At 41.5% G+C, this 144,179-nt stretch overlaps 2 protein-coding genes across 4 annotated transcripts in view; both read left to right on the forward strand.

The window, feature by feature from the left end:
- Positions 1-1,554: 1,554 nt before the first annotated feature.
- ELL2 (elongation factor for RNA polymerase II 2) lies at positions 1,555-100,178 on the forward strand (the record flags this gene model as incomplete). The annotated part of the gene is made up of 14 exons (XM_079701831.1): positions 1,555-1,701; positions 21,448-21,495; positions 45,699-45,820; positions 50,767-50,930; positions 58,373-58,632; positions 61,349-61,473; positions 61,636-61,723; positions 63,498-64,065; positions 66,622-66,688; positions 69,988-70,159; positions 72,341-72,385; positions 72,477-72,555; positions 89,062-89,158; positions 100,079-100,178. The coding sequence occupies 14 exons, from the start codon at positions 1,555-1,557 to the stop codon at positions 100,176-100,178; spliced, it is 2,082 nt and encodes a 693-aa protein (XP_079557957.1).
- A 40,724-nt stretch (positions 100,179-140,902) lies between these two features.
- The window catches only part of GLRX (glutaredoxin), a 10,703-nt gene continuing 7,426 nt past the window's right edge, over positions 140,903-144,179 (forward strand). For all 3 annotated transcript variants that reach the window (XM_079701907.1, XM_079701906.1, XM_079701908.1), the window contains exon 1: positions 140,903-141,146. In XM_079701907.1, coding sequence (XP_079558033.1) covers positions 140,940-141,146 — 207 coding nt within the window. In that variant the 5' untranslated portion in view covers positions 140,903-140,939. The remainder of the gene's footprint in view (positions 141,147-144,179) is intronic.

The following is a 144,179-nucleotide window of genomic DNA, read 5'->3' on the forward strand; positions in this document are numbered from 1 at the left end:
TGAAAAAAATCCCACTTGGACCTTTCTGGAAAATCATAGCCCTATCCAATTTAAAAGTATGGGAAATACTGATTAAATGCCTATAAATTTTTCTGGGGAATTCCTGTAAAACGCAACAAGGTTTTACAATCTGAGGGAAAAAATCGTCTCAAATTAAAAAAAATAATCATTTTTAAAAACTGCCTTGCAACAGTTTCAAGGCTTTGAACGGTTTGTTTTTATCTGGTGGTGCTGGTCACCCTGTTAATTCATCCCCTCTGACGGGAAGCATGTCAGTCCCTCCACACACAGCCTGAAGAGGGCTCCTGATTAGGCTTCCTCCTTTAGCCACGCCTACACATGGAGCATCGCGAGGAACGGAAAGTATGCCCAGCCTCCGCAGCCCCTCACACACCCATCTCCTACGCTTAACATCAATAGCTTAAACTCTAGGTTTTCCCACATCCCTGTCAAATGAAATGGACAGAACTCAAACGAACCGGAGAATGATGTCGCTGTTTCTCTTAATTTAGGTCAAGGACACTTACACTCTTCTACTGCCCTTTGAAAGGAAGATCCTAACTGCCGCTCCAAGTCCCATTAAAAGGCACAACCCTGCTCCTATGGCGAACTCCAAAGGAACGGAATACCGTTTCTCTGGGATCACAACAGGGCACGGCGTGGGAAAAACCTTTAAATTCCGTTTTCTTTAGTATATGCCCACCACACCAAAGGGATTTAACCTTTAGGCATGGTGTTGTACTTAAGATGCTCCACACAATCTAGCAGAAACTCTTAAAACCAAGGGTCAACTCACTAATTTCAAATTTAGGGTGAAATGACGGAGAAGGGCACCCTCCCCCATTTCGGTCGCTCAGCAATAGCAATGAGTTTTGAGGAGAGACTCTCCAGTGACTCCGCCTAGAGCGACCTCCCTCACACGCACACATCCTACTCCACAAACTAACGCAGCCGTCGGGGGACGAAGTCCTTACTTGGCCTCATAATTGGGGTGGGGATCCTCCTCTCCAAGGACCACCAGCGCAGGAAGAGACTCTCCCCTACACTCCCGGCTCTCTACTATTATACCCCCAAGGGGCGGGGCTTCGACCCCAGGTAACTAGACCAGGCAATCTGGACACCCAATTAGCAGGGGATCCCCCAAACCAGCCTGGCCAATAGCGGCCAGTGGGCCAAGACGACCAGACGTGACGTCAGGTACGATTAAGTTGGCGCGTCACCTCGACGTCAGCCTCTTACCTCTCGGACGTCCCGTCCCGGGAGCAAACTCCAGCGACTTTGGGCTCCGCCCCCGTGAGAGTGGAGGGCGGCCAATGAGGACGGCTCTGAGGGGACCGGGGCCAATGAGACGAGCCCGGGGCGGGGCACGAGGCCGGAGGGTGGGGCGGGTGGCGGCGGTGGCAGCCCGAGGTCTGGCTGCGCGCAGTATATGACAGTACGTCAGCAGCGGGATGGCCGTAGCTGTGGCGGCGGCTGCAGAAGCCCGAGCAGCTGCGGCCGCAGTGGAGGCTAGAGCCCGAGCGGCGTCGGCGGCGGCACCCCGGGGAGTTTAAGATGGCGGCAGGGGGGGCGGCGGGCCTGCGGGAGGAGCAGCGCTATGGGCTGTCGTGCGGGAGGCTGGGACAGGACAACACCACCGTACTGCATGTGAAGCTCACCGAGACGGCGATCCGCGCGCTCGAGACCTACCAGAGCCACGAGGTGAGCTGGGCAGCTGGCCGGGCTCGGGAAGGAAGAGGGCGTCCCGCGCCGCCCCGCCGCGCCTCTCCCTGCCCCCGGCACCTGGCTCGGGGCCGGTGGAGCAGGGGCTCGCCGAGGCTGCCGTCAGCGCCCGCGGCGGCAGGGCTGGGCAGGGCCGGGCAGGGTCGCTGACGCCGCCGTCCCGGGCCAGCTGGGCGCCTGGGCGTTGGGAGGCGGGCGGGCGGGCGGGCGGCCCCTGGCGGCGGGGCCGAGGCAGCCGCAGCCCTGGCTCGGCTGCGCAGCCGCTGCGGGACTTTCCGACGGCGCCCGGGTTTTCTAGCCTTTTCTGTCCCAGTGAGGGAGAAAGGCAACAGGGAGACGAGTGAGATGGCTCTTCTGCCCACGGCGTGTCGGGGGTGGGGAGGGGTCGGAGGGCAGCGTCCGGGTAACGAACCCGAGAGGACCGGCGGGCACTAACCGTCAGCGTTTTGGGGGTACCACCGCGGACCAGCAGAGACCGGGATACAGGCGCTCCGCGTATGAAGGTGGGACACACATTGTACTCGCAAGAACTTGGGGATACAGGCGCTGAGCGTATGGGACCGGGGCGGGGGGCACACCGTGTACTCGGAAAGGCTGAGGCACAGACGCTCCGCGTATGAGGGAGGAGGGCGACACACCTTACACTTCCAGAGACTCGGGCATACGGGCGCTTCTCGTTCCCAGAGATACAACACCGCGTAGCGGGAGCCACACACAGCCAGCGCTCACCCGGGAGCAGAGACATCGGTTACTGAGGAGAGAGAGTCTCCGTGGCTCCTCATACCCGAAAGACGCGTCGCTCGCGTCTGAGGCGGATTCACAGACATGGAGACTTGGATCGAGGGGCGGGGGCGGGGATACACTGCGTCCCGGGCGGACTCGGGTTTCTCACCCCGCACCGCGTCCCGGAGAGAGATCCATGGACACACACAACTCGAGCACAGCGAAGGCTCACGTACTCGGTAGTTGGAGGACAAACCCAGGGACGCGTTTTCACGTTTAAAAAAAAAAAAAAGTGAGGGAGAGAGTGGGAGGCATAGCGAAGAAACGCCGCAACCGGAGTGCCTGGGGAAGCCGTTTATGGAGATGCAGTACTGTGAATGGGTGAGGGAGACAGAGTGGACGCATCGCATAAGGGGAGGGATATACCATATGAGGAACCGGTAACAGTCACTCTGAGAAGAGAGACCGTCCGTGCAGCAGAGAACCCACAGGGCATCCCGACAAATAGCGGAGTCCATGCCAAGCAAACACGCTCCGATTAACTGATCTCATAAAGCAAGGCCAGAGGGACACCCGGACACGCTCATAGTTATTCACGTAAAAGTGGAGAAAGGAATTAACATCTGTTGAGCTCCCACTAGTGCCAGGCCCTTTAAATGCTTGGAAGGAAGGCCCAGAGTTGGAGGCAAAACTGCAGGAGAGGTGTGAACCTGGACCAAGGGAGACTTACCTTCAGGGGGCCCCTACATAAGCATGCACACAGGAGGAGGCACACAGTTGTGCACAGGTTGAGGAGTACATGAGCTCACATGATAGTGTACATGTAAACAGCAGGAGAGACTCAGAAATGAGCATGCCCTCAGGATGGCACTCACAGAACTGAGTGGACACACGGATGTACATTCCAGGGCATATGAGTTACCCACCAGAGAAGCATAGGCCAAAAACACTGAGACTCGGGGGTGGAGGGAGGAGTGCATGCACAGGGAGAAAGATACTTTTCCTACACACCATGAAGTCTCAGGGAAAAAAGGTCTCATGTATGACTGGGAAGTCACGCAGCGATAGGAATGCAAGGAAATACAAGAAATAAAAACTGCATGTGTCAGTAGCTACTCCCAGACAGGTTCATCTGCAGGGAAGAGACCAGCACCAGCACCAGCACCAGCATGGAGTGGGAGGCCCATCTGGGGGAAGCCAGATAGGCAGGCAGAGGGACACAGGGGCAGACACTGGAGAGAAACTCAGCCCTGCAAGATGGAGAGATAAGCTTGCCTGTTCCAAGAGGAGGGTGTGGGAAGGAATGACAGTGGGAAGAAGGTAGGTCAGGGTATGTAAAGAGAAAAACACCGGAGAGGAAGAAGCCAGCAAGGAGGAGGCCAACCTCCAGTCAGAAACGGACCCAGGGAGCAGATAAAGACTGACACACAGGGGTGGGGAGAGGCATCTCTGGGGACAGTAGGTCAGCCAGCCACCTTGGGGGGACAACTGGCGAACTGTACAGCTGATCACAACAAGATTGACAGACACTGACCCGGAAGAGGTGGGTGAGGAGGCCCGCACAGGGAAGGGACGGTACCCAGGGAGAGAGAGGTGACAGAGAAGCCCCCAGTGCTCACTGAGAATGCTGTTTATTTTTCTCCCTTCATTTCTGCCTCCTGCACCTTAGTGTGTATGTGCTTGGGATTAAAGTTGGAATGCTTGGATTCTAAAAGCCCCACTGTCTTAAGAAACAGCAGATCAAAAATTCTTCCTCTTCCAACCCACCACTTAGTTCTTCATTTTTTTAAAGTTATTTATTTATTTTTACAGTCAAAGGTACCAAAGTCAATGGCTTTCCTTGCTCCTGACTACTTCTATTGCCTATTAATATCATTACCATCTGTTTCCATCTCTGTGCATGCAAATTAATGTATCTAGTCAATCAGTACAGAGGCAGAGAAGGGAAAGGGAGAAGACTTTTCCAACTCCCTCTGCCCTTCTGAGTTGGACCCAGGTAGATTGAGACAGTCCGTGGATTCCTTTTCTTCTAAAAGTTGGTAGTAGAAGCAGTACTATGCAGGGAGAGGAGGAAGAAATAAGCTGACTTGGCCGTTGTAGTTGGACACTGCCTTGTTTCTGACTTAACCAGTTCCTGTCCCCAGGCCTCACTGTCACTTTGGCCACAGAAACACTTCTTAAGGGGCTTAGAAAAGCAGGATTTGGGGTGAGACTGTTAACTTCAGACAGCTGAAAAGTGGGAAGAGACAGAAGAAAAAGAAATGAGGTACTGTTGGAACTCACTACAGTATCCTCTGGTGTGTTCAGCCAAGTCTCCCACAATGTGTCCTCAGCGTCCCACCTCCTGACTAGGGCCAGACCAGGGCTCCCCCATCAACACAGTAAAGTTGCCAGCAGTGGGCATATGGCCGAGCTTTTATCCTCCAGTAGAAGGATACATACTTGGTCTTTTACGCTTTCACTTTCCACCCTTATCAAATTAGGGCTCCTAACTTTAAATTGTAGCTGCGTTTGGAAAAATGTTGGAATGCATTGACTAGTCAGGGAGAAGTTTCTATTCTCTCCTGGGGATGGGGGCAGGATGGCTTTAACTTCTCATATAAAACTGCCCCTACCATTCCTGTGCTTAGATAGGAAGGTGCTTGATGCTTGACAAGTGGCCTCCAAGTGGCTTTGGCCCATGCAATGTTATGACTGTTATGCCTCCTCTTCTGATGACTTTCTAAGAGCCAGAAATTTCAACAGGTTAATTTCCTAAATTAAGCATCAGAGAGTTATTTTTATCCAGATTATTTTGTCCATTGGATTTACTCTCCTAAATTAATCCACTTGACGTAAGACTTCAGGGAGGTAAATTTAAGAATTTTAGGAAACTATGACTTAGGCTAAATACAGATGTTCTTTAGATATAATTGAGCAAGTATCTGAACTTATTAGAGTTCGTGGAAACAGAATCTTTTAATTAGAAACAATTCCTCACTGTTTCGAAAGACAAACGAACCTAATTGACCTTCATTACTCAAGTTTTCTATTTTTAGAGAAGAAATGAGGAAAGCTAACTTGGGAACCTTTTAAACAGACTGGGGTGCGGGATAGAGACACTGTGATTCCAGGAATGGGAGTTATAGTTGGAGTAAATATCTCCTAAAAGTTGTTTTCCACTCAGTTTGAATACAGAGACAGTTTCAAGTTGATTATATATAAAAAAGTGTTAACTGGAAAGTTATTTTCATGGTTTGCAGAATGAACTCAGAATACTTATACAGATATTTAGTATATATTGCAAAACTACTTTTTTTTTCCTATAGATAAGTTATTTTGAATGAAGGTACAGGTTACTAAATAAAAATCATGTATTACAACTTTATAGTCATTCTAAACTGATGTCTGAATTTGTGGTCTATATAAGCCTCACATATTTTAAATGAACATATGTTACTGTAATTACATATTTCTCCCAACTGTATCCTAAAACTATTTCAAATTAAACCTCAAAATTCTAAAATTTATTTTAGCCAATTCCTTCAGTAATTTGTAGCTGGCTTTATTTTGACATTTGAGTAACTCATTTGGTAGTAACAAAAATCTTATCAAAATTTTGTTTTCAGATTCTCTTATTGCTGAGCCTGTTGATTTTTTTTTAATGTTTACTCAAAGTTTCAAAGGTGGTGGCTCAAATAATACTGTCATGTTTATCCAACTATTACATAAAAAGTCTTGCATAGATGCATCTAGAAGCAGGGGCCATTCATTCTCTATGCCTGAAGATGAGAAAGGAGATGACTTTAAGAAGGATTCTGTTAACACATTCTCTTGCCAACTCCAATTATTGGCTTTAAATTTCCCTGCTTTGATTAGTGTCTTCTAGGAAAATGATAGTGTTTTGAAAATTTGTAAAAATATACTTACGTTTAATTTTGCATGAGGAATTCAGTCTCTTTCAGTATTACTAGATACTGTTATTTCCAGTCAAAGCATAAAGTCTTATTTAAACCTCTAAAGTTACTGTCCTTCACAATAGCTCCCTTTAATGTGTTCCGTGATCTTATAAAATCACTGATCCCACAGGTCATGGAGTAGGAGATATCCTCTCCTTTCCTATCTTTTTACCTCGTGAACGTATCGGCATTTGATTCATTGTGGTTTAAGGCACAAAAAGACTCATACCTTACTTTTTCCTATCTCTTCCTTTTTGTGCCTGCCCTCAAACAATTTTGAGTGTGTACATGTGTGTTCAATAATCTGCTTTTACAAATACAGAAGACCCTGTTCTCCTTAAGGCACCACTCAAGCATCCAGACCTGCCAGCAGAGAGCTGCCGCTGCTGCTGACATGTTTACTAAGTAAAACAATGAGGTTTGCCTTTTGTTGCAGTTTTTAAATATAGCCAGTTTTAATTAAAATAAGTTAATCTTACTGACTTTAACTTAGACCCATCTTCAGGCTGAACTTGATATTAAAATGCTTTTTATCAAGTAAAGTCAAGTTTGTGCCCCATTTTGCAATAAGTGTTTGAAAAGTTTTTTCAGCTGATCAGGTGTTCAGTGCAAAGAAAGGTGCTCCTCCTAGTGAAAAGCAGTAGCCAGATTGCCCAAAGAGATAGAAAGGGAACCTTGGCACCAGAACTGAGAGGAGAAAGAAAGAACATATGTGAAGGATTGGAACATGTTCAAGAAAAGAATTTAAAAGGAAAGGGGTGTAAAATTCTCGGAATGATTTACAGGAAAGCTTATCAAGGACAGTCACCAGATCCAACCTTTCCATTTGCTCCATTTGCACTTGTGAAAAACTATGGAAGCTGTGCTCATAGCGCTTATTAGGTAATTTGTGATAAAGCCTGCAAAGTGAGGAAAATGAGAATTTCAGGAGAACCACTGCTGGGTCATTTTTAACAACTTGCAGTGACTACAGAGAGGCTCAGGACTGTGGCACCAGAGTTCAGCCCAATTATTTGCCAGTTTGGGTCAAATGTATTTGGAGTATTTGAGAAGATGTCCCTAAAATGTGATGATATGGGCATTTCTTCATGTAAGGTGAGCTGAGTTTTAGAATAAAGAAAAGAGCATGTATATGACCACAGCACATTTGACTCTCCTGCATACCTCAGTTCCATAGGACATTTCCCATGACTTAATGCAAAAATCTAGAAAAGCAGGTCTGGAGTAGAATACAGTAAATTAATGACTGTGTCTCTACAGCCAAATTGAAGCTGAAAAACATGGCATACATCAGGTCAGATTTACGGAGAATTGCTTTCTTTTCTTTCCCTCCCTCCCTTCCTTTCAATTTATCTACCTATCTATCTATTTTGGTTGTGGCATTATGGCTCTTTAGAGCCTCGTTAAATCTTTAGGAAGAACTGGTTTAAGGGCTTCCACTAATATTTTGCCAGCAAAGGCCAAACCTGGAATCTCATGGCTAGCAGTTTAATATAGGATATAAAAAGAGAGAATCTTATTAATTAGACTATATGCTCCAAAAGATTCATGAATCAAATTAGCACGTTGAATTGAACTCAGTAGTCAGAGCATTTGCTACTAGTTGAATAATAACTAGGTTGTTAGACAAAGAGCATAAGTTTCTTTCTTTTTTTTTTTGTTTTTGCGGTACGCGGGCCTCTCACTGTTGTGGCCTCTCCCGTTGCGGAGCACAGGCTCCGGATGCGCAGGCTCAGCGGCCATGGCTCACGGGCCCAGCCGCTCCGCGGCATGTGGGATCTTCCTGGACTGGGGCACGAACCCGTGTCCCCTGCATCGGCAGGCGGACTCTCAACCACTGCGCCACCCGGGAAGCCCCATAAGTTTCTTTCTTGTTGGGGATCCTATATGTTATTGGTCTAAAAAACATCTTTGGGTCTTAGGATTTTAACAGGCAGAGACTAGATGGGGGGAATCACATCTCCAGCAGAAGGAATGGCACAGGAAAGGAAAGGACAGCAGTAGAAAAGCTAAGGCAGGCTTTGAGAATAGCAAGGAAGACCCTTGTTCCACTTAACCTCGAGTGTAGGAGAAAATATAGTTGGATTTAAGAGAGGAAAGGGAGACTGGAGCAGGTTGGAGTTTATTCTTTCAAAACTGGAGAGACAGTAGAAATTTAAGGTGATTTGAGCTAATGCTTTAGGATTATACTGGCCTCAGTGTGCATGATAAGTATAAGATGAATCTGGAAGGCAGTAGACAAGTTAGGAGGAAGTATGTGGTCCAGGTCAGAGATGAGTGGGATCTAAACTAGGATGCTAGTGAGAGACAAGACATTACAGATGAATAGAATCTATAGAATTCAATAACAGATTTTAAAGGAACAGGGTTAAATGGAAATTTCTAGCCATCAGCACTAGGAGGGGTACCCTTAGTAAAAAAAAGGGAAATCAGAAGCTGTTGGGAGGGTGGGGTGGGGGAGATAAAGTACCATTTTAGTGGACGTTCACTCAGTCTGTTGTTTGGTGATGAGACTTAGGTTTGATTAGATGTTTTATATTTGAGAAGTATATTTGGGTCTGAGGCTAGACTAGAACAATGCCATATTATTTACATGTCTCAAACTTTTCCATTTGGATGGAAATTTTGGGGATTGGTAATGTTTTGGGGGAAGTTGAAATTATTAGGTGGAAGAAATTTTGGTTTTAAACAGGGATTTTCAAATTTTGCTCGGATTTTTATCGGCTTCCTTTATCCAATAACGTTCTCTATAAATTGCACTTAAGACTGTCATAGAGTACAGATAATATGAAAATTGAATTTGATTTTAACGTGAAGATCAGACTTTCCATGGTTTCTGTCCCAAGTGATTATTGAAACATTAAGTAACTCTCTACAATGTGCCTGGATTTACATTTCAAGCATCATTTTTAATTGATTCCTAAAGGCCTTGCAAGGGTCAGTGTTTTCACTTCCAGATTACTTTCATTTCTGTTTTGGTGTTTTGATTCTCTTTTTCTTTGTTTGACAGTTTGTGAAAAACAAACCAAAAAATAATCATGAGTACATGAAACTTCTGTTATACATATACATTGTTATGGACTGGTTATGGGCACTTGGTTCATGGTCCATGGAGATAACCTTGGCTAGAAGACTTTTCCCATGAAGAGTGAGCTTGTTCAAGGGTGGAGCCAGGCATGAACTTTCTAATAAGATTCTTTGAGATACTTTAGGATCTAAATATGCTTAATTGTAAATTTACATGTTAGCAGATTTTTAAAAGACATTTACTTAGTATCATGGCTTTTGGTTTTCATTGTTGGAAACCATGATGCCTCAGATAGCCAGAAAACACATCCATGTGGTAAAAACTCAGTTGAGTGTCTTGAGATGTTTTTTCTTTAATAAAAGACGAAGAGGTAGGAACAGGAATTATAACTATAACTGTCAAATATGCATTTGTTCATTTAGCCAATGTTTATTTATCTTCTGATATGTGCCAGGCATAGTACTAGGCACTGGATATATAAAGTTGAATAAGTCAGGATGGTCCAGAAAGTGCTTGTGCCTTAGTAGAAACAAGCAGACATCATACATACATACATACATACATACATACATACATACATACATACAATAAAGTCTCTGTGCAAGGGGACACCTAAAGAGAGGATTATGTTTGAGGATATGTCTGAGAAATAGTGTCTGCTTTTTCATCTCCCATCCTCTGCTCAGCCCACTCCAGCTGGGTTGTGTCCATCACATCCCTGAGATTGCACCTGACTAGGTCCCTTGCTGTCAAATCTAGTGGTCATCTCTCTGTTCCTGTCTTACCTGACCTCAGCATCATGCCATCCAGTCGACTACTCCTTCCTGTTAGAAACACTTTCCTGATTTTCCTCCCACTTCCCTGGCCATTCTTTCTCAGTCTCCTCTGCTGATTATCCACTGCTTGACTGGCCTCTGAAAGTTGGAGATGCCAGTTCCCTTCTCTTCATCTATTCACTTCCCTAGGTGAGCTCATCTAGTCCTGTGGATTTAAATGTCATCTATATGTTAACGACCTCCAAATATTTATCTCCAGCTCTGACCTTCCTCCATTTCCAGGCACTAATTTTCAACACCTGATCTCTTTATCAAAGTTTAATAGGTTATCTAAACTTAACAGACCCAAACACAATTCCTTTTTTTTTTAAACATCTTTATTGGAGTATAATTGCTTTATAATGGTGTGTTAGTTTCTGCTTTATAACAAAGTGAATCAGCTATGCATATACAAATATCCCCATATCTCCTCCCTCTTGCGTCTCCCTCTCACCCTCCCCCCATCCCACCCCTCTAAGTGGTCACAGAGCACCTAGCTGATCTCCCTGTGTTATGTGGCTGCTTCCCACTAGCTATCTATTTTACATTCGGTAGTGTATATATGTCCATGCCACTCTCTCACTTCATCCCAGCTTACTCTTCCCCCTCCCCGTGTCCTCAAGTCCATTCTCTATGTCTGCGTCTTTATTCCTGTCCTGCCCCTAGGTTCTTCAGACCTTTTTTTAGATTCCATATATATGTGTTAGCATACGGTATTTGTTTTTCTCTTTGACTTACTTTACTCTGTATGAGAGTCTCTAGGTCCATCCACCTCACTACAAATAACTCAATTTCGTTTCTTTTTATGGCTGAGTAATATTCCACTGTATATATGTACCACATCTTCTTTATCCATTCATCTGTCGATGGACACTTAGGTTGCTTCCATGTCCTGGCTATTGCAAATAGTGCTGCAATGAACATTGTGGTACGTGACTCTTTTTGAATTATGGTTTTCTCAGGGTATATGCCCAGTAGTGGGATTGCTGGGTCGTATGGTAGTTCTATTTTTAGTTTTTTAACGAACATCCATACTGTTCTCCATAATGGCTGTATCAATTTACATTCCCACCAACAGTGCAAGAGGGTTCCCTTTTCTCCATACCCTCTCCAGCATTTGTTGTTTGTAGATTTTTTGATGACGGCCATTCAGACTGGTGTGAGGTGATACCTCATTGTAGTTTTGATTTGCATTTCTCTAATGATTGGTGAGGTTGAGCATCCTTTCATGTGTTTGTTGGCAATCTGTATATCTTCTTTGGAGAAATGTCTATTTAGGTCTTCTGCCCATTTTTGGATTGGGTTGTTTGTTTTTTTGATATTGAGTTGCATGAGCTGCTTGTAAATTTTGGAGATTAATCCTTTGTCAGTTGCTTCATTTACAAATATTTTCTCTCATTCTGAGGGTTGTCTTTTCGTCTTGTTTATGTTTTCCTTTGCTGTGCAAAAGCTTTTAAGTTTCATTAGGTCCCATTTGTTTATTTTTGTTTTTATTTCCATTTCTCTAGGAGGTGGGTCAAAAAGGATCTTGCTGTGATTTATGTCACAGAGTGTTCTGCCTATGTTTTCCTCTAAGAGTTTTATAATGTCTGGCCTTGCATTTAAGTCTTTAATCCATTTTGAGTTTATTTTTGCCAAGCACAACTCTTGATTTCACCCTTCAAACCTACATCTTCATGAGTGTTCCCCATTTCAGTAAGTGTCAGTACTCATCACCAGTTGACTAGTAATTGACTAGTATTCCTTGATTTATCTCCTCTTTTCTTGACTTAGTTGATCTATCAGCAAGTTCTGTCAGTCTTCAAAAATCTGAAATCTAACTTCATCCATCACCACCACTCCAGTCCCAGCCACCATTATCTCTCTTGAGGACCACTGCCATGGACTTCCATCTAGCCTCCAGGCTTCCACTCTTCCCCTAATAGTCCATTCTCCACACAGCAGCCAAAGCGATCTTTTTAAAACACTAAGTGTGTATGATCATGTAGTTTCCAAGTTTCAAGCCTTCTAATGGCTCCCTTTGTTGTAGATGCTTCATTTTACAAATTTCTACTATTTTAAAAATAATACCCATCTTCCAATCCAAGTTTATTTTACTGTTTCTCCTTATACTTTACTAGAGATCATGATCCCAAAGAACAAATCTTCATTTGTATTTATAATCAGATTTGACATGTAAGCTTATTACACAATTACAAAGTCCACATTAAGCACTCTCTTGGAAAAAAATGATGGGATATTATGCTTCAAATATTGTTATAAGGGCTTGTTCACAGTAACTAACTTTTTAGGTGGTTGTTCAGTTTGGATTTTTGCCTTCCATATTCCTTTAAAGAGTTGTATGAAATAGTAACGTTTAAGACAATAATAATTTTTTTTAATTTGGCCTGCATCAGATAGCTACAGTTTTCCAGAAACTATCTTTAAAAACAAGGACTGTGTTAAATAAATTAGATTTTTGACTTCTCCCTACTGTTTCGAGAATCTCCTTTATATTTTATTCTTTTCTATGCTGTAAAGGCTAGAAAGAAATTATTCTTTATTCCAAATGCTCTTTAATCTGGTTCTTCCAAATCTGCAGAGAAGGAGTTTCTGCGATGTGTAAGGTTGGATTGACTGACAAAGCAAAATACTAGATTCTGTGAAACTTAATGACTCCCTCTCTCTCCCCCGGGGGGTGGGGGAGCATCTAATAAAAGAATGGGGCAAAGAAGGAGATACCGTTTACTAAGGTATCTTTGGATTACCTCAGAATTTCACATTCATACTATCATTCTAAACATATTACCAGCTTTTGACGAGAGCTGGGTATATTTGATTTCAGGATTAACTGATTTCCTGTGCTACTGTCTGCTTATACTCCCATCTTTTTTTTTTTTCCTCTTCTTTCCCTGCTTAGATTTTATTTTTATTACCGTGGTTAAAATATAATTATTGGATAGTCTTTGGTTTCTCTATCAGATGATATTTTAAAGAGCAGAATTAAATGACTTCTTAAATAAAAGAATTATAACCAGGGGCTTCCCTGGTGGCGCAGTGGTTGAGAGTCCACCTGCCAATGCAGGGGACATGGGTTTGTGCCCCAGTCCGGGAAGATCCCACATGCCGCGGAGCGGCTGGGCCCGTGAGCCATGGCCACTGAGCCTGCGCGTCCGGAGCCTGTGCTCCGCAACGGGAGAGGCCACAACAGTGAGAAGCCCGCATACCGCAAAAAAAAAAAAAAAAAAAGTGGGGCAAGAATTATAACCACAGTTCTTTAAATGGTATAGTACCTCTTTTAGGAAAGAGAGATCTATCTTAAATTGTATCCCAGGATAAGTCATAAATACTTTTTACTATTTACTTGCATAAGTGAAAAGAAATTCAAGTGCCTGATATTTTCCTTAAGTTGTAGTGCAAAACCAAAAAAGTGATCCCCAAAGAGCTATTGATTCTTATCAGTTCTTAATTCTGTAGCGTTCAGATATTTCACATTTATATAACTGTTGTTAAGAAGGAGCAGGAGAGGCTAGCTGTGTAGAGTGCTTAGTTCTTAAAGGGAGACAGGCCAGGGTTTGAGCTCCAGGTCACTTATTAGCTGTGTAACCTTATGTGATTTCACAGGATTTACCTGTGGAATCCTGTGGAAATAATAGTATCTACTCCACAAGGGTGTTCTGAGAATTCCCACAGGTGATAGTAAAAGTGATTACACTGGCCTGACACATTTTAAGTGCTCAGTAAATAGTAACTAGGTGGCTATAATCGTTTCCTAAAACAATCTCACTTAAAGCAGTCACCTGACCCATCACCATTTATAGACAGTTTTCTGGTTTTGACATAAAGTTCCAAAATTATATTTGACTTCGGAATTTTTTTTTTGCACTATCTTTAAATATTCTTTTTTTTAAATTAATTTTATTTTATTTTTGGCTGCCTTGGGTCTTCACTGCTGCATGTGGGCTTTCTCTAGTTGCGGCGAGCGGGGGCTGCTCTTCGTTGAGGTGCGCGGGCTTCTCATGGTGGTGGCTTATCTTGTCGAGGAGCACAGGCTCTAGGCGTGTGGCCTTCAATAGTTGTGGCACGCGGGCTTAGTAGTTGTGGTGCACAGGCTTAGTTGCTCTGTGGCATGTGGGAATCTTCCCGGACCAGGGCTTGAACCCATGTCTCCTGCATTGGCAGGCGGATTCTTAACCACTGTGCCACACCAGGGAAGCCCTTTTTGCACTGTCTTTAGCTTGACTTATAATGCAGCTTAGGTACGCAAATAAAATATGAAGTATTTAATAAATACCTATTGGTTAATTTTAAATAATTCAAGAGTTCACCTTAAGTTGAGTCAGAGCTCCATGATGGGTTCAGAAGGGAAGCTGAAGGTATTTCAAGTACATCTCTAACCTTAGAGAATAAAATTAGAAAGATCTCTTTAATGTGTTTCTTAGAGAAATCACTCTTTTCTAGAACGAACGCTATTTCTTATGGTTGTATGTTGACAAAACCAATAGTGGTTGATAGAATAAAAGTAACCATAGGTTTAATTTGGATGGGTAAACAATATGTAAATAATCAAGAGATGGTTATAACAACTTTTATAGGATAAGTAACTCTCTTTTATTTATCCCCAAAGAAACCTGAGCTTTGCTTCTTCCCTCCTACCCTAAAAGAATCGTGTCAGAAATTAATATTACTCAGCACAATTAAAATTACTTAGTAAAATTACTTAGTAAATTACATATTACTTTTATAGTCCTTATATATTGCAAGACATAGTCCCTGGAAATAAGTGGACATAGATTTCTTTGGTCATAGAGCAGGTTTTTGTGTTTGTTAGTTTTGGGGTTTTTTTGCGGTACGCGGGCCTCTCACTGCTGTGGCCTCTCCCGCTGCGGAGCACAGGCTCCGGACGCGCAGGCCCAGCGGCCATGGCTCACGGGCCCAGCCGCTCCGCGGCATGTGGGATCATCCCGGACGAGGGCACAAACCCGTGTCCCCTGCATCGGCAGGCGGACTCTCAACCACTGCACCACCAGGGAAGCCCATAGAGCAGTTTTTATTGCAGTAGAATTGGCTTATTATAGTGGCAGATGTCAAGAACTAAACTTTTGAGCATTTTAGTATTGTCTACACTTTTATTCTAAGCTTAAGAATGCCTTACATTCTCTGAGAAATACAGAGAGTTAATTCAAGGAAATCTAAAATCAGTGAACCAACCAAGAGTTTAACAGAATCTTTTGACTATAAAACATCACCTTGTTGAAGCATTTCTCAAAACGGTTTCCCTAGCCAGTTCCAGTCTGCATTGTTTCTTGGATGGATGAAGATACTAGATCACTATCTTATTTATAGCTCAAGTACTAGTCAGTTAAACCCTAGAGTTACTTGATTTTCAAAAGAGCTAGTTGGTGCAAATATTTAATTAAAGCTAAAAATCAAAAGTTGAAGTCCTATTGAAATTCCATTTGTAATGGAACTGTACTTAGTAAGTTAAACATTATTCTAAAACATGCCTATCATATTTGGCCACCTGTAATTACATTATCTTGTAAAACTGGATTGCGTTAAAAAATATACAATGAGTTGAGGTTATGTTTGTGCAGTTAAACTTAGACTAAAAAACATTTAGGTGAAAAACTAACGTGCTTGAGACATTTGCTTATAGTGGTATTGACTTTTATTTTTATTTTTTTAAATGTTCAATTTTTAAAAAAGATTTATTTATTATTTATTTATTTTTGGCTGCGTTGGGTCTCAGTTGCCGCATGCGGAATCTTTCGTTGTGGTGCGTGGGATCTTTACTGTGGCACTCGGGCTTCTCTCTAGTTGTGGCCTGTGGGTTTTCTCTTCTCTAGTTGTGGCACGCAGGCTCCAGGGCACATGGGCTCTGTAGTTTGCGGCGAGGGCTCTAGTTGAGGTGCGTGAGCTCAGTAGTTGTGGCGCTCGGGCTTACTTGCCCCACAGCATGTGGGATCTTAGTTCCCTGACCAGGGATCGAACCCACGTCCCCTGCATTGTAAGGTGGATTCTTTACCACTGGACTACCAGGTAAGTCCTGGTATTGACTTTTAGAACTTATTCTGGGTACCTTTCCCATTAACACAGTCGTCAGAAGCATAAAAAGTGGTATAGCGTTCTAGCTGGCTCTCTTGTTGCATTTTTTAAAACGTTCAAGAACTGTAGCATAGTACCTAACATCTTCTTGTCTAAAATTGGGATTAAAATCAATAAAGGATCTGAGGTTCTCTTATGTACTTTTCTCTTCTAGGTTGTTAGATATCTTAAAGTTTTTCAGCAACCGTAATCCTAGTTTATCCTGTTTGGATAAGCACCCACAACTACTCCATAGATGAGGGTTTTGTTTTTTTAATGAAAAATGTTAACACAAATATTTATATATGTTCCTTTACTCTACATGGTCCATACAGAAAAAAAAAACTGTTGTTTTTTTAGTTTTTATTTAATCAGAAGCTGAACCTTGGAAATTATAATGATTTTATAAAATTCATTTTCTTTGGAAACAAAATGCCAGAAGAATTGAATGAGCATTTAAGTGCTTTTCATGTTCAGCCCTAGGAGGTAACCTGTTACAGAGGCAAGATAAGGAAAGGGTACTGTATTTGAAATTCAGAAGTCTGGATTTGAGGTCCAACTCTGCTAACCACTAACTTGGTGATTCTGAGCAATGAACTTTGCCTGTTGGAGACTCGTTTATCTCCCTCTGAAATGGGGGGTGATGGTGTCTTCCTACCACCCACGGCTGGTTTTAGGAGGTCTCACTTGAGACTATGGATATAAAAATACTCTGTACATTACAAAACTATGTAAACAAAAACAAGTTATAATTTTTGTTGAGGAAGCAAGCAATACAGATAGAACTCTAAGCATATCAGGAGGTTAGGTCCTAAATTCAGGTCATGAGGCAAAAGATTGGATAGAGCCCATGAGCCACAACTACTGAAGCCCGCGTGCCTAGAGCCTGTGCTCCGCAACAAGTGAAGCCACCGCAATGAGAAGCCCGCGCACCGCAATGAAGAGTAACCCCTGCTCACCGCAACTAGAAAAAGCCCGCGTGCAGCAACGAAGACCCCATGCAGCCAAAAATAAATAAATAAATTTATTTTTTTTAAAAAATTACTCTTGAGAATCCCTAAGTTGATGTAAAGCATAGTGGTATTGTTTTGTCTATACAACCCAGACTAGTAATCTATAAAGTATATAATGCGTATAATTGTATACCGCATATATAAAGAGAACATAGCCAAAGTGATTTTATAATACTTTTTTATCATAATGTAGATAAATACTTGTAAGTTAAATATGTGTTAGACTCTTTTGTATCATAACAACTAGGAGTAAGAAAACCTATGAAAAAAATACACCCCCAGTGTAGTGGTACGATAGACACAGGCATCTGGAAAAAAACAATAGCTAATGGTAGCTAAAGTGGGCATAGTTCAGAGTTAGCAAAATGGTGGCAGCAGTGTTTTGTTTGGTGAGAAAAAGGTTTAACATTTTAAAATTTGAGTCCTTTCTCAGTTGGGCATTCATTCCCCAGGTACTCGCCACTGCCCTGTTGCTTTACACCCAGTCTCTTTCACATTTACCTGCATTGGGTCCTTAAACTCACTGAGTCTTTGATTTCTGATTTATCTAAAAGAAGGCCTAGCTGAGGAAATTAATCTTAAGCTTGAATGTTAAATGATTAGTATGGATTGGCAAAATAGTGTTTGGGAAGGTATGCCAGGTTGAAAGAACAGATAGGTAGGAGGTAGAAATAGAGAGGAAATTGTTTACAAAACAGACCGAAAAAGGTTAATACTGCTGAGCCACAGTTGGGAAGTGGAAGATGAAATTGGTTGGTCCTATAGTTGGACTGTCTGCTTTCTACGTGGAGGAGTTTGTTTTGCTTTAATAGAACCCACTGCAGGCTATGTGACATGCTGAGGGTGGTATCTGAGAAAGCTTCTGTTAGCTATTTGAATGAGTAACATTTGGAAGGAATTGAAGGAAGGGAGGAAGGCCTTTGTCTAGTTGCTTGGTGATAGGGACCTGAAACAGGCTAGGAGCTTTCAAAGTAGAGACTAAGCTTAATATGAGGGAGCCTGGGGCAGACTGGCCCCAGATGATGATTGAGAGCCCTGAGCCACCTTTGCTTCTTTTGTGCGTATGTGCGCATGTACGCCTGATATTCAAGCTTTCATCACATTTTATCATTCTTTCTTGGGAAGGTCTGCTCGTTCCACCATCTCCTGTTTGCTCCAGATGAAGCCATACTAATTTAGGCCTTTATCACCAGAGTGTTCCTAAATAAAACATCCCCTGGAGCTGATGTCTAATCCTTTTCCCTAGCCCCGATTGATCTCTCTCTCTGTCTTTCTTACACATGACTGAAAGAGCTGCTTTCCCTGAAACACTTCATTCTTTCAGCAACTCACTTTCTTATTCCAAAAATCAGAAGAGCCTCCAATTGTTTATCATGTCAAAGACAAGACTTAAAGGCCATCCCTAAAGGGGTAATGGAAGGGATTAGGATAGGGTTATTTCACAGGGTAATGAACCTTTAGAAATTATGAGGTCTGATTTAAATTACTGTCCTATTTATTCTGCAGTGGGTAGAAGCTAAAACTGAAGACAAATTTTGAGGTCAAGGAAAGATTAGCCAGGGATCACCAGGTCCAATTCTCATCCTTTATGTTATGTTTCACGTGTGAAAAGACCTGCCGTCTGCCTGCACAGTACCCATTCCTGTCTCCTTGCTTTTTTGCTTAGGACACTCCCTCTCCCTGGACTTTGTCTTTTCAAAATTGCTACTCAAGAGCCATCTTTTCCATGAGCCTTTTCTCTTCTCTAGTATCTCTTCTAACCGATACTTTTCTCCTTTGTGAGAATCCTTACTGCACCTCCCAGCAGTACTTAGCCTAGTACAATATTTAATCGTTTTCAAATGTTCTCCAACTAAAATGCGAACTCACTGGCATAAAGGAGCAAGTGCCCATGGATCTACCATAACAGATGTGTGTGGAGCCCAAGACAGTAGAAGAAAAACAGTATGGCAAAACAGGAAGATTGGGTCCTAGATTCTGGTCCTAGCTTAGTTATTAATGGGACACATGGCCCATTGTGGTTAAGGGTGGGGGGTGGGGCTGGGCACCAACTGGAGTACCTCTGGACCTGGAATTCTGTGATTCTAGCAGTGTGCGATTGCCTAATAGAATGCGGTAAGGGGAGAGGGAGAAGAGGCTGTGCGTTAAACTTAAGGTTGTGAGCCTGGAGAACCAAAAAGATAGAAGCACCCTTGCCAGAAAGTAGGAAAGGGGTGCCAGTTTGGCGAGGGGCGGAGGTGGTTTAGTGTTTGCCAATTTTGCTGTCATTGAGAGTTTCTAATGCAAAATGTCCAAGGATGTGATAAGTTGCAAGTTGCAGAGAGATGCCAAGTTGAGGAATAGGGAAGAGATTCAGAGTCATCACCAAATAGGCAAGGTGAGCCTCCAGGAGAGACTGGATCTAGAAAGAGGAAAGTGAAAGGCATGATCAAAGAGCTAGGAGGAGTGGTGTCTCCAAGTGACATCCAGTGGAGAAATGAGCAATTTGAAAATTGAGGAAAATTAGCATTTGTTTGGCCAAGAAGAATTGATGAACTTGATAGAGAAGTTCAAATTCCAGTGGTGAGCTGAAGATAACCTGCCTGCAAGGAGTCAGAGAGGAAAGTGTAACCAGCCTCAGAGGAGATGTTTAGTGTTTGTGATTCGAAGAGAGAGCAGGAAGCAGGGCTGATTGAAATATTCTGAAAGCTAGAACCTCGACCTGTCTTACCTAAATTGTAGTGCCACCTACTTACACACAAAGCGGGCCTCCCCGGGGTTTCTGCACACAAGCTACCATTACTTCAGGTAGAGGTTTAGCTATGGAAGGTAGGTTTGGGTGAGGTTTTCTCCCTCTAAGGAAATTCAAGTTAGTGTTAATCTATATTTTATATTTTCATAAAACACCGTGAATTAAAATGAATCACTATGAAAAATTGTTACCTACTTCTCCCACACCAAGAAATAAATTTTGTCACCCAGTAGTGCTTTGATTCTGCTGGTAAGTCTAAAGTTAAATAATCTTTTTATGGTGGTAGAACAATGGTAATAGTATCTATTATGTTTTCTTCAAGAAGATGTTTATCCATTTTTATAAATAATAATAGAATGGTTAATGCTACCACTTGATTTTATATTCAGATGATCTTTTAAAGTACTTATCCTTTCCTTATTTCTCTTTAGTTTATTGTAATCCTGATTAGTAAACTTTTAAATCTGTAGAGAAGTTTTGGGAAGTACCTAGTAGTTAATGTGCAGTGGCTGAGGGAGGGGCACATGGGTGCCTCTGTATTTTTCTTTAAGGTAGAGTTGAGACCAGAAACCACTGCTTTTGTTTTTGTGCATTGGGTTTGGATATGAGGGTATGAAGAATAGTTTACAGGCTGATGTGTTACTATTAAAATGTTACCCAAATCTGATTTCCCCATGAATTTCTGTTAGCAGTTTGGAAAAGCGTTCCAATAGTGGTGAACCAGCCCCATACTGGTGACTTTGGGTACAGGAAATCATGCCTGAGACTATGGTAGATATTTACAGTTTCAGCTTTTGTTCTAAATACACAACTCTATGAGAAAATATAAAAATTATGAACAGGACAAAGCTCATAATAAAACAAAACATTGTTCTAGAAATTATATTCTCCTGGTGAGAAGCTTGTGAGAAGATTGGTAACCTGTTTGACCCTCAACTAAAAACTAATCTCTGGTAAAATGTGAGAAAATGGAAACCACAGTTCATTCTCAAATATTTTAATTTTATATTTCTAGCGTCCTCTTAAGAGTTTTGCAAAGTTTCTTTGACTATCTCTTGCTTTCCCCTACCTTTTTAAAAAACATATCAAGAAACTAAGCAATAATACTTTTTCATGCAAAATTGAATTAGTACACTGATCATTTTTTGCCAAATAATGTCAGTCATTTTCAAAAACGTGATTAGCTACACTGCCAAAAGATACCTTCGGTTGTGTATTCAGAGAAATGTCAGTAGTGCAGTATCATTTATCAAGGCATCTTAATATAATGACATATAAACCTAAGTATGTAATGAAAAGGTTTTCACAGACTATAGCACTGACCAAGTGCATAGGTTTAGAGTTTAATCATTTAGTTCCGTGTCCCAGTAACCAAGGTTGACGTGTTTGTTTCCTATGTTTCTTTTAATAGAATTTAATTCCTTTTCGACCTTCAATTCAGTTCCAAGGGCTCCAAGGGGTGAGTACTCTTATTGTTTTGGCAAGAAAATCTAATCTTACACATTATTATATTTACGTCTTAAAATTTGTTTTCACCTGTGCCTCTTAATATAATGTCACTCATATTTCGTGAACATTGTGACTAAATGTAAATTTATGACACCTTTAAGACTTGAATTATCTTCTTGATTTAGTTAAGTAATTCAGGTATAGATATTGAGAGTAGTTTTTTCCCAAGTCATAGATAATTGATTTTTTAACCTTTCTATTGAAGTGTAACATACATCATAGTATTATGAGATTATATTTTGTTTACCACAATTAAGTAACCATAAAGAATTATTAATTTCAGGCAAGTTATGATTATGTGATTGTTGTTAATATTAACAAACTTTTGCTGTCTGTGGGCTTTAATACTAGGAAATGAAATGTATATATAGAAAACTGAATTTTTCTAGTACACAGAATAAACAAAGTATTGTCTATTTTATTGCTGGATTTAAAAGTATAATAAATGATAACTCCTAATAAAATGGACCTATGAATTTTGTATTTGTAATAGATAAACTTTACAGGAGTAGTGTCAATATTATTTCATAATTATTACTGTTACTATTTAACATTAATAAAATAAATAGACTCAATCATTCCTTCATTTAAATTAATATGCATTTCTGAATTTGTCTCTATATACTGTCTACAGTATGGAGATTTGGAATATCTGTAAATGGATTTTAGAGCTCTAGAGAAAAGGCAACCTGAGGGGGGAAGATCATATTCCTATTTATTATAAATCTATACACTTGTGAATTTTTGTTTATGTCACAAAATGTAAAAATTCAATGTGAATAAATACAGTCTTTCTAAACTTTATAACTTGAAAACATTTCAAGAGTCAAGAGATTAATTGTGTCATTCAACACCAACTAAGAGTACTTCTAAATCTTGTGGAATGCTAACTTGAAGGAGATGTCTGTGTGTGGATGTCAGAGGTTTGCTTCTACATGATAGCTTTACAATGAAGTCCTTTTTTTTCTCTCCCCAGTAACTGAGTGTTCATGAATGGGATCCTAAATGGAACAAGCATTCTTCTGAATTTTGTTTCATAGCTTTTTAGGTAGTCTCTAGCACATGCTGATACTATTTTTGAGGTATTAGTGTCGGTTGTTTACTTGAGGCTTCTTGAATTTTCTTACAAATTTTAATGGCATCAACAATATCTGAAGGGATGTTCGAGAGGCAGGCCCGACTTCTTGAGCTCAGCAGGGCTACCCATTTCAGTAAAGGGTTACCTGGGAAGAGAGGGCAGTACCCAGGGGAGAAGAGTAGGGTTTGAGCTGCTTTTCCCTCAGTAGCAGCTGACACCTTGTTTGGTGTCTGCTTCTTCCCTCTTCCCTTAATTCTTTCATTCTCCCAGTTGGGACGTGGAGGCCAGGGAAATGCAAGTGAAGGACATTTTCTTAGGCACTAGGTTAGACTGAATAATGAGGAACCAATATGTGCAGGCTTCCAAGCTCTTGATGCAGAAACATGTAGCTTTTAGCAGTCTTAGAAGGAATATGGTTTTCTGTAGCATACCAGTTACCCTCCAGGCCCTAGGTACCTTTACAAAGCAGGCAGTTTCTGTTTGAAACCTTGGACCCCCCTTTCTGAAATCTCCTACGTACCTCCCCCAAACTTTCCTATCTCTGTGTCCAAGCTTCCCCAGTTTATCTTTGCAAGCTCCATTCTCTCTTCCTACTCTATTCTTTGTCTGAGTATAGTTCACTGATAAAAGTAATTTAGATATAAATGACTGATAGGTGTAAATCTTAATGGGTGTTTGAATTTTAACAGATAAGCTTTTTAACCAAATGAATGGTTACTGGAGTTGGGAGAGTATGAGTGTAGGGAGAGGAGGGAGTGCTGCAGGATGAGAGCTATAGGATACTTGGCCCTACCTTGCTTATTCTGCATTCTGTCTTCTCCATCCCCTCACCCCCCACCACAGTCCCCTTTTTATTATTCTAACTGGGAACAAAATATATGGACTCAGCATTGTTTCAGAGCCTGCAGCTGCATTCCATCCACCCCTCCCCCACTTCTCTTTGCAGCGCTCTCACCAGCCCTTTGGGACTTAGTAAAAACAAAGAGTCATTACTGGGGAGAGAGTGGGTTGGCACAGCCCACAGGGAATACACAGAGCCACAAATGTGAGGGTCTTCTGTACAGTGTTCCTCTGTTTTTCTTGAGAGCCACGATAATTTAACATTGCCGGTGCTGATTGCTTTAAAAACTATCTGAAGAAGTATACTTACAGAGTTTTCTACGTGGAAAGTGTTTAGGACTTTAAATTGGAAGGTTTTAATTTAGATTTCCCACAAAAGAGTTTTTCTCAATGAGAAATTTTAGTTGTCTTTTTTTTTTGTGGTACGCGGGCCTCTCGCTGTTGTGGCCTCTCCCGTTCTCCGGACTCGCAGGCTCAGCGGCCATGGCTCACGGGCCCAGCCACTCCGCGGCATGTGGGATCTTCCCAGACTGGGGCACGAACCCGTGTTCCCTGCATCGGCAGGCGGACTCTCAACCACTGCGCCACCAGGGAAGCCCCCTTAGTTGTCTTTTAATATAGTGTTTCAGACACTTTGAAAGTTTCTCTAGAAAGAATGTGGCAAGTCTAACAAATTTACAGGCTTTACATCAAATGTGATTGAAAATATACATTAACTATCATGATAGTGTCCTATATAGTCATATTTGAAATATAACTGAAATATTGTTAAAATATCATTTCAAAAGTGAACATTTAGTGTTAAGATTATTTCCTCTTTCCCTGATGCTAAGCACTGCATGTTTATGCTGTTCCTTGTTACTAATTACAGGATTTTTTCCCCCTCTGTAATGTCTTTAGAAGGTCAGAATTTGGGTCTTGGCTGGTTAACTTTTAAGCATATTTACTTTTGTGCCTGAACACGTTCTCTTTTTCTTTTTTTAAATAAATTCATTAATTTTATTTATTTATTATTTTTGGCTGTGTTGGGTCTTCGTTGCTGTGCACGGGCTTTCTCTAGTTGCGGCGAGCAGGGCCTACTCTTTGTTGCGGTGCACGGGCTTCTCATTGCGGTGGCTTCTCTTGTTGTGGAGCATGGGCTCTGGGTGCGCGGGCTTCAGTAGTTGTGGCACGCGGGCTCAGTAGTTGTGGCTCACGGGCTCTAGAGTGCAGGCTCAGTAGTTGCGGCGCATAGGCTTAGTTGCTCCGCGGCATGTGGGATCTTCCTGGACCAGGGCTCGAACCCTTGTCCCCTGCATTGGAAGGCGGATTCTTAACCACTGCACCACCAGGGAAGCCCTGAACACGTTCTCTTAAATTGAAGTTTTCTTCTAAAAAGAAAATGCAGACTGGACCATTAAACAAAGTATAGCAATATGCTCTTAAAAGAGTGAAAATTCTGAGAATCATTGATTACCTGGATTTTTATCATCACAGTTGGGCAGCAGCTTTTATAGCATAAAAAATGAAAATTTGTCTTTCACACTTCATCTCACCCTTTTCCCTTAGTGGAAAAGCGTAGTCAGGAAATTGAATGGTCGTTGAAGACATATTATGGATTCTGAAAAGATGAGGAAATATCTATAGGAACAGTTAATTGTGTTTTCAAAACTCATGAATATCAGGAGCTGAATAAATCAGCCAAAAATACCTTGTTGATTTTTAAGAGTATGGCTCAACCAATTATCCTTGCAGTTCTGATCCATACCTAGGATACTCATAACTAAAGGTGTACTAGGATTGTACATTTTTATAGACAATTCTAATTGAATAGAAAAGGTAGCTGGTAAGATTCACATGGCTACAGTATTGAGGTGTTCAAGTTATAACATTCAGAGGTGTGTAATGGTATAATGCACATGGTTTCCAAAAGCTGCATCTTTATTGTTGAGCAAGCTTTATCCAAATCACGGTAGTTCTGTCTCATATTTTCACTGGATACTGAAAATGTGGCAGGTGAAAATTTTCCAAAAATGTGTGTTTCAGTAAAGTTTTAAAAACTAATTACTCTTGGCTTCCCTGGTGGCGCAGTGGTTGAGAGTCTGCCTGCCGATGCAGGGGACACGGGTTCGTGCCCCGGTCCGGGAGGATCCCACATGCTGCGGAGCTGCTGGGCCCGTGAGCCATGGCCGCTGAGCCTGCACGTCCAGAGCCTGTGCTCCGCAACGGGAGAGGCCACAACAGTGAGAGGCCCGCATACCGCAAAAACAAAAACAAAAACAAAAACTAATTACTCTTTATTTTTATGTTTGTTGTAAGTTTCTTATCTAAAGACACACAGCTGATGGACACACAGCTGTAACTACTGTCTAGGCCTATACTCTGCCAGGGAAAATTCTCCCCACTATACCACACAGCTGTAAAAGGAGAGGTATTGGAAGTAAGTTAACTCAGTATTTTCAAGTAACGGCAGTTGTTACTGATGCAGTTATCTACTAACATAATTACTCAATAAACTATAAACAGGTGCCTAATCAGTGAGTGTGCTAATAGCTTTATTGTTCTGTTTGTTTCTTATTTATTGCACAAACATTCTTTTAGCCCTTACTGGTGCCAAGTACTTTGCTAAGTGCTTTGTGTGCAAAGATACAGGGATGGGTAAGACATGGGGTGTGCCCTCAGGGAACTCAGAATCTGACAAACATATATAGACTAATACTCAGGAAAGAATTAATAATGTAGGGCTTATCCAGAACCCTCTTTTCAGAACTTCTGTAGATACAGGGGACTCTCAGGAACAAGGCTTATGTATTTCTGATTGGTATGAATCAGGGTTTTAAACAAAGGTTTCGGTAGATGCAAAATATTATATCCTGGAAATAGGTATGTAAAATTCCAGAAGGTCTATTAAAATCTATGTACACACTCATACACAAAAAGGTAGATCTGTGATATGTTTATAATTCAGATAAAATCTGAAATGGCAACGTTTTCAACAGCAAATAATGGCCACATCTGTTGGCCTGTGTCAGCCTTGCAGAGTGGACTTGCCTGTGGCATCAGGGACTCATGTGCAGGGAATGATTGTCCCAGGGCAGTGAGAAATAATGTTAACTTTGTCACAGTAAATAGGATTCCAGACCTCAGTATTAACTCAGTATTTGTTATGAGAATGTTGTTCCAAAATTCTCTCTAATTTAATTGCTTACTTCAGACTCAGCAATCCCAGAGGCTTTAAAAAATAGAAGTTCGGGGGGCTTCCCTGGTGGCGCAGTGGTTGAGAGTCCGCCTGCCGATGCAGGGGACACGGGTTCGTGCCCCGATCCCGGAAGATCCCACATGCCGCGGAGCGGCTGGGCCCGCGAGCCATGGCCGCGGAGCCTGTGTGTCCGGAGCCTGTGCTCCGCAACGGGAGAGGCCACAGCAGTGAGAGGCCCGCGTACAGCAAAAAAAAAAAAAAAAAAAAAAAAAAAAAAAAAAATAGAAGTTCGCTTTGCATATGTAATTTAGAAATTAACCTTAAGATGAGGACAGAAAATATTGTCTATAAGTACCATGTCATGTCTCCTGTGAAATACTGAGTAACACACACTTTTCTAAGAATGAGCAAGGAACAGCCAGTCAAACAGCTTTTAAATGTACGCCTTCCAAAAAGGCACACTGACCTTCTGAAGATGAAATCAGCATTTAACTGCTAACTTTAAAGGCTTGCATAGTGTTAAAATTTTTGTAGTAGAGCCATTAACTCTAAATAACAGAGTTGGATTTTCTTTTTTTTTTTTTCTTAACTTCCAAACTTAGCAAAGCATTCAGAAATATTTTGTTAATTATTTATTTTCCTTTTGGGGGGCTGGAGAGAAGATTGGGTTTGAAAAACTAAATTATACAGTATTTGAAATTAGTAGCCAGTTTCAACCCACCTGAAAATACTTCCCACAGACTACCCTTCTCTAATCTACTTGATACTCAGGAAGCAAAGATAACTATCTGCTTGAAACAGCAGCAGAGATAAAAATAAATCCCCAGCACTGTCATTCCTTCTTAGATGATATGCCTGCACTCTGCTTTCCCCTGCTGTTTTTGGTTTGGCTAGTCCACTGGTTTTGCCAACGGTTGTGTTTAGTCAGTCTGCTCAAAGGTTGCTGACTAACAGCTACCTTTATACACTCAGCTCTGAATGTAGTTAATACTACAAAGGTGTTAAAATTAAATCCTTTTATGGCAGTTCTGTTCTAATTTTTTTAATATTACAGTGGTTAACATGTGTAGATAACATATTTGCGTTGAATTATAACCCATTAACCACATGTTAATTTACTAAGGTATTAATACAATAGTAAATTACCCAATTTGAAAGAAATACTTAACTTTGATATATCAAAGGTTATAGAATTTTTTATGTATATAGTATAATATACAGTGTGTGTGTGTATATATATATGTATATATATGTAAAATGTCATATTTGGCCAGTGGTATGGGCTGACATTCTGGAAACTCCTATTATTTCAAACAATAACTGAATAATAGTTTGAAGCTCTTGACCAACTTCTCTATTTTATGTTGCCACCCACCTCTGCTCTCCTTTTCTTTCTGGATAAGAATTACCTGTGGGGTTTCTAAATAAAAAAGAGTAGAGAGCTAAGTTCACAAATCATGGCCAGGTACCACTACAGACACCAGTGACATAAAGGAGACATGCAGAATGGTGAGGGTGGGAGAGTGACTTTGACTGTATGGTTGTGTTGCCTGAGGAAGCTATCTCAGCGTACACCACACAGGCTCCAGTGTGGGCCACAGCAGGACAAGCCTCCCAAAGCACGATCATAAAGGAGTTGAAGACTAAGTCATCCTGCTCTGTCCTTCACCAAACTGCAGTCACTTTGGAAAGCAGCCATTGGAACTATGATTGAAATCTGAATTTGCTACAAATACCATTAACTGCATTCTTAGCGGTCAGTTAAGCTTACTATCTTCATTCAACAAGCGTTTGTGAATATTTGCACTGTACCAAGCACCACGGTAGACAGTGTTTGGACAAAGGTAAATAGGACCTTGAAATTCCAACTCTTGTTCCTGACACCATCTGTTTGTCAATAAAATCTGCCACTGATGGCTTTGCCTTTTTGTTTCCCACCAAAAACTGAAACTTGCGAAATTCAGTTGTCTATGTTACAGACATTGTCACTTAACAGCACTTCATTTAAGCTTGGAAAATAAAAATCTTTAACCATTTTATAACACCTATGGTTCTTATAGCTAACCCACCCCTAAATTTGAGCCACAAGCAGTATGTAAATATCTCTTGACTTCTTACTATGTGCAAGGCCTTATCCTTATAAGAGCTTTATTAAAGAGGTTAGGGCTTCCCTGGTGGCGCAGTGGTTGAGAGTCCGCCTGCCGATGCAGGGGACACGAGTTCGTGCCCCGGTCTGGGAAGAACCCACATGCCGCGGAGCGGCTGGGCCCGTGAGCCATGGCCGCTGAGCCTGTGCGTCCGGAGCCTGTGCTCCGCAAGGGGAGAGGCCACAACAGTGAGAGGCCCACGTAAAAAAAAAAAAAAAAAAAAAAAGAGGTTATAAGAGCTCTATTGAAAAGAAAAGTCAAACTTTAAAGCAGGAAAAACAACTTAGCAGAATATGTCCAAGCCCCAGATCTTATTTCAAACAATATTTAACACAACAACAAAATTACTATATGTTGTTGATTCCAAGGCTTATTTTCTTTTTAACATTTAACGTCTTTGGAATTAGAATGTATCTCATTATCAACAGCGTCTTAGTACTGTGTCATAGTTTGTCAGCATTTTATATTATGCAATGGTACATAGTCATACAGTTGCTGCCACCTTAACTACAGCAATGCAGTGGAAGTATTTAGAGAGTTCCTATATTCTGCAATAAGATTTTATCTAACTAGAATCTTTTCAAAAGTTTTCTTTCCTGACCCCACCCTGGGGTCTGGTTTGCTTTTTCGCTCCATATGTTACATAATCTGGAGAATTTATAGGGAAGGTAAATTTTTATAACTATTCTTGTGATTTAAACTGGAAGGAACAAGAATATGAAATTAAAATGTTCTCAAATTTGTTTTTACGCTAAAAACCTTGTAAAAGTAATTTGTTTTGAAAACAAGTTTAGAAGAAAAGAGTTTTACTGACTTAAAAGACTTAAAAAGCTCATAGACATGCTTTGAGGCTAATGAATTTGCCCTTATCAGGCTAGGAATTTTCAAATCTCTCTAACTAGTCTTATACTTTGTACTGTATTTACCAGAAATGCACAGTCATCTATCATTTTGCTTATAGATTCCAACTTTTTTCAATAAGTATAACTAAAATTTATTGAATATTTATTACATGCTAAGAATCCTATACTAAGCACTTTATATATATTATTCTCATTTAATCCTCACAGGGATGTCATGAAGCAGATATTCCTGTTCTGCTAGTGTGTTAACTATGGCTCTGAAGTTAAACCACTTGTAAAAGCTCACACAATTAGTGAGTAAAGTAGCTGGCACACAAACCTAGGCATCTAGTTCCAGAGCCTGTTTTCATCACTACACTGATCTACCTGCCTATAATAAATGTTCAATGAGCATTTTATTCTGACATTCATACGAACATTTGTTGAGTATCTCCCCAGCTAGCAAGAGGAAGCAGAACAGTCAGGGAGGTCTCAGAGAAGTGGTAAGCACGTGTGGCAAAAGTTGCCACCTTCTTAAGGAGCTTGAATTTCACCTTGGAGATCAGTGCTTCTTATCTATAAAGTCTCCCTGGGGGTCTATGATGAGGTCTGGAAGTCTGGCTTTTAAAATTTTTCCCCCTAGATTTCATTATAATAGCTAGGTTCACTATAATTAAGAACATGATAAGAATATGCACATATATAGGTATGTACACATTCTCTTCTCAGGAGAAGGTTCATAATTTTCATCATTTTCTGAAGGGGACCACTGACTACAGTAGATTCTTTCAAACACATTTAGTAACAAGTCACAGTAAGAAAAAACATTTTACATTGTGACCCTTTACAGATATCAGTGTACACATTCACACAGCTAAAATAAAAGTTTCACAACACAGTATTTATCCTTTACCAGTATACTCTGACATTTTCTATTTCAATTTAAAAGAATCCTGATCACAATCCACTAAAATAATGTCATAACCTTCCAATGGGTCACAGTCTGTGCTTTAAAAAACAATACAGGAGATGATCATCTTTTTTTTTTTAATTTTAGAAATTTTAGCCAGGGAGTCATGTGATCAGATTTGCATTTTAACATGTTTATCCAGTAGCTACCTTAACTTAGTTATTCCTTCTGTATGGGGAGAAAGGAAAGAGAGGAGTTGAGGATGGTGCCATATTTATGATGAGCATTTGGTTGGATGGTGAGGCCATTATTCAAGATCTAAAATAGATGAAAGAACAGACTGAGGCAGAACTCATGGGGTGTTTAGTTTGGGACATGATGTCCATGAGGTGTTCAGATAATAACTTCATACCTTGTTCTATCAAGATGGAGCTGTCCAGGAGACATTGGTATTGGGAGATTTGGAACAAAAGAATTTTCAAGAAGCTGCTCCAAAGGACATTTTATAGTATTTAATTATACTTGGCAGTCCAGTAGTGAGAAGAAAAAAAGTGTATTTATAGTGGAATTCTGTTAAGCTCTATTTAAAGACTTATTTTTTTTTCAATTGTTAAGAATACTGGTTTGGTTGTGAATGCTTATGAGTGTTGATACTTTTAATTCTTAACATTTAGGGGATTTGAAGCCCTTTTTGCCAAATTTTGTTCACACTAGTTAAGAACAATGGCAGGCTAATAGAGATAAACAGTGGCATATTGATTTAGTGGAAGAGTACACAACAGTGAAAAGCAGTGACTTAGAGCTCTGTGCAATATGGCAGTGAAGACTCTAAGTGGGTAGAAGAGTACATATGTATGGTATGACACCATTTTTATAAAATTTAATAACAGGCGAAGTCAAATAATATATTGTGTGGGTACACATGTGATAAAATTATTAAAAACAATAAAGGAATGATAATCACAAAAATTAGAATAGTTGTTATCTCTGGTAGAGAAAGGCAGGCAGAAGGGATAGGAGAGGAGCAATGGGTAGATATATTATTGCTAATGTTTTCTTAAGTTGGACAGTGAATTCACAGGTGTTCACTATGTCGTCAAGCTTCATAACAGGCTATATTGATTTTGAAGAAACAAATGTTACATAAAGTTCTCGTTATCATTAACTTTAAATATAATAATATAAATATATATACTTGTATATTTATAATCTGTCATCTTCATGGATTAAATGAGAAAAACCAGAACATATTTCAATAGATGCCAAAATGGCATTTGATGAAAATTCAATATTAAGTCGGGATTAAAACTTTAGTTAAGTAGGGAATAGAAAGAAGAATTCTTTCTTAACGTGATGAAAATTATCTTCATCAATCTAATAGCCAGTTAGCATACTTAGTGATTAGACAACAGAAATATCCTTTTACTTATTTATTTGTTTGTTTGTTTGGCTGTGTTGGGTCTTCGTTGCTGCGCATGGGCTTTCTCTAGTTGAGGGAAGCAGGGGCTACTCTTTTTTGCTGTGCGCAGACTTCTCATTGTCGTGGCTTCTGTTGTTGCAGAGCGTGGGCTCTAGAGTGCAGGCTCAGTAGTTGTGGCACACGGACTTAGCTGCTCCGCGGCATGTGGGATCTTCCTGGGCCAGGGATCGAACCTGTGTCCCCTGCATTGGCAGGCAGATTCTTAACCACTGTGCCACCAGGGAAGCCCAGAAATATTCTTTTTAATGTTAGCAATAAAATACACATGGCCACTCTCATCTCTGTAGTTTGATATTGTTTGGAGAATGCTCATTAATGTAATGAAAAAGAAAATTAACTAAAAGCTATGGATAATAGATAAGTGGGGGCAAATTTGCCAGTATCTGCAGATAAACCAAGTGAAAAACTATAAAAACTTACAGGATTTCCTTCAGTAAGGTGGTCAGTTCAGAAATAATTGTTTAAAAACCACTGGCTTAATAGTGGTAGGGTGGAGTGAAGAGGAGTTTCTTTTAAAATGGGAGAAATAGCAGAACATTTATAAACTGATGGGAGTCATCCAGTAGAAAGCAAAAGTTGATATGAGAAAGAGCAAGACTTGCTGGAGCAATGTCCTCGAGTAGGTTGGAGAGATGGGGTCTAGTTGCTCAGAGGAGAGATTGGCTTTAGATACGAGCAAAGAAAGTTCTTGTATGGTAGCTAGTGGGAAGGTATGTATATGGGTGCAGATTTTGAAATTCTTATTGTTTGTTAAACCATTTCTTTAGCCGTATCTCAAACCTGAAGTCAAAACACCTAGGCCAAAGTCTTATCTTAGAGGTTAGCAAAGTGGCACACAGAAAGTGCCCAATAAGTGATATATATAATTTTTAAAAATCACTGGCCTCCCTAAGCACTAGCAATTAGGAGTTTCAGTGTAAAAATGATCTCATCTATGGTAGCAATAAAAAATTATAAAATACCAAATATTAAGTGTAGTCAAGTTAGTCTGTCTAAAGAACTGTAATACTTTCCTGATGGGTATAAGAGAATATATAAGTGGTAAATGGCAAGACTGTCCATGGATTTAGGTTTGAAACTTTTGAAGTTGTCATTTCTTCTTCCTTATTAATAATAAGATATCATATATACCATTATAATAATTTAAAAAATAAATACACAAACACAAATAGAAATCTGCAAAAGAAAATGAAATGCTATACACCAGAATGTCATTGCTTTACTAATTACCCTACTAATGAGATAGATTTGTTTATCTATATTTCCTAATTGTTCTATAAGCATAAAAGAGATGTTTTGAGATGCCAAGTTTAAATATGTCAAGAATCTAGGAGAAAGGCTGAATATTCAAGGTTTAAAAACAGGTTGACAAGAAAAAGAGAAAGCAGGTCTCGAAGTTATCTATACCTAGACACCAGCTAAATATCTTTCTAGTCAACTACTTAATGAGTTGCTTTGTCATCTATCAGTGGAGAAAAAAAGTTTTCTCCCCTCTGTGATCTTTCTCCCCAGCGGAAGGAAGGTAAAGGCAGAGTTGCTGGTGTTATCAAGAACATGGGAGAAGAGGCCACTTTCCTTTCTGAGTTAACAGTTGACATTTTGGAACAGTGGTCTTGTGAAGTGCCCTGGGAATGGGTCCAGTCTAGAAAGAATAGAGTATGGGAATGAATAGTAGTAGTCAGTTGAATTTAAAAAGATAAGATTCCTAGGGAGCTTCAGGCAATAAAACTCAGAATGCAATAGAGAACTGATTAAAGATAGCTAAATTGGGCTCACAGTGTTAGAGGGTTGGTACTTAATTAAGCAGCCATAGGAAAAGGGCAGTCTTTTATAGAACTTAAAAAGTTGAGAGTGTCCAATAATCACTCAATAAGTTATACTGGGGATATCTTATTTTAGAGTGAGAATGTAAGGCATAGCCATATTTATGAATATAGTAATACTCTACTAATCAATACTAAGAAATTCTTAATACTAATCTGAATGCATTTTAGTTTTCTCTTAATCTCGTTGTATTAGCAATTCATTAAAGTCAGTTTTCACAGATTAGGAAGGAGGGATAGGAACTTGAGGTGTTCCATTTCCACTGAACAGTAAGATGATGCTGACATATTTCCACAGCTGTTTAAACGTTTTGTATTTGGCTGTAAAGAAAAACTTTCTACTAGGGATGCTTGGTGTTTTGTTTTACTTTTTCAGGAAGATAGTGTTCTGTTCCTTCCTTAGAGAACTTGAAAAATAAGATAATTGTGAATCCAGGATTAATTTTGGATAAAGTCTTAAACTTCACAATTTCAGAATCTGTAAAAAAAAAAAATATATATATATATATATATATATATAACTTTTTTCAAAAATATTTAAGGCGATTGAGTCATGAGGAGCCAAATGTCTCATGAAACCTAGTGATATGGTGATCTTTTTTAAGGGGCAATGCAATGAATTATTGCCAAGAGGATAAAATGTTTTGCTACCTTGTATAATTTCATTGTTCTAGAGGGACCCATGTTGTCTGCCTCCTAGCAGAATCAAATAACTATCTAGAAGATAATCAATCAACAGTTTTATGATATAAATTATTAAAATACAGTAATTACCTTAGTTGTTCATATGTAAAATATCTTCACCCTTCCTTTACCAACATGTCTCTTTCTCTATTTGAAGGGATGGGTTTTCTGACTTTGCCAATGGCCCAGGCATACTATCCTTAAAAATGAATCATTTTTGTCCTGTATTTCTTACAATAATAAATCAATTGATCTAAGAGACTTCACAGGCCCTCTTATTTACATCAGAACTGCTAAGTCTCTTAGAAATGAGAATTGCAGTTTCTAATTTAGTTCTTGATCTACTGGGCATATCAATGTAAAATCAGAAATAGTTAAACTTCTTGAAGGCTTGAAGGAAATCAGCAAGTGAATTTGATGTTTGAAAGCTGAAAAGAAAGAAATTTTCTATTGAAATGGACCCTACCTTAGGAACGTATTTTCAGGGTAGATGTTTGGAAAGAGATCTATAAAAATTAGAATACTATAGGTTTTATTCATCTTTCAAGACTATCTATAGCTTTGACACACAAAAAAACCCCCACAAACTTTAAAATATTGTTTGCATTTATGAAGAGTGAACACTTTAAAGTCACAAAGTTGTGGCTCCATAAGAGCTCTTAATTCTATTTTGTTTCTTTGTTGTGCTGTAGCTGCTGAAGGTAGCATTTTTTTTAACGGATAGGGCACTTGGGAAGCAAGGAGTATTTGCTACCCTTCTAGAGTAGCAGCAGGCATCTGTAATTTTTCAGCCTTCCATGGACACCTGCTGTGGTTAATTCATTCTTGTACCTTATCTCTGTGTATGTTGAGTTTGGAACAATTAGAAATATTGCTAGTCTTTTGGATTGTTTGTTTTCCCAGATAGCTTCTTTGGCTTTATTTAAGCTAACACGTAAGTTTTGACCTTGAAGGTTTCTAGCCCCTTACTTTTGTAAATACCAAGAATTCAGAATAAGTATATTATCAACTTTTGATTATCCACAGGGCGCTTATCAGTCCATTACCATTTTAAAATTACTTTAAAAATCAAATACATCATTATTTGCTGAGGAATACATCATTATTTGCATCATTATTTGCAAGCACTTTAGATGAGTTATCTCTTTAAACTCCAACAATCATATAGTGTGAATAATATCATTATCCACATTTTACTGATGAGGAAACTGAGAATTAATGAGGTTAAGTTGTTTGCCCAAGGTAACAGATGGTAGATTCCAGAGCCAGGATTGGAAACTGGGCAGGATTGCTCCAGAGCCTGTAATCTAGAATACTAGATGTGGTCTGATTGCCCTGTTCCCTTGTCACCTGTGTGTAAAAGAGAAGGTCTCACTTTTTTCTTCTCAAACCATTGAGGTATACCCAACTTAGAACTGGAAATACAAAGGGATCCAATTGTAAAGAAAGCATTTTAAAAAGGAAAGGGAGGACTTCTCTGGTGGCGCAGTGTTTAAGAATCCGCCTGCCAGTGCAGGTGACACGGGTTCAATCCCTGGTCCCACATGCCGCGGAGCAGCTAAGCCCGTGCACCACAACTACCAAGCCTGCTCTCTAGAGCCCATAAGCCACAACTACTGAAGCCCACGTGCCTGCAGCCCGTGCTCTGTAACAAGAGAAGCCACCGCAACGAGAAGCCCGCGCACCTCAACGAAGATCTAACGCAGCCAAAAATAAATAAATAAAACAAATAATTTTTTTTGTTAAAAAAATAAAATAAAATAAAAAGGAAAGGGAATAAGGCAGAAGGACACCATTTCCTATCTTTGGTATCCTTCAAATATTTGGCACTAATTCCCATCAAGAAATGGCACATAAGACTTCATATTTATACACATTCTTTTGTAATTGTCATTTAAGATGTGACTAAAATGTAATTAATAAAATGATATCCCCTGACTATCGTACATCTTGTTGCTGTTTCTCTTTCCTTAACATGCAGCCATGGTTTTGTGTCTTTGGTCCCCAGAGCCTGGGTTCTGTGATGTTACCACAGTGGCTGCCTCAGCAGTCCCAGTTCCAGTCCGCTCAACCAGAGCGGCTCTGACTCTATTTGTAATACATGGTGGGTTTCCCCATAAGATTTACTTTGAAAAAAGCATTCTGTAGCTTAAAAAATTTTTTTTAATAAGTTGATGTTGAAAACAGAAAATTAAGAATTGAATTTATTTCCAAATCTATATGGAAATATTCTTCAGACTTAAATACAATTTATGTTATTGAACTTATAAGTTTTCATGGCAACATTGATTGAGTTGGAATGAAACCATGTGTTTTGCAAAATCTAAGGCCTGGGCCACTTTTACCAATTTATGTTAATCTTGAGTGTTCACATCTGTCAAGTACCAGTCTTCCTTCCTAGGTTTAAACAATCATTGCTGACTGCCATACATGACTTCTATTCCACCCATGTTTCACCAGCAGTTCCTCCTGGCATATTACAGAAAGCTTTTCTCAAGACTCCAGTAGAACAAGGAGAGAAGATTAGCAATGAATTTAGAAATTGACATTCATACTTAAGATTTTTTTTTCCTTGTAGAATTCAGGTTTGGGCTTTGTTTCTGAGAAACAAACCAGTTTTTTAAACAAAATTCTGTTTCCTACTTGACCAGGAGAATTGCTAAGTTTAGAATTATTTAGTGTGGTTTCCCTAAGTCCTTTAAAATGCAAAGTGGTTTTAAAGACGCTGGATCATATTTTTAACGGAATTTGGTAAGGCCAGAGTATTCTGTGAGTATTTTTATAAAGATGAAGATACTTTTAAAAAAAGAAAAATGTATAATATTATAATAAATTTAAGTTCCACAAACCAGGCAACCACTTGACCTAGGTTTGTGGGCTAAACATAGCACAAGGAGGTAAAAAAACTTTTTCATTCTGATGTTTGTACCACACAGTGCATGCTGTTTGGGATTTTTTTTTCCTCCTTTCATTTTGCTATTTATTTTGCCTGCTCTGCAGAGCCCTGGTTTTCCTCTGATCTATTTCAGTTATATCTCTAATTTATTAGTAGTCCTGGCGTAAGTCTTCTTCAGAGTGAATTTAATCTAGTCCCAAGTTTCTTCAGATTAATCCAACGTATATTTATTAGGTATCTGTCATGTTCCAGATATGTATGAAAGTAAGACCATGGTCCTTGCCTCCAAAGAATTCATAGTCTAGTGGGGAGGGAGACACAAACAAGTACTTAGCATGCAGTAGAAGTGAACCCAAGGGGCTGTGGGGACAGAAAAGGGAACCCATCTCACTGGGGAAGGGAAAGGCTCCTGAACTGAGTGTTAAACAAAGGATAAGCTAGTGCAAGCCAAGATAAGAAGTGGAGACATCAAATACAAGGTGGAGAGTGAGGCCCAAGTCTATTGGGAAGGAACCACATGTGTCCTATGAAATCTTAACAAACTTCTCAGATTCTCTTGGTGGCTCTCTCACTTTTCTTCTAAAAGCTACTTTGGCATTTAGCTCAAGTTTGCAGTCATTTTTAAATACAAATTTTCTGTTCTCTCACACTCCATAGTCTGTATACCTTTTCCCTGTTCTCTAGTATCTGCTATTTGCATCTTTCCCCTGCCACTAACTGTCACCCCCCCCTTTTTCCTGGAAATACCGAGCTACCAGCGAACTAAACCCAGCCACCTGGGCCCTTCTAAATAATTTTTGGCCGTGAAGTTACAAAATGAGTCATAACAAAACTCATTTTGAAGCCCCTTTTTAGCTGGTGAAACCAGCATTGGTCAATTGTATTTTAGTGCACTTAGCTAGTATGGATTCAGTTACATTAAGGTACTCATCATCATATCCAAGAATAAATATACACACACGTACATACACACATGAGTATATATACACATACATGTATATATGTATATGTGTATGCACACACACACTCAAACAACTCCATTTTTCCAGGGGAAAATGCCTTGGTATCATCCTTGATTTCTCTCTTTCTTTCATTCCTCACAGTCAGTATGTCTAGGAATCCTGCTGCCTCTGTGTGCAAAATATATCCCGATTCCTCCACTTCTCCCCATCTCCTGTTTGAAGCCCTCATCATCCCGCTCCTGAATTTCTGTACATATGCCACAATGGCAGGGATCTTTGTGGTTTTATTCATTAATGTGTCACAGAAACCTAGAATAGTGCCTGACACAGCAGGCGATCAGTTAATATTTGTGGAATAAATGAATTAAATGAACAAATTAATCAATGTCACCTTGGATGACATTGACATATGTTGGATATACCAACATTTAGAAGGTTGGTTTCATATTAAAGAGAACCATATTAAGAAAGCCAAAAATTACTCAAGGCACTTTTTTTCAGTTTCAGTTATATAGCAACTTGGGTGTATTTGACTTTTAAAAATTAGCACTTTACTCCTGTAAGGTGGTATTGCTTACTTGTAACCAATTAAAATTAGTTTTGAAATGTTGCCATCAACGATGTTATCCCCAAAACAGCCATAAATATAAAATAATACATTTTGGATGAGAATGCAGTTCAAAGGCATGAGTTTTCTGATAAGACTATATCCTATGGAAGTAACAGAACCAAGAAGTCTCGTTACTGGCCTACTGTACCCTTTCATCGAGAACTTTTTAAGAAGTTCTATTACTGGATTTAAGGAGCTATATGAAGCTTAATAGAAAAAGCTATACTACTTTACTTTTTTCCTTAATACTATACATCTTGCCAAAGAGGAAGAATGCAAGGAAATAAATGGACTTATTTTGTCCTGAATTATTCATATTAATTGGTACATGGCTTGCGTTTTTGGGATAACTGCCAATATTTCCTTTTGTGCAGATAAATTTAGCATTTTGCACTACTCTCAGTAAAGCCTCTATCATGTGGAAATTTCAGATGTTTATGATATGTGTGGGATCTTCTCCACTCGCTGTCATTCCTTGTCAATAGGAATATTTATCTTTTACTGATTTCTCTAATACTTAAACTTGATCAACTGCCAGTGAAAGATACCCTCCCCTCCCCTCCCCTCCCTAGTCCCCCACCTCCACCGCAGCATTGGTTTCTACATCTGGTCTGATCCGAGAGGGTTTTTTTTCCTTCCCTAAACCCATAATGTTAGGCCTAAACTCATAACCGCAGCTCTAGTTTGAAAAATAGGACTTGTGGCTTTCAGATTGAGATTTCTATTTTCTGTTCTGATTCTAGGTTTATTCTGTCCCTAAACTCTGGAACCTGAACAGTACATGCAAATATCAATACATTTCTCTAGCTAAACCGAATTTTCTAGATTATTAAGAAATTACAGAATTTTTTTTTTCAGAAATTACAGAATTATTAAAAGTCAGGAAAGGATTTGAAAACAATGGAGAATTCTAATGTTTAAGTGTTTGTAGCACTTTTTGTATCCAAACTAAGATATATAGTTTATCTATAGTAAAATAATAGATATTTTAGTCAAATAATATTAAGAGACAGGCTGCCCTCCTAAGATACTATAGGAGTGGAAGATGTGGGTTCTGAGGTCATAAAAATTAGGAAACCACTATTCAGTATGAAAGAACGTACAGCAAAGTAAATGATTTTGTTTAAGCTGGCATTTCCCAAACTTATTTGAGGATAGAACCCCTTTTTAATATAAGGAAACTTTTCAACATGCTTTATAATATTGGTGGAAAGAAAGACACTTCAGTTCTAGTCCTGGCTGAGGCTTTAATCACCATTTTTATTCATTCAGCAAGTACATATGGAGTGACTATGCCACACAATATTCAAGATGCTGGCAATACAGGGAACAAACCAGACAAAAGCCTCTGTCCTTCTAAGGATTATTCTAGCCAGAGGAGAAAGACAACAAACAAAATCTGTAAGTAGTGCAGGTACTAAGTGTTTTAGACAAACGTGGAGCCAGGGTCAGGAGGTCAGGAGTACAGGGGTTACAAATTTAAATAGAGACGTAACCTTGGGCAAGTCACGTCACTTCTCTCTGTTTCAAATCTGTAAAATGAAGACATTCGACTAGATGATCTCAAAGACCCTGCCAGCAGGTCTGCTTTTAAGGACCGAGAGTTGTCATGTCAAACTCTGTGGTATTGCTGGGTCATGAACATCTCATTGAGCATTTGCAGTCACCTTAGTAGAAAAGGCTGGATATTAGAACTTATAGAATTGCTGTCAAATAAAAGCTTATGTAAATTTAAATCATTTGAAATACCCACAACAGAACAAAGTGTTTATATTAAATAAATGAGGGAAAAAAACCTTGATGGTCCTATTTTTAATCTAGTGTGTACCTCAGTCCAGTGGAGAAACCTCTGCAGTAAAAGTACCAGTGGCTTTTAAGCAGATGTTAGCATGCCTCTGTGAGAAATTTGTAGCAGTGTGTACACTGCACTTCTGTCCTATATCCTTACGTAAATAGGAGGTCTGTGACTTGATATTGAAATGACCTTTCAGGCAGGATCCCAGTGCCACATGCCTGAACTTGTGTCTCAGAATAATTAGAAGCTTTGACTTACACATCTTGGTATATATACAGTGTTTATGTTAATTATAAATGTCTGAAAGTTTCCTGAAACTTTGTCTTCGTAGCTTTTTATCAAAGACAGACTGGAGTTTGGGAGGAGGGTTGTGGATTGTGGTCCTAAGCCTTTGATTTTCAGGCTCTCATATTTGGAATGAAAATTAAAATCTATGTTTCGAGTTGCCCAGAATATGGTAGTATATTTTTATATGTTTCATTGTGAATAAGAAACTGTTTGGAATCATAGTCTTTGATACTTTTAAAATAATACTTCATTCTTAAGATATTTAGCTAAAAATTTCCAGTAGACCATGGATTGCTAAATATAAAGGTATTCCCACTGACTTATAGGAAAAGCTCAAAATATTATAATTAAAATTGAGAAGTTCCTATCGTACAAAGGGATGCTCCTCCAAGATTATTTCTAAATCAGACCTCAGAATTTCTTTTCCCATGGTGATTAGCCCTGTCTCCAGAAGCTGATCCTAGGCCCGCCAATAACAGTCATTTCATTTTAACTCCCTCTCTTCATATTCCATATTCAAAGGCTAGTTTATAAGAAAATGCTTCGTAACCATTCTGGAAGAAATGACTGACTCCTATTTCACTATCTAGACAAGCTGTGGAATAGGTTCCTATATATTAGAGAGAGGAGCAGTAAGTATCCACAAGTTCCTCTGAAAGTCTAGTCTCTGAAGTGGGGACTCTGATCCCACTTTAGCTGTGACCCTCAGCAGTCCTACAGGCTCTGGTCCACTCAGAGGTCCCCATAGTTCACTCCTTCACCCCTCCTGCCTGCCCTAATTGTCACACACAACCTGCTCTTTCCATTAAGGCTTTGCCCAAGGAGCCAAACTGTTAGGCCAGCTATAAACATAAGTACTTTTTGTACATACATTTCATTCTGAAGAGTATATTCAGATATTAATGCAAATAAAATTTGTATCTAATTTGTGCCATCTCCTTCAGGAAATTAGATATACTAAATCTATAGACTGTATAATTTAAGCTTTTGAAATTTTAAAGATATGAAGATTGCCAGGCAACATCTTGCTCTCAGATCTTTTACAGGAAAAGCCTGAGATTAGGTCAGGCTGTACCATCTGCATTGCTGTTGATCTGAAAACCACAGAGGAAAGGAGATGTAGAAACTTAGTTGTGGCAACTCAGAACTTCATGTTCTCATCATTCCTTAACCTCCAACCCCACCCCAGCTCCTTGGCTGGAGAAAAATACCATGATATGCATCAAGATTCACCTTTGGGTTCCATCATGAACATAATTTGCCCTGATGCCTGCCCCTGCCCCTATCTGCTTACTGCTCACGTACACACCACAGAGTGGGACAGTGGGTTGGAGAGACTTCTGAGAAGTCCTGCTGTCATTCTCCATGCTACTACCTCTATTTTTCTTAAACAGGTACTTTTATTTCTTTAAAGATACCATTTCCCCCTCCACTTCTTCATTAATTTTCAGAAGTCAATAAAGTCAGAATTCCCTGACTTCTTTTCTACCTCTAGCTCTAATCCATAGTTTCTTAACTTGGGCCTTACTGACATCTTAGACTGGGTAACTCTTTGTTGTGGGACTGTCCTGTGCACTGTAAAGTGTTGGGCACTGTCTCTGGCCTCCAGTAGACGCCAGTAGCACCCTCCCACACCACATGTCCCCTGGGGGCAAAACTGCCCCTTGTTGAAAACTGCTGTTCTAATCTATGCGGGATACAAACTTTCAAACACTTCAGTGGGTACATAGCATGGGTTGTGTATTTTTTTTTATTTTGTTTCTTTTTGATCTGATTCTTTCCTATTCTGTTCATTATGATATTTTTTAAACGACTATAGCTTTTTTTCTATTCAAGATTCTTTTAAAGAATAAGAATATGAAAGTCTTCTATGCCCACCATCAGGCCAGACCCTAATGCTTTGAGTGGTGTGCACAGTAATTAATTCATACAAGGTATTTTTGTTATTAAATCCTCCAAATTTACACAAAGACATTCTGTGTGTGTGTTTAAAAATGAAAAAAATGTATAGGAAGATAATTTTTCACCTTAAGAAGTGTAAATGTTACTTAAGAGGAATCACAATTTAGATGATAAGAAAGGAAAAATCTACATTTAAGTATATAAAGGTTCGTTAAGAACTTTCCTGAATGAAATGCTCTGTTTAGTAGATGTCTGAGCTTAAGGACTCCAGTAATTAAGTGAAAAGTTTTCAGTGAAAGAATACCGAACATTTGTAGAATTTGAGTACAGACTCTAGTCACTCTTGCAAAATACAAAAAAACTGTATGCTTCTACTTTTTTAAAATACAACTTAGCATCTCCCAAAACAGACAGTCTTTCATACTCTGATATGTAAAGTGCTCCTGCATTCCCAGACCTGAGCCGCACAGGAAGGAAGACCTTAGGCCTAAACTGAAGCCAGAGCCTAGCCTGGAGATGAGCCTACAACCACTGTGGAAAATCTCCTCAACCAGGTTATGCAGATCTACAGGGACAGTTGAGGGGGAAGGTGAATGGAAGTTAAGTGAGTCATGGCTGAGGAAGGGATGTCATTCAAGTGTTCACACCTACATTACCTGTCTACTTCCTGTCCTAGACCTTAAGGAAGCTTTGGGCTACCGGGCACATCCTTTCTCTGACAGCAGAGCCCTGCTATTATTAGGGAAAAAAAGCAGACGTCAGTGAATGCTGTTACACCAGCCTGTGGACAGACTTGCTGTTCCCTTGCATGTCACACAAGCATTCCTTTGGCTCCTGCTCTGCTCTATCTCTATAGGATTAAGAAGTAAAACATTCCATTTCACTTCACCAATGTGTGTTTGCTGACTAGGTGTTCAGTTTGCATGCCCAATAAGACAGCCTGATGAATACTTACAGAGTAAATTAAGACTTGTTCACAAAGTTCCAGCATTTTAGAACTAGGGGAAATTTGGGGAAATAAAAGAGTAACTTTAGGGCCCCCCAGAGATATAATTTATAGAGTGGACAATTAATGTAGAAGCTTGTTACTCTAGCAATAAGAACTAATTTAAAAAGGGAGTCAAAGATAGTTTAAATTCATGAGTGATGGAGGATCTATGGAGTATTATCTAATATTCAACATCTTTGGTGAAATTTCGGCTCTCAAGCTCTGCATGGGTCTTCTGAATGAATCTCCTTTGAAAAGATGTTTACTTTTGACTTCTTTCTTTTTTCTTCTCCTTGTTCGTTGATTCCTTCAACAAACATTTATTGCATGTCTGCTATGTACCAAACACTGCAAATTGTCTCCCTTCTTAGCTTTCTTCACTCTTTTAGGGGGAGGGGTGTGGGATGGAGTTGGTGGCTTTAAATTATTTTCTGTAGATAAAAGATTAGGAGTCTTTTTAGAGTGAGCAAATCAGAGTTGCAGGATGTCCTCAGGGCCAAGTAGAGTTCATACATGCTTATGCTTACTAGCATATTCATGAGTGATATATATATATATATATATATATATATATATATATATATATATATATATATGCCAGATATATATATATCTGGCAGCCAGTTAGCTCTTAGTCTTAATCTTCCATTGGTGTAAAGGGCAGATTTGGAGGAGAAGAAAGAGAATTAGAAAACACTTTCTCCCTCCTTGCTTGTCTACTAAATTGCCAAGACCATATATTTGGAGGCTGGAGAGCAGGAAGTCATATTTTACTTTCTTTCCAAGCATCTTATTCATAATTATCATCTAACACCATGGTGGCCCCTGTAGACCCAAGGGAAGAAAGGTCTTGGGAGCTGGGAAGAGTGGAGCAGTTGAAAGACAGAAGTTTCCAGTTCATTTATTCACAAATGTTAAGCTCCTCCTGTGTGCCAGGAAAATGTACCCGGTACAGGGGTTCAGTAATCGAGAGCAACCCTGTCCCTTCACTTATGGGGCTTCCCATCTAGCAGAGAAACCAGACCTTGAGCAAGAGCATAGGAAACATCTGCCTGTTCCACAGTGTTGCCTAGGGCTCAGCCTTGGAGTGCCCTGCAGAATAATCTCTGTAGGCTGCTGACCTTGTTCTGTAAACATGAGGATGAGTACAAGAATCATAGGGCAGGGAGAAACACCCAGCTGCGTTTTGGTGTGAATGTAATTATGGTATTCACCTTATGCTGCTAGTTATTCTTCAAAAATATTGCTCCAAGAAGTAAGAATTAAAATGAAATGCGTATGTAATAAGACAGCAAAAGATTGGGATATGGACTCTATCTCGAGACCATCTAAATATCTAGAAGCTATTTAGCAGCAGGCCATGTAGCCAAAGGCAGAACCTGTGTATCTCAAAAGAGGAAGGGCTTTTTAGCAAGTTCACTAATAACTCTTCATGTGAACTATAACCATTTTCTAGTTTGAAAAGAAGGGGGTTCCTCTTATAAACTAATTACTGAGCCGATATGATTACTGACACTTTAGGGTAGAAAATGGAAATAAGAACGTGGTGAGTTCCAAGCATGCTCGTCAGATTCCTTGAATGATTTGGTAATATAAATGCTATAAATTTAGATGCTCAAGAGGGCTTTGGTAAAAAATGAATGTCGCTTGAAAAACAGTTAAGTCAGTCATCAGATCATTCTATAGCAAATTTATAATTTGAGGTGTTTCTCTCTTTGTCCCCCTTTTAGCTTGTCAAAATCCCTAAAAATGATCCCCCCAACGAAGTGCATACCTTTAACTTCTATTTGTCAAATGTGGGTAAAGACAACCCTCAAGGCAGCTTTGACTGCATCCAGCAAACCTTCTCCAGGTAAGTGCGTTCCAAGGTATGCTGAAGGGAAAATGATTTTTCTTTGAGGGTTTTCTTTTTTAATTCTACAATAAAATACATGGTAGTCATTCCCTAAATATTTACTGACTTGAATGGTAGGGCTCGTTTATTTATTTGAGAAATATTGAGCACATACTATGTGCTAGAAATTATATTTGTCACTGTGGGATACAATCACAAAAATTTTAAGATTCTTGCCCTTGAGGAATTTTTAAGGTATAGATTTTATACCTATAAAACATGGTTTATTTTGTTTATTTTAATTAAAGACAAGTTTGAGGGGTTTTTAAGTTTTTATTCACTGAATATAAATAAGAGTGCTTTATAGTATCCTCAGGACTCACACTCATAGATAAAGGAGGAAAATATACGTGTGCCTTATATATCCCCTTCCTCCTTCGCTGTGCAAGGCTTGTTTTAAGATAGGTTTTTAAAAATCTTTATTCTGCAGCAGAATGGAAACTAGAAATTAACCCCAGTATAGCAGTCATTTCTGATTTTCAGGGGAAAAAAGGAGGGAGGGAGACAAAAATACACACCCATAGCCCAGGGTACCCATTGGAACCCTTATCTACTTAGGTCCTCTGTAAACAATAAGCTACTTGTTTCACTCTTCTTTGCTGTGGTTGTTTCTGATTAAAGAACGGCCCCTCGTAGGAGTTTGTTCTGCCTGTGGATAAAGACAAGGCCTTAGAGCCCCCAACCTCCCGAAAAACACTGACATTGGCCGAAAGTTCCCCAAGGCCCCCAGGGCCGTCCATCCCTATCTCTCCTCTGTGTCATACTTGAAACTTTAATTGCTTGCTGTGTGTGGGAGAAAGGAAGGGAAAGTTGTGTTCCAAGTGAGGACGGAAGGCAGAGATACAAAATAAGACACTTCACTGAGAGAGGTCTAAATTTCTTCTCCCATTTAAGGCGACTAAATAACTTTTTGCTTTATCTTAATCTGCCATTTTCCCTGAGTATATGTTAATTTTGCTTTCTAAAAATTGCCTTCCCCCAAACTTATATTTTTTGGTATAAATTGCATGTGTTTTAGACTCTGTAGACTTTTCTGCACTGTCCACGGTGATAGCCACTGGCCACATGGGGCTATTTACATTTCAATTGATAAAAATGAAATAAAATTTAAAATTTAGTTCTTCACTCATACTAACTACATATTATAGGCTAAATAACCACATGGCTAGTGGTTCTCATAGTGGACAGCACAAACACAGAACATTTTAAATTGCAGAAATTTCTGTGGGACAGCATTGTAATAGATCATAGAATCACCAAGTACAAGGGTCCTCGGTGATTGTGTGGTTTCACCCCTTCACTTCACAGGTTGCACAGCTGGTTGGTTAGTGACTGGGCTGAATGAGAACTGAGTTCTAACTCCTACTTTAGTGTTCTTTACACACCACAGGGCACACCGATTTCTAATTGTGCCATTACCTGTAACACTTGTCTTAAGAGAATTATTTTAGTACAGTGAGAACGTTTTGACATCAAGTTGAACTATGTCCCATTAGGAATTTCATTAAGGAACTTAATTCCCTCTTCAAAACCAGGCCTATCATAGGTAATATGGTTTATCCCTTACATCATAAATACCCTGTGTGTTTATTTCTACCTTGTTTGGAGAAAGATTTAAGGTCACTTTACAAAACTATACATGATGTGCCAACAGAAAAGAAACAATTATTGTGAGAAAATTGTCATAAATACATTCGTATGATCCAAGTGTAGTATGAATATAAATTGAAATTTGCCATCATAAAAACAAAAGCACTCAGAGTTCCAGTTTTCATCCTGGCAAGAAAACCTTTTTATAATCTGGCTCCACCTTTTCTATTCAGTTTGATTTTTTATTTTCCATGTATCTTGTCTCTCCTACAGTTGTGCAAGCTCCTTAAGGGCAGGGGCTTTCTTACACCCATTTTCCAGTCTTACAGTGTTGGCTGAGCTCCATAAATAGATGTTCAAAAAATATATATCAACTAGTCTCCTTTCTTATCTTTCTTTTTAAATCTCCTTGGGCCTCACTTTTCTCATATGTAAGATGGTGGAAATCCCACACTCAAAAATTCCTTGAATCTGCCCGTTCACAGGCCTAGTGAAACTACATAATACAGCTCTGTAAGTAATGCATACTCAAGTATAGGAAACAGTGAGCTAGGCTAGAGAAGGACTGTAGGAACATTTATACACATATGTCAAAGTATTTAAACTTTTAAGGTAACTAAGTTCAAAAGGGATGAGTGGAGAATTCTGGAGAGTACCTTCTTGCCCACAGGGTTTATGGCTCTATTTTGTTTTCATGTAAAGATCTGTTTCTTGACCTTGGATGGTGAAAACTGTATCTTCATTGTGAATGGTAATAGGTTCAGCTTATTCTCACTATGTAAATTACTTAGTAAATAATAGGGGGAGATGTTGAAATTCAAACTTCCTGCCACCAGACCTTCACACTGCAGACTTTTCTCTACTGCAGTCTTTTCTTCCTACTCACCCTCCCTCCCTACCCCTTCCTTTCCTTTCATTGGTTTTTCAGCTCAAGTAGGCCTCATTAAAAAAAGACAATAAAAACAAAATCGGGGCTTCCCTGGTGGCTCAGTGGTTGAGGGTCCGCCTGCCGATGCAGGGGACACGGGTTCGTGCCCCGGTCCCGGAGGATCCCACATGCCGTGGAGCGGCTGGGCCCGTGAGCCATGGCCGCTGAGCCTGCGCAGTCTGGAGCCTGTGCTCCGCAACGGGAGAGGCCACAGCAGTGAGTGGCCCGCGCACCGCAAAAAAACAAAAACAAAAACTGCCTCCCTTATACTCACTTCTGGAGCCGAAGTCTGGCTTCAGTCCCCACCATTCCACTGAAATACGCTCCCCGAAGAGAGCCTTTACCTCCTTGCCCATGAACCCAGGGGATGCTTATTGGTTCCTTATTATTCTGGACTTGTTGCCAACATTTCACACTGTGGACCACTCTCTGATTCTTGAAGTATTCTATTCCCATGGCTTCCATGACACACTGTTCTTCTAATTTCCCTCTACCTCTTTGGTCTCCTGCAGCCTTTTTATCTTCCTATTGATTATTTTAAATATTAGTGTTATTCACAGTCCATTCCCTCCTGAGACTGCTCCTTACTTCTTCAAAGTCACCAACCATGTGCAACACTGAATTCACTTTCTCTCTCCCATCCGTACTCCGGTGTCTCACATGGCAGCTCCACACACCTAGTAACCTGGGCACAATCTTTAACCCTCGACACCCCCCACCCCCGACCCCCACCCCCACCCAGGCCATGGCTAATCTCTGACCAAATCCTGTCAATGCTGCCTCCTCACTATCTCTGGAATTTGTTTACTGTTCTGCATTCACACTGGTTCAAGCCATTGCTTCTTGTCTGTAATCATTCAATAGCCTCTTAACTGGTCTCCTGCTTTCACAAGAGTGCCCCCTTCCTTCCAATCTGTTCTTCATCCAGATTGATTTTTCTACGGAATAAATAGACTGTTTTCAGTCTCTGTTATTCTTGGGGAAAAGTCCAAAATTTATACTATGACCTCCAAAGCCCTGTGTGATGCACTTCTTATACCCTCTTTTCAGCCTCACCTCTAATTGTTCTTGCCAGCTCTCTTTGGTCAAGCTGAAAACCTTCTCCTTGTTTCCTCTCAGCCTGCACACATTGGTTATCCCTTTAGAACACTTTTGTCCTTCCCCCTTGTCTAATTATCCCTCTAGATCAGCTCAATCACCACTTCCTCTAGGAAGCCTTTGCCTTGCCCACAAGTCCAGGTGAAGTACCTTCCTGGGGGTTCCCTGTCCCCTGTCACTTGTCACACTGCATCATAATTTCCAGTGTGCTCATCCTTGTCACCCATTAGAGAGCTCCTTGAAGGAGGGACCGCATCTGTCAGTCCTTGTCACAGCCCAGGTACCTCACACATTGCCTGGCACACAGTCTCTGCCCAATAAATATTTATGAGATGAACGAACTGATTTTTTTTAAAATAGCATTTGTACAGACAGTTATTAGCAACTTACAAAAATTTTATCAACCCTTATTTCTTAGCATCATAACAAAGCTACTTCCAATTAAGTTTAGAAATAGAATATTAGACCTGTAGTGACATTTTCATTACTTCTACATTCTAGTCTGTTTTAAGGCCATAATAATTTCTTTTTAAAATACTAGCATAACTGTTACCATAATCCCCTAATATTAGCATAATACTTTGAATACAGAGCCGTCTTCCTGGCCAGTGCTAATATTCGTGATTGTGTAAATAAAAGGTTTCTTTTTTTAATATTTCTGCAAAAATCTCCTGTCCAGTATTTTTCAGTATTTGCTATATCAAAAGATCATCTTATAGAGATTTAACAATGGTAAATATAAAGTTTAAAATTTTTTAGGGTATTTGGGTGAATAGTAATAAATTAAACTATGATATTTGGCAGTATTTTAGCCTTAAACTTAATATCTTATTAAAAATAAAAAGCATTATTATGGTGGGTCTGTTTCATCTAGTCAGTTCTAAAGCATACATATTATGGTTCCATTAAAAGTAAACTTTTAACATTTCTCACATCAGTGGTAGGTAATTCTTTTAAAAATGACAGTAGAACTACAGTGCCCATCAAGACTCTGGTCTTCATTCCAAGTACTGATTCTTTTTTTTTTCCAACATTTCATGGATTTGGTCTCTAAGATCTCATTTCACCCATTCTATCCAGAATATGGAAAAAAAAAAATGTGATATCAAATCAAGAGGAGAAACTTAAAAATTTTAAGTAAGCTTTACATTTTAAAATGACTAATATTAGTTATTTTGAATTGCAAAGTTATTATTAAAGCTGCTGGTTTTAGGATTATACAATTTCTGCTTGCCTTTATTATGCAAAATGTGGGACATATCTAACAAGGCACCATCTTACCTGACAGCTCTGGAGCGTCCCAGCTCAATTGCCTGGGATTTATACAAGATAAAATTACAGTGTGTGCAACAAATGACTCGTATCAGATGACACGAGAAAGAATGACCCAGGCAGAGGAGGAATCCCGCAACCGAAGCACAAAAGTTATCAAACCTGGTGGACCATATGTAGGTTTGTATAGATACCTTTCTCCTTCTTGCTGATTGATTGGAATAATTCAAGATCACTCTAGGTAAATATTGGTAATATTACTTAATGAAAACACAGAAATTAGTTTTCAGAACACTTTGAAAAACATGGTCAAAAGTCATTTATTCTCTTCATACTGCTGACAAATTGAAGAGATTGAAAAGTTTTATTTCTTTCATAAATCCCAGATCCTCTATTGGCCATTTGTTATTACTTTACAATACTGGGATCTGCTCAAGTTACTTTACTATGTGAGTTTGTAATAGTGGTACAGTTGTGTTTTCTTTGTCACTGGATGATGTAATTTCAGTGGTGGACAGTATAGTTCTTATTTTATACTTCTGGAGAGTTATTTTTATAGTAAAATCTATTAGTAGAACTTATGAGTTTTCTATTAGCAGAACTTCAAAGGATCTTTGCACAACAAGGAGGTTTTATTGCAAAAGTATAAAATGTGCTTATAGCAAAGCATTAGGGTGATGCCTCTTTGGTACCTCAATTGTGATGTCATCTCAATTATGGATCCTCATCCTCATCTCTCCATTAATTAAGAACCTGCCCTACCCCCAACACCTTTATCATCAGCTCACTCAAATATCCATCAAATTGAGGGGAATTAAGACCAGACCAGCAAGATGAGTTTCTCCTTTACAAGCAGTGACCCTGACAGTTTTAAAGAGTTAATTCACAGTGACTATTAACAGTAATAGAGAGAATCACCCAGAGTGAGGATGAGCTCTATGAGGCCTCGGTCAGTTTAATAACACAAGTCACTGGATAGTAAATGATGAAAGGATATTAATTTGAAAATGTAAATGCTAACAAAAAGTCTCTTGAATAACCAGATCCCTTAATCAACATCTTTCCATGGTTTGGTATAATTCTACTTCTGTATTTTCCCATTGCTGACCCAGCTACAATACATTCAGCTTTGAGAAGCTCCACTAGTATCTTTAATAAGTATTTCTTTGGAACAGAGCCAGTGCTCCTGGGACTTGGTGCTTAGCTTAGATACATTTAGTTTGGTTTAACAACAATTCATGGCTTCCCCAGGTATCTGTACCCACGGGGCCCAGTTCCCTGCCCAGTAAGTTACTAGCAATGAGATTTTTCATCTTCTCTTTCCTGCTGAATGAGGTAACAACTTCCAACCTCCTTTCTTTCTTCTTTATTCTCATAGGTAACTTAATTAACTTTAGTAGGCTAAATCTCAAATTGTTTTTAAAATGTATAAGATCTGCTGCTCTTAAATTTAAGTGCAAGCTATGAATTTGCTGTCCCTATTGCTTTGAGAGTGTTTTTTAAGTCCAATACCACCAATTTATAAACAGTAAGACAAATTGGTGTGTTTGACAAAGGAATAGAAGACTCCAGCAATCAAAATGATTTTTTTTCTTCCCAACATAACTATCTGAAAACCTTCACCTTGATTTATTCCAAAGCTTGAAAATTAGCAATGATCACCGTACTTTTCCATTGAAAGATCCTTGGGCGTCCCCTATGTTCATGTGTTTTTGTTTGTTTTGATAGGGTCGGTACAGCTTACACAAGAGACTTTTCAACACCCAGAGTTATGCAGGCCATACATGCCCTGATGGTATGGGAATTTTGGAACTTGCAGGGTTTCTTATAGGCACTACAAATAATTTATATACATTTTTTAGAGTGACCACATAGAATTTGAGGCTATCTAAATTTAAATCTGAACCAGATTACATCTATACCATTTTAAGAGGAGCAAACATATGTTCCCCCCTGCAGAGCCCCACAGTGACCTCTGCCAGCCAAGTGCTCTGTTTAACCTTCTCCTGTGTGCTGTGTCCTCTGTGCCCTGGGCTACTCACCATCACAGCAGTGTTCTTCTCTGGTCTTAAATCTTGTCATTAACCTCCTCAGCCCTTTATTCTCTAGGTCAAGTAACCCCAGCTCCTTTTAACTTTCCTTAATATGGCCTGTATCCCAAGCCTTTAATTATTTTTATTGCTCTCCTCTGGACTGCCTCCAGTTCTTCACCTCAGAATTCCAAACTGCACACACCACTCCTAAGAAAAGACTAATCAATTCTGAATACAGTAGAGCAAAAGACTAGTATCCGGATTGGCTTTTCTGCTGTTTCTTTCTTTTTATATACATATATTTTTTTAATTTTTTTAAATTTATTTATTTATTTATTTATTTATTTTTGGCTGTGTTGGGTCTTCGTTTCTGTGTGAGGGCTTTCTATAGTTGCGGCAAGTGGGGGCCACTCTTCATCGCGGTGCGCGGGCCTCTCACTATCACGGCCTCTCTTGTTGCGGAGCACCGGCTCCAGACACGCAGGCTCAGTAGTTGTGGCTCAAGGGCCCAGTTGCTCCACGGCATGTGGGATCTTCCCAGACCAGGGCTCGAACCCGTGTCGCCTGCACTGGCAGGCAGACTCTCAACCACTGTGCCACCAGGGAAGCCCTCTGGTGTTTCTTTTTGATTTTTTTACTCTTCTTTATTATGGCATGTTTTGATCTTTTTCTTCTAACTTTATCCATTGCCAGGCCTTTACCATGTTTCTTTCCTTCCAGGCAGCTCAGTTTGTATCCTTCTGCTTTTTTCAATATCTCAAAACTGACCCATTCAGTTCTTTAAAATGCTAGTCGGTCACCCTTCAACACTAATATTACTCAGCACCTCCTGAGTGCTTGCGATGCACAAGGCACTGGTTAGCACCTTACATGTAGTTATTCATCTAAATCTCACAATCACCCCATGAGCTGGGTTATGATTGCCTCTCCATTTTACATATCAAGTTGTTGGTATCAGCAAATAGCAAATGATAAGAGTTTGGCCTCATTAACAAGTTATGTTTTTTCATAAGACAACAGGAGATACCTCTTTAGTTCTTAATTGAATATATCATATAAAATGATACCAAAAGCTGACCTCTGCCAGCTTAGAAGCCTCTGCAGAGCAAGGTTTCTTTCAATAGTGTCAGCCCGAGTAGAGGACAAATAGGAATAATGTTGGTCTCACTGTGGGGGTTATGGTGGCATCATCCAGTCCTCTGATAGTTGAATTAGGGCACAAGCCCAGTGTAAGGAAGGGAAGGCTGTGCTCTTAGGGGTCAGCTTGCCTAGGCAACCAGGAATGTAAGTTTCTGTGACCCTTTAGTGGGCTTGGGGTGGGAGTGGGGGAAGGCCTATTTTGCCTGGAGAGGAGCACAGGAGAAGCTTTAACCTGGAAAACATTGTTATCATTTCTTCAGTAATATTTCCAGTTCTACTTACGCCATTTATATCAATGATGAGCATTGTTGTGTTGTTATAATCCTTCCCCTTTGTTTAAAAAAAAGAAAAAAAAAGTATCACTTCTAGTTTACCAGTATCTTAAGTCTGCTCACTGACTCCTATCTAAATTCTGGAAATTTATTGAATTGTAAATTTTGGTTATTTTATATACCTAATATCTATTTAGGTATATAAAATAACCCAACCAACCTAATTTCTAGGATCCTTTTTCCAGTTTTCCCAACTTTTCCCCCATCCTCCTTATTTTTGATATTACTACATAGTACATGTTTGAGTGACCTTGGACAAATCAATTAACATCTGGAGACCTTAATTTTCTCAAATATTAAAATAAGGGGTTTGGGGCTTCCCCGGTGGTGCAGTGGTTAAGAATCCGCCTGCCAGTGCAGGGGATACAGGTTCAAGCCCTGGTCCGGGAAGATCCCACATGCTGCGGAGCAACTAAGCCCGTGCACCACAACTACTGAAGCCCGTGCACCTAGAGTCCTCGCTCCACAACAAGAGAAGCCACCGCAATGAGAAGCCACAACGAAGAGTAGCCCCCCGTCGCCACAACTAAAGAAAGCCTGCCCGCAGCAACGAAGACCCAATGCAGCCAAAAATAAATAAATAAATAAACTGATTAAAAAATAAATTAAATAAGGGGTTTTGAACTTAGAATAACTTCTAAGTTCCTTTGTAGTTCTAACAGTCTATGACTGTTGTTTATATATGTTTTGATAGTAAACCTTTTGAAGAAGTGATCTCAAATGCTAAGTAGTGGAGATGGATTCCATTGCAGTGGATTATGTATTTAACCATGACAGAGTCACACCACTGTCAAGGTCCTGCCAGTGTTTTTAAAACCTTGGGTCAGTGTTGCCAGGGCTTTTAGTTAGGTTCCACAGAACAGAAAAACAACTGCAGAAGGTGGTTGCTGTCCCTGCTCTCTTTCTGAGGGTCTGTTTTAACACCTTCCTTTCAGATTGTTTACTCAGAGTCATTAGACGGAGGGCTAAGTACTTTTACCATCTCATATTAAATGGAGAAGCTAGCGGTGGACTCCTTGTTATGAAACAAAACGGTTCAGATATAGTCCCAGATTACCCAACTCTGTCTGACCCGCTGCTGCTGTTTATATAAGGAGCCCAGGGAATTGATTAGCAGTTGGGTCTGGGAAGAGAATTAGGTTCTCCCACAGGCTTTATTAAAAGGGCTTTCCTGAGGCAAATGTAAAAAATAAAAATAAAGCCTTTCTTCTGCCCACTTTGAACCACATTTTCCTGCTCTTTTTTTGCTTTAGCATCTCAATTCTGTAACTGCTTAGAGTACTAATGTTTTCTTCATTTATAGCCTTTCTTAACCTTAAATCAGAGGACTCCTTCCTGGTTGAATAGGCACAAATTGATGGGGAGGCAGGGAGCAAGTGATCTTTGTGCAAAACTCTGTGGCCCAGTGTGGCTGGATTCTTCTTTCATCATTTGAAAGAAATGGGTTACCCTACAACTTGCTGTTTAAAATGAGGTAAAGGTGAAGTGAGTGTTTTGTGGGTAGGCGATTCATGGACCAATGATAGCCTAGCATTAGGCCCCAGGTGAGACTCCAGTGCTGTCACATCCCTGCCCAGATTCTAATTGCTTGTTAGACATCATACTTTGATCCCTTTTAAGGGCAAAGTGAACCTCCCTTATTTGGTAGCCCTATGTCTACTTTGGGAGGGTGGGGTAAACTCAGGAGACCTTGGGGCTCTCTTGAGACTGTGGACCAGAGGTTGGTGAGACCTACAAAAGAGGTAGGGCAGCCTGCAACACAGTGATAGTCCTGTTTTTGTTTCTATTTGTATTTGCCTTCCTTGCTGGCCTGAATTCATTCTAAATGACCAGTCATGGTGTGTGTGAGTCTAGTTAAAAATGATTCTCTGCTCATCCCTCTCCCCAGAGACGAGTGTGGGAGAGGGATCCATAGTCAGCTTGGTTTGGGGAAGTGGAAGTTAAACAGGTTTCAGGGGGGAGGGGAGTGTGGAATTTATAGCGTTTCCTAAACTTGTCTGACCTAACTCTATTCTTTCTTTCCAAAAATCCCTATTGAAAGTTCAAGGAAGTAGTACTGTTTGCTGACACTATTGCAACTGAGAAGTGGTGGGTTGGAAGGTTTGCCATTGCCACTTTAGAAATTTCAATGTGTCTTCAGACTCTGGCAGCCTGGTAATGTGCAAAAATACAGGACAGGCCACCTTGATTCTGCTCCTCTGTCTGCTTGTTCACTTGCTGTCATTCACTTTGACACTTTGCTGGTCATTTCACTTTGCAAGTCATCAAAATCTAGGTCTGCTGATAGACAAAGCAGCCATAGCACTGCCTACAGGAAGCTTGCAGCCCAACATGAAGCAAGGGCAGACATTAGGCATTTGTTCATAAAACCTTTCCAACAAAGAAGTACAAGTAGGAAAATTTGGATATTAATCACAGAACCTTCCAAATGCTAAGTCAACACTCTACTATTTGAGCTTATCCCATTGAAATCCTCAGTTTTCTCATCTGTGAAATAGGACGAAGGCCTACCTCATCGGGTTACTTTATGAGACTTTATACGTGTAAAGCTCTTAGCACGGTGCCCCTCCCCCATCCCATAATTGGTGCAAGATAAATATTAGTTCCCTGCACATCTGACATTGATCTAACTATCTCTGAATTAAGAAAAATACAGAAAACAGATCTAAATCTATCTCCAAAGCTCTAATTGTACCTTAATTTAATAACTTTTCTTACCACTGGGCAGTGGCCCTTTAATGTTGAGTTCCTTTGTTGTGCAGTATTTTGATCTGATATTTACAATCGGTTACCTCCAGATAGTAAAGAAATATAAGAGCCAGTGAGACCTTTCTTTCTCCTTTAGGTAGGATTGTATCAAACAAACAGCCCCTCTGGCCAGGCCTTGGGAACCCAGCATGGACAGAACTACTATTCAGTAAAGCCCCATTAAGCTGTTTTCACCCAAGCCAACAGCACTTTAGAGACTGCTTTTACTTATCCATTGTTTCTAATTGCTAGTATTGTCCCTAATGCAGTTGTTCCACCTTGTATGTCATTACCAGTTCTTCCCCCTCTTTAACCAATGCGCATAGGGTTGGAGGCTTTAGTAGTGACGTATGAGATTTCACTTCAGAAATCATAAAGTGAGGGTCTAATACAGTTTCATTCTAATCTCTCTTTCTTCAGCAAGGAATGGTTACCAGGTATTGTCAGTGACCAGCCATGTACTGATGGCTTCACACATCCATATAGTATTCAGGTCACTACAGCCCACAGTATTTTCTAGAAATAGCCACTTGCCAAACACTTGTCATTGTTAAGTTTAATCAGAAAGTGTGTTAGTTATGTGAATGGCACTGGCCTGTGCAGAAATGGTGTGAATGCCTGCTTTTACCACTTTCCATTCCTCTAACTCACCTTGTAGTCTCAGCACCACAGAGGAGAGATCTGCTTGTCTGGCCCTCTTAGACTGTGTTGGTTGGTTGGTTGGTTGATTGGTTTTGTTTTTGCTTTTTGACTCCTAGAGTATGTTATGTCTGTTGAAAAGGAAGATCACCCATGAATGCCCTGGTGAATGTTGACCCCAAATTATGCCCGACTCTCCTCTTTGTGGCTTCTGAATCTGTGAAATTAAGCTAATGACTGAGCTCAGCCAACAGTGTGTCCTTAGTGAGATAGACAGGTATTTTTCACATTTCACATATTCGTTGTATTCATATCTGCCAACGAAATGACATACAATATGTAGGTTTAAGTTCTGTAAGTAGCACAGGTGAGCATGGAGATTACTTTATTTCCACTTAACATCAAATGCCTACAACCTTAAAATTTCCAGTGTGTTGCTATGGTGTGTGTCACTAATTATTATCTGTGTGTATAGCTAAGTGGCCAAAATATTTTTATAATACATATTTATTCCAATAAATGCTTCTGTCAAAAAATTCTGAATCCACATTTTAGGCCATTTATTCAGAATGCTCTCTGTTTGCATACCTTTTTAAAGTAAAAACTGAAATATGAAGTCTTTATTCCTTCCAGAATGAAGAGGTACCTAAATCAAGAGTTGTGGAAATTGAGATGCTCATTATATTATCACCCGCAAATGTGTAACAATGTCATTTCTACTGGACTTTAGGGAAAAGAGTGCAAATTCGGAAAGCACCTCAAGCTGTTTCAGATGCAGTGCCTGAGAGGAAAAGATCAACCCCCATGAACCCTGCAAATACCATTCGAAAGACACATAGCAGCAGCAGTGTTTCTCAGCGGCCATATCGGGACAGGGTGATTCACTTACTGGCACTGAAGGCCTATAAGAAACCTGAGCTGCTAGCTCGACTGCAGAAAGACGGTGTCAATCAGAAAGACAAGAACTCCCTTGGAGCAATTCTGCAACAGGTGAGGACAGCTGGAGAGAGTTCCTTCTGCTTACCTTCTTGTTGGGGAGTTCATTTGAGAAGGCTTGTTGCTGTTGTTGTTGTTATCATTATTATTGAGGTAGAGAAATTTCAGGCTCGTTTTGATCAATGATATATGAATATTAAGTTAAATCATCTTGATTTAAACACTTAATTAAAAACTAATTGAAATGTAGACATTTATACTAGGTTTTATAAGTTGGAGCCTTCTGAATTATCAAGTTTCGAGTCATTATCTTCATTTGGGTTAAACAAACTTTGCCCTGAAATTCCATTAAAAAAAAGTAAACGAAGTTTTGGTTATCTGCTTTTGGTCTTGAATCCGCTGAACTATTGCCATAATTTTTATTGGTTTATGTAGGTGAAGTTACACAATGTGTTTTTATTGGTCTTTGGTCGGTATAAGCTAGAATATTTTTACCTGCTAAATAGTTTTGAATGTGTCTTGCCCTGCATGCTGTTTTCGCCTGTAATACTCTGCCTTTTTCAACCATTGGGTATGCTGAAGTCAGTCACCTGTCTTCATTAAAGGATATGAATATGTAAAGTATTAGCACTGATCAGTTACCGTATAATCACAAGCTTAAGTATAAAAGTAAGTAATTTTGTTAAAATCAACAGTTCATCAGACTGTAGCTTCCTGTATTTTTGAGAATGACTTTGTGTCATAAATGTTGATTAGTATTCAAGTCCACCAGAAATGGAAGTCTGCTTTCTTTATTTTTTTCTAAAGCAGTAACATTTCCAAAGTTGTTCTTAAATTTCATCATTAAAAAATAAAATAAACCTGCAGGTTTTCATGTATTATTCAAAGAATAACATTTTTAAGTCCTTTTCATCTGTTTTCTCTTATATTCAAGACATGATACCAAGTGTCATGAAAGAGTGAAACCATAATCTCCAGTTCTGGGTTAACCAATCCCCAAGGTATCTTTGGCAATTTCAGGGATCTTATTAAGTCATTTGAGCACTTTTTGGAAACACTTAATTGAAACCCATTTGTCACATAGCAGTTTTAAGAGCTCAAGAGACAGGATGAAAGAATGAATGAGGATGAGGGTATAGGTGTGTGTGTGTGTGTGTTCAGTTTTTTATTTGGGGAAGGGGGGAGGTTCAGGTTATAAGTCAAAATATTTGGTGACTGAATCTCCAGAAAGGTTGTAAATTACCTCCTAGGTTAGAGGATGAGAGGGCAAAATGATGGCAGAGGCAGTTCACCCAGAGGCTGCTACTGATGTATGTCAGTAGTCATGTGATCATGAATATGTGTATAGATATAATTTTTAAATGTAGGTATACTTAATTCCTGAGCAAGTGGGATATGAGTGTCATTACTGTTGTTTACTTGATAGAATCTAGAGCATAGTCTCATCCTAGCTCCATATTAGAATCCCTTAGAGAACTTTTTTAAAATGCCAGTTCCTGGATTTCACCCCAGACCAACTAAATGGAGCAACTGAATGGATACTGAGCCATTGACTGAGATGGGGAGGGATGGAAAAGGAACAAGAGTATGCAGAGGAATCAGGAATCCTGTCTTACATACATGCTATTTTGACGATGTCTATTAGACATATCTAAATGGAGATGGATATTCAGTAGGTAGTTATATATATATATAAGAGTCTGGTGTCCAGAGGACAGTTGAAGCTGGAGTTATAACTTAGGAGCTAGCAGAATATAGATTGTAAGATCGTTGTATTTATTCCACTTTGAGAAATCTGGTTGTATCTCATGTTAATTTATTTGCAAAGTTGAATTTTAAGATAAGCCTATCATTTTCTACTGTACATCAACATTAATGTTAGTATTCAGCTGAGCTGTGAGAAAAGCATAAGCTATCATATTATATTTTATAGTACTTTTAAAAGACACAGAAAGAAGTGACGTTATTAAAAAGACCATTCCAGTAGGAAATGAAAAGAAGAATATCTTTCTGCCAGCCTTGAAAATGACTCTTGGTTTGGCCCCTGAATCCATACATTCATGTTGTTAATGGATCCTGGGCCTGGATGCGCAAGGAACCGTAGTTAAGGGATAAGACAAGATTACACTTGCAAATAATAACAGTAATTTGGGGGTTATTTTGGTTTCTGTTTCCGTTTATTGGTTTGGGGGAATTTCAAGGACTTTGAAAAAGTGGTTCTTCAGGAGAACTGGCAGCTATAACGAGCAAGCTTAGCAAGCCAAGAAGATGACAGACAAGATTATCAGAATTGATACTGTTTATGGAGATAATTTCTGTTGATTACTGGAAGGGAACGTTTGTAAACCAACATATGGGCACTGTTTGGTTTCTACTTAATACAAGTGATCAAGGACTTGTAACTCAAAAGTAATGGAATTAATAGCCAGAAATAAATAATGAAGATATTAAGAAAACTGTTTTGGATTCCTTTGACTAGAAAAAAAAAATGATTAAAAAAAAATCTTCCTCCACTTTTTGCATAATGTAGGATTACTATTTAACAAATGCAGTGGCCATCCAGGAAAAAAATATTTAACTATGTATATAAAGTTTTATTTAATTCCCCAAATGAAGTCAAAAAGCATTTATTGAGATCTGGCATATGCAAAGCTATGTCCCTTTGGAGCCATTTGATATAGTTATTTTCAGTATAAATCCAAAAGGTTGCCTGTTTTAGGTTAAGAAATAGCAAAAAGAACTAATGCTGTCTTTTCATACCATGTACCAGGTAGCCAATCTGAATCCTAAGGACCTCTCATACACCTTAAAGGATTATGTTTTTAAAGAGCTCCAAAGAGATTGGCCTGGATATAATGAAATAGACAGACGGTCATTAGAGTCAGTGCTCTCGAGGTACGTTCTTATTTTTTTTTCCTTTAAAAATTATGCAAATAAGTGATTATTATAGTCATTGTTATTTTAGTGTTGAGATGGGAAAAAAGAAGCAAGGGTAGGCTTTCTATCATGAACATTTGAAAATTGTCCCCCTAACTGGAACATGTGTGTCCTTTCCAGAAAACTAAATCCATCTCAGAATGCTGCCAGCACCAGCCGTTCAGAATCTCCTGTATGTTCTAGTAAAGACACTGCATCTTCTCCTCAGGTATTGCATAAAATTATATAATCATAGCCCTGAAGTGGACTTTAGGGGCCACCTTGTTCAGGTTTTCTGATTTATACGTGAGAGAAATGAGACCCAGAAAAGCCGCACAGCTTCCCTACCCAAAGTTCATGGCAGAGCTTACTCTAGAATTCAGGTCCCAGCTCCCAGCCCAGAACTCTTTTTCACCATATAACACTACATTAAGTCAAGGTACTTAATGTCTACTCTGATTTTCAATCCTTGAAGTTCACGTTTTGTTGTAAGATTATCTACTTTTCCATTTGATCACTAACTTATCCAGTCCCATATCCAGTCTTAGATTATATAGAAAATAGAAGATATTTACATTTGTCTAAAGCACGTTCTAGAAAAATATTCTTGGGGAAAAATGTTTTTAAAATAAGCAAATAAAAAACTGCTATTTCCATATGTTTTCTTAAAGTACTTTTTGATTAGATCCCAATCAGAATATTCCACTGAGACTCCATTCCAGCTTAGAGTTTCCCCCAAAAGATTCAGTTGGAAAAAGATGGGGAGATCCTGGGCAACATAAGAGGTCAAGCCCACCTGGTTCTCAGACAACCTTGAACTCTCAGGTCTTTGAGACTGGCAATGAGACAAACCGCTCTACCCCAGTGCTGTTGACAGAGTGTTCCTCTCTCTGGACCCCCCTCCCAAGGCTTAGGGAGGCAGGACAGATGTGTGCAGAACAGTTAGCGTGCCCTGGGCAAAAGGCTATTCACATGTCAGAAAATGTTAGAAACCTATTGTGAGGAACAGAGGAGGAACAAAATAAAAGCAATTCTGTCCTTGCATGTATGTTGTCTACAGAAGCCTCAAATGCCAACTACTATAAAGCTAGTTATACTCTGATCTAATTATGTACTAGGTGTGAGATCAGTGGCCCTAAATTCAACACAGAATAAATTAATGTGATGATTAACTATTATTTTCTTTCAAGCTAAAGTTTTAGCCACAGTATTACATTGGATGTATGCTTTGTACTTTTCAACTATCTGACTTTCCTTTTTATTTTAAATACTGTTATTGTTGTTGCTGGATTGGGCTAATATTAGCATGATTTTTGAAATTTTTTGAAATAGTAACTCCATATAATTTTTATGGACTAGTTATTCAGACTTATCTTTCAATTCAGTGAAAAGATATATTAAGGGAGAAAAAATTGGATGACATTTCAGCAATGATAGAGGTATGTAGAGAAATTATTCTGAATGTGCTGGTTGTTGCCATCTTAAGACAGCCAAAATATGTATAACTGGAGCATGTTAGCACATTTGAAGAGATCAAATAAGTGTAGGCTTTTATTGCCCTGTACTTACCCTTGTTGGTTCTGACAACCAATAATGTTAAAAACTGCTTCTTCCTCTCACTGAATATAACTAGGTCAGCTGTGGCCAGCAGAGGAAGGAGGAGGCCACCTCTATTTAATATACTCCTGAGTGGTATAATCCACATAAATTGGCCTAGTCTCTCAAGGAACTTAGGGTGGGGCTGTATGATCAGAAAGTATAAGTACTTCAAGAAACATATTTGCCAGATTCTGCTTTTTTACATTAGACATGAAAACTTATTGTAGATTGTTTGTGCTTAAGCTTGGAGGATGGTTAACACAACGCTGGTAACGAATTTAAATTGGTTATAAATTTAAGTATGAATAAAATTACTCAGTTGTTCTTCTAGTAACGAGTGACACATGTATTGAATTTTAGTGCAAACTGGCTCATCTGTTTTCCCTGTTCCCCCCCCACCCCAGAAACGGCTTTTAGATTCAGATTTCATTGATCCTTTAATGAATAAAAAAGCTCGAATATCTCACCTGACAAATAGAGTGCCGCCAACATTAAATGGTCATTTGAATCCCACCAGTGAAAAATCTGCTGCAGGCCCCCCGCTGCCCCCTGCAGCCGCTGCCATCCCCACGCCTCCACCGCTGCCTTCAACCCACCTGCCTGTCTCCAATCCTCCTCAGACTGTAAATTCTCACTCCAATTCCCCTAGCACTCCAGAAGGCCGGGGGACTCAAGACCTACCTGTTGACAGTTTTAGTCAAAATGGTAGTATCTATGAGGACCAGCAAGACAAATATACCTCTAGGACTTCTCTGGAAACCTTACCACCTGGTTCAGTTCTACTAAAATGTCCAAAGCCTATGGAGGAAAACCATTCGTCTCACAAAAAGTCCAAGAAGAAGTCTAAAAGACACAAGGAAAAGGACCAAATAAAAAAGCATGACATTGAGATGATTGAGGAAAAGGAAGAGGACCTTAAAAGAGAAGAGGAAATTGCCAAGCTGAACAACTCCAGTCTGGATTCCAATGAAGGTATTTAGCATTTGTAAAAACCAACTACATGGGTTAAATGAATGGGAAGAGCGGACTATCCTGAATATGAGATTATGCTGCTTGTAATTAGTAATGCTTTTTTATCAAATGACCTTCTGTTTAGTTATTAATCTTAGTATTGTCCTTTTGAGCAAATTTTTTTTCTTGCATTTTACAGCAGTCATTTTCTGTCTCTTTTTAGCCAACTATTAAACATGGTTTCTATGTTTCTTAAGATGGTGACATTTGAAAATGACCCTGTCATCCTCCAGAGACCCCCTTTTAGAAGGTGAACTTTGTTGCGCTTTTCCAGAGCTGTCACAGTATTGTGCAACCTCAACATGACCTATTATATGCCATTCTTGAACTGATTTAACCAGACACACAATTAGCAATAAAAGTACTCAGCTCCTTCTTTACCAAGAAGCAGGGTCAACCCTGCTTTAATTAATAATAGCACAGGGGAAATGTCAAATTCTTTATAAAACAGGCGAGGTAAAATTATATATGCAGATCCATAACATCATCTTCATTCAGAGTGAAAGCAATTTATCTTCTGCAAGGCTGTTGGTGATTAGCTTGATAGATCTTGGGATTTTTTTTTTTTTCAATTTTGAGAACACTTTTAGTTAGCTAACATCAACCGTTATTAATAAATTTAACCATTTCAAGCTTTTGGAAGCTTTCAAAGCCAAATATCTAGAGACCCAAAGAAGCCTAAAATAATGCTTTACCTCTAAAGAAAAGCTAATCAGTAGAAAGACTGCTTACCTGAGGGTAGTGATCTTTAAAACCTAATGACACAATTAGATTTCTCTTATTTTATATATATAGAACTTAATGTCTTGCATACCAACATACAGAAGATCCAAACCCATCATTTAGGACTGCTGCCAATTTTAAACCCAGCATAACTAAGGTAAAATTTCCCAGGAAAATACAACTTTAGAAAAAGTACTTTAATGATTAGACTTTAAGGAATTTTATCTTTCTGTAATTTGCCCACAGTAGTGAAAGTCTGTAATCCTTAGATTTAACTGACCATTTTTACCATAGGAGAGAAGCTTTGACTATGGAATAGTATGATGCAGTGCCTTTATTGACCTGGATTGAGTATATTGCTTGTCAAAGCATATATGTTGAAATATGTAGATCAGCATGGTAGTATATAGTGGCCCAAGAGGTAGGTGTAAGCTTTTTCCCTCAAACACTATCGTACTTGAATTTGCCAGATCAGGAAGAGAAAAAGAGGTAATGAAACTCCATGTTCAGAGTTAGTAAGCCAGATTCCTGGGTATGCCCCACTCTCCACACTTCCCACCATCAGATGGTAATCCTGAGTCAGAGACTGGATCCCAAAATGTTGAGAACTATAGCAGAGTTTGAGTTTTCTCAGAGCTGGAAGCCAAGAGAAGCAGGCCTAGTCTCTGAATCCTTCACTGAGGATGTAGTACCTTTCAAAGCCAATCGAGATTATCACGAACCGAGGATAGATTCAGACCCACATCCTCTGCTCTACTGCAATTGATCTGGTGTCTGTGGCAAAGGAGAAGCCAGGTGATGTGCACTTGATGCCTTTTCCTTTAAGGCTCAGGCTGTTTTAAAAACAAGCTTTTACCTAAGCCTGAATCAAATACACACACACACACACACGCACGCACACACACAAAATAAGCCCACAGAGTCTGCATAATTTGTTTAGTGTGCTTTGTCCTTTAAAATATTAAACCAAGAAATTATTAAATTCTCACTCATTTTATATTGAACATGTATGTTTTGCTAGCAGGCAGGGTTTGGGTTCGAGTTATTAATTTAATTCTACTTTGAATGATAAAAAATTAACCTAATAAAAACGTCTAAACATACCCTCTGGAAAATGGTACATTCAAACAAATGGAATACTGAGGGGTTTTATACACTATCACAGTGCAGTCCTGAGCAACTGGCACTTTCTTTTGTCCTCTTAAAAACAAATCTGTGTAGTATTATGAGGGTTAGAGATTAGAGGAGTGTAAGTTGGTGTTCACTAATAACTTATTTTAAATTACTTTAAACTGATAGGAAAACTTCCTGCCCAATTCCACTGTCTTCCTACAAAAAGAATAGCAGTAAAAATACAGCCATCGAAATAGTCTGCTACCTGACTTCACCATCTTATCTGCCTTGTTTGAATCCTATGAAAAGTAGATGTTGATGTAAAGTTTGTATCTCCCATTGTCTGGCTGCATCTGCCACCACAATCTTTGAATTGCTGGGCAGATGCCACAACTGTTGTTGAAAGAATAGAAGATTGACCTTGGGTTAAGATGGAATTCCTTTATTGTGCAGACACTGCAGTAGCCAGGGTGCTTTCAATGCCTGGCGTCGGTTCTGCTGGCGCTGGTCATAGGGCCTCTATTGTTCTTGTTCAATTGTATTCCTTGCTCACTATTGCTTATTGAGATGGAAGAATAGAATTTGAGGAAAAGTGTTCCAGATGCTTCTGATCTATTTTAGAATTATAGCCATTTTGTAACCATACCCTTTGGTGAACGCTTGAATTTTTTTTCTTTGTAGGAGTTAAAGAGGATTGCACTGCCTCCACGGAAGCTTCTTCAACAATTGAACTCCCAGATTATTTGATGTAAGTTCAGATGTCTGCTGATGGGAGAGAACTATTTAATTTTAGAAAGTGTGCAAATTCTTTTCCCATAATTTGCAAATCAGAAAAGTAAGAAGTTCCAGAAATAGAGTCCTGGAGCCACCCCTGCAATTGAAAGGCTGCCATTAAGCCTGCTCGTCCCCAGTCCACCCTTGTCGGCTTGAGCAGGTTGTGCCTCTCCCTGCTGTGAGCTGCGCTCAGTGGCCTTTAAGTATAGAGAAGCCTGTCCTTTGTTCCAGGGCCAGGCCAAGTGTTTGATTATGGAAGGTTTCAGGGATCTGACTCTTCAAAGTCAAACAGTTTATCAATGCACAGTCATTTACTTGGGCCCCCCAAAGGGACAGTTTATTAGTGATAAAGTACTTAAACCTCTGCAGTTAACACAAAGTAGAGACAGATGGATTTTTATTTAAATAAAGCTTTGCCATCAAATTAACTTTAAGAGGAGAGAGCAGTAAAATTTGATCATTTCACTTTAATACCAGTTATAGTATTTTTCTTGTTATGACAACAAGTTGCTCAGTGCTAAGCTGGGGACCTTTTTATAACTGGTTATCACAGAAATTATAACTTGGACACATAATTCTAGCTTTTTTACAGATTCAAAGGCTTCTGTAAGAAGAAAATAATTAAGTTGCAAAAGCCTGGAAAAATGGAGAGTGAAAGAGCAAACAGATTTGCCTACCAATAGCTTTGAAAATGAACAGATATACAAATAGCTTAAATGTAGACTGGAAATGGAATCTGGGCTGTATGAACATTTTTTTCTCTATCAGTAGCATCTCATGGTGGACAAAGTTAAACTACGCAGTTTAGCGCTCCATGTCCCATGAAATGTTCATTTCCAGAGTAGAGAACATTTTATACTAAAAGTGTGTTACTTTTGCTTGACAGTAGTGTTGAAAGCTATACTTATTGGGGAATGATATAGCATGAAACCGTAATGCTGGTTATCATCTCTTAACTAAAAGGAACCCAAGAAACCATGCTGAGTACTCTCTCATCTGAGGTGGTGTATGGTTTTAGAGTTCTGTTGGGGAGCTTGGAAAAGCTGCTACCACTGTGTTGGCCCCAGAAGGGCTGGATGGGGGACAGTGCCTGGCTCCACTGACGTGGGCATTCACCTCTCCAAATGCGTTTCCTTAAAAGTCTTGTGAAAGTTGGCCCCCTCAAATAACAGCTGCAGTACTGTGTTCTCATTCTCTTATGATGGAATTTGAATTTCTCTTTTTTGTAATAGTGCTGTATACTTGTTACATAGGACAAAATCATGTGGGGAGACTGAAAAATGATTCTAACCTTTCCCCCATGGATTTAGTGTTGCCGTGTTTTGTCAACTTAAGCAGTTAATTCTATATTTAATAACTTGTTTTTAACGTACTGATCTACAGATGGTTGCTGCATCTGCCTCAGTGCATTTCTGTATGTTTGTCATTTTCTAGCTCTTTTAAAATCATGAAAGTACATAACCTATGTGATTGTTTGCTTAAGAGCAATTTATTTTAACAAAAGCTATCTTATATAAACATTGCAAGTTTTCTTAAAATGATGAGAAAGCATGAATTTTCAGAAAAATCACTAAAAATACAGAACTTAAACTTGTTTCTTAAGAAAACTAAAAGGACATACTATAAAACCTTTAATGATCAGCCTCTGAATAATTCATACTTAACCACAGTATTCCTAATTTTTATATAATAAGAATACTTCTGTTACTTGTGGTTGTGAATTATCCAAAGTATTTAACATTTTATTCCATCACTACATTAAGCGCCAGCTGTAGAACCATAACAATTTTTATTAAAAATAGTGACATGCTTTTCATTAAAATGCCAGTATAACCAAATAATCTTCTATAATAGCAACACAACTGTTGGCCAGTTTGGTACTTTTCCCTGAGGGAATTATTAAATAAAATATGGAGGGTATGGCCTCAGGTGTGATTTTGAGAAAGTGGGGTAAATATTTTATATAACGAATTAGACCTGAGTTTCACAATCAGTTTAGCCATTTTGCTTATGTATGCTTATCCCCAGGAACCTCTTTCTCCGCCCCGCCCCCCCACCCCCACCCCCGGGCTCTCTCTGGTCTGCAGTCAGGACAGCCCGTGTCTAGAGATGCCTGTTTCACTGCTTGGCTGGTGGTTTTCCTTTTATAGCAAGGACACTAGCATACTACCACTGTCTCAATTACACTTAGAAAATTAAACCTCCACACTGTCTAACTCAGCATGAATAAAAATATTAATGAGGACATTAAGGTTGCTCACCGCATCACTTTTCTCACATTTCCAACTAGGCATCTGTGCTATTGCATTTTAAATAAAACTGGTAAGAATGTCTAAAACCATTTTGGAGAGGACTGAACTCCCAAAGTTTCCCACAATGAAGAGTATATGTATACCCACTGGGGCACCCTGAAGCTCCTGCCACCTGCCTGAAATTGCTTTGATATCTCAATTTTTATCTCAAAAAGTGAAGGGAATTTTGCATTCCATGACAGGAGCACAGAGTACAAAGACCCAGGCCCAGAGCCACAAACAAATAATATTAACTTTAATATTAAAATGCTGTTTTGACTTACCACCACTGAATAAACTGACACTCTGGGAAGGTGGCCTTCATTCACTAGGTTCCTAGAGACATTCACACCCTGAAGTAAAACATTTGTGGCCTTTTTATTAAGAAAATAAACTAATACTATAAAACTGACTTTCTGTTACACAGAGTATGACATTACGTGTTTGAAAAGAACTAGAGAAATATACCTTTTTTTCCCCTTTTTTATTTTTTCTGGTCTCTCATTTTTAAAAAATGATAAAACAAAGCAGCAGGTCTACAAAGAGCTTTGACTTCAGCACTTAGTGACTGTGTGACATTCTCCTGGTTTCACGTTACCCCTCCAATCCTTCTGTCTCCATGTGACTCGTAACAGATGGGTTGGCCTCTGCCGCTAGCATGGTAGTAAATTATTTGGGGTAGAGAAAGGTTTGGGAAGCTACATGTGTGTAAGTGTTGTCTTCTAGTTGCACTTTAATTCCATTGCCACCATGTTTTTTTCACATTTATTCTTCTTCACTGAAGTTCTTAAGCTCTCCTGTGGGATAATTTTACGAGGAAGGTCTTTGAAGGAGTGACAAGGCAGCAAGCAGTGGCAGAGTGGCATTCAGTCTAGGGAAACATGCATAGATTTAGTTTCTAAATATTTGGTTTAAATCTCAGACTTCTGCATCATGTTTATTCTGTAGCTACTCTCCATTTATCTTTTGTCTTTTTTATTAGAAAATATATTGCTATTGTCTCCTATGAGCAACGCCAGAATTACAAGGATGACTTCAATGCTGAGTATGATGAGTATAGGGCCTTGCATGCCAGGATGGAGACTGTGGCTAGAAGATTTATCAAACTGGATGCACAACGAAAGCGCCATTCTCCAGGCTCAAAGGAGTATCAGGTAAACACATTTGTTCCTAGATGGACTGACTTTCATATTTTACCTTCTTTCTTTCTCTGCCCTTCCCATCCCGAGCCATCCTCCTAGCCTTCAGAGCAAGTCCTCTCGCAGACCAGCCTCTCTGCAGCTTTTGGCCTTCATTTAAAATTAGCAAGGAAGGGCTTCCCTGGTGGCGCAGTGGTTGAGAGTCCGCCTGCCAATGCAGGGGACACGAGTTCGTGCCCCGGTCCGGGAAGATCCCACATGCCGCGGAGCGGCTGGGCCCGTGAGCCATGGCCGCTGGGCCTGTGTGTCCGGAGCCTGTGCTCTGCAGGGGGAGAGGCCACAACAGTGAGAGGCCCACGTAACAAAAATAAATAAATAAATAAAATTAGCTAGGAAAATAAATATTTGAAATAGTTCTTGAAAATAAGTGAACATGATGAGCCTATATTTCCTCCAGTGAAAAAACTATACTTTCATATAATATGTATAATATATACTTACATACTTACTGTAATATAATATGTAGTGTATTGAGAAAAATACAGACAACAAAATGGGAAAAACAAAAAGCAAGGTTTGGCATCAAAATATATGACCGCATTACCAACTCAACTCAGACTATAGCTCTTACATCTGGTGCTACTTCCCAAAATTACTATTTCAAGTAAATTAAAAAAAAATTTTTTTTAAACCTCAGTCTGGCATAGAATATAAAGGGGGCTTAATACCACTCAGGTTTGGGGTTTAAGTGAAGAAAAACATGGTGCTTCCAGCTTCCCGAGACTGCCATTTGTTAACAGGTATTAATCTGTTTTCACTTGCCTACATTAAGTGGTAATATTACTACAGCTGACAAAGAGCAGTAGAAGCCTGACCTGCCTACTGATTGTTGTTAGAGTTCTTAGCCAAAGGATTGATATAAATGGATGTTTCCCGCCTTGTGTATGACAGATAACTTTGTCACACTTCACAGCCGCAAATGGTGCCTCCATCCTAGCCCACTGTTGTTCTGACAGGAACCTACATGAGAAAATGGGGTGGGTTTTCCCACAATGGGGAAAACAGCCTGGGAGCATCCATGCCCTAGAGATTCATTATGTCTTCTATTAGTGGGCCTTAATCTTTTAAACAAGGTGCCTAGAGTTATAGAAAACTTTGCCAGAGGAGTGAGTGGTTGGCAGTGCAAGAGGTCAGTGATATGGTTTTGGGTTTATTTTTTTCTATATAGTTATTTACCAGTATACCATGATTATATTTAAACTAAAATGTAATTCTAAGAATTGCTTAGTGGTTGGGAGCAGGCTCCAAAGCCAGACTGCTTGGATTTGATTCCCAGCTCTACTTGTGTGACCTTGGGCAAGCTACTTAACTTGACTGAAAATTCTCAAAATGCCCATCCATAAAGTGAGGTGATTATAGAGTTGTACAGAATAACTGTTAGCATTTGGAAACTGCTTAGCTCCATAGTACATCAGGTTATGTAGTACATAAGGGTTAGCTCTCTTCCCCTACCACCCAATTTTCCTCCCTAGAGGCAATCAGTATTACTGGTTTCCATCGTATTCTTTCAGAGGTCTGTTTGAGTATAAGATACATATACACAAGCAAATTCACAAATATACCGTATGTAATTGAATCTAAGATGTCATCATTTATAAGATGCACCATTGTCCTATGTTCCAGTAAGTTAAGGTATGATACATTATCAGATTTCAATAAAAATTCCTAGAATATAATATTCTATTCCTCCCTTACACACAAATGATACCAAACTTATAAATTGTTCTGTACTTCGCTTTTTTCACTAGACAATATATATCTTAGAGAATTTTTTTATGTAAGCACATAAAGCACTTCCCCCTTTTTTAATGGCCTCTTAGTACTCCTTTGTATGGATTAATGGACATTTAGATTTTGTTTACTTTCTTCTGCTTTACAAACAGTGCTGCAGTGAGTAACCTTGTACATGTGTCATTTCACTCAGGCACAATTAAATCTGAAAGAAAGGTATAAGTGCTGAGTCAGTTTTGCATTTGCTTGTTTTAAGGCAGTTGCCAAATTGCCCTCCTTAAAGACTGTACCAATTTACATTTCCATCATTAATATCTCCCACACCCTTGCCAATTGTGTTATCTGTTTACATTGCAAAGAAAAAAGTTCTCTTCTGATTTCTAATTAAATTAATTAATTTTCTAGAGTGTTCATGAAGAAGTCTTACAAGAATATCGGAAGATAAAACAGGTAAGTATCATCACGATTAGTTTTCTGACCTTTAGTTGAGAAGTGTTATGAATTCCACAGTCTTACCCCTCACTGTTTTTTTCATCCACAGTCTAGTCCCAATTACCATGAAGAAAAATACAGATGCGAGTATCTTCATAACAAGCTGGCTCACATCAAAAGACTAATAGGTGAATTTGACCAACAGCAAGCAGAGTCATGGCACTAGAGCTCTGCTTGGACCAGAAGATGTGAATAAACTTAAGCTTATTTATTTAAAATTCCAAATAAGTTGCTCTCAAATTCTAAAAAATGAAACTTTGCCTGTTGGAAGTTTCAGTATTAGTAAACTTGAGTTACCTTCCCCCCCCGCCCCATTTTACTTTGTTTCCTTGCATTTTTGAAGCTGCTTTTTTCTGGTCCTTTTTTCCTACTTAAGACTTGTGTTTGTCAATAGAAATAATTTTTTTTGTAGATATTGGGGATCCAGTGTCTGTACTTCAAATCAATTTTTTTTCCTTAAAAAACTATGTTTGTCATTAGAAATGATTTTTTTTAGATATTGGGGATCTAGTGTCCACACTTCAAAAGTATGTGTGTTTAAAAAAAAACAGTAATGTACAAGGTGAAATGCTTTTGGATAAACATAAGCCTATTTTCTGACCTTTCTTAATACGAACTCTTTGCCTTAAATGGTAGAACATTTAGAAATTTGCACAAAATACAAAAAAACTTAAAACATTGTTTTGGAGGGTTAAGAAATAGAAAGGTGTGTATGTGTATAGATCTATATACACATGTGTATATATAGTCTGACTTGATCTAGAACAGTAAATCTGCCCTGCAAATTAACCCCCCATTGCAATGGTTGCCTTAAGGTGTTTGCTAGTTGTGTACCTAGTGTGGTTAATCATTAGCTACACTGCTTCCCACTTGATTAGAGCAATGGGAAGCACACTGTGGCCTACCAGCGTCTGAAAGCGTGTGCTCGACCTGTATGTGTGCAGAGGTGGTGTGGATGTGCGCGTGCGTGAAGGAAAAAAGCTGCTACTCTCAGTAGGCCAAACGCTCAGGTGAAACAACTGATGAGTGTTACTGTAGGTTTTTTTTCCTATCAAATTGCTACTCTATCGTGGAAGACAAAAGCATTTCCATTTCAACAGTTTGTCAACTTTATTAATGTTGGGCAAAATTGATATGTTATGAAAATGAAACAGATCTATAGTTTGGGGCAAAATTATAAAATTAAACGTGTAGGTAACCTATTTATATACTGCTATAAAGTATTTTTTGAAGAGAGATATGCAAAGAAGCTATTACCTACATGAAATGTATATTTAAAGATTTTTTTTTTCATCCTGGGTACCAGGAATATAAAAAAGAGTGGATATATTTAACCATAACATACTGTGATTCATCAAACAGCACAAACTTTCATTTCATGGAGTTTATCTGTTGACGTTGATTTAAACTATCATTTGTTTTATCATGTGGGAACATAAGTTATGTGGTCAAAAATATAAGGATTTTGAACTAATGTTGATTCAAGTTGTGTTGTCTTATCGTATTGTTTTTCAAAGTGCTGCCAGTTTAAAAGGGAAGCATTATGTTTACAAATATGTTTTGAAATGTTTGCCAAAATTTTGGTGGTATCTTTAATAAAGATGTTTGTCTCCAGCATCCAAAACAATAAAAAAATAAATAACTTTGTTGTGTATCACTGTAAACCAGAAAATGTTGGTGTCTAGAAAACCTGAGAGGGCATGTAGATGAAATTTTCTCCTTGGAGTTCTTCTAAAACATTAACAGGAAAGAGTAGATAATATAGTAAAAGTATACAAAAGTATACTGTACAAAGACTGAAACAAGACCCTGTGCACTATAACTCTATAACATTACCACAGCAATTTGATTTCTACGTAGCATGGACCTCCTGGGGAATTCGATTTTCTTTTAGCATTGAGATCCCTGGTGCTCTTCCTTTTACCTCAGAATTGGTACAATCATTTCTAAGCGTTCACTGATATCAAACTTTCAGTTGGAAAAAAAAAGCAGTAAAGGAAACTTAATTGGGGATAAATTTGGTCCTCATATCATATGGTAGAGTCTCCTGAGGGATTTTTCTGTAGGTAATGACCTCATTGGTGTCATTTCTTAGACATCATGGCCTTTTAATCAAAGATAGTGTGCTGCTACTTGCTATGAGTGGTGTTTCTCAAAAGCAAGGTGCTTGGACCACTTGCATCACCCAAATTAGAATCTCTGGGGATAGGGCCCACATAGCCCCATTTTCATAAGTATCCTCCAAGTAGTTTTGCAAGCTAAAGTGTGAGAACAATTGGCTTGGAAGTAACACTAAACCTTTAGGTCTCTAAATCTCAAAGTCTTGAACTGAAGAAGTTCGGCTATTGGCTTTTTTTTTCTAAGCCCCTCCCTGTCAGCAGGTGCAACTCACTTTTCCTCTCTACATCATTTGTGGCACCCTCTCAGTTGTTTCACTGCTAACACTTATTTTAGAACTTGTTTACAAACAAGGCAAACCTTCCAGTTGGCTAATTGTTAGCCCTTGGAGCTCCTACCCATCTACATCAGCACATCTTCTGGTTTACAAATTAGGTAATAATGGAAGCTGGAGATGCTTTATGAAAATCCAGCATTGCACACCCGTAGACTTGACCACCTACCTATAAAAGCCTTAATTTAGATGTTTGTTGTGTACATTGGGCAGATCCTTGCAAAATGTATATCTATCATCAGTTGCAAATTTGAGAGTTGTGAATCTCTGCATCTGCTATTACCTAAGGCTGCATCTCTTTTAAAGATGGGCGTGAGCCTATTAAGATATTTATAATCATTCTTCATCTCCTACTGCAAGATTTTTAGATTCTCTCAAATAATTGCTGCAGGAATGGGTGGCCACTTAGTATCAGTTACTCTGGTAGAATTTATTTAGGTTTTTGTTTTTTTGGTTTTTTTGAGAGAAATAGTAAGTGTAAAATAGCATTGTCAAGATGAGACAATGAGTTGTTGGGTTATTATTTGCTCATCACATTTCATCTAAAATAATTTGAAGCACTCTTGATGATTTTTACCAACAACCATAAATTAACTCCAGATGAGCGAGCAGCTGATTTAATACAAACCCAAAATAACATTAACTAGATGTGGTTTTGTTTTATGTGATGACTTCACTTCCTATCTCGTTGGTTATTTATTTCCCCTGGAATACTTTAGAGGGGTTAACTTTCAACTGTAAGTAGTGATAGATGTTCAGTACTTGCTCTCACAAAAGTAAGTGGTGTGGTCAGTTGATATCATAGCTCCATGCATTGATTATAAACATCCAGTATTAATTTTCCTTCATCTCTGATTGATCTTTTAACCTTAATAGTTTTCTTTTCCCTTAAAATATTTCACCTTATTCTGTAAAACAAATGCATATTTTCATGTTTGAAGCAAGGTGTTGAGATGAGGTTTAGACACAAATGGTCCATCAGTTCTGACACTCTGCTTGGTTGCCTTACCCCTTCCACTAGTGCGTCCTTTGTTTCTGGAACTTGGCTGAAACTCTTCAGCCAGTTCATTGTCTTTCCAGCCGTGTGAGTGTTGAGTCACATATGAATGGTTTTTGCCTTTACTACTTTTAAAGTTCTTACTGTTTATTACTGCCTAAGTGTTACTAAATCCTTTTATTCTGTACCAGATGGGGAAAAATTATAGCCAGCTTTGGGAGGAACCTTTTGGGAAAAGATATTAACTGACACGACTAAATGAAGGCAACAGAAGATGTTATCAATGTTCTTTGTAACCTGAAAACTGAACAAGGCTATGAGGCTCATTTCAAAATATTTTGAAGTGTTAAAAATATAAACATACAGATCTACGCTGCTTCTCAGTTCTACCCAAACCATGTTAGCAAGGTAAAATGTCACAGAGACTTTTCAGTTAACTGAGCTCAGCAGCTGGGGTGGCCCCTATTGTTCTACACCAATTTCAGTTCAATAAAAATGTTAACTTTGCAATTCTGGTACGCGTTTTTCCTTTGTCTCATTTCAAGGCTCTTAATTTTGTCTTAGAAAAAAAATCCCACAACAAAGTTCTCTCTGATGCCCTAATGTAAATGATCTTCCTGGGACAGAGATATTACTTGTTGGTGACTCTAGGAAGTGGGAACACAGGGTATTTGCCCCAGGACCCCCTGCTGCCTGTTTTACAAGTGGAGGACATGCCCTCCAAAGGCAGTATCTCCTAGGGGAACAATAATCAGTTACCATTTATTGAGGGTTTTCTGTGGGTTACACACTTTGTATGTGTTGTCACGTTTCTCCTCAGCACAACCCTGCTATCCCCATTTTATAAGCAAGTAAACTGAGGCTTAGAGAAGTTAAGACACTTGCCCATCACACAGCTAGTAAACAGTGGAGACTGGGAAGCCTGACTCCATTATCTGTTCTTAACCACTTTTCCATACTGCCACTCATATGCTGGTACCTATTTAGGGTTAGGGTAACCGTCACAAAGTGACAAGTCCAGTAACACCACACAGGGCTAGACTCTTTTGATTCAAGGGAGACTAGAATGTGGGTGTTGGAGTGAAACCTAATGGATTATTCTCAGTGAGTTGATTTTGTCAGAAATGATAAATTTGAAGGAAGGCCAAAATACTTTTTGAGAAAACGTGTGTCCTTTATTTTCGAATGTGTGCTATCTTAACAGTGGGCTGTTGGAAGGAGATTGGGGCAGTGCAGGTAGAGAGAAGCAGCAGGGTTACAGTCTTGGAATCACATCATTTTCTCTTCATATTAAAAGGCTGTCTCAGTAAAAAACTTCAGCTCTAAGGGGTATCCAGTGTGAATTAGACATAAGAACATTCTAGCTGGATCCTTAACATGCAGTTTCTACAAGTTTTCTGAATGACTAATGGAGGAGGAAAGGAAGCAAGCCTCAATTAAGCACTAGTATTAAAAACCCAGAATGCTCAGTGCCAGCCATGATTCTGGTTGGGTTTATGAGGAGCCCCAGGAATGAATGAGGTTCCCAATGTTGTAATTATTTCAGCAGCCCTCCCTCCCCCACTGGACATTTGACATTGTACTTGTCTTTTAACTCAACTTCTTTCCTCGGCTATAGGGTGAAAATATGCCTTCTACCTGGGGTATGGAAGAGGCTCAATTATTGTTTGTAAAGCACTTGGGAGTTCTGAAGACCAGCAATCTGCTGAATGCAATAGGGAGAGTTTGTTGGAACATTATTTTTCTAGGTGAGGATGAGTCTGTTTTGATTGATTACAAAAGGGACAAAGGTTGAGAGAAGCTTAAGTTTTCGAGGTGGAGTGTTTGGGGTTTCACTGATGTAGACCTACACGTACCTGCCCCACTCATTTTACCTTTCTGAGACTGGGACCGGAGGCTGGCTGTGGCAGTAGGTGGCTCTGATATTTTATGATTGCTTAATTCTCCAGTTGGGGTCAGATGATTCTGCTGTATGATGGTGGAGATGTGTTATTATTTACAACTCCTGCCTGTTTAATTCAGTGTGGTGGCCAGGCTGGTTTGTCTTGATGTAATTAGATACTTGGGACAATCTGGGTATCTGGAGAAGGATGATAAGAATTCCTTATCTGGTCTGTGAAATACGGGAGAGTGCTTCCTGAAGACTGAGCCCACATTATCGGCCACCATGTTTGAGTTCGAAAGTTGGGGCCTCTAAGAAATGACGGACTGCCTTTCTATACTTCATGGACTCCAGGGGGCTTACAGAATTCCACTGTGGTGTAGATAGGCAGCATGATCTACCAGTCTCATCTCCTGCCACTCCCACTCCATGCCAGTCACAAGGGCCTGCCTTCAGGGTCTCGAGTAACCCTTGCTCCGCCCATCCCCAGGCTTTACTTAGCGCTTGCAGTCCTTCTGCACCACCGGCTCTACCCTCCATCCCTCTCTCACTTAGCTAAGGCCTCCTCACCCCTAAGATCTCCCCCTTAAACATCACTTTCTCCAGGAAGCATTCTCTAACCTTTCAGACTAACTTGGGTCACCCTAGTATATGTTCTCTTTCATCTTATACTTCTTTGCGGCATTTAATCACAATTATAATTAAATACTAATTGTATTATTAATTAAATAAGTTCCATGAGAGTAGAGACTGCCTTGTTCACTGGTGTGTCCCCAGCTCCTAGCCTGGTGCCTGGCATAGAGAAGGTGCTCAATAGTAATTTACTGAAAGAATGAATGAGGCAGGCTATCCATATATGTCATTTAAAATTCATGTGGCCAGAGGATTTGGATTACTGCGAAAGTCTGCCATATCATTCAGGTTTGTGTGCCTTGCCACTTTATCTTCCCGAAGTCATGATTAAGGAATGAGTTACTGATGGCAGATTGACTTTGGGAATCCCTTTGCCCTGAATAACTAACTGGACACCTTCAAAGGGTACAGCTCTTTCCAACACTGGCATTCATACCTCTAGTCACCTCTGGAATATGAGCATCTATGTGGTCTATAATGGTTTGGAACATAAAATGAAATGGTTTAAAAAGTTATTTTTATTGTTTATCGTAACTGACAGATAGGTTCCGGTTTCATTTCCCCACTTCTCAGGGACATGGTAGAGGATGGCAGTCTAAGCGTCTCTAGCCTGATGTTTTTTTAAATTTGACATGTGCTTTTCCTGACCTTTCTTTTAATGCCTAGTGCTTCCATAACCTTCCAAGCAGTAGACACTCTGAGGATAATCAAAGGACTTTGGGATTCCTGCAATGATAGAGCTAGCAGGGCCTGTCAACAGCACCTAGAACAAACAACGGTCTTCATTTCATAGATGATGAAATGAAGATGTTTAAATGACAGCCACCAGAGCAGGAGGAGACCTCAGGATCTTACACTCTTCCTAAGGGAGGAGCTGAGAACAGCCCAGCAGCCACTGCTGGCAAGTGATAGGAAGACAGGGAGGAGGGGGAAAGTGCCAAACAAGAGGCGTCACACCACCAGCCCTTCAGAGCACAGAGTCAGGCTGCAGAGCACAGGTGAGCCTGCGAAGCCCTCCAGCTGCAGCTTCCCACCCTGAGTGGGGTAGTACCTGCCTCAGGGGGTTGTCGTGATCACATACATGTGGAGTGGTGCTTGGCACCTAGTAAGTTTTCTATACGTATTATTTTGCTGTTTATTTTCTAATTATTTCTTTCCATCTTTTATTTCAACTTGGAGAGTTTTGCAGCAATATACCTGACAAACAAGCAGCCAGCCAGAACTGAAAACCCTATTAGATTTTCGCATAACCGTGATTGAGTCCCTGTGGTAGATAAACACAACCTAGAGCATTTCAAAGTCTCTGCTCCTGATTGCTCTGCAGAATGTTTTCTCTGTGAACTTTTCAAGCACCACATTATAGCTTCTCTTAACATCACCGCTCCCAGTAACTTACAGTGCTGATGCATTTGTTCCAGACTAAAGCTTAACTTTTAATATTCTCTCTGTTAATTCTCTTTTCCACGTGTCTTCATAGGGGAGAGGGTTTTTTTTATTCCTCTTTTTTTTATTGTGGTAAAATATACATAAATCATATTTATTTTAACCATTTATAAATATGCAGTTCAGTGGCATTAAATACAGTCACAGTGTTGTGTAACCATCACCACTGTCTATAACCAAAACTTTTTCATCATCTTCAACAAAAACTCTGTAACCATCAAACAGTAACAACCCCATTTTCCCTCCCACCAGCCCTTAGTAACCTCTATTCTATTTTCTGTCTCTATGAATTTGCCTATTCTAGGTACCTCGTGTAAGTGGAATCTACAATATTTGTCCTTCTATGTCTGGCTTATTTCACTAAACCTAGTGTTTTCAAGGTTCATCCATGTTATAGCATGTAACAAGAAGAGCCTTGTCTGTAAGTGCTTCTCGCCATCTAGTTACCAGAGGGGGTCGACAGGGTTCATTTCAGTTACGATGCTTTGCGGAAAAGTCTCCTGTGAAAATGACTCTCCCTCTTACACCTGTAAGCTTTCCCTTCTCCTCCCAAGGAAAAGCGTTCATTTAAGGCAGCCTTGTCAAAGGGGTGCCAAGAGGGTCTCCAGGGCTCTCATGGCCACCTGAGCTACAGACTCTGCAGCTGAGAACAAGTGTGAGGGACAGTGGGCAAAGCTCCTCCTGTCTCCCTCTGCTCCCTTCCCCTCTCGGCCCCTGTTGACAAGCCTTTGTTGCTGCGGTAGCCAGTTATCACCTCCCCACCTGCTCTTCCCTTCTCTTCACTCACTGTTCTCACCTGAATGATCTATTATGGCCCCTCCCTTCTGTTAACCTGCACGTATTACCATTTCTCCTCTGTTTTTGGTTAAAGATGACTTGGCTTATCAATAGTGAGAAGGCCAGTTCAGAACCAGGGACCTACAAGCAAGACATGCAAAGTCTGGAAGTAAAGTTGAAAATGCCTTGCAGCGTAGAGAGCTAAAAATGGAACCTGGAGTGCTACACCCCAGGGCTGAGACCTGGTTCTGAGATTTACCAACCTGAGACCCAGGGCAATTTGCCCAAACTCCTGAATCTTCCTTCCATCATCACTGGTAGGTTGGGATAATATCTATACACCATGGTTATATTAGGATGAAACAGAGATTGTTGCATCCAACTAGAGGGACTGGGTAGGGCAATCTCACAAACCCACTTTCGTGGCTGTTTCTCTGTCCCCAGGGATGAGATCTCTGGCAAGTCTCATAATTCCTCTAGGACAGCTACTCTTAGATGGGTAAGTCCTGTGGTCACTTTTAGCATAGGTCTCATTTCAGGAGCTAGTAAGTCCAGTCTGGTGTAATAGCCAAAACTCTGAAATGCATTTAAAATTAAATCTTCTCCCCTCTTCCAGCTTAGGCCTGATTTAGGCTGGAAGCCAAGTGCTTCTTGCCACCCTCCCCCCTCCTCCCACCTCTTGGCACCTCCCAGGGCTGAAGCAACAGAGGGCAGGGGGGAGGCATAAGGGGAAGGAGAGGGCCTATTTGACGGCGCCTCTGAAATCTGCCCTTGGCTGCTTCTGGGCCTTGTCAGAGCCCATCCCCTGGTGCCTGGGACAGCACCCTGCTGAGCTCTCCAGCCTCTCAGGGTGTTTTCAGGGCATCTCCTTGGGGTGGCCCTCCAACAGCACACCCCCGACCTCTTCAGGCAGGAAACTAGCAGCTTAGAGCCCTTTTCTGAAGAACCAGGCCAGCATATGCCAACATAGAGCATATGCCAACTTTGGTCTCTCATCACCCTCCCACCCCAGCCGCAAACAAAAGTAAGCACTTTGGGCCTGCTACCTATGCAGGTTTAGTGACCTCCAAATGCATCCTCCACTCTGGTGGAGGGCTGGAGGTTTCTCAGACATAAATCAGTTTCCAGCCCCCTCTGTGACCCCTAAGCTTGCAGAGTCACAAAGCAGGTTTTCTTTTTCTTTTTGACTTTATAGAAGAATGATTACATGTAAAAAGCTGTACATATTTAACGTGTACAATTCAATGAGTTTGAGGATAAGTGTATACCGTGAAAGCAGCAAGGCCACAAACGTACCCATCACCTCCCAAAGTTTCCTCTTGCCCCCTTTATTATCATTATTTGTGTGTGTGTACACGCACGGGATAAAAATATTTAACAGAAGATCTATCCTCTTAGCAAAGTTTAAGTATACAGTACAGTATTGTTAGCCAGAGGCACTGTGCTGTATAGTGGATCTCAGAACTTATTTCTCTTGCATACCTGAAACTGTGTTCCCTTCGACCATCACCTCCCATGTCCACCCCAGGCCCGGGTAATCACCGTTCTACTCTGCTTCTATGAGTCTGACTATTTTAGATTCTACACATAATTGAGAAAACATAGTATCTGTCTTTCTCTGTCTGGCTGATTTCATTTAGCATAATGTCCTCCAGGTCCATTCATGTTCTCACAAATGGAAAGATTCCTTTTTTAAGGCTGAATAATATTCCACTGTATGTATTTACCACATTGTCTCTACCCATTCATTCGTCTATAAACATTTAGGTTGTTTCCATATCTCAGCTATTGTGAATAGTGTTGCAATGAACATGGGAGTACAGGTGTCTCTTTGTGAACTTAATTTCAATTCCTTTGGATAAACATCCAGAAGTGGGATTGCTGGATCATATGGTAGTTCTATTTTTAAGTTTTTATAGAACTTCCACAGTGTTTTCCACAGCGGCTGCACCAATTTGCATTCCTGCCAACAGTGCACCAGGTTCCCTTTTCTCTGCATCCTTGCCAACATCTAAGTGGTCTCCACGAAGCCACTCTCATTAGCCTGTGGTGAGGGGAAGCACACTCTCAACTCTCCATAGAAACCCTCTGATTTCCCACAGCAGCTGACTGCTCAACATCAAGCCCGTACGCCACTGTGGAGCCAGAAGCTAAGGAGAACAAAACTAGGTTTTCTGATAACCTCCTCTACAAGCCCAGCATCTTGCTTTATGTTATGGGGGTAGATGCCATCTATTGTCTTGTGACTTCATCCAAAGCTGTCAGAAAGAGTCCTGTGTTAAACCCTGTCATATATGCTCTTGAGTTCCTCAGTCTCAGCATTCGTGCATTCATCCAATAGTTACATGCAACTAGGCATGGTGCTAGGTGGCGGGAATGTACCAGTGAACAGGACAAATGCGAATTACACAAATTATTTGATTCCAATTGTGGTAAATGCTGCAAAATAAATCTCTGAGGATGAATAATAAGGAGACATAGGGCAGTGAGGGAATGGGGCAAGGCCTCCCCGGGGAACTGGGATGGAAACTAATACTTGAAGGATGAGAGGAGTCAGAAGAGAGGAAAACGTACCAGGAAGAGAGAACATGTTGGAAAGGCCCCAGAGGAAGGCCTTTAGCACTCACTGAATTCATGTTTATGCAAATCGCTTCTCATTCACAAGAGCCAATTAGGGTCTGGCTTTCTTGGTGTTGAACTTGTTCCCTCAGGTGCTGCTTTGTCCTTGCTAAGCAATTCTGGAGAGATGAGGCCCAGAGACGCCCTGACATGGTTCCCTCCTGAGAACCACTGGAGGTTATTGCCTATCAGAGGCGTTTGGGTACTTGAGGTTCTTTCCTGGTGGCCTTCTTATGTGGCTACTAAGTTCTGAGGAAAGTTTCCAAAATAGAGAGACCTCAGTTTAGTAGCCAGTGGCTCCCAAAGCGGTCCGTGAGTTTTCCCGTGGGAAGGTCTGGACTGGGGAGGAACAGTGGCTGCTCTCCCAGGAGTTGGCGAGCCCACCGTCTCCCCTGAGGCCGGAGGCTGGTGCAGAGTGTGCACACGGGGCGCCACGACTGGCAGGTGCCCTCCAGCGCTGGAGGCATTTGGGGCTCTGGTAAGGAGCCTTGGCCACGTTGATAGAGCCCTATCAGCTAGAAGCAGGTTCTCTGAGGAAGAAAGAAACAACATCTGTACTATCAAAACTGCCAACCCGTCACCTCTGTTGTCAGCAGCCAGGGGAACCACCCGTGTGGTGTGACTCTAACAAGGGAATCGGTGGGCAAGCAGGAAACCAAAACAAGAGTGGTGAGAGAAAGATGCCCAAAGGACGGGGAAGCTGAAAAAGCACTTCTGGGAATAAAATGAGGTAAAGCAGGGAGGCGAGGTGGACACCTCCTTAAAGACCACTTTACGAGGTACAGTGCTTTGTGCCTTGGCTGAGCACTTTCTCAGCTGTTCGCAATTGATCCTCCCTTTAAACCCTTTATAGCGTGGCGTGGGACATCCCACCAAGAACAGGCCAGAGGGTGATGTGGTATCAGCTCTAGGACAAGAATACAAATCTTGTTGCCCTACTGCACCCCACTTCCTGTCAGTGTGCCTTGCCCTCCCAGACTTGGTGCTGATCCCCAAGATTTACCTGGTGACAGAGGAGCCCCAGTAAGGCCTCCTCACAGCCCACTCATGTTCTGCCTTCTTGAAACTGTTTTTCCTCTAAGAGTACTGAAGTGAACGAACCTCCTTTTATAGGAGGTAAAATATCCATTTCCTTAGCTGTGCTCTGGGCCAGCTACTCCTCGTTGCCTGGGCTCCTTCAACCAGGTAAATACCTCAATCTGCTCTGAAAATGCCTTCTTCTCTGCTAACATCACCCTTGAGCTCAGGCCATTCCACAGATCACTGATGGTGCTCCCAGGCTTCCTCCACTATTGCAACCATCCCCTCCATCTGTATTCTGCCCAGAGATGGGGTGCACTGCATCAGAGCCAGACCAAGTGTCCACCTGAGTGGGAACAGAATCTTAAAGGACACTTCTAAGCAAATCAGTTTCACCAGATTCTCTTTCTAAGTCACTGACCATGACTGTTATGGTCATTCGATGAAAAAATTAAAATTTGTCCTTTGTCTTTTCTTTTGTTAAAAAAAAAGTTATATCTACTCTTGCAAAAATTTCAAACAGTACCTAGTAAATAAAGTAAAAAGTAGAAGACCCCTGTTCTCACTCACCTACCTTAGGCTCCAGAGGGAGCCACTAACGGTACATATGCATGCACAGTTTTTTCTTCTGTTCAAATAGGATATCGAACTATAGGTCTGCAACTTAATTTTTTTACTTAACAACATTGCTTGAACATTCCATGTTAGCCCCTGTTGACTTCTTTCATTCTTTTTAACAATGGCATGGTATTCCACTGTTTATATCATAATTTTATAATTTAGTCACTCCTGATTGAGAGTCAGATTCTTCCTAGTAAGGGAAAACTGAAATCACCACCAACACTAGCCAAATAAATGCTCTTTTTTCAACTGAATGGTTTAACATTTTAGTCACTATCCCTGCTGACAATCCCTACCTTGCCTCACTCACTAAATCCTCTTAAAGCATGAGAAAAACACAAAATACAAAGACTGTCTACAGGATGTTCAGAAATAGTTTACAAATGTAAACATTTTAAATATTGTGCATCAGTTTCTAAAAGTGATCAAGGATATTTTGTTTCTTGAATTCAGCAACCTTTGATGCTATGAATGAGGAGAGAAGAAAAAATGTTATTTTCCCTACTGAAGATTTTGGACTATTACATCATGTTATATATTACATTGTATGTTTATTTTATATGTTTATATGTTTAGGATTTACACTAGTTACATTCTGTTCTTTAACCATAATTTTACGTGCATTTGGTTTAGCTCTATAGTAAACAAATCCTAGGCTCTACCTCATCCTTTAACACTATGCCTTCCCCTTTCCTGAGACTTAATTTTGATTCATCTTGTGGTTGACTAGACCTTGTTGTCCACTTTTTTCTCTAATTGAATACCTCTGCTGAGAAATCTGAGGTCAGCCTGATCTTTTCCCCCTTATAGGAAATTTGCTTTTTCTGCATAGATGCCTAGGAATTCTTATTGTCCTTAAATTTCAGTAACTTGACTTACATGTCATTGTGTTGATTATTCTGTGATCAGTTTTTTCCCTTGAAATCTCTTCATCTGCAAAGTCAGATCATACTTTTTATCAGTGGAATTTAATTTTTGACGTTTTTATTTCCTGCTGCATTTGTTCTGTTCTCTACTTCAGGGATACCATTATCTTATATGCTGACTGGATGCTGGCTGTCTTTAATAACTGTCATCTTCTTTCTACTTAATTTCATTTATTTGAGGTTTTTTTTTCATCCTGCAAATGCTATTTTATTCTCTCTAGTCTGACCTCTGCTTTGCTGAATACGTTTTCAACACTGTTCTAATGTGATCTCATTTCTAGGATGTTTTTATTATCTTCAATTTCTTTCATAACTCTCAGCTTAGTTTAACTTCTTTTGCTTATTCTTCTTTGGTCTCTTATATTTCATTTTCAAATTGTTTTTAAAAGATGTATTTTTCTTTTATTTCTTTGGGAGTGGAGATAGATACGCATCTGAGATGATTTGGTTTGCTGGAACAATTCTCTTTAACACTAATCTTCATCTGCATTCTGATTGTTGAGTTTCTTGCCTCCTTTTCGTTTTTTGTTTGTTTTTTTAATTTGCTTTTGGTGTTATTAGTATGCCTAAGGCTACATGAAAACATAGACTCCGCTCTGAAGGGAATGCACTTCTCTCCTGGCTTGGAGAGGAGGGTAGTTATGGAGGGGAGTCAGTGGGTAAGCTAGGGCAGCTACAGGTTTCAGGTTGGGTCTGATTCCTCAGTTTTTAGCCATATTCATCATATTCTCTCGAGTGAGTGGATCACCCAAACACAATGTCAGTAAGGATCATGAGACACTCTGGCTCTATCTTTTGTTTGGTTATTTCTGTTTATTTGTAGTTCCTTGTTTGAATCTGATCAACCACTGCACATCTGGTTGCCATTACCACTTTTTCATCCTCTCTGCCTTGCCTCCTAAATAGGAATTCTATTTGGGGGAAAAATAAATATGTCTTGCCCAATAATGTCCTTCCATCTGTCTACCATCCTCTCTGCTCTACTATGTAGAACAATCCCCCAGAGGGTGCATTTCTCTTGTGTCCCAACCACACCTTCAGTCCTTGCTCTGAGTAAAAGAGCAGCACCTGGGTCCCTATAGCACTCACTTTGAGAGAAATCTGAATGCTAATTGGAACCCAGAAGGTGTGTCTCAGCTTTCTATAGCCTCCCTTGATTCGGTCCTGATTCACTATTTTGGGCAGATAATGTGATTTGAGATTTTAGCTATTTCCTAGTTTCATTGCAGATGACTTTTTCTATCAAAATTTCATCGTTTTAAATTTCATCCCTTTTGTAGGTTTCATGGAAGGAGGTAAAGAATATATAACTTTACACTACCATCCTTCAGCTAGAACATTATTTTTTTCTTCAAACTCTTTAGTTAATAGGCTCCCTGGATTACAAGCATTTTGCTTCACTTAGTTTCATTCAAACATTTTTATTGATTAGATATTAGATGCAGAACAGTATGTAAGATGCTGCTTAAGATATAAAAATGAGTAAGACTCCAAGACCTACTTTCAAAGAACATATAGTATAACGTGGGTAAGATGAGAAATCTATAAGCAACAATAGTAAGATGCATTAAATGGGGTCAGTGAATGATCACCATTGTTGTGATGGTGATAATGATGATGAAAGGCCCTATGGAGAGTGTGATCACACCCTCTGAAGAGATGATAAAAGTTAAAAGGAAAGAGAAGAACTGGTGGGCAACATTCATCCTAAGTAACTTGAGGTAGGGTGTTATGATGACAAGACAATGGGCTTTACAATACAGACATGGGCTCACCTCTCAGATTGTACAATTACTTTACGCCCTCAGTGAAATCACTCCTCTCTGATCGTCAGTTTTGTCTTTGTTAAAATACTCAATGCTTCCAAACTGTTGTCAGAATCAAATGGAATAATGCATGCCAAGTTCCCTGCACAGTGCCTGGCTCATAGTAAGTGTTTCATAAATGTTTATTTTCTTTCTGAATTAACTCTGTTTATCATACTTCATCCTTTCATTGCCATATCTGTTCTGTCATATTAACTATTTAACACAGAGGAAGATTTTTTTTTAAGATGAGTGTTCTTATGCCCTTGTTAATTCCATCTGCTATATAATTATATAACGCAACTATATCATTGCTCTGTTAACCTTATCTCTAAAAAAATCAAATGAGACAATCATGAAAGTGCTCCTCAAACTGTCAAGTAATAGCTGGTGTAAGGAAATGGTATTATCATAATGTACACTTTATCTTGTATTCTGTCCTTATAAAAGAAATCCCAACCCCTCCTTTGAATGGGACATGCCTGTAACAGATTTGAACTGGGCTTACCCTGGTGTGTATTTAGAAAATTTCTCTACCAATTCAAAACCGTCTCTCTGAGAATATTTAGTATCTGCTTGAGGCTGGTTTAGAACCTCGCCAGTGTTTTCCATAGAGGTGCAATATTATACACATAAAAAAGAAAATAGGTCAAAATCTCCTGTAGTTGTGCTGCCTGGTTCCTCAGCTAAAGGTCATTCTTAATCCTCCTGCAGCTCCCAGAACACTGTGTGCAGTGTGTTTTTAAAAAATATTCCAGGAAGGAAATGGCTTCTTTAAAGAAAAGCAGGGAACACATTTTTATTGGGAGCAAAGGACCCCAAATGTTTCACAATTCCATTTAAAACACTGCAAAGATGAGTTCTAGGGAAACTTCATGGTGGTATTTTTCCTATAGTTAAATTTTGAGACCACATCCCTGGATAGAACCATGGCTGGGACTTTAACCATTATCCTTCTGTGAAAGGGGATGGAAAATGAGAGGATTCCATGGGCCAGTGTCACCACACCCACGTGCAGAGAATGGTATTAGCGTGGCTGGAGAGTTTCTGAGCTGGGACCTACGTGAGACTACGCCACTTCTCAGAAACATAGAAACCAAAAGGAAGTCTGAGAATGCCACAGGGCACACTCAGACTGTTATGAAAGACATGCACTGAACAAAGGGCACAGATAACCGTGAGGCCAACCTGGAAAGCTGCCTCCTTGCCCCCTTGGCATTCCCACTTCTCATGAGGAGCAGCAGCTGCTCCCAGATCTCCGCCTTCAGCCAACCAAGTCCATCTCCCAGAGACACTAGCAGTTCCTCCATCACCCAGAGTACTGTCCCCCAGTTAGATGATACGGTATTCAGAAACGCAGTTATTTTCAGAAGTAAATTTTTTGTTCTCTGAATATGATCTCATTTCCACATTTCCTAAACCTACCATACAACTTGAACTCCCTTTTTTCTATTCATAGCAGTTCCCTCATCCAGTTTTGACTCAACCTTTATCAAAGGATGTGCCGCAACCTCAGACGTTTGGAAATACTGTGTGTGTGACTCAGGAACAAATGAGTAAGTAAACATGAGCACACAGGTATCATCCCTTTGATTTATTATCCTTTATTTTCTAAAAGGGATGCTTCTTTCTCCAGGTATTAGCCAATAAGACATACAAAAATAAAACTATATGTATCTACATACATAGACACATACACATATAATACATGTATGTGTCTATGTATGTATATAAAATTTGGCTGATGCCAATATACTTTACTGCAAAAGTTGTACACATTAAAAGAAAAACACATAGCAACATCTCCTAAAAAAAAATGATGCCAAAATTAAAACCTATGTCACTGAAAGGTTAAAGTATATTACTTCTAAGATCTGTTAAATCCTTTTGCTTCCTGAAGCATACATTCTATATCAGTATTGCCTAATTGCGGACATCAGTACAGTCTTTGCTCCCTTTAAGCCCCTAAAATAAAACTAGCTCCCCCAAACTAAAATAGTAGGTTTTGTTTTTGTTTCTACTCATGTGGGGGAGTGATTGAAAAAGTGTTCACTGTGAAATTAGTAAAAACACCTTGTTTGGCCCACACCGTGTGGCTGCCCCAGGCCTGGGACCTGGGGCTGAAGTTGTACAAAACTGCCCCACCTGGGCTTATTTTGACGCCTGAGCCCAAACATTCCTTGCCTCTTTCTGTTCCTGCTCTCTGTCACATCTTAATGTGGGCCTTAGCTTACCTTTATCTTGCTGTTAGCCCACTTTTTTACCAGCCTTCTTGGCTTCCCTAAGGGCCCTGGAAACCTTCACATAAAGTCAAGGTGACTCTAAAAGTTTATTTGGACACATACTCTAAAACCTTGACCAGCTGTTTGTAGGGATATCTGGTCACCTTAGCAAAAGCACAAGCCTCTAGTTCCCAAATGAATTTTACCTTTATTTCTTGCCATTAAACAGAAGAATGCCATTTGGAGCGAAGCTGTGAAAGTTGGGTTTATATGTAGATACACCAAGAAGATACAAGTAATGCTGTTCATCTTAGTCCATGTGCCTGTCCTTTGGACTAGAAGCAAAGAAGCCACTCTGGTGGGAGTGCTTACCTTGGGTCCACAGATACCCAGGGGGCTCTTAGATGGTATTCCGGGGATCTATATATTTGGATGGGAGAAAGACTCACTCATTTATTTTCACTAACCTGTAACTGAAATTTAGTATTTCTTTCAATTATGAAGATAGGCAACAAAGCATAATAGTTACCTGTGACTTTGTCACCAACCATTGTTGTCAATACCTTGAAATATCATTAACATTCATCACTACTTTGAAGGTACAGTACTTACTAAACCCACCAATACATCTTATTTAATGTATTAAGAAGCATCTGTGTTACTTTATCACTCATTTTTTAAATGTTTGATAACTATTCTTCAATATAATTGGTTTCCTTAGAATCCTATGAATTCTGTTTTATACTTTTAAGAACATCATTCTAAGAAGTGGTCCATAGGCCCTGCCAGACTTCCAAAGGGCCTATGGCTTAAAATCAAAGAATGAGACTCTCTGCACTAGGGTTTCACAGACAAATTTGAATCGTTGATTTATAAATACATCAATCACAATTGAAACATGGTGGACGATAATGACCAATGTTTACAGAATTTGATTTAGGCATGGGCTTCTACCAGGTGTTCAACCCTCCTGGGTCAAGAAATTTCAATGAAAGGGTGAAGAGAAAGAGAACCTATTGTCAGCAAGCTTTCGGAACTGCAAGGCAAGCCATTGCATAACTATAGGCTTGGTTCACTGGTTGGCCTCTTTTATTCAGCTTGCTGAGATTACAATATTCCCGTCTTCAAGGATGATTATAGGTTACTAGGCCTGCAGGTTCAAAACTGCCCTCTGTAGCTATTCGTAAATTCCTCTGACTCTTTATTCATTGTCTGTTGAGTTCCCTAGTCATTTGCCCTAGAAGTTCTGGCTTATTACTCTGACTTACAGTTTTACTTAGAACTTTACAATGCAAGACGGTTCTTTGTCTTCAACAGAAGTTGACTCCATATAGTCAGGTCCTACTGAACTTGAGATGATTCTTCCCTTAATTTCAGCTGATTCATATTCTCAATGGCTGACTCAGCGTCATGACTCAATAATGACAACAGCATTTTAAACTGATGAAATTTGAAGAGAACCGTGGACAGAAATAGATGGGGAAAACATGTAAAACAAGTGACAGGAATAAAAGAAATACCAAATGAATGACTACCACTGTTCCTCTGTCTTGGAATAAAATAGAAACTTTACTAATAATAAGACATAATTTGCATCTGAGTAGAGCTTTTATAGTCATTATTTTGTTCGATGTCCAAAACAACTCTGTAAACAGTTACAAAAACTGAATCTCAGAAAACCCATAGGCCCCAGACTAAAAAGTGGGGCACCAGCCAGGGAAGGGGGCTAAGCTTTCTACCCTTGGGGCATGGGCTTCTCCTCACAACACAAAATCTGAAGAGCCCAGAGCCCTTGAGGGTGCAGATCTAGGAAAACCAAGTAAATAAGACAAACAAGAACTGTGTGCTGATTGAAAACTAAATGACACTGGGGAGTGCAAAATTGTAAACATAGGCACAAATCCCATGTTTTCTTGAGAGAGTTCCTAATGTTTATAGCACTCATTGAAGATGGAAAAGGACAAAGAAGCATTATTGGCCATTCTAAGCAAAAGAAAGAAATGATAATGTACATGGAAGATAGGATCCAGCAAAAGAAACTAGAGGTCAAAACCAATTGAGAGTCTACTTTAAGTTATATTTCAATTTTTAACAAGTTTATTGCTGATATATTCATAGGTTTGGTTTATGATTATAATTGCATTACCCGCTAAGCAGTATGATCTATGATACAAATAATAATGTCTTGAATTTTTAAAATATATTTCCTATATAGCTTTCTGAATAACATCTAACAAAAAATATTATGTGACGTTCTTTGATTTTATTCAAAAATAAGGGAATAACTTCAGGTTTTGGTTATTTGTATCTTGTTTTGTTTTTAGTGATCCCTTTCCCAACTACAGGGAAACCTTAATGCTCATAAAGAGAAAAGGGGGAAAAAAAAAGGATGATGGGCCCTGGCTGGTTTCTAAGCATTGTGCATACAAGCAGTTGCTACACAGGTTTCCAGATCCTGATTTGAATATCAGGGGCCAGAGTTGTGTGTGTTCCACAAAAGGCCCTTTGAAAACATTCCTTTCCCTTCCTAGTCTGACAAAGCCCTAGAATGACTGACCTTTGAGGGGCAGACGCATTGGTTTGGCCTGGCCTCTGCTCTCCCACGAAGGACTGTGAGCCGTGCTCATCTGCCTGGGATCTGCTGCCTACTTCCTCCATTATATTTAGCTCTTCAGTTATTTTCCTAATGAGCTGTCTGTTTGCCTCCAGCCTTCCAGCCAGAAAATGTGTGTAAATCATACACTAAGTACCCAGTGCTTGGGACCTACAAGGAACTGTTCTATACATTTAGAAACCCACCCACTCTAGAGTTCGTGCTGGGTGTGTCTCTTTATTCTGTTTGCCCTGTGACTGGACAAGAGCACTGCTCTCGAGCTGTCCCCAGCCTCGCACCTCCCTTCTCTCAAATGACCATCCCCATAGCCACCCTTCCCCACCTCACTAGGAGTGCTAAGGTAGCTAACAGGCAGACCAAGGACGTGTTTAGGACTGCAGCAACAGAGAGAGAACGTAAAACTTACAAATATTTTAATCGATCAGGTAGTTACCATAGGAGAATATTTTACACTTATGTTGTGGCTTTGAGTAGTCTTTATTTTGAATTATGTATGCTGAGGGAGAATGTATCTTAATATTTTTGATTTGTAGGGACTCTATAGCCATCGTCAGGCTCTGCTTTCTCATGTCTAACAGATTGGTTTTTGCTCCCCCCACCCCCCAGTGAATCTTTCACCCAAAGTTGATGTGACTCAGGGAGTTCAATCCTGCTGGATATCTGGGACTTGCTGAGCCTCAATCTGCCTTAATATGAACTGTTTACCTCCTTTGGTTCCACCTTTCCACCCCAAAAACCTAAGGAAATTGTAGAAAACCAGTACATTCAGTCTTTAAAGCCAAATGATATTTTTGGTGGTGCTTCACGATCTATTTTCATGGAGTTGATGAACACCAATATACAAGGTTATCTCTTCACATATGTAAAACAGTGCATGACTCTTACCTCTCATGTCTCCTGAAAGACTTATGTGCATATTTTAATTAGGTCCCATAAGACCCACTACATGAAATGGAGATTGACTTTTTTTTTTTTTGCGGTACACGGGCCTCTCATGGTTGTGGCCTCTCCCGTTGCGGAGCACAGGCTCCGGACGCGCAGGCTCAGCGGCCATGGCTCACGGGCCCAGCCGCTCCGTGGCAAGCGGGATCCTCCCAGACCGAGGCACGAACCCGTGTCCCCTGCATCGGCAGGCGGACTCTCAACCACTGCGCCACCAGGGAAGCCCGAGATTGACATTTTTAATTTTTTTTAATATCTTTATTGGAGTATAATTGCTTTACAATGTTGTGTTAGTTTCTGCTGTATAACAAAGTGAATCAGCTATACGTATACATATATCTGCATATCCCCTCCCTCTTGCATCTCCCACCCTCCGTATCCCACCTCTCTAGGTGGTCACAAAACACCGAGCTGATCTCCTTGTGCTATGCAGCTCCTTCCCACTAGCTATCTATTTTACGTTTGGTAGTGTATATATGTCCATGCCACTCTCTCACTTCATCCCAGCTTACCCCTCCCCCTCCCCGGGTCCTCAAGTCCATTCTCTACGTCTGTGTCTTTATTCCTGTCCTGTCCCTAGGTTCTTCAGAACCACTGTTTTTTAGACTCCATATATATATGTGTTCACATACGGTGTTTGTTTTTCTCTTTCTGACTTACTTCACTCTATATGACAGACTCTAGGTCCATCCACCTCACTACAAATAACTCAATTTCGTTTCTTTCTATGGCTGAGTAATATTCCATCGTATATATGTGCCACATCTTCTTTATCCATTCATCTGTTGATGGACACTTAGGTTGCTTCCATGTCCTGGCTATTGTAAATAGTGCTGCAATGAACATTGTGGTACATGACTCCTTTTGAATTATGGTTTTCTCAGGGTATATGCCCAGTAGTGGGATTGCTGGGTCATATGGTAGTTCTATTTTTAGTTTTTTAAGGAACCTCCATACTGTTCTCCATAGTGGCTGTATCAATTTACATTCCCGCCAACAGTGCAAGAGGGTTCCCTTTTCTTCACACCCTCTCCAGCATTTATTGTTTGTAGATTTTTTGATGATGGCCATTCTGACTGGTGTGAAGTGATACCTCACTGTAGTTTTGATTTGCATTTCTCTAATGATTAGTGATGTTGAGCATCCTTTCATGTGTTTGTTGGCAATCTGTGTACCTTCTTTGGAGAAATGACATTTTTTATTTTAAGACCTAGGAGGTGCTATGTAACCAAGCTCTCCCTAAATCTTGAAAACCTGTCTGCACACCAAGGTGGAAAAGCCCACCACCTCTATGTCCATGAGAGTGAACTTGGATGGGCAGCGGATGCTGTTCTTAAGTGGTTTTCTGCTCGAGGCAACACCAAAGGGTGAAAAAAATCTAGAGAAGATTTGGGGTTGATTTACCAACTATTGGATATTGTAAAATATTGTGTGAGTGTTTGATTTTTTAAAAGCTTTGATATGTTGATGTATAAATCTGCACATAAAGTAAACCAGGTGGAGAATGTACATCTTTCAGAGGACTCACAACAGCATTTCTTAAAACAAAAAACAAACAAAAAACCTTAGTACATTGTCCAGAGCATTTAAAGTATAGTGTAGATTTTAAATTTTAATTTAAGAATAGTTTTGAAAAAATAAAACTATATGCAGAAGATCTAATGATTTGACTTGCAGTGAGAATTTTAAAATTACATTTTCAGAGCTCACACAACCGATCCATCCCCTGACCCCCAACACCCCCCCTCTACCTATTCTTTCCCTGGTAACTTGATGTTGGGCAGAAATGAAAGGACAGAAGTTGCCAGGTCTACTTGATATTATGTGCCTACTTCTTCTCCTCCTGCCCTGACAGGAAGAAATCATGAGGCTGGGATTCGGTAAACATGAGGTTCTTGCTCAGTGCTCTGGGGAAGGTAAACCCAAGCTCTGGCAGAGGGGAAAATGCCTCCCAGTTTCCAAAACTGGACAGTCAGGCCTAGTTTGATCCACGGGATCCGGCTGCACCAAAGCAAGCCTGGGTGGCCACACTGTGGCCACATCAAAGCAGAACACCAAGCAATTTGGGGACATTTCCCCTGCAAGTTTTGGATGGAAATGCGAATGGGAGGAGAGGCTGTGACGGCCCCAGCCTCTTACCCTTCAGGTCCCGGTCGTCTCAGGACCTCCAGGATAGACTGCTCCCCTCTGTGGTCTGGGATTCATTTGTTGAGACAAAGCGTGTGTTCAGCCTCACACACGAATGAACAGCAGATGAAGAAGTAAGCCTCACTGACCACTGCTTCCCCAAGAGATCGCTCTCCCACGCCCCTCATGGAAAGCCCTCCACAGAAAAATCAATCTTCTGGTCTTTCAATCTGCCTCCTGTCCTAGCCAGAGGTTGCCAAGCATTACGGGGGGCTCCTATCACAAAGCAAACAAGGCCTGAGCAGCCGGAAGGAGAGAGAGAGCTGCTTTTTAAAAGCTTGTAAATGCTGTTATATTTTTAAAACCACTTACTGAAGAGGTGAGTTATTTTCTCCTCCTCCTTCCCCAGAAGCACAGCCATTAAGGTTACCTGGAAACCTGTCCAGGAAGCATGTGGCAAATAGCAACCAGGCAATAAAAACATCCACATCTGTCATCTAATAGGAGATCGTATCGGCAAGGTCATATTTGGGTAGAGGAAGAAGAGGAAACCTAATTAGTTTGCAGGCCCTGGCTATTCAGAGGGACGGTTCACGTGTGCATTTGGAAAGGGGGCTCTGTTCTTAGCTTGGCTGGGAGGGCACTTGATTTTGGTCTAAGTTGGAAACGAGAGAGATTTGAGATCAGATGCTCATCATACTGAAGACTACCCTGTGGAACGAAGAAGCACAAGAAGAATAAAAAGGAGTTAGCAGACACTGCCTCCGCTCTGGAAGAACTTCCAATCTGTTGGAGATGTGATGGACACGGAGAATGACCTGAGAGCATTGCTTTTTAAGTTTCAAGAGCAAAATAATATAGTATAAAGGGGCATCTACAGGGGGGACAAGAAGATTTCATAGTGAAGGTGATTTTGAATAGTCTTGAGTGACAGTGAGGACAGCAAAGAAGATGGGAGAAGAGACGGGGAGGGTAGCTGCCGTGGTATGTGAGCCAGGCACATGTGCTGAAGAGATGAAACAAAATCACCAAAAGAGGTGTTGAGAGAATGGAAAATGTATAGTGTTGTGGATCTGGATATTTTTGTGCCCATGACTGTAGGGGTAAGAAGGGCTGATGACTCCTCTGTCTCCTCATAACCTTAGCTCCAGACTCAAAAAAACCCTTCACATTATGAATGCCATGAAAGCTGTTTTTCTGTTTTTGTCTTTTTTTTTTTTTTTTTTTTGCTGTTTCTAAAGAGCTTATTCCTAATGTGTATTTCATTTCCAACCAACACCCTTTCTATATCAGATGAGGTGATAAAATGTGTAATTATAGAGAAGCAGAAAAGTGTGACTCAGCTATTTCCCCACGCGGCCTTGACCACAGACGCAGGGCTTGGGGAACTACAGCTGGCATGAAAGAAGCAGCAGGAAGAGGAGACCACTGAAAAAATGGTGTGTTAATGCTTGCTGCGTCCATCCCCTTTGCTTTACCCCAGAATATGTCCTTTTTCTGATTCAGCATGAAGAACGGTAGCTAATGAAAATCTGTAATTCTGGAAGGTAAGCTATCTGAAAACTTGTGAAAAATCAGCTGAAACCAATAACGCGAGCTGTGGGACAATCCCTGGGCTTTCCAGTCAACAGTCATCAGTTCTATCAGGGGCATCTGTACGAGTCACTAAAACATGGCCACAGTTACTTGGAAATGAGAAACCACGGAGAATCAGACACTAAAAATATCACCAGGAAATCTCCACAATGCAAACAATTCTCAGGAAGAGAAGACAGGTGCATGATAAAAGCCTGGCTGACATGCCACACTCCTCTCAAATTACAGAAAATCAATGCTATCAACCTGAGAATATTGAGCAATAGTCCAACCAGCCTCTCGGCCTACGTGCTTCACAAATGCCAGATTCATCAGGCGCCATCACCCAAAGAACACTCACCCGAGCGCTGGGGAATGCAGCATGGTCTTGGCAAGCCTTCTCGAATTGTAGGGGGACACCTGACCTCAGCTCCTCTGAAAATGGAATGAGGCACTTAGACCAGCACCTGGTCCTCCCAGCCACCTTGCAAAGGATAAGAGACAAAAGTTTAAAGGCATGAATTGGAAGACATAGTTGCACCTCTGACATACCATGGTCTCGGGAGGTTCACTTGAGCCCTCTAGGAGTTTCAGTTTCCCCATTTCCAAAATGATATAGAATAGACGTGTGTGTGTGTGTGTGTGTGTGTGTGTGTGTGTGTGTGCGGCCTTACTGTTCTCTACTGTCCTGATGCATTGGGATCAATCATAATCTACTACTTAGCCAAGTGTGAGTTTGCATTTTTCCCCTCTCAAATAAAATACATATGTACAAACACAATACACACAAACACACTCATAAAGAATGAGAATTCTTTCATTTTCTTCAATCCCAGTATGTTTCTCTGAGTGAAGAAGAAAAGGGTAGAATTCCTGTTACAAGCCAAGAATTGCTCATAAGGTTGCATACATTCATGAGAATATATTACCCATATGAGCATCACTCTTCCTGTGTGCCCTGAGGGTTAGGTTTGGGGGTTAGTTTAGTTGGGTAAAGCTAAACTCTGCTGGACTTGGTTTTCCAAGTATTTGGGGTTATTTCTTTGTTTGCTCACTCACCTGAGACATCCATATCCTTGTGTCTGAAAGGTGCTGTGTGTGTACTCATATCCCTCCCATGGGCTCCCACCCAATCCTACTAAAGCAAGAGGTGAGCAGGGCCGCTGGAGACACCACCGCCTCCCACCCACCCGCCCGCCCGAGAGGCCTGGAAGGAAAAGGGAGCTCAAGAAGGGCCACAGACTGTTTCCTACCTTCTCTGGTCTCCAAAGGTCCTTTTTCTCAGTAAAAACATAAAAGGTCCCCAAAATAATAATAGTTGCACGAGGTGAATAAGGGGATTGGATATCACTAGAAAAAAGTCCTGGGGGGAACAATTAGCTAAAACTAGTAACGAGGATACAGGGAACTTCTTGGGGATGTATTTCCCCCTAAATATGGCAAAGAAGAGTCAGGAGTAGCCTGTTGGAGAGGCGGGTAAGGGAACCACCTTTGCAAGGCCCAGGGACGCTCCCTGATGTACCTTCAAGTCCAGGCCAGCGGCTGTTCCCAACTCTCTCCTGCCGATGAAAAGCTTTCCCGCGGCCCCAGCTCCTCCCAAGTTAAACCTCTTCAGGCGCTTCACCTGATGTAAATCCAGGGTATTATTCAGGTTCCTTCTTGTTCACCTGTTCAAACCCTTTCGAACCCTCCCAGGTCTGTTGTTTCTCTCGACTTTTAACTCCATCTTGTCTCTTTCCCCCAGTATCAAAATTCGGCCATAACCCTAAGAACACATCAACTCCAGCTGTCTGCATTCTCTCCTCGGTGTTGAAAAACAAGCTCTGCGCCTGACTCCTCACCTACATGTCTTGCTCCCATGCCCGGTCCAGGCACCATTGTCCCCCTGAACAACCCCTCCTGGGCTTCCTGCCAGAAAATATTTTGCAAGTTTCACTTGAATTTGTACGTGGCATACTTCTGAACATGTAAATAATATATAAGGCCAACCTATTTTTGGAGCTAAGAGCGACAAAAATCTCAAAACTACAATCTGCCCTAAGCTGGTTTTGCCCTTAAAAAAAAAAAAGTTCTTATGAAATACCCGAATTTCTTCAGTTAATACAAATACAGACGGTGACCTAAAAGTTCAAGTAATGGCCCCAAATGAGGGGAAGTGTAATGTTGATTCTGATTTACAGAAAGTGAACCTGACTCATGGCAAGGTCCTGCAATCTCGCATGAACTCATTCTGCCTGTAAATGCGCCGGAATCAATGGTGAGCAAATGTCAACTCTGGCCAGGCAGGCAGAAGCAGTTTGTTTTCCGTTGTGCGGAAACGCCAGATCCCCATGGTTTCTGACAAAGGCCCTCGTCAAGCCGGTGTGTCATCATTTGTGTTTGCCACGGCGGCAGCTCGACCTGCGCGAGGACCCGCTTCCCAACTTCCCGGCATCTCTTTGGCTTCCTCGGAGCGAAGGCAGGCGGGCCAGGCCCACGCGGGAAGCAGCGCCACCTGCTGGAAGCCGAGTGACGGAGCAGCGGACTGGAGTTGATGGAGGAGACCAAAAAGTCCTGTCGGTGCCATTGGCTTTGAGGCAACGGCCACGGCCAGGCCTGACTGGAAAAAGAACAAAAACACTAGCAGAAATATGCACCCTTTATCCAAACCAGCCCTTAAGGCCACACGCCATCCCTTCCTCACCATAGAATGCGGGTGGTGTGTGTGCACATGTGTGGAGGTATAGCGAGATTGCATATTCAGGAGTGTCTCTACTGACCTTCCAGAGGTAGGGAAGGTGATATCATGGTCATCCTCCTTGCTGGATTTCTAAGCAACTCCACAGCTGACAGAAACGTTTACATACAATATCCCAGTTAATCTCCCACTACTCTGTACAAGAAGATAAAAGTCTCAACCTAATGAGCTGCCAGCTCCCTGATTCTCCTAGAATTACTCATAACTTAACCACGTTTGAGGATGACAGCTAACTAATGAGCTTTCCCCTTTTCAACAGACTTTGCCCACATGGAAACAAAGGCTGTCACAATCCCCCAGCCAGACAGAACTGGCTGTCAGCGTGGAGGAGATCAAGGGCTGACTCCGAGATAAAGTAAACTGCAGCCAGCTGTGGGAAGGAGAAGTCTGCAATCAAACCTCAGCGGCTTCCAAGTGGCTGGTAGTGGGAAACTCACAGGAAACTCATGGCCTGTGCAGGTCTTTGCCAGAAGCTCTTTGGCTCTTTAGAGATGTGCTCACTTATGTCACAATCATGAGGAAACTTTCCCGGCCTAAGAGTTTACTGACCTAAACCCATGAGCATCTGTGGAAGCAGGAGGCCTGAAAGACAAAGCAAAGGTGTGTTGGATGAAGGGTGCTGCTACTTTGGCAACGTGGAAGTGTTTGCTGACAGTGCTAGGGACACCAGTGACACAACGCATTGATTCTTCGGGATTTTCCTGGCGATTGAATAAAAAGAACTACAGTATCTTGAGAGCTTACTTAGGCCAGGCAGTAGGCTAAGTGCTTTACCTTTGTGGGGTTTGTTGTTGTTGTTTGTTTGTTTTCATGTGATCCTCACAAATGCTGTATAAGAGATGCACTATGATCAGTCCTGTTTTACAGATGAGGAAACTGAGGCCCAGAAAGGTTAAGAGGTCTGCCTAAGGAGTCAAACACAAAGGAGTCAAAGCCAGACTCAAGCCCAGGTCCCTCTGGCCCAAAGACTATGCTCCTATCGTTTACTCTACTGCCTCTCAGCTGTCAACGCCCTACTAGGCCCTGAACTAGAGTGTATTTTACTGTTCGTTTCAGGGCCAAAATGATTCATCAGCCACATGACCACACCACTCATTTTCACTGACCCCCTGAGCATGAAAGCAGGGCTTGAGGAAAGACCTTTCATCCACTTTGTTTTGAGCCAGGGCAACAGACTGGGAATGGTTGGAACAAATACTTCTGGGTCAGAGGTCAGGGGACAGACTGGACTCTGGCGGCAAAAACAAACAAGGCCTCTCAGGGGGGCTCTTGGTGCCATGAGGGGCCCCACGGGTGGAGCCTGCACATGCCTCTCTGGATGGGATGCACCCGGGTGTGAGGGGCGGGCCTGGCCCATTCTTAAGTGTGGGGCGGGGGTGAGGGATGAGGAAAGCGCTGTACCGGAGACAGCGTCCAGTTCTGGCACATAGCAGCTGTGGAACACGTGACAGACAGACGCAAGGAACCACGGACGGCGGCGCCATTTCTGAGGACTTCGGGGATTCCGCGCTCGCCACCGCGTTGTAGGAACGCGGCGCTGAGCTGTGGGCTAACGTGAGCGGTGAAGGAGGCCGTGCGGACGGGCTCCGGGGTCTGCGGATGAAGAGCGTCAGGGTTATGTCACTTCCACCAGCACCACCACAAAGTACTATTATGCTCATTAATCCTGGCGCGCACTTTTACATGCCAGCTGGCAGAGGGACCTTGCCAGTCTTTCGCCCTCCGGTGAAAACTTTCCGGACAGCGTTCCACAGTTTGAAGTTTCCCGGAAAGCAGCTTGACCTGGTCGGGTTATCTGACGGGCATGTCCCCTACAGCCGTCCCACACATCCCGAGTTCAGTTCCACCAACGCCACTGCTCATCTCCCCACGAAGCCAACCAGTCCTAAAGGCGAAAGAAAATAGTGCCGGGTTTACATCTAAAGGCTCCGAGGGGCGCAGATGGCTGGCAGTGAGCGGGGAGTGGTGCTGAGGCGCAGTCCTTCCCGGAGAAGCAAGGAAGCGGAGAGCCGGCCAACCCCCTCTTCCCTGGCCTCCGGGGAAGGCCCATCCCCCGCTGCGGGTTCCGGGCAGCCACGCGGAAACTGGCGCTCAGCATGAGCCTCAAGCCCTCGGAGGAAAGCCTGTTGTCTGGGAGGCGCTGGGGGACGCCACACAGCGCTGTTTCTTCCTAAACCTTTTTGTTGTTGTTGTTGTTTGTTCTTCCTTGAATGTTATCTAGATCGTGGAAAGCTATTTCCACGAACCGATTTTTAAAGATCCCATATGATGAGGGAAGAACCCGTCCACAGTATTAATGCAGGGGAATTGTTACCTGCAGGCTGGTGCCTCCTATGACGTTTGAGTTTATCGACGTGCAGAGGCAGAAGGCAATACGGTAAAGGAAGGTTTGTTAGGCTCTGACGTGAAAAATAGAGAACAGCTGCGTGCTAAAGTGTATTCTGGTTGGATCTGACAATACAAAAGAGAAATGGGGAACCTAATCGGTGTGACTCAGTCACGGTGGATGCATGATCTCATGCATGGGTCAAAACCCATGGAACTGCACGGCACAGGGAGTGAACCCTAGTGTAAATGATGGACTTTAGTTAATAAGTGTTTCAAAATTGCTTCATCAGTGGTAACAACTGTGCCGACTAATGCAGAATGTTAGTGATAGGACAGGAAAGGAGGATAGATGGGAAATATTTTTACTATCGGCTCAATTTTTCTGTAAACCTAAAACTGCCCTTTAAAAAATGAAATTTGTTACTTTCAGTAAGTGAAAATGAATAAGTAAATCAATAAATACCCAGAAGGAAATCAATCAAAATGTTAACAGTACTTTTTTAGAACTTTTTTTAAAAATAAATTTTATTTTATTTATTTATTTTTGGTTGCGTTGGGTCTTCGCTGCTGCGTGTGGGCTTTTCTCTAGCTGCAGTGAGCGGGGGCTACTCTTCCTTGAGGTGCGCGGGCTTCTTATTGTGGTGGCTTCTCTTGTTGCAGAGCACGGGCTCTAGGCACGCGGGCTTCAGTAGTTGTGGCACACGGGCTTAGTTGCTCTGCGGCATGTGGGATCTTCCCAGACCAGGGCTCGAACCTGTGTCCCCTGCGTTGGCAGGTGGATTCTTAACCCACTGCGCCACCAGGGAAGCCCAATAGTACTATTTTTGGATGATGAGATTATGACTAACTTCTTTTGTGTTTTTACTTCTCAAATTTCCTACATTCTCATTTTGTCTATCTTTACATGTCACTTTATCAATCAGGTAAATGTACAGTTTTAAAATCTTGTCTGAGTGACTCTCGGAGGCAGAAACTGTATTTGCACAAAGTGGTCTGTTGTCTAGTTCTCTTTACACAGCAGGAACTTAAATTTTGCACCTTTAGATTTGTCTTCAACTCTTTCAGGCTAATTTGCTGTCTCGTGGCTCAGGAGATTAAAGCAATAATAACGAGAGGGAGGAATCTAAGCCTTTAAGGAATAACTGGGTGGGTGTAAACTGAAAATCTCTTCTTAAGTAACCTGTGTGGCTATCTTGAGAATCATCTATTAAATAGCTTCAATGAGCAGAGAGTGATGGGTGCTGATATAAAGCAAGATCCAAAGATGTTGTGTAATTAAACAAGAAGCATTGATTCTACCGCGTAGAAGTTGCAGCAGTAGAGTTGGCCTGAGAATTGGGGACAGTTATGTCAGGAAAATTCTTAGCTGAGTTCCTGATTCTTGGCAAACTGGTCAATAAATGATTTCTCATATTTGAGAGCATTAGAAGAGTTTGTTACATCCTGGTTTTAGAGCTAATCCTTCATATTAGCATTGTTTTGCAATCTACAATGCATCTTCGCATTGATCTCATTTACTGCTTTCAGTTGTTTGCTATTCAGGTAACCTTATGTGACTGAGCATCTTGAAGACAGGACCACGTCTTATTTATTTTTGTACGCCCTGCTCCTATATATGCCTGCCCCATAGTTGGTTCTTATTGTGGATTAAAGATGGCTGCAAATTCTTTGACGCTTCCTATCAAGAGACAGAGTCTATTTCTCCTCCTTTTGAATCTCGGCTAGCCTGAGACTGCTTTGACCAACTGAATACAGTGTTAAGTGACATTATGGCAGCTTCAAGTTCTTAAGGAGACCTTGGTCTCTTGGAGCCCTGAGCGTTCATATAAGAAGTCCAGCTCTCTTGCTGGAGAGTCCATGCAGAGAGTCCACGTGGGAAGGGAGATGAGCCCAGCTGAGCCCAGCCTTCCAGCCATCCATCCCAAAGAGGCAGACAAATGGATGAAGCTATTTTGAACGCTCCAGGTCTGATCGGCCCCCCTGTGAATGTCCCAAAGGACCCCAATTGACTCCACATGGAGCAAAGAATCTCTCAGATAATCTAATCCCCTCCTAAATTCCCAACTCACAAAATCGTAAGATATATTAAAATGGATGTTTCAGCCAGTGAGCTTTGGGGTAGTTTGTTATGAAACAACAGATAACTAAACAGCTCTCAAGAAACATTTGCTGATGGATGGATGGATGACCTAGAAGGGCCACTGTCTTTCCTAGAGGAATGATGCTCAGAAATAAAGCAACTTGCCAGAGCTACTGCAGTGGATATTTGTCATCCCTCTTCTCCCCCAGCATCTGAACCTCCTTCTCCTTTTGGAGAATTTCCAACCTCCTAAAATAGATCCATCTCACATTATAGAGGCTGAAAATGCCAAATACCCACTTTCTCAGTCTTCCTCAAAGCTAAAGTGCAGGCACGTGGTACAACGTCCTCCAACAGGACACTCTTGCCCCAGACCGTGACTTAGAAGCTGGAAGAATGAAGAAGCAAGGACTTTGCAGGCTCCATCCTAGGTAGACGGGGCAGTGGCAGCAGGAACCTCAGCAAATGGACCCTCCAGAGGCCCCGTGGCCGCAGCTCCAGCAGCAGGGCCCTGTGTGCAGGCTCAGTGGTGGCAGTGGGGTGAACCGTGGTCCCTGTGCCCAGTCACAGCACTGTCTTCATGGTGTTGTTATGTGGGGCTGCTCCCTGCAAACCTGTCCTCTGTCCCTCCCAGGGGTGTGGCGACCTACTCACTGTTTTTGTAATAAACTCCTTTTCTGCTTACAGCCAGGAGCCCTGACTGATGGCCACACACTCAGGTTTCTCATTCTAGATCCTAAGCTTGATGTGACTACTGTTCAGATGGTGTCCTCAGAGCGCAGGGGGTTTACAGGGGGAAAGCAGGAGGGCAAGAGAGCAGAGCTCAGAGCCCTCAGCGTCTCCCACCCCTGCTTCAGCCAGAACAGAACTACTTTGGTGTTTTTAATACTGTGATCCTCTTTAAATTTTCTTTGGAAAAGTTGTTCTGTTCCTACAAAGTAAGTCTGAAAATGACCACAGACACATATAAAATGACAATGCATGCAATGGATTCTTTGGTGAAGAAAAATTAACAAAAGGAATGGTCATTTGAATGTCCCAGTGAGCCCTTGAAACAGATCTTTGTTCCAGAGCAGATGTCTCCAGGCCTTCCTCCTGGTAAAGAAGTGTGAAACAGGACATGGTGGAGGGTGTCACAAAGGCTGCCATCAGCATTCATCTAGATCTGGTTATGTGGAAGGTGTACAGATCGAGCCCCTGACCCCTTCCCTTTTGAGGTTCATTGTTATTTGAACACATCAGTGGGTCAGAGCAGCTGCCTAGGAGGCCAGCAGACAAGGAGCAACATCAGGGAAATGCCCGTGAGGGACAATGGAGTCTGGGCTGGACCAGGCTCCAGGACAGGGCCTTCTCGGGGAGGGCCTGTGTGTCGGGGTTAGAACCAGTCTTCCCGAACTACGGGGATGCCTTGGGGGCAATGGCTGTGCGTGTGAATGTGTGTGTGTACGCCAAAGAGATGTTGACAAAAAGCTGTGACATCAGTGAAAGGCTGGGGAGGAGGACCTTCTCCCCAACCCGCACATCACTAACAACCACTGCTGGACCGGTCACGGGCCGCATGCAGGACAGTTTGTACCCCTGAGCCTCAACCACCGCAGCACAGAGCAGGGCCTGGGTTCAACTCCTGGCACGACCCACAGGGCCCCAGATCAGCACTGATGGGGCTCAGTGGAAATCAACTGGGCCAAGTGGCCTTTGGGGTTCCTTGGACTCATCGCAAGACGGAGAACTTCGAGGGGAGGAAAGGACATTCTCTTGACAGTAATATGAGAGCTCAAGCCATTAACCTTAGGGAGAAGCACAACGCGGGAGGGTGGTTTGTTGTTAATGTTTAGAATCCATGTTTCCTTCCTGCTTCTACAGGTTCTTCAGTGTTGGTTTGGGGAAAGGAGCTGCAGCCATGCCAGTTGGAGAACTGGCAAAAGTAGAGATTCCAAGTGAATAACTCACTTCAACTAAACGGACAATGAGAAGAGGAGTAACTCACACGTGAAGCAGAGCTGGTTCCCAGCTTGTGGTGGCCTGGACTGCTGGCTCTATTTGAGTGACCCTACTACCATCTGTGTCATGCAGTCCCCAGGGGTCTTTGACCTGACCTGCAGAAGCAGGTGCTCTGACTGCAGGGCAGTGGCATCTAGAGTCTTGACCTCAGGGTCCCTGTCCATTTCTGTGCTTAAAGTTTCTGCAGCACTTGGCAGCTGATTCAGAATTGCCCATGACCTTTCCTCATTGGCCAGTTCCAACATGTGCCACAACAGCCCAGGCAAGTAGGAAAGGAGGGTGGTGTCGGCTCTGGGCCGGCCTTCACCAGGAGAGCCTGGACTGGCTGCTGCCACTGCAGCAGTAACTGACCAGGTGGGCAGGGACAGGACCCGGAGCTTCCGGTTACACAGAACAGCAGGTCTAGGAAACAATAGGGCCTTGTTCTGTACCACTTACTGCGAAGTGTCCTCAATATCTCTTTGCTCTGAGAAATAGAGCCATTTCCTTTGTAACAAGGGCCCACACCTGTGTGCTGTGCTGGGAGTTTACAGGGCAAGGCCAAGGCTGTGTGCATGTGGGCACATGTGGGCACATGCTGAGCTTTGGAAATAGGCCTTACAGATGCTCATATACCAACAAACTACCTTTTAACCCTGTTTTCTTAAAGAGTTCAGTTATAATTTTCAAAAGGCCATAAGTTAGAATCACAATGGAGAGTCTTTCGAACGTCAGCGTCCGACCCTGAACTTAGACCTGAATATGTCAGCCTCTTTCCCACTGAAGAGGCTTAAAATCTTCCCAGCCATCTTTCTAGATGCCAAATGAGGCATTCCTGAACACCACACCGTCACTTGCAAACTTGGGTTAGAAACGTTCTATCAGCTGAATTCAATGACTCATTCATGTATGCTTGCAATAGAGACAGAATTAAAATATTTCAGGGACATGTTGTTCTTATAACATATACGCAAGATACCAGTGAGTGAATAAGACAATAATAGCTATCACTTATCAGTGCTTTACATATACTAATTTATTTAAGTGCTAGCCAGAAGCAGGTTTTCTGTGGTTATTGCTAACTAAGGACTGAGATCCAGTACTCTGGATCTCTCTGGAGAGGACAGAATGGATCCACAGAGCTAAACACAGTTGGCTAAAGACATGGAAACAACCTAAATGTCCATTGACAGATGAATGGATAAAGATGTGGCACATATAGACAATGGAATACTACTCAGCCATAAAAGAGAATGAAATAATGCCATTTGCAGCAACATGGATGCAACTAGAGAGTATCATACTAAATGAAGTAAGTCAGACAGAGAGACAAATACCATATGATAGCACTTATATGTGGAATCTATATAAAATATGACACAAATGAACCTATGTATGAAACAGAAACAGAATCATGGACATAGAGAACAGACTGGTGGTTGCCAAAGGGGAGAGGGTTGGGGGCAAGATGGAGTGGGAGGTTGGGGTGAGCAGATGTGAGCTTTTATATACAGAATGGATAAACAACAAGGTCCTACTGTAGAGCACAGAGAACTATGTTCAATATCCTATGATAAACCATAATATAAAAGAATGTGTATATATATATATATATATATATATATGTATAACGGAGTCCCTTTGCCATACAGCAGTAATTAACACAACATTGTAAATCAACTATACCTCAATAAAAAAATAAAAATAAACACAGTTGGCTAAAACAAACCTCACTGCTCACTGCTTAGGAAGAGTCTTCAGTTAGGACCATTGAGAGCCTGGTGTGCCAGGGTCTCTCCAATTTCATGGTCCTTTATCAGCTTCATCTGGTCAGAGCCAGCTGTGAGAAACACATCTTCAGTTGTCATCTCTCCTAGGCAAGTGCTGCTGTACCAGAAAACTTTCCTTCACATTCCTCACCATAGCCTCACCTTACCAACTCCATCACTTTAAAATTTCACACCAGGAATATTCTATAATTGGAAATTAAGTGTTCCTGTTTGCCATCTAGCCCTTTCCTTGCATCTTCAGACACTTAGAAGGCTGTCACCTTAACCCCTTTAAAAGTGAACTGTATCCTGCAGTTAGGGAGGAAGAGTGGCATACTGAAAAAGCTGTGACAATGCATAATCTCCTGGTTGCAGGTCATGGGGCATCTGATCTTCATCCAAAGATAAATTACTGTGCTAAGCTTCAGGAACAAACTTTATAATAATGTAACAGAGCAACAAGGAGCCATCTGAGCAGTGAGTCTTAGGCAATAAACACACACAGCAAAAAACCCTCAAGGGCTTCCCTGGTGGCGCAGTGGTTGAGAGTCCGCCTGCCGATGCAGGGGACACGGGTTCGTGCCCCGGTCTGGGAAGATCCCACATGCCGCGGAGCGGCTGGGCCCGTGAGCCATGGCCGCTGAGCCTGCGCGTCCAGAGCCTGTGCTCCGCAACGGGAGAGGCCACAACAGTGAGAGGCCCGCGTACCACAAAAAAAAAAACCCTCAAAAACAATAACACTACTACTTAATGTCCGCTGAAATATAATTTTCCCCCTCTAAAATTACCCTAATTTCTACCAAATATAGCCAAATTAAGACTGATTTATTTGCAAAATAAGTCTGGTTTCAATAAACTTGGCCTGATCATTTACATAAATGTAATTGATCATACAGGCTCTTTTAAGTTGGCTCTGCTGGAACTTTTTATAAGAAATCTCAAACTGAACTTTTAAAAGGCCTCTCAAGTCCAGGAAAACCACACCAATTTGGCTTGCCATCAGATTTCGCTTGCGATATCTATAGATTTGGGTGGATTCCTCTCTTGAGTTCCCCAAAATATAGAGATTCCTGCACCTGCCAGGAGGCAGCCTTTCTTATTCACCTGATAAAAAGCCTGCTGGGAACATAAGAGTTTCCAATTTCTGGAGGAATCAGGTAGAGAGAAAAGATAAATGTTTCAATTCTATTTACAAAGGTATAATTTACCAAATTGCTGTAAGTCATAATTAGCTTGCGGAGAAAGGTTTCCTTATATCTGGAAAACACAGATTAAAACCAGTAATATTTCAGACAAAACCCAAAAATTATACCATATTCATCAGTTCACTCAGTCCTATGTGACTAATCCTTGATCTTAATCTTCTGTTAACAGTTTTATGAAGCTATCAGGTTTTCCATTAGAATTCTTTAATTTCTTACCCAGGTCAGCAGTATGATCTGAAAGTTATCAGAAACGTGTACTTGTCAAAAAGTCATTTCTCTGACTCCTCTTGAAGATGAAGCATTTTTTGCTAAAAGCATCAGAATAAAACAATAATGGTCCACAAATGACAAAACACTTTAAAAGGCACAGTTAAAGATCTGATTACAATGCAATTAACAAAGAAACTTGATTAATGCTGTGAATACAACATTTAAGATAATAACTAGAGTGCTCACTTCAGCAGCACATATACTAAAATTGGAATGATACAGAGAAGATTAGCATGGCTCCTGTGCAAGGATGACACGCAAATTCATGAAGCATTCCATATTTTTGATATATGTATATGTATAGCTGATTCACTTTGTTATACAGCAGAAACTAACACAACATTGTAAAGCAATTATACTCCAGTAAAGATGTTAAAAAAAAAGATAACTAGAATTATAACTGATAACATTTTACAAGGACATATCAGATTTTTAGAAATTCCATATAATTTCTAGAGTATCTTTTTAATAATATTTACCCATACAATATAACCTAAGAAGGTTTATCACCACTCGTTTGTCAATGCTTTCTATGTAATTTAACATAGCAAATAAGCCTAATTAGTTTATTATTCCTCTCTCTGAGATGCTTCAGGGGTCCTCTCTGAAGCATCCCAAAGTTAGCTAGAGGTCAAAAGAACTTCAATTAGAATTTGATATTTGGAAATTTGTCAAAATATCAAAAAGGTTTCAAAACACCTGGTCAAATAGTATCATGGGTCACTGTAGAATAGTACTTATTCACTTAATCAAAGTGACCATAAAAGATTTCAAAAGAAAATTATTACAGATTACCAGTTAAAGAACTTATGGTTACCAGGGGGGAAGGGGGGAGGGATAAACTGGGAGACTGGGTTTAACATATACACACGACTCTATATAAAACAGATAGCTAATAAGGACCTACTGTATAGCCCAGGGAACTCTTCTCAATACTCTGTAATGGCCTATATGGGAAAAGAATCTAAAAAAGAGTGGATATATGTATATGTACAACTGATTCACTTTGCTGTATAGCAGAAACTAACACAACATTGTAAATCAACTATACTCCAATAAAAATTTTAATAAATAATATCCTCCCTCCCCCAAAAAAAGTCGATCAATATTTTAAGAAAACTTTGTGCTCTTAACAGAGAGAAAACCAAAGTCAGGTTTTGTACCACTTTAACTTTAAAATTTACTTACTTAGGGCTTCCCTGGTGGCGCAGTGGTTGAGAGTCTGCCTGCCGATGCAGGGGACACGGGTTCGTGCCCCGGTCCGGGAAGATCCCACATGCTGCGGAGCGACTAGGCCTGTGAGCCATGGCCACTGGGCCTGCGCGTCCAGAGCCTGTGCTCTGCAACGGGAGAGGCCACAACAGTGAGAGGCCCACGTACCGCAAAATAAGTAAATAAATAAATAAATAAATAAATATTTACTTACTTAAATTTATTCTAACCTTAGCCCTGACTACACATAGTATTCCTTTCTAAAGATTCTTTTATTTCTCACAAACTTTCTACAACTTTCTATATCCATATTAATTTGTCCCTTATTTTCTTCCCCATTTAGAAATAACCAGCTTTAGGACAAAATTATTTTCTTTTCCCTTAACAAAAAAACATTTCCATTCCTTACACCTTCTTTTTCCTTGGATACAAAGATATTTTACTTACTAATTTTAGTAGTTTTAATTGTATATTTTAATTAGAATTCTTAACCTTAAAAAATCTTAGTTTCTAGCGAAAACTAAGTAAGCAATTATGAAATGTTTGTCTTACCAGCACATTCTGGTTGGCAAACTTATAACATTTCTATAACCTAATTTCTTTCCTCAGTGGGGTATAAGACATGTCCAATGAACCCAAACATCTTAGTTTTTCTCTAATAAGAAAAAAGTAGGTAAACTTAGAATTGTTTAGCAATTAATTTTCCAGTATCTTATTTGGAAATGATCTGAATATTCAATGAATTCCCATCATTTAACTTCATTTAGCAGTTTCAAGTTACCAAAAATCTAGAGAAAGTTTTTTAAGTAGACAGTCCTAAAACATAATTATTCCTAAAGAGTTCACCTAAAAACTCTTATCTCATTTACATTTAATTTACTTAAAAGTTTCATCTTATCAAGTTATATTTCTTGCTGACAAATTTTAATAACAGGAATAATAAGATCCTATTTGATTTCTAGTAAACCTAGGTACAAGTATTACACTTAAATGATGATGACTCTATTGATCTTTCTCAATACTTAAAGGCCTTTTAAAATAAATAGGGGGGCGTCCCTGGTGGCGCAGTGGTTGAGAGCCCTCCTGCCGATGCAGGGGACACGGGTTCGTGCCCCGGTCCGGGAAGATTCCACATGCTGCGGAGCGGCTAAGCCCGTGAGCCATGGCCGCTGAGCCTGCACGTCCGGAGCCTGTGTTCCGCAACGGGAGAGGCCACAACAGTGAGAGGCCCACGTACCGCAAAAAAATAAATAAATTAATTAATTAAATTAAATAAATAGGGGAGGTTTGGGGAGTGGTAAAAGGATTGGTAGGCTGTGGATTGTTTTTGGATTCACATTTCTAGTCCTGTAAAGACTAGATTTGTAAAACAAGGGTAGCTGTTTTTAATTCCTCAAAGAATTGGGTGACCCCCTTAATGTTATCAAAGGAATGACATACCAGTTCACCTACGTTGGAATGTTTTTCTTTCCCTCATTTTAGCTCAGAGGAGAAGGTCAAAAAAAAATTTTTTTTTTCTGTCATCAGGCTCTGAATATCAGCTAAATTTAGGAGTTTAGTCAGACTGGTGGCCCCTCATCTTGGTAGTCCATTTACAAAAACATTTGAGGATGCTCCCTGGGTTTAAGAAATTCTTTAATTATGGCCCTCAGTTTGGCCTTTGATCTGAATAGTTTCACCTACAGCCTCTCGCCTACAGCCTCAGGTGGTCCCATTTCTAAAGTAACCATTCAATAGTCTCTTTGGAGAGGAAAGGCAACCCAGACAGAGGATTACTAGGATGAGTACTCAAATAAAGGAGGATAGAGGGAAGCAGTAGTTATGTCATCCTTAAACTTTGTTTGTTTTAGGTACCTTTTATATCATTAATCTTTCATTAGCCTTCTACAACAAATCTTTCAGTGAGGCTATTTTGGAATTTTGAAGGCTTTGGGGGCTTCTGCATACCAATTAAAATAGGTAAAGTATTTTAAGATGAGCGCTCTCTAAAGTTTTAACAATTTAGAAGACGACAATTCAAAGGGTTCATGGAGCTAGCTCTGCAAATATTTTCTCTGGCTAATCTAATTTTAGAAAAGAGAAAAATTCTTACCACTCTTGCTTCCAGCAGACCCTGCAGGCAGGGAATCCAGGAGACTGACTGACATGATAAGAAATTGCTTTCTGCTGGCTTTCTCTGTGTGTACAAAATTCAGTTTTGGAGGGCCAAAACCCCATCTTGGCCATTTCAGGGCAGGATTTCTTTCAATTCTCAATTAAGTACTTGAAAGCATACATAAAACCAGCTGGTATCCCCAGAGTTGGCTGTCTGTTCAGGAGCTGTTTGGCCTTTGAGGCACAATTTCCCATTATCAATTCAGTAGTCTAATTTGGATATGAGATTTGATCTGAACAGCTTTCTGAGGACAGTGTGGTGGAGCAGATATGAGCTGCTTCTGAGTCTAGCTCCCCAGGGAGTTACCCTTGGGCCAGTTAGACTCTTCTAATGTCTCAGTTTCTCCCTGTGACAGTTTAAAAACGCCATGGGTGCTTACAGCACTAAACGATCAGTCCTTATATTGTGTGTCCCTGGAAGAGCAGTATTTACTTAATGGTTTTAGTGGGGTGCCCCTGTAGGACCACTACCCATCACAAGGATTGATCCTCATACACTAGTTAGGTTCTAAGTCACCTGAGAACACCTTGTGACTGGAAGCAGCAAATGTCCCTTGTTCTTTGGAGCTGAATAATTCAGTCTCTCACTTTACTAACAAAAGTTTTGTTCAGACCAAATTTACATATATTTTTTCTAATGTGTTTCTCACATAAATTGTAGCATTCTCTTGATACTTTCTACATCCTACATCCTTCTTTTAATATCTCTTAGCCAGTTCTATATATAAACCTATTTTTCTTTAATGGTTACATGGTATATTATTTCTGGATGTACCAATTTTTTAATCTTAAAAAGTATTTATTGATATCTCTCTGTAAGTGAATCAAGTGGGTGTAAAGCATTGGAAATCAGCTAAACCCCATTATAAAAATAAAGTACAAAACAAAACAAAACAAAGACAGTGAAAGAGAGAGAAATTCTTACATAATTTGTTCAGGGGCTGAGATGCAACCTGGATTGACCACATCTAGACCCACAGCTGGATGAGACATAAGGATGGACTCTCTTGGGGCTGAGAGGTTTGGTGAGATTGGGTGAGCAAATGCAGACCCTTTAAAGTAATACTGTGTGATACCCATTCCATGGGTCCCAAATCTCCAGGTTCAGGGCAATCTTCCTACAGCTAAAACATGCATGGAAAACCCAGAGGATGTGGATGTACCAATTTTTTAAAAATAGAAACTTAAATGGAATGGAAAATTTATAGATTTTCCCCAATCTCCTACATTTAGAGAACTCTATAATAATAGCTAGTATTCATTATGGTGACACAGACTTGTCTTTGGAATCATTTTTAAAAGACTAAAAATTATGTTCAGGATAATTTTGCTTTAAAGCATATTTTCAATGAAACTGTGGAGACCAAAGACCCCTGAATGCTCTTTATCTTACTATCCACCCTTTGGAGATATTCCTCATATTCATTCCTGACCAGCACTACTCTTTGCCGCCACTAGGTGACGTTCCAACCACAATGTCTCTATGAGCCTCAGAAAACCTTCCTACACAGTCGTAGGTCAGGCCCCACGTTAGACAATGCCGTGTTGAATGAAATCACATTGCGTGAAGTATGTTTATAAGCCCAATGAAGTTTACACAGAACCCCAGAGTGAGGATGACAATTGTAAAGCCCTCTATTCAGGAAAGCAGTGGTAAGGAAATGACTAAGGCAGGTGGGGTACTAGTGATAGGCCCAGCCTTTTTTCCTCCTGGGGATGCCATCATCACTGGTTGGCCCAATGATACTGAAAGGCGAGGCCACAACCCAGCTCACACAGGTATCTTCCAGGACCTTCCAACTACTACAGCCTGGCCAATGTGTGCACTAGGGTGAGAAGGTCTGGGAGGAGGATGACCGATGTGGGGGCCTTAGGTCTGCACTGGCCGAGCTCTGCCCTGGTGTGATGAGGCCAGACTTCCACAGTCTGTGAACAAAGCTTCTGTCCCCATTTCCTGGAGTTCTTTCAGTTACAATCGGCTTTCCAAGTGAGTTTTGAGTCACTTCCCAAAAGAAAGACATGGACATGCCAGCTTCAAAGGAAGACAAATGTCCACACCGAGGTCAGTTTAAAAACATAGGCCAGAGTGTGTGATGTACCCACAAATGTGAAAGTGCCACAGAAAAAGAAGAAATCTGTGTGGGCCAGGGTACTAGAAAGGTTTCATGACAGAGGTGGCACTTAGAATGAGAGCTGCAATGTTTGGAGGGGGCTAGGACCTTGGTGAACATGTGGGCATTTCACAAGGCCCCTCAGGGTCCTAGAGGCTTGGGGAGGCACCCCGGGAGGCCAAAAAAGGCGGGCTCCCAGCCCAGCACTCCCACCTCAGCCCAAGCAGCTCTGGTTTGGTGGGCTTCTGTACAAGCCATGTCAAACCAAGCTCCCCACTGCTTTTTTCTTTAAGTTGGAATCACTGATCCAGTCCAAAGTGCTTGTTTTACAGACGAGAGCACTAAAGCACACTGGGGGCCATCCCAAAGTCACACACACAGTGAGGAACGTTTTGGACATGCCAAAGAGGGGAGAACAGTGTGTCCACGTAGACAAGAAAGAACCACATCTCACCTGACCCACAGCTTAGAAAAGCACGTTTGTCAAACCATGTAAAACTAAAGGCAGTTTGTATTTGCCTCTCAGGTTCAATTAAGAGACATTTTCTCTTCCCAGAGACACACATGGAGCCTCAGATGCAAAACACATTTAATACCTACTAAACCCCAAACCACACCCTTAGAACCTGAAAAGTAATTGAATCATCATTTCCATCATCCAGATGTTTTTTTTTTCTTTTCCATCTTTTTACTTACTGTCTTAAAGCTATTAGTTACTCTTTGTCAGGATGCAATGAGGGACTTCCCTGGTGGCGCAGTGGTTGGGAGTCCGCCTGCCAATGCAGGGGACACGGGTCGGGAAGATCCCACATGTCGCGGAGCAACTAAGCCCGTGCACCACAACTACTGAGCCTGCGCTCTAGAGTCCGCGAGCCACAACTACTGAGCCCACGAGCCACAACTACTGAAGCCTGTGTGTCTAGAGCCCATGCTCCGCAATGAGAGAAGCCACTGCAATGAGAAGCCCGCACACCGCAACGAAGAGTAGCCCCCGCTCACTGCAACAAGGGAAAGTACGCACACAGCAACGAAGACTGGATGCAGCCAAAAAATAATTAATTAAAAAAAAAAAAAAAAAGATGCCGTGAAGAAGGCAGCACTTCCTCCAGGGCTTAAATCTCTGGCTCTGAACCATCCTTGGCAGAGGACACACTGATAGACGTTTGACAAAAAAAAAAAAAAAAAAAAACTATCTCGTAAAATACTCTCTCACCAACTTCATTTCCCCTTAGTTTACATGATGTGTAATTAATTTCAGACTAGCTTCAAGAGCTTGAGTCAAGACATGAGTTGGGAAAACCAAGGGTCAGCATGAAGAGATTAACTCTTAAAAAGTTAAGAGAAGTCTATAATGCAGGTCTAAAGGAAAAGGACAATGTTGCTTTTCTACTCCACTGGTGAAAACAGAAGGTGCCCTCTCAGCTTCCTGCTGTATTTCAGTGAAAGAAACCTATCTCAAACCAACTTAAGCTAAAAAGAGAAATTACCAGCCCAGGCAATGGAAAAGTGCAGGGGCGGATCCACACAATCAGAGGTAGGTGCTCAAATGGTGTCATCAGGCATTTATCTCTCCCTCTCTTGTCTCCACTTTATTCTGATGGCCTCCATCCTCACTCAGGCTCTCCTGGAAGGAAGGCAAAACTCCAAGAGTTGCAAGCAGACAAACTTAAAGCCTTAGGAAGAGAGCACCTGTGTCCCAATGCGCCAGGTATCAGAAGTTGCATCTCATCGTCTTGGATTGTATCATGTGCCCCTCCTTGAACATACTGGCTTAGTTCTGATTGGTTAGCTTGTGTCACATGACCACCCCTGGCATTAGGATTTAAGAACTTACCAGAAGTCACATCCTGCTAGAACTGAGTCTTAAAGGATGGAACCCAAATCAAGAATAGGGGAGGGGTGATTCCCCAAAAGGAAAAGATAGATTCTTTGCTGGAAGAAGGGATGTTGCCCTGGCAGAAACCACAGCTGTGTGGTCTCTTCAACAGCCCAGCTCTGCTGCTCTCGGCGTTGATCAGATAATGCACACCTGATGCCTTTGGTGGGCTGGAGAGCAGTTAAATAACAGAAACTATTGGCTAAGCTAACTTGCCCATTCACTTATATGTTCATTAAGTAAATATTTATTTGTAGTAAGCCACAAACTTAGACCTAGCACAGGTAGGGAGTGTTCCTGGGTAAACTGGCTTCCAGGAGCCACTGTGTCAGGAAGCACCTCAGGCTTCCAGCTGGCTGAGCCCCCAGGGCCATATTTTGAGCCTTGTCTGGTTGTCAGCTACTTTTTCTGCCTTCCTGCGGGCCCCAGGATACCAGCCTTTTTTGTTTTTTTGTCTACTCTGTTTCCTGAGTTTCTCTACTCCTAACTTTGGCCTAGGACAGAGGACAGACTTGTCTTTCCAGCTACCTTTGACATTCTTGAAAACCAGGAAAAAGATTTTCTTCTTCATTAGAACTAGAGGTATACTGAGGAATGGGAAAACTTCAAAGATTCAGAAGTCTTACAGTTTTCTTATGGTCTTTATTCCTGGTCATCACCCTTTTCAGGTTCCTAAACAGGGATTTCCTGAGCCTTCCTGACATTTCTGCCTTCTCTTTCTAGCATGAAACCAAACTCCCAGCATCCCTCTCCCGCCCCTGTGGATCAGCAGTGCCAGCTACCACTTACCAGCAGAGCACGTACTCTGGACCAGGCACCGTGGGGAATACTTCAGGATAGTATCTCATGTAATCCTCGTCTCTCCGCTGAGAGAGGTTCCAACACCATCCAATCTAACACCGTCCACCAAAGAGGAAACTTGGGGCTGGAGAGATAAAGTCACTTGCCTGAATTCACCTGGCCAGTCAGTGGCAGCTGAGGGACTGGAAGTAGGTCTTCCTGACCCTGAAGCCCTGCTCTCAACTTCTACACACCGTCCCACCGTGGACCTCTGCTTCAGGAAGTCCTTTTCCAGCACGGAAGCCCAAAGGCACAGAATGACAAGAACAAACAAGGGTGTCCTGGAAGAATACTCTGGACCCCAGAGAGACACAGGAAGGCCACTGGCACCTCCAGTGCCCACAGGGCTGAGTGATTTCAATCTTGATGTCTGAAAATGCATGCTCTCCAGCCAACATACAGTGGGGAAGCTATAATAGGGGTTGCCTTCATGCATTACCCCAACTGGTACCTAGCCAGAATCACCTCTATCACCTATATTTTTAGTAGTTGAGTGTTTCTCAAATTTATTTCATCCATGTGCCCATCAGAGAGGTGAAAAATTCTTACTACCACTACCCCAAATTCTGGTTTGGTCCCCAGTGGTCTCTTCCCTCCCATTCTATCTTTTGCATTTACCTATCACCAACCAAAGAATTTGCCAAACGTTACTTCCTATAGTTTGAATTGCAAAAGAAATCCCCTTTAAAAATTTTCCATATATAAAATTATTGTGTAATATTGAATATGATTTTCAGAATACGCCCAGGCATATTTAAAATATTTAACATCTCAGGGCTTCCCTGGTGGCGCAGTGGTTGGGAGTCCGCCTGCCGATGCAGGGGACACGGGTTCGTGCCCCGGTCCGGGAAGATCCCACATGCCGCGGAGCGGCTGGGCCCGTGAGCCATGGCTGCTGAGCCTGCGCGTCCGGACCCTGTGTTCCGCAATGGGAGAGGCCACAACAGTGAGAGGCCTGCGTACCGCAAAAAAAAAAAAAAAAAAAAAAATTTAACATCTCAGATGGCATGGGCTCCAACCAGTCAGAACCACTGCTGGTCCTTACAGCACACTGGCAAATTCTGGCAGAACATAATTGAAGCAGGTCCTGCTGTTTCTGCTAGTTTGCCACAGAACTCCACTAGGTGAGAAGAAAACAAAAATGGAGATTGCATAATTCTCTTTCACCTTTCTTTTATGTAAATCTTTCTTCCTAACAATTTCTTCTTGCACAAGGGGTGGAATTGTCAAAGATGAGTAACAATAGCCAGGTGTGTTACTGTGTCAGAACGAGGCCCTAAGGTCCATTAAGTTGCATCATCCATAAAGTCCATTAAGGTGGCATCGCCCTACTGCTCATCTCAATGTTCAACTACTAGGAGACTCAGCATCTGTCTACACAACCACCCACTTATTCCTCCCAAGGAAATTTCCATTTGCTTTTTAGGTCATGAGAGAGTGAGGTACTGGGTTTCATAAATCCTTGAACATTGAGCCAGTCCTGGAAGATAGAACCACACCCAAACTTGAACACTCCTATGTTTGCCTATGTTAGGAGCATGGTGGCATGTCAGGGACTTACAGGATCTGTGCAAGCAAGGCTCACAGCGCAGAGCTGTCAGGGTGATGTCGAAAGTATGGAACTTTCTGCTCAGCCCAGCAAAACAGCAGCAGGGCCCAAAAGAGATGGAGCCAGAGTCAGGAGGAAGGTAAAAAGTATCAGGGACATCAAGCAGCCACTGAAAGGGCTTATTACTAAGGGCATGTGAAACACCCTCTGCTGCTCCCCAGAGATAAATGGAAGGTCTTTGCAAGGACTGCAGTTCTCCATTGGAAGATTCAGAGGAAGAAAACATCAACAGTGAAGTAGATGCTATACTTCTGTTCACAAGAAAATAAGATAGATTCAATTCAATCATATTTTCTAGGGGGCCTGTAAGTGATGCAGGGACTGTAAAGGTGAGTCTTCCTTCTCAAGACCCTACGGCAGGCACATTAGGGTAGGTTAGTCAAGGGACTCCTGGGATTCAGAGGAGGGAGAAAATGAATGAACAGTCCTTGAGATCTCTTTAGGATCCCTCAAATCTCTAATTCTCAGGCTAGAGAAGCCCCAAAGTTTCCCAATATTAACATTCCCTGGCATTCTTTTTTTAATTAATTTATTTTATTTATTATTTTTGGCCGCGTTGGGTCTTCGTTGCTGCACGTGGGCTTTCTCTAGTTGCAGCGAGCGGGGGCTACTTTTTGTTGCGGTGCGCAGTCTTCTCATTGCAGTGGCTTCTCTTGTGGCTCGCAGGCTCTAGAGTGCGGGCTCGGTAGTTGTGGCGCACGGGCTTAGTTGCTCCGCAGCATGTGGGATCTTCCCAGACCAGGGCTCGAACCCGTGTCCCCTGCATTGGCAGGTGGATTCTTCACCACTGCGCCACCAAGGAAGCCCCATTCCCTGGCATTTAATCTCTCTTGGTCCTCTGACTTCAGGTTTCTGAGTCCCTGCTGGCTGTCCCTGCAACACCGTGGACTCTGGATTCCCCTCTGAGTGCCCTGAGCTCTCTGAAAGAATACACTCACAGGACAAGGAGAGTCATTGTAGCCGTCCTACTAGACTGAACCAACCCCAAACTCCAACCACAGGAAACTGGTTAAATGTATTAGAGTCCATTTATAAAATGGGATACTAAGTAGCATTATTAAGATGCTTTGGAGCTCCAAACACTCTAGATAAACTGTCATGTGACCAAAACAAAGGCAGAACAGTGAGCCGGTATGTTACTGCTTAAGAAAAAATTCACAAACAACCATCTCCAGAAACAAGAAACAGGGAACCAGGAACCAGGGAACTGCGGTTGCATTTGGAGAGAGGAATTTGAGGCCAGGAATAAGAGGAAGTGTCTCTTTATATGATTTTTTGTAACAATGACCCAGAGTTACTTTAAAACATTTCTAAGAGGAAGTAGGGGGAGGAGAAGCCAGCCACCCAAAAGCATCGGGAACAAGTTTCAACTTCACTGTAGGTGTCCTGGAGGAGTCAGGGGAGGTTTTTGTAGCCACAGCCACAGAAAACTGTAGGGATTTCTGGTCCCCACGTCCCTTTTTAACACCTGCTGCCAGGAGCTCCTCTGCAGGCCTCCCCCATCACACCTTTGGCTCTGCTGGACCTGCTCATGCATTGTTGTTCTTTCTCCACACACCAAACTTCAATTCTACCCGCTTCTTTAAAGCACTGGATGAAATGCCCTTCCTCAATGATCTACCAACAAATCTGTGTGTGGTGGGAATCACTCCACTACCCTAGAGCATAAAAATTGCCATATTTCTTAATTCCTCTAAAGAAAATGTAATCTAACTCACCCCTAGCCACGCTGCCCCTGCCCTTCCTTTGGGATCGGCAAAGAACTCTAGGGTTCTAAAGTTTCCAGGATCCAGGAACACTGGACAGGGGCCTTGGGTGCATTATGGTAGCCAGCAAGCTGCCCAATGTCCAGCCCCTGGCTCCACCTGCAGGCTCCTCTGGTGGCCTCCACCCCCTCTAGGCCAGGCCCCCAAGTCCTGACAGTCAGTGCTCACTGCCAGGTGTCCACAGCCTCATTCGCTTGATTCAGCCCGGGTGTATCACAGCTTGGGGTGCTGGATGGCGAGAGGCACACAGGTGCCCGCTACTCAAGATCCGCCACCCTCTTTCTACCATTGGAACCAGGCCGTCCTCTTCCTCCCCTCAAAGCTCAGTCCCATACCCTCACTCCCTCCAGCTCCTCCTTACATTTCAAAACTAATTTTTGCATTCTAAAACACAAAAGAGCTGACACTGGCCCTTTCCCCATCCAAGACAAGGGAATCTGGGAACTCAGAACACAAAGCCCTGAGCATTTTTCCTGTTGAGGGAACGGGAAGTTACCTGCACCAGAGAAAACTCCACATAGGAATTATCAACCTGCTATTCTATTATATTCTCCTCTCAATAAATCTTTGGTTTTTTTTTTTAAGGACCTTGATATTATAATTATATTTTATTTGGTTTGGTTTCTCTGCAGGAAAATATGAAGGAAAAGTGGGTTCCAAAATAAGCTAAAAAATGTGGAACACATATTTCCTTTTGTTTTGTTTCCTTGTATTTGTTTGCAAATATTTTCTCCCATTCTCAGGGTTGTTCTTTCATCTTGCTTATAGTTTCCTTTGCTGTGCAAAAACTTTTAAGTTTCACCAGGTCCCATGTGTTTATTCTTGTTTTTATTTCCATTACTCTAGGAGGTGGGTCAAAAAAGATCTTGCTGTGATTTATGTCAAAGAGTGTTCTGTGTATATTCTCCTCTACGAGTTTTATAGTGTCCGGTCTTACATTTAGGTCTCTAATCCATTTGGAATTTATTTTTGTGTATGGTGTTAGAGAGTGTTCTGATTTAATTCTTTTACATGTAGCTGTCCAGTTTTCCCAACACCATTTTTTGAAGAGGCTGTCTTTTCTCCATTGTATATCGTTGCCTCCTTTGTCATAGATTAGTTGACCATAGGTGCATGGGTTTATCTCTGGGCTTTCTATCCTGTTCCATTGATCTATATTTCTGTTTTTCTGCCAGTACCATATTGTCTTGATTACTGTAGCTTTGTAGTATAGTCTGAAATCAGGGAGTTTGATTCCTCAGGCTCCATTTGTTGTTTCCTTTTCTCAAGGTTGCTTTGGCTATTCAGGATCTTTTGTGTCTCCATACAAATTTTAAGATTTCTTGTTCTAGTTCTGTGCAAAATGCCATTGGTAATTGATAGGGATTGCATTGAACCTGTAGATTGTTTTGGGTGGCATAGTCATTTTCACAATATTGATTCTTCCAATCCAAGAACATGGTGTATCTCTCCACCTGCTTGTGTCATCTTTGATTTCTTTCATCAGTGTCTTATAGTTTTCTGAGTACAGGTCTTTTACCTCCTTAGGTAGGTTTATTCCTAGGTATTTTATTCTTTTTGTTGCAATGGTGAATGGGATTGTTTCCTTAATTTCTCTTTCAGATTTTTCACCATTAGTGGATAGGAATGCAAGAGATTTCTGTGCATTAATTTTGTAAACTGAAACTTTACCAGATTCATTGATTACCTCTAGTAGTTTTCTGGTGGCATCTTTAGGATTTTCTATGTATAGTGTCAGGTCATCTGCAAACAGTGACAGTTTTACTTCTTCTTTTCCAATTTTTTTCTATTCCTTTTATTTGTTTTTCTTCCCTGATTTCTGTGGCTAGGACTTCCAAAATTATGTTGAATAATAGTGGCAAGAGTGGACATCCTTGTCTTGTTCCTGATCTTAGAGGAAATGTTTTTCACCATTGAGAATGATGTTGGCTGTGGGTTTGTCATATATGGCCTTTACTATGTTGAGGCAGGTTCCCTCTATGCCCACTTTCTGGAGAGTTTTTATCATAAATAGGTGTTGAATTTTGTCAAAAGCTTTTTCTGCATCTATTGAGATGATCCTATGGTCTTTCAATTTGTTAATATGGTGTATCACATTGATTGATTTGCATATATTGAAGAATCCTTGCATCCCTGGGATAAATCCCACTTCATCATGGCGTATGATCCTTTTAATGTGTTGTTGGATTCTGTTTGCTAGTAGTTTGTTGAGGATTTTTGCATCTATATTCATCAGTGATATTGGTCTGTCATTTTCTTTTTTTGTAGTATCTTTGTCTGGTTTTGGTATCAGGATGATGGTGGCCTCATAGAATGAGTTTGGGAGTGTTCCTTCCTCTGCAATATTTTGGAAGAGTTTGAGAAGGATGGGTGTTAGCTCTTCTCTAAATGTTTGATAGAATTCACCTGTGAAGCCATCTGGTCCTGGACTTTTGTTTGTTGAGAGATTTTTAATCACAGTTTCAATTTCATTACTTGTGATTGGTCTGTTCATATTTTCTATTTCTTCCTGGTTCAGTCTTGGAAGATTATATCTTTCTAAGAATTTGTCCATTTCTTCCACGTTGTCCATTTTATTGGCATATAGTTGCTTGTAATAGCCTTTTATGATGCTTTCTATTTCTGCAGTGTCTGTTGTAACTTCTCATTTTTCATTTTTCATTTTAATGATTTGAGTCCTCTCCCTCTTTTTCTTGATGAATCTGGCTAAAGGTTTATCAATTTTGTTTATCTTCTCAAAGAATCAGCTTTTAGTTTTATTGATCTTTGCTACTGTTTTCATTGTTCCTATTTCATTTATTTCTGCTCTGATCTTTATGATTTCTTTCCTTCTACTAACTTTTGGTTTTGTTTGTTCTTCTTTCTCTAGTTCCTGAAGGTGTATGGTTAAATTGTTTATTTGAAATTTTTCTTGTTTCTTGAGGTAGGATTGTATTGTTATAAACTTCCTTCTTAGAATTTCTTTTGTTGCATCCCAAAGGTTTTTGATCATCATGTTTTCATTGTCATTTGTCTCTAGGTATTTTTTGATTTCCTCAGTGATCTCTTGGTTATTTAGTAGTGTATTGTTTAGCCTCCATGTGTTTGTGTTTTTTATGGGGTTTTTTTCCCCATAATTGATTTCTAATCTCATAATGTTGTGGTTGGAAAAGATACTTGATATGATTTCAATTTTCTTAAATTTACCGAGGCTTGATTTGTGACCCAAGATGTGATCTATCCTTGAGAATGTTCCGTGTGCACTTGAGAAAAAAGTGTAACTTACTGTTTTCAGATGGAATGTCCTATAAATATCAATTAAATCTATCTGGTCTATTGTGTCATTTAAAGCTTGTGTTTCCTTACTTATTTTCTGTTTGGATGATCTGTCCATTGGTGTAAGTGAGGTGTTAAAGTCCCCCACTATTACTATGTTACTGTAGATTTCCTCTTTTATAGCTGTTAGCAGTTGCCTTATGTATTGGGGTGCTCCTATGTTGGATGCATATATATTTATAATTGTTATATCTTCTTCTTGGATTGATCCCTTGATCATTATGTAGTGTCCTTCCTTGTCTCTTGTAACAGTCTTTATTTTAAAGGCTATTTTATCTGATATGAATATTGCTACTCCAGCCTTCTTTCGATTTCCATTTGCATGGAATATCTTTTTGCATCCCCTCACTTGGAGTCTGTATGTGTCCCTAGGTCTGAAGTGGGTCTCTTGTAGATAGCATATATATGGGTCTTGTTTTTGTATCCATTCAGCGAGTCTGTGTCTTTTGGTTGGAGCATTTACTCCATTCACATTTAAGGTAATTATCGATATGTATGTTCCTATTACCATTTTCTTAATTGTTTTGGGTTTGTTTTTGTTTTTTTGTTTTTTTTTTTTGTGATACGCGGGCCTCTCACTGTTGTGGCCTCTCCCATTGTGGAGCACAGGCTCCAGATGCGCAGGCCCAGCGGCCGTGGCTCACGGGCCCAGCCACTCCGCGGCATGTGGGATCTTCCCAGACCGGGGCACAAACCCGTGTCCCCTGCATCGGCAGGCAGACTCTCAACCACTGCACCACCAGGGAAGCCCTTGGATTTGTTTTTGTATGTCCTTTACTTCTCTTGTGTTTCCCACTTAGAGAAGTTCCTTTAGCATTTGTTGTAGAGCTGGTTTGGTGGTGTTGCATTCTCATAACTTTTGCTTGTTTGTAAAGCTTTTGATTTCTCCATCAAATCTGAATGAGATCCTTGCTGGGTTGAGTAATCTTGGTTGTAGGTTCTTCCCTTTCATCACTTTAAGTATATAATGGCACTCCTTTTGGCCTGTAGCGTTTCTGCTGAGAAATCAGCTGTTAACCTTATGGGAGTTCCCTTGTATGTTATTTGTCATTTTTCCCTTGTTGCTTTTAATAATTTTTCTTTGTCTTTAATTTTTGTCAATTTCACTACAATGTCTCGGCATGTTTCTCCTTGGGTTTATCCTGCCTGGGACTCTCTGTGCTTCCTGGATTTGGGTGGCTATTTCCTTTCCCATGTTAAGGAAGTTTTCAACTATAATCTCTTCAAATATTGTCTCGGGTCCTTTCTCTCTCTCTTCTCCTTCTGGGACCCTTATAATGCAAATGTTGTGTTTAATGTTGTCCCAGATGTCTCTTAGGCTGTCTTCATTTCTTTTCATTCTTTTTTCTTTATTCTGTTCCACAGCAGTGATTTTCACCATTCTGCCTTGCAGGTCACTTATCCATTCTTCTGCCTCAGTTAATCTGCTATTGATTCCTTCTAGTGTATTTTTTATTTCAGTTATTGTATTGTTCATCTCTGTTTGTTTGTTCTTTAATTCTTCTAGGTCTTTGTTAAACATTTCTTGCATCTCCTTGATCCTTGCCTCCGTTCTTTTTCCGAGGTCCTGAATCATGTTCACTATCATTATTCTGAATTCTTTTTCTGGAAGGTTGCCTATCTCCACTTCATTTGGTTGTTTTTCAGGGGTTTTATCTTGTTCATTCATCTGGGACATAGTCCTCTGCTTTTTCATTTTGTTTGCTTTCTGTGATTGTGGATTTTGTTCCGCAGCCTGCAGGATTGTAGTTCTTCTTGCTTCTGCTGTCTGCACTTTGGTGGATGAGGCTATCTCGACAGTTTCATTATCAGAAAATACCCTCAGTTTCTGATCATCTGCTATTTCTATCATAAGCAGACTGGCCTTCACTGCCACCTGTCCCTACGTGTTGGCCCACATCGCAGGGCCAGTGGGGCCGTCTCATGCCTCAGCACTCAGGCATCACCAGCCACACGGTGACAATCTGTCTTCTCCAAAAACAGTTGTGTTTTTAGTAATTCAGAGTCCAAAAGGGAAGCCCTACAATTCCATCTTCTCCTGGAAAGTGTAGAGAAATTACTCCTCAGCAACCTGGATAAGGTCTCTCCCCTCCCCACTACCCCATAGCTGCTGAGGGGTCACAATGTTTTGAGATGAACTTTCAAGCTCAGTCTCCTCACAGCTCTCTGGTGGTCCCCAAATCTGTAGAAATGAGGGGCTTGGGCCTAGCATGCTACCAAACTCTGTCCCTCTCTCTTTTATGACCCTCTGTTGGGCAGCTCCCAGCAAGGCCATGCTTAGTAAACCTGGGATGTGTCACCTCACGTCTGTACCACCACACTCTGATTCTCTAATTTCCCAGGAAAGTATCAAGAGTTGGTCACATAGGTTTTGTTTTTTGTTTTTTTTTGCGGTACGCGGGCCTCTCACTGTTGTGGCCTCTCCCGTTGCGGAGCACAGGCTCCGGACGTGCAGGCTCAGCGGCCATGGCTCACGGGCCCAGCCACTCCGCGGCATGTGGGATCTTCCCGGACTGGGGCACGAACCCGTGTCCCCTGCATTGGCAGGCGGACTCTCAACCACTGCGCCACCAGGGAAGCCTGATCACGTAGTTTTAACTTTTGGTCTTTTTGCTTTTTTTTTTTTTTCTTATCTGAGTAATACATGAATACATCCTTATTGTACAAGTTGCAAACAATTTAGAAGTCTACGGAGCAAAGCTGAAAACCGGCACCATCCTTCCCACAGCCACTCTCCCCTCAGAGGCCACATACCCACAGTTTGCTGTACAGCCTTCCAGCCCTCTTTCTGGACATATCCATCATAAACAGTACATGGATCCATGCACATATATCATTTTTTAAGATATAGATATTATTTTGCAACTTTTAAAATTTGATATATTTTTCACTTGGAAATCTTTCATGTTAGGATATATAGATCTATCTCATTCATAAACAAATATATATATATATATATATATATATATACACATACATATAAATAATCTCATACCCCACATTTTTATATTCATACAAAGGAGATTGTCCTATACACATGGTTCTGCACTTTGATTTTTAGACCCTAGAAACCTCAGCACATATAGATATAGATAGAGAGATACCTTGTTGTTATTAACAATTGCATCCTCTTCCATCATTTGGATGTGACCAAATTCATTAATCAGAAGCCCATTGAAGAACATTTGTCTATCTTTAATTGAACTCCATGCCTACGGAGGAATCATGAAACCTAAGAACTGTTACATGGGGAAAGGACGCTAGGTAGAAAGAAATGAAAGGGAGGATTCCTGGGTGTGGAACAGCTAAGACACTGGTGTTTCCTCTTGATTCATCTCCTAACACTCTGGTAATGTTGCTCAATAGTTACTGTCAGCCCAGAACTTTATTTTCCAGTTTCAGCTTCATTTAAGTTTTACCTCAAGCACTTTGGGCAAGTCATTTCAAATGACAGCTCCATATACGTGTGCCCAGCAATTGTCTCTGGGTGGGACAAGCTGTCTTTTTCCATTAAAGATGCTCTATTCCTAAGTGACTCATTTCCTTTAGCATCTCAGCTCACGTATAAGGAATTTTTCTCAGAACCAGTTGTGCATAAATGTAGCTTCTACTTCTGTAAGAGGCAGGTGCTGTACAGCTGGTAGTCTGACGAGATTAATTTAATGTGTTGATGAATTGATAGCTAATTGGCCTCAGTGGTTTGCTTCCCTCTAGTGTCGCCTCCCTGGTCAAACAGACCACGTTTAGTTGTGGGGTCATTTTAGCCAAAGGAAAGTTGTGTTTCCCAAGAAAGGCTTGAAACTGCTGTTTGAAGATCTTTCATAGTTTTGTTTCAACATTTCTGACATTGCTACTCATATTTAGTGATACAGCCAAGCATCCACCGAGTGCTTTCTTATGAGCCTGAATTTCCTGTCACTGAGCATAACTTTTAAAAAAATTGTTTTTTAAATTTCTGCCACTGAACCAGTTTTTCATCTTCATTTTGACGTCAATCCCTCCTCACTCTGTTCTTTCACCATCTTTTCCTGGCTTCACTTGCCTCCTCTCCAGCCTAGAGCCCACCGTTTGCTGTTTCAGCCATGTGTCAGTCTGGAGTCCCTTGGGCTTCTCACTGCTGCCACTTGGCTTGCCCATCCTCAGCCCCAGAACCACTCCCCATGAGGCCCCCAACGCCAGCGTTCTCCTGAAGATGTGTCCCTCCTTCTGGCCAAGGTTAACTCCAATGCCTGGCCCTCTGTCCCCTACCCTCAGCTCTGTCTGTGACCTTGCTCTAGCAAGCATCTACTCTCTCACTATATTTTCCTCCCTCAACTGGTGGCTTCCTGTAAAAAAAAAAAAAAAAAGTACACAACACTTCCTCATATTAAAGATACTTTTTTCTCTGCCCTGCTATTTCCTTAAGCTATTACCCTATCACTTTCTCACTTCCCTTTCTCCTGGCGAAGCTCTTTAAAGGCTACTCTACACTGCTTTCCTCCACTCCCTTACTGCCCAATCACTACTTTAAATAAGTAAAAAATTAAACATAAAAGTGATACATGCATATGGTAAAGAGTCAATGAAGAAGGTATAACATGGAATAAAAAGCTCCTTCTTGGGAGGAAGAAATGAATAAGCAGAGCACAGAGGATTCCTAGGGCAGTGAAACTACTCTGAAGGGTAGAGACATGTCATTATACATTTGTCCAAACTTGTAAAACGCACAACACCAAGAGAGAACCCTAATGTAAACTATGGGCTTTGGGTGATTATGATGTGTTATTGTGGGTTCACCAGTTGTAACACATGGGGGCGGGTGTTGATAATGGGGGAGGCTGTGTACGTGTGGAGGCAGGAGGAATATGGGAAACCTCTGTACCTTCCTCTCAAATTTTTTGGTAAACTTAAAACTGCTCTAAAAAAACAAAGTCTATTAAAAAAAAACTAAAAAGGTCCCATAACTAAAGTAGGATTCATAGTCACCCTGGGGGCAAAGGGCACATAAAACAGGCTCCTTTCTTCCTTTATGGAAGGCTCAAGGGAACAACACTTATTCACATACCCACATATTGTACACACACACACACGGCTCAAACTGCCTCACCCCTTCCCATATGTCAGCTCTGAAGATCTTTAGGCTGAAGGCTGAACATACCCTGTGTTAGCAGAAGTCCTACTCCCACCTTCAAATGGTGCTGGAGTAGTTGACTATCAAGTCCCCTGTTGCATGTGGGGTGAGGCCCAGGGTGCCTAGGCCTTCATATCAGTTCTCCATTGCAGCACAACAAATTACCTCAAAACTTATCTGCCTAAAACAACAGGCATTTATTATCTCACACAGTGTTTGAGGGTCAACAGTCCAGGGACAATTAGGTGGCTCAGGGTCTGTCACAAGGTTGCAGTCAAGCTGTTGGCTGAGGCTGCTGTCATCTGAAGCAGGGCTGGAGGACCCACTTCCAAGATGGCTCACTCAATGACTATTGACTGGAGGCCTCAGTTCTTTGCCTCATGGACCTCTACATGGGGCTGCTTGAGTGTCCTCACACTGTGGCAGTTGTAAGGCAGAGTAACTGATCCAAGAAAGAGCAAGGAAGAAGCCACAGTGTCTTTTATGTCCTAACTCAAAAGTCATGCACATCATTTCACTCTATCCTGTTGGTACATACAGGTCAGCCCTATGCAGTGTGAGATGGAACTACACAGGACATGCATTCCAGGAGGCCAGCGTCACCGGGGGCCAGCTTGGACGCCGCCCTTCCACAGCTTTACCACTGCACTTCTGCCTGGGTCCTAGTGTCCCACCAGTGCTTGCTGGTTCTTGGCTGGCATCCTACTTCTTCTGGCAGGGTCGGCCTCAAACTGCCACCTGAATAGTGATCACTGTGACTTTAAATACTTTCATATTGTTTGAAACTCTTACAGGGAGAATGTGTTTTATATTTTTAAATATTTTCAAAATAAAATACTACTGACTTGATCAAGTTACCCTACCCTCCTCTGATTGCTAGTCATTTTCCTAAAGATGATTGAAGAAATTAACTAATCAATTGATTGATTAATAGGGTCCTGAGTTGCTTTTCAGAAAAACAATATATATTGCTTTTATATACTGTACTGTGTGTATATATATACATATTATGCATTATATATATGATATATTTTATATACACACATCTGCACATATATATACTTTAAAATTTTATGCAAATGGAATTGCATGCTGTTCTGACCTCACTTTTTTAAAAAGTTCAGTAATATATCCTGGCACACGTATTTGGGAACAGTGGCTGCTCCTGGTGAGAGGATCTAAGCAGCTGGGAGATGGGGGTGAAGGAGCAACTTTGCTTTCACTGTCTACTAATACCATCTTGTATTATTAGAATTTTGCAATATGTCCTCATATTGCCTATTTAGATCACTTAAAATTATATATCTTGGGCTTCCCTGGTGGTGCAGTGGTTGAGAATCTGCCTGCTAATGCAGGGGACATGGGTTCGAGCCCTGGTCTGGGAGGATCCCACATGCCGCGGAGCAACTAGGTCCATGAGCCACAACTACTGAGCCTGTGCGTCTGGAGCCTGTGCTCCGCAACAAGAGAGGTCGCGATACTGAGAGGCCCGTGCACCGCGATGAAGAGTGGCCCCCGCTTGCCGCAACTAGAGAAAGCCCTCGCACAGAAATGAAGACCCAACACAGCAAAAATTAATTAATTAATTAATAAACTCCTACCTCCAACATCTTCTTTAAAAAAAAAATTATGTATCTTGAAGACCTTTCCATATTAGGACATACATATATAACTCATGTTTTAATGACTTCAAAGTAATCAGTTATACAGGTTACCATGATTTGTGTAATTAATGCCTATTCATGAGTGTTTGGGTGGTTCTCAGGTTTTAGGGTTGTTGTTATTACCAACAATGCCATAAGGAAAATCCTCATACATACAACTTGGAATGCTTTGTTGACATTTCCTCTCTTCCTGCTTCCAGACTTTTCCTCTTGCACAGTCTGTACATAGATGTCATGATGGCTCCTTTTTGATTACTCATCCTTGCATGTTGTGAGTTTTTCTAGACAAGCACTTGCAGGACGGGCAGGTGGAGGGCTGTGTGCACTGCAGTCCCTCTTCTGTGCCCTGCCACTGGGACAGGCTGCTTCCAGCACGTGGCTTGTATGTGAGCGTCCAGATTCATCCCCATCTTCTGCTTCTCAGGAACAACCTGAGTGCAGAGTAGCCCCTACCATCCCCATACCCCACTCCTGCTGGGGCAGAAAGGAATTTGGGTTTTACACCTCAGTGTGAGCCCGTTCCCTTAAAGAGATGAACTTGGCCAAGTGTTTCTGAGATCTAAGGGTCCTGTCTCCACTTCTTCCACCACTCCTGTTCTATCTCACTGCTTTTGGCATGACTTCTGCCAATTTTGTGTCGTACACGTACATAGCAACAAGCAAACAAAAAGCAGCACAAAAGGTATGCAGGAAGTAGGTTTTCCTCTCATCCTTGAGATGCCTTCAGTCCCCAAGTCACCCCCAAGAGTCACTCTCTGCTCCCCATTTCTTGTGTGTCCCTCTAGAGATAGTCTATACATATTCAGATATATGAAGCTGCAAAAAACTAACCTGGAGTGTTTTTATTTTTCACTGATTGTGACTTATCACTGTACTCTGTCCAATCTCCCTCCTCTGCCGGGTGGGTAGAAGATGAACAGATCCCATAGCTTTCTGTTTGCCTCTAGTTATTAGGAGTCTCATCTAATCTAGTTTAAAATTCCAATCTCATATCAGCTCAAACCCCACCCCCGCTGCTGGCTGGGGGACCTGCAGCAGGCATATCTACTCCTTCACTCCTGACCCAGTCCAGCTCTTGGGGTGGACACGGGAGGGACATGATCGGCTCTATGAGATCTCTCCCCATCTTTTTTCAAGGCTGGGGACTGAGAGGGACAAGAGGGAAGGAAGGCAAATATCTCTTAGTGGCTTACTTTGTGGTCCTCTCCCTGTGAATGGTCACAGCTCCCTGGCCAACACTAGCCCTTGGTGATGTTTTCTGAGTGGCTAGCATCCTAATGCAGGCTCTTTGGGGCTCACAGGTAAGTTCTTCAGAGAGAGTTCCTCCCACATAGCTTCCCCAGTGTGGGAGATCCAGCTGCAGGTTAACTTCATCCAACCTCCTCAGGTTCTTGCTGCTACAACAAGACGGCTCAATGAAGTCACCCTTCCTGGTGTCCATTCACCCCAGGGGAAACTCACACATCTTCTTCGAGCCAGACCCTGCCATCTCTCCCAAGGCTCTTTGCCCTCCTCGGTAGGCACCAAGGTACTGACAACCTGAGCAGCTGACCAAATGGCAGGTGAGGTACCAGTCTCCCTTGTTGCAGGTACACGCCAATCTTCAAGAATGCTCCTCTTGGAGCCCTTCTCACTTGGCTTGGAGGAGGAAAAGGAAAAACACCCAACATTCTTTTCTAGGGCCCCAGGGTCGGGGGAGGTAGTGGGGAGAGCTTGCTGATCACAGGGTCAGTTCCGTCATCCTTCGGCAAGCCCTGAAAAGGAAGTCTCACCAGCTGTTGGTGGCATTCTATAGGAGATGCAGTATTTACTCTTCTTCACCCCCAGCTCTGGCCTCCCAATTCTAGTGTAAAAAGAAAGTCCCACTCAACATACCATTTCTTTGTACACAAGTGATGCTAGCGTACCGCTGCCATCCTGCTGCATCTTAATAAGAGACTGTCCCAAACCAGTTCACATGTGTCTGCCTCTTCATGGGACATTCCCTGGCTGTCCAGTGATTGAGACTTCGCCTTCCAATGGAGGGGGTGTGGGTTCGATCCCTGGTTGGGGAGCTAAGATCCCACATGCCTCACAGCCAAAAAACCAAAACACAAAACAGAAGCAATATTGTAACATATTCTATAAAGACTTTAAAAATGGTCCATATCAAAAAAAAAAATCTTAAAAAAAATTTCACAGTCTTCCATCATATTCCTATATTATTACTAAATTAGTGCCCACTGATGGGTATTCAAGCTGAGCACTCATCAGTGTTTTCTTTTGTACTGACATCAAGGGAATTAGCAAGAAATAAAACCAGCTTGTAGACTGTTCAGGGGAGTGGATGTGTATCAACAAAAGGTATCCAGATAAAAGTTAGACTAGAACTTAGATGATAACAGGAATGTCTAATTTGCATTGTAGGGTGAGTTCACCATAGGTCCAGTTAAGCTTTCTGGGCTTTATCAGCTTTGTGGAATCAAGCTGAGCTTCAAGGAGTGAGTTGGCACTCAGGCCACCAGCTGCGGGAGAGACACGGCTAAGAGACTTCAATATGAAAGAAGAAATGTGCTCGGGTGTGCTTTCAGAAAAGCCTGGCAATGTGATTTTATCTTCACTCCCATTTGGAACCACTATGTTCTTTCTCACAAGCAAAGCTGTGATTGTCTCTCACATGATGGCCTTGCACACTACACTGCTGCTTTCTTCCTCGTCCTGGCCCTATAATCCACATGAAAGTATCAAATGTTCCCTCCTACTTGAAAGTTGTGTTCGGGTGGGGCGTGGGCATTTGCTTCACAGCCAGGAGCAGGCTCCACCCTCCGTGTGAGATGCCCAGCGTTCCTTTCATTGATTCCAATCCCTGCGTGTTCCGCGGAGGGGCTCAAGGGCAGGCTGAACTAGCATGGCAGAAAAATGCCCTGGCGGGGATGCCAGCACGCGACAGGGCTAGTGTAGGTGGCCTTTGAGGCCCCTTCCAGACTGACGCTGGCCTCCCTCTAAGACCGGGGGCTTTGCTGGGCAGAGCAAAGCAGAGAGCGACTGCTTTGGGCTCAGACACACCTGGGCTTGAATCCCAAGTCTATCGCTGGAGGGCCTTGGACAGCCTTCAAACCTGCCAGGGGATGCTTTCCTACCTGCAAACGGCAGGTATACAGAGGGGATACTTATCAGATAAATATCATTTTGATAACCTGCCTTCTGAAAGGAGGAAGTGACAGATCTGAAACTCCTGAAAACATTTAGGCTTGGAAGGCATTGTATCAAAAAAGTGGATACAACTGTCTATTCGACAGCAGAAGCTGTCAGCCTTTATTTCAGTGTTTTTAGCTTCGTTTGACTAAACAAGATAAAGTCCCTGCTGGCGGCTCTCTGCTTCCAAGAAGTTTGTCCTGGGAGCTAGTGGTTGCCTCTCCCACGTCCATGTTCCCCTTCCTCCTCCCAGCTTTGCCCAGGAGTCCAGTCCTCCCCAACACGGCCCCCTCCCTCAGGAGACGCTAAACTGTCTCCACGCCAGGCATGGGCCTACTCTCTCCAAAAGTGTGGTCATTCCATTCCTTGTGCTAATCTGTGTCAGGAATGAGCTTGTGAGGCAAAGTGGACCAACACCAGCAGGTGAGGTTTGGGAAATCTTCAGAAGTGACCCTCTCTCACTTCCTCTGGACACTGTTGTCCACAGAGATGAGGGATTCCACCGCCAGGCTGAGGGTGAAGCCATCACGTGGATAAGGGCAGGGGAATGGAGCTGAGGCCTCTCAACTGTGCCAGCCCTGAAGCTGCGCTACTTCAGACTTTTGTTTTTTTGAATATTATTATTTAAACCAGTTTGAGTTGGGGTTTCTGTTCCTTACAGCCAAAGGCATCCTAGCACACAGGAGTGATGGACTAGTCCAGAAAATCCCTTCACCTCCGATGTAACTACCTTGGGAAGGAGGCACCGGTGAAAAGCAGACCCCTGCTCTTGATGGTGAAAGGTGGGTGTTAGTCGATAAAATCAGACTGCCACGTACAACAGAGAGTGACCTGTGTCACCCCCTGCCTGGGCTACCCTCTTCCTCCTACCTTTGAACACAGTTATGTGAGGACGGATGCTTGGACCAGCTGCAGCCAACCTGCAGCCATGAGGGGAGGACCACGAGAATCTCAGATACACCCACCCAGAGCCCTGGATCCCTGAGCCTCTGAGCCTGCCTCCTACCTCCAACTTCCTGATAGCCAAGAAAATCAACCCTCTAATGTAAACTGGTTTAAACTGGGTATTTTGTTTCTTTCTACCTAAAATATCCAAGCTGATAAACCCGGTTAGAGGCTGGGGCTATAAGAGCAGGAGTTATCATATTTTGCTTGTTTATACGATGCTCTGAAGTCTAAATCTATGTGCTTTCTCTCAAAGTACCCTAGAACCCCTTAGAGGGAATCCAAGTCACAGCCCAAGGGGAATCCTTCACCTTTCATCTTTCCCCAGTCACAACCATCCCAAAGGAGACAGGCCAGATGCCCTGTCCTACCTTGGCACCAAGAGTTGGGAAAAGAGAGAAACATAATGCCACTTCCTTCCTGCTGTCCCTAATAAAGAGATTCCTAATAAACGGCTCAGTTTGGTTTGCCTGACATGATTCGGTTAAGGAGAGGAGAGAAAGCCCTCCCATGAAGCCAATCGAAAGAGTAAGAGCTGCATGTGGTGAAACACTTGGAAAGGTAAAGGATACAGTCTTGAGCTCAAATGATAGCAAGAAACCTCAGTGGGACCCAGGGACTCTCAAGGCACCAGTATCAGTGGGTGACATGCTATATCAAACTGAGCCTGGATCTTAGAAAAGGTGGCAACTTTTGCAGAGACTTCCCAATATATGGTGGAGCCTATTGGAAAGCAGCCTCTACTCCTGACCTTGGTTGAACTTCAAGTCCTTCAAGTCAGGGACCCTCTCCTTATTCCTCTAGTCAGTTTGGGATCCAAAGTATCTACCTTTCAAAGTCGCTGTGAGGATTAGAGATGATGTATGTAAAGCTCCTAGCACTGAGCCTGGCACACAGTAGGTCCATAGTAAATGGGAGCTGTAGTGTTTCTGAGTTCAGCACCGAGCAGCCGCCCTCAGAGGTAGAAGGTGAGGGACCACAGTTAGAGTCAGCATCAGTGTCTTCTGAGGTCAAATTGGAGTTAGAGTCTACGGTGAGAGTCAGATTGGTGCTCTGAGGTCAAATCTAGAGAGATCCAGAGAGAGAGCATCAAACAAGATAGACTCTGAAAACGGGCACAGCCACACACCAGAATAGTCATGTGTCTGAGGCTGGAAAGGGTTGCTGGCAACGTGGTTCATTCACCTGAACTCCTGCAGCTGCATAGAGACAGGGCCAAGGGCAGCCATGATGAGTCTAGAGGTCTTGAGGGCAGCTCAGAACCCCGGCAGCCCATCACCCACTGAGCTGCCCTTCTGCACACTCCAAGCCTTGTGGAAGCCAGGACCAGTCCCAGGGTGAGCCTTGAAGGACCCTAAATGTTTACCTGCTTCAAAGCATCCCTACCACTCCTTCTGTGGTCAAATTGCATTTAGCCACTCTTTGTGCTAAATGGAAGATGTCACAACATGCTGAATTCATCAAACATTGAACTGCAAATCTACTCATGCCTAAAATATATCTATTACTGCCCCTCACTGTCTTTGTTAAAAGACACCCATGATCCACCTGCTCTCCAGCTGTCTCTCTCCTCTCTCCCCACCTCGAACCCTTAATGCTCTATTCACACGTGACTACACTTAACACCAAGTGCCCTCTATGTCGTTCTTGCATTTCCTGTTCCCTCTGCCTGAAGTGCACTTCCCTACCTTGTAGACTCAAAAACATCTCCTCTCTCAAGATTCAGCCTAGCTCATCTTTGTCTACCTTTCCCTAAGCACCCTCCAGGCGGGAATGACCACCCTCTTTTGGTCACCCTCATGCCCATACATACTTCTATTATACCACCTAGAATGCTTTATAACACTGGGTTCATTTTCCATGTCTGTATCGTCTCCCCTAGACTATAAAGTCCTAAGGGCTGGGGCTGCATGTGATCTTTGTGTCTGGCCCAGAGGAGCTGATTCATGTTTGTAGGGTGGATGCATGGGTGGATGGATAAGGACCAGCGTGCATCTGGAGTCTGGTAATATAGGGATGAAAGCTCTTTTCCTGCCCTCAGGGAGCTCACTGTAGATGACAGAAAAGGAGTAAAAAAGAACAATGAAATGGCATGAGTCAGAGTACAGCATGTTGTGTGAGCTCAGCTGAGGGGCACCCAACCCAGTGGGGAAAAGAGACCTGTGTTCAGGGGTACTTCCTAGAGGAGTCAAGCCACGATCTGGGTCGTGTTGGACCAGCAGGAGTCCGCCACACAGAAATGGGGGTCAGGGACACCATGGACAGAGAGGGGAGCAGGTGCAATGGCTCAGACTCGAGATAGCTGGGATAACGGAGAAATGTGGGGCAAAGGCAGTGACATGGCTAAGGCAGGGAGGACCAATCACACAGGGCCACATTCCCACTAGGGAATCTGGAGTTTATCCTAGAGAAAAATGGAAGTTTCCTAAGAAAAAGAGAGAACATGACAGGATGTACATACATAAAGATCATCCCAGCAGCCGTGTCAGGCCAGGCAATGAGGTCAAGGTGGAGATTCTAACAAGATCTAGCAAAGCACTGATGAGGGCTGGCCCAAGGCAGGGGCAGTCAGACTGGGGAGCTAGTTAAGAGGCAAAATTATTAGAGTTTGGTCACTCTGCATAAAAAAAAGCAGGGAGCAGGGGAAGAAGCAGCAGTCAAGATGCCTCCCAGGTTTCTGCCCTGGCCGATGGATAGATGACAGTCCTCCCGGGAGGATAAGCAGGGATGGAAGAGACAGGAGGTTGCCTTCCATTTTGGTCACGCAGAGGCTGAGATGCCTGAGGAACCCCAAGTGGGTCTTCTCAGTAGGCAATGAACTCTCAATTCCTGAGGCTTAGGAAAGAGTTCTGGATGAGAAAAATAAATGTGGAGCTCATCAACAAAAAGGTGATAGCTGGAGCCACGCGTGCAGACAAAATCTTTCAAGGAGGGTGTACACAGAGTGAGAAGAGGACCAAGCCCCAGGATGTACCCCATGTGCCGGCAAAACTCCTGAGGAAGAGGCTGAGACAGAATACCCAGAGACACAGGAAGGAGAAAGAGATCAAGCTGCAAATGACATTGGAAAGAAGAGAGCTGGGGGGAGGAGGGGAAATGGAGGGACAGTGATCTACAGGGTCAAATCCTGCAAAGCGGGCAAGTAAGCAAAAGAGCCTGAAAAATGCTCATTTGTGGCCAGATTGTCCCAGCCCTCATCAGCCTGCGGTACAAATGAGATCACATTAATAGTAACAGCCCGTATTTCACATTTCACATGGATCACTAGCTTGTTGCCAAAGTCCTTGCTTCCCAGTATTTCTGGGAGTGCCTGGGGGTGCACAAGCCCAAGAAGAGTCCTCATGTCTCTTCCACACACACCCCCTCTTGATGTCCACAGCACTCCAGGACGGCAGCCCCCATGGTGGCTGCCCACCCTGAAATACCCTCGAGATGTATGGGTTCCATCTCCTGATGTGCCAAAGCTATAAACTTTCATGATGTTAACGCAACAGAGTATTCTATGCTTTGAATTCTTCACTGAAGTGAAGCCACGGCATTTTCTGAAAAGTGGAGAAGACCCCCCCTCTCTGCCATCTGTTTCTGTTCCAAGTCTCGTGAAAAGGCCTTCTTCAGCTGTGTCCTGTGGCCATCTGTCCTAAGGCTTCAGACACCAGTCCCTGGGCCTCACCTGTAGGGCAGACAACAGAAGCCCTCTCCTCCTGCACCCTGATCTCTGCCCCAGGTACCCAACCCTCCAGGGACCCTATGCAAACAGATCCTTTGGGAGTTTCCCTCCACCAGTTTACCAGAAACTCCACGCCCACACTTCTGGGTTGGTCTCAGGCAGGACACCTGGCTGCAAGGTGATTTAGCAATGTGGTGGTCATAATTGACATTGCCCAAAGGAGTTTCAGCAGATCGGCTGAGAAGGAGGTCAGACCGCACTGAGGTGAGGAGAGGATGGGAGGTGGGTCAAGTTCAGATGGCAAACATAACAGCAGGTCCTATGAGACTTGGCTTTTAGGGAAGGGCAGGAAAGCAGGGTCAAGGAGATGGAAGGTGGTGGTGGTGGTGGTTTGTAACAAGGCAGAGACTTGACCAGAGTCACATGCTGAGGAAAAAGAGCCAGCAGAGCGGGAGAGGCTACGCCCAGACGCTGAGAAGAGAGCGGTTCTGAGGGAAGTGCCCGGCGCAAGGCGTGCTGTGGACCCTTGCGCGGGAGAGAAGACCCTGAGGAGGCCCCGGGCTTCAGCGAGGGGCCCGGCCACAGGAGTCCGAGCAAAAGGACGACACGAAGAGAGACGACAAGGACTCTGCCAGGAGCATATTCAGGAGAAAATGAAGCTGCGGGTTGGGAAGTCCCAAGCCTGACGTGGACCGGTCACCTCAGGCCTCCTGCCCTAGCACATTCTTTCTGGTGCCAGAGATCTCGTATCTTAGTCCCTCTCTGTGACTCAGAATCTGTGTTTCTTGCTTTGCCATTTAATTTTAGTAATAATTAGAGCTGCTTCCAGGAGTCAATTTTCTTCCCTTCTCTCAATCATGCTATGCTTGGGATTCTGACGTCACAATCAGTGAAGGTGTGCAGCTCCAGCTTGGGCCCTAGTTTCGGTGTAAAACCTCCTGGGGAAAAGGACAGTTCCCTTTTCAAGGAGGTGGTTTTCCTTTTTTCCTTGCTTTGTTTAATTAACTTACTGCACATGGAGGGGTCAGAACTGGCCCTAGAACAAAAGACTTCGCTCGCCCCACTCGGGAGCGTGGGCACCACAGGGAAGAGCATCAGGTCCTAAGCGTCTTACAACACTCAGGTGAATGTGAGAAGTGGGTTATTACACCCCTTAGACTCACAACAGTGAAAACCAAGGGTCACAAACAAAGGGTCAAACAGAGAAAAAGACCTTCATTGGATCTGCAGTTTGAAATTTGGGTTTGTGCTGGAATTCACTTCCATGCTAAAGTGCAGTTCAAGGGTCACAAACTGAAATGCTTAGGGACGCACAGCAGGTGTCTGGAAGGCATGAGCCAGCCCGGCGGGGGGCGGGCAGTGGCATCCCTGAGCCGCTGTCTGCCCTATCCAAAGAACAACAACTCCTCAGCCCCAGCTGCTGCCACAAATGAAGACGACCTGACTTTTCAGAGAGAGGTCGCGGGTTCAGATTCTTTTGTGAAATCTCCAGATGTTTAAAAGTGGGGAACTAATTCCACTAAACAGTGACAACGACAAACAGTGCAGGCCAAGCAAGACTGGACACAAAGTCACCATCTGAAGTTCACTTCTTCTAAAGAGATTTCAGCGCATTCTGTTTCTTGAATGATTCTGTTTGCATGTGTTTTTAGAAACTGTGTCTCAGAGACAACAAAGGTTTGACTCTGCCTTCTCCGCCCCCTCCCTGGGGCTGGGCTGCACACTTTCTGCTTCCCCAAAGAGTGACGTGACTCTGTTCCCTTCCCAAGAGCAGGCGCTCCTGAAAGGGCTGAGGACAATGACACCCTGGACATAGCTACTGATGATGACATACCAGCGGGCGTTCCTCCGAAACTCTAGCTGCTGAATCACTCCAGACTGAAATGACTTCAGGACTGGCCCTTTAAAAATCGAGCACGCTACCGGGCAAACTCCTCCTCCAGGGAGGTTCCTTTAAATAAGAGCCAGCTGGCCGGGGCCCCGCTTTACTCCCAAGCAATACCTGCAATCGAGGTTTCCTCCCCAGGAGATAGCAGCCTGTGAGCATGGCTCAAGTGTTTGTGAACAGCAGAATCCAGCCTGGGAAGGTAGTTGTGTTCATCAAGCCCACCTGCCCCTACAGCAGAAGGGCCCAGGAGCTCCTCAGCCAGTTGCCCTTTAAACAAGGGCTTTTGGAATTTGTCGATATCACAGCCCACCATGACACCAACGAGATTCAAGATTATTTGCAACATCTCACGGGAGCCAGAACGGTGAGCCTGGGGTTTCCTTCTAAAAGGCTGGGGAGGAGGCTCCCAGATTCCTTTTTCTTGTCGGGGCTGTGAACGGGGTACGCCTGTGCCTTTCTCTAGAACACCGCTAGGGCTCTGTCTGTCACTCCAGGCGGCTGGAGGGCTATGCGGGTGGGGGAGGGCGCCTAAGCGAGGACACTGCTTCCTTGAATGGGCGGCTGGACTTCGGCCAACGGTGCTTTCAGATCAGAGGAGGGAGCACAGCTGACTGTGTTGGGCGTCAGGGGCAGCGGGCCCAGCAGCTGCCCAGGAGTCACTGAGGAACTATCTGGAGTCTTTGTTTTAAGCACTGACAGTCTGCGCTTGCAGGGCTGGGGTGGAAGGAGGGATGCAGGAGCCAAGTGTGATCGGTGCGTTTCTGTTGTTGCGCAAGAATCGTGTGCACTCCTTGCGTTCACAGGGCCCAGTGGGATTTGCTGTCCTTCCATCTTTTCTCTAGGCTCTCTTTAACCTTCATCTGAATCGCTCCTTCTTCCCTATCTTATCTAACTCCTCCCACTGGAAAAATCTAACGGCTCATTATTGCTCCTTAATCTAAATTATGGGATGTTTCCAGGCCTGTTAGGGAGTCCAGAGGCCAGAGTTCCAGATGGCTCTCGCAATGGTTTGCTGTGTGATCCTGGTAAGTCACCAGCTCTGTGACTCTCAGGGACCTCCTGGCTGCAGCACCAGACTGGAGGAGGTGACCGCTAAATCCCTTCTTGCTATGAGTTGACAGTGGGACCCTAAGAACCGCTGTTCTCTATGTGAACAGCCTTCCTCTTCCTCAGCACCCACGGCTTCCTGGCGAGATAGCCAGCTGACCAGATTCCCCAGCATCAGTTCAGGTGCTGGGGCGGGGGCATGGTGGTAAGTTCTGTCCCACCAGCTCACCCAAACTCCCTTTCAGGACGCACATTCTAGGACACAGCGTTTGCAGAAACACATATCCTAGCTCAGGTTTAGTTTGACTTACCGTGTTCTTTCCGGCTTCTCAGTGTAAAGCCTGGGAGGCTGTTCTCCCCGCCTCTCCAGTCAGAAATCAGCCTTCTGGTGCAGAAAGAGGCAAAACACGCTACCTCATTGCTTCCAGGGCCCCTGCTGTCAGCTGAAGACCAGGGCAGTGTAAGTACGCCTGTGGCCCCCCGCTGTGAGGCATCCCTCTGGGCCAGCGGTTCCCAAATGTTGCTGCTCATTAGAATCACTTGAAGAGCTTTTTAAAAAAAAAAATTCCCAATGCCCAAGTCACACCGCATGCCAATTAAATCACAATATGGGAGGTGGCAGCCAGGCATCAGTAGTTTTAAAGATCCCTAGGACATGGATACAAACATTGAGTTATAAGATGAATAAATTCTGGGGATGTAATGTCCAGCATGATGACTATAGTTAGTAATACTGTATTGTATGCTTGCAATATGCTACGAGATTAGATCTTAAGTGTTCTCACCACACACACACACACGTGCAAATGGTAGCTGTGAGGTTATGGGTATGTTAATTAACTTGATTGCGGTCATCATTTCTTAATGTAGTATATGTGTATCAGACCATGACATTGTACACCTTAAATACACACATATTTATTTGTCAGTTATACCTCAAAAAATCTGGAAGTGAAAATAGAGTTTATCTCCTGTCAAAAAAACAAAAAGGTAATTTTAATTTGCAACCAGGTTTGGGAGCTACATCTTTCAGCCCGGCAGCACCTATTCTCTAGCAGGAAAAACAAACCTCTTCACGCATTCATTCAACAACTGTTTTTTCAATTCATTGTAAAGCAACACTTTTTCTTCTAGTGGTCTTTTAAGTTTGTTTTTGAATTTTTCAAAATACTTTTCACAGGTTCTTGAGTCCTGAATAACATTCCTCCAAGGGGAAGAACAAACTCTTTGAAGTTGTATACTTCATGATCCCGAACAGTGAAGGGTTTCTATTAGAAGAGACTGGAAACCTTGAGAGCTGTCGCTATCTTGCTTATCCTGTGATGCCTGTGTGCTGTGCAAATAGTAGGAGCCCAGCAAGACTTGATTGATTACAGAAACGTAGGCCTTCTATCAGGCCATGTACTTGGAGAAACTGGTTTTGGTTTCGCCATAGCCACAGCTCCTAGATCAGTGCCTTCACTTATTCCTTTCCCTGATGTTCTTTCTTTATGTAAATCCAAGTTTCTGACCTCTATCATTTTCCTTCTCTCTGAAGAATGTCTTTGAATGTTGCTTACGAGGCAGATCTTTGGGAAACAAATTCCCTCAATTTTTGTTTGTTCGAGAAAGTCTTTTTCTCCTTTGGTTTTGAAGGATAATTTTGCTAGATACAACAAATATTTTTAAGCACCTACTATACTAGGCACTTTTCTGGACATTGGAAATACTGCCATGAACAGAACAAACAAAAATTACTGCCTTTGTGGAACTTACATTCTAGTAAATGCAATTAATAAAATAGTATGTTGGAAGGTGGTAAGTGATGTGTGCTATGGAGAAAAAAACAGGAAAGGCAGGTGGGCTGTAGGCAGCAAGGTACAGTTTCAAATGGAGTCATCAGGGCCTCACTGATTTTAGTAGATCTCTAAAGGGAGTGAGGGAGCAAGGCATGCAGAAATGTAGGGGTAGGGCATTTCATGCAGTGGGAACAGCAAGTGCTAAGGTCCTGGGGTAGAAGTATGCCTGGCAAGGAGGCCTGTATGGGTGGAACATTATGAGTTAGGAGGAGATGAGGTCCGAGAGATCACGTGGTATAGGTTGGCGAGGCCTTTCAAGCTATCACACGGAGTGTGCTTGTGACGGGAGATGAGATGGCACTGAAGGGTTTTGAGCAGAGGAATAACCCTATCTGACTTGATTTTGAAAGGGTCGCTCCAGTGGCTGTGGGGAAAGAGACTACAGGAAGGCCAGGGTGAGGGTTGAAGCTGGGAGACCTCTGGAGGCTAGAGCAGTTAATTCAGATGAGAAAAGATGGTGGCTTGTACCAGGGAGTAGCCAAGGAGGTGCTGCACAGTGTTGGGAGCCTCTG

Source organism: Hyperoodon ampullatus (assembly GCF_949752795.1).
Source record: "Hyperoodon ampullatus genome assembly, chromosome: 4".
Classification (NCBI taxonomy): domain Eukaryota; kingdom Metazoa; phylum Chordata; class Mammalia; order Artiodactyla; family Ziphiidae; genus Hyperoodon; species Hyperoodon ampullatus.